Source organism: Rhinolophus ferrumequinum, chromosome 11 (assembly GCF_004115265.2).
Source record: "Rhinolophus ferrumequinum isolate MPI-CBG mRhiFer1 chromosome 11, mRhiFer1_v1.p, whole genome shotgun sequence".
NCBI lineage: Eukaryota > Metazoa > Chordata > Mammalia > Chiroptera > Rhinolophidae > Rhinolophus > Rhinolophus ferrumequinum.
Genome location: NC_046294.1, coordinates 71,202,524 through 71,346,702, shown reverse-complemented (window position 1 = coordinate 71,346,702; position 144,179 = coordinate 71,202,524). Strand labels below are relative to the sequence as shown.

Here is a 144,179-nt window from a genome sequence, read left to right as displayed (position 1 = left end):
AAAAAGACAAATACTGTATGATCTCACTTTTACGTGTAATCTAAAAAAGTGAAATAGATAGAAACAGGGAATAGCATAGTGGTTACCAGGGACTGAGGGCTGGGGAAAATGGGAAGACGTTAGTCAAACAATATAAACTTTTAAGGTGAATAAGTTTCTGGAATCAAACGGAGAGCCTGGTGACTATAATTACAATACTGTATTGTGTATTTGAAAGATGCTACGAGAATAGAGTTTGAAAGTTCTCACCATAAAAACAACAATGACAAAATGATAATATGTGAGGTAAAGAATATGTTAGCAGACTTTATTGCGGTAAACACTTTGCAATATATACACATATAAAATCGTGTCATTGTATACCCTAAACTTACATAGTGTTATATGTCAGTTATAGCTCAATAAGGCTGGGGAAAAATAGTAACTTTACTCCTGAATTTGATTCTATCGACTTCTGCCTCTTTCATATTCTCTCCTTCTTGTCTCTGTGAACCCAGTTTCTCTAAGTTTTCTTCTTTCTTCTTAAATAAGGAAGGGAAATTTTTATTATTTTGATGAGAAGGAGACAAGAAGAGAAAGGCAAGGACAGTTGTGGGAAATAATTGACAGTCTTTCTTGGAAAGAAGGAGTTGGAAGGTAGATCCTGACATCCCCAACTATCAACGAGGGCAAACTTCCTACTTTGTTCCAACTGAATGAATGCTAGTAACTGTGAGATTCCTGGGGAAAGTGTTGCATTTCTCTTGAAAAGGAAAGGAAATCTAATAAGAGACCATATGGTTCCCAGTAGAGTGGATGCTGTCAGCTCCTACCCTCAGGTTTAGCTACAAACCAGATACCATATGCAAACTGCCCTCATGATGCAAAGGAACTGAGCTGGGCACGATGTCGTCCCTGTTAGTGGTTGTTAAAAGTCTTATATAGCTTTATACCATGGATTCGAATATTGGAAGAAATTAAGTTCTTTTGTGTGTTTTAGAGACAGTAACAATTGTCCAATTACATGGAGGTCAGTCTGTCCAGGCTTTTGGGTTCCAGAATTTCTCTCTCTCTGCTAGGTCTTCGGACTCTGTAAGGCATTTTACACTGTATCCAAGCCAATTGGCTGGGACTTACGTTCCTTTCTCATTCCTGCTCAGCTTTGTTTTGAGTAGTCTATGGTTCATCTCAGAAAGAGATTATCCAGGGCATGTCTGTGCTGTCTGGTTGCCATGTCATTTTCTGCTCTGTCCTCCTGGAGTCAAACCTTTGTTTTGTTTCTTGAACTTGAAAGTTTGCTAATTGATGTGAGTGTTGGTGGCCAGTCTTTCCTAGGATCAAACATTTCTACACTTGGTGTTGCCTTCTCACTCCTGCTAATTCTCTCCTCCCTCGTATGTCTTCCTGAGATGAGAGAACATGGATGGGAACAAGCAACAGACATGGTTAAAGCATGCTCTTAGAAGCTTGATTTCCTGTGGCTGGATACTTCTTATGTAATTACTCAGTTAATTAATCAGCATTATTGAGCCTCTCTCTATTCACACTTTTCCCAACCATGCTAAATATTAGGTTCATGCAAAAGTAATTGCAGTTTAAAAGGTTAAAAATTATTGCAAACCTCTATTACAAAAAAAACCTTTGCACCAGCCTAATATGCACCATGGAGGAGACATAAGAAGAATACTCATAGACCCAGACTCTAAATAGTTTATGATCTAATGAGTATACGTAGAAACAAGTGAAAATGAGTGAAAAGTAACTAGACTTTATTCCAATAGTGCTTTCCTTCTCTATAGCATACGAATATAGAACTCATCCCTTTAGATTGTTGTGAGGATTAAATAACAACGTGACTATAAAAAGCATGGTGTCTGACAGACAGACACATAGAGAAAAACTCTCATTATTCAAGCACTCCATTAGTAAGGGTCCAACCAGGTAAACAGAAACCACTGAGGTTTTGGAATAGAAAATGTAATGCTCACAATTAGCTATCCAGGTGCATAGAAAAGATGCAAAGACCACAGAGGGGAGCGGAGAGGCTGCCCAGACATTTGCAGCAGCAGGAAGCCGCTATCATGTGTAGACTGGAGGGAGAAGGGGAGAGTCTGAGTTAAAATTAGGGTCTCCCAGAGAAAGATGGAACTACAGGAGCACATGGAGCAGGAGCCGGAGTCACAGAGAAGTTGCCCTTGATGCTTGAGAAGGAGACCTTAGCACAGAGAAAGGGAAAGAAATAACTTGATTTCTCCTTTCCTTCTGCCTCCCAATCTTCAGTGAATGTCACCCATTAACTGAATCCAGCTGGGAGCCAGCTTACTCGAAACTGGGAGTGCAGCTAGAAAGGTTTATCCCTATTCCCCAGCTACAATACAAGCACACAAGAACAGGGGTTAGAAAAAAATGTAAGAGCAAGCAGGACTGGTGTTGGCAGGAGCACTTGCTTTGGGTATGTGTGTTGGGTGGGTGGGTAGTGGGGTTAGGGACGTGTAACGCATGTGCTAGAGAGAGGAATGACATGGGTAGGGGGACAGCAGGTCATGTGTGAGACCTAGGGAGAGTAAGTCTAGGCCAGTAGCCAGTGATCATATTTAAGGAAACCAGATTGAAGGGATGTTGATTGCTGAGTAAGAGCAGTGCCAGGATAAGTATAGTGTCTATGCCAGGACCTGGCAAGCACTGATTGCATTTCAGGGCCAAATAGATTAAGTGCTTAAAATTTAAATGATGGCTATTCTTAATCATCTACCTGCTGGTCTTATGTGAAACTAAAGAAGAAGAAACTAAAACCCACACAGTTATTTATTTTTTAAAGATAATTTTTTTTTTTAGCAATTTTAAGTTCAAAAACCCCATACTTTACCTAGGAATGATATATGAATGCAAAGGAGACTCTCAAGAGTTTTCATGATTTAGTCATTATTAAAATATACCTGACTTTACTCCGTAAATGTAGGACAGAATTATCACTTCAATTAAAAGATTATTTACAGAACTTTATTTTTACACAGCTGCTTTGAAAATTTATAGTATCGCAAAATTTAACTCTATTTCTAATGAATTTTCTTAGATGTCTCTGTTTAATATAAATCTGGTATCTCAGATAGCAGATGATGAAGCAGAAAAAGATATGTTTCGTGCCACACAGTAAATTGGTGGTGCTGAGATACATACTGAAGAGTTTCTATTACTCTACAGTGTTGTTTCCTTAACATTTGTATTGCTCGCTCGCTAGGTGCTGAGCTCCTCCGAGCAGGATGTGTTCATTCATATCCCAGTATACTAAGGACCTAGCACAATGTCTGGCGCATAGTAAGGACCAAGTGCCTGTTTGTCAGTTTTCTATCATTAAATTAACTGCAGCTATTCTTACCAATGAGGCCACAAGAGGATACTCTTTCTGTCTCCTCTGTTTCTCTGATGAATGATGCTAATGGGACTTGAAGCAGTGCTTCCAACAAGCGGCAGACTCCCGTGCCCTGTCATGCGCTCTGTATGAGATGTATTCAGATTTCTGCTGCACGGTGTGAAATTAGTCTCTAGTCATGTGACAATAGCTTCTCTGAACCTCAGCTTTCACATTTGTAAAGTAAGCTACCCATAATTACATTCAGAGAGCTGTGAAGGTAAAAGAAAATCACATAGCTGGAAGTGAATAATCATTATTAAGCACTTCCTATGAGCCTGGCACTATGTTACTCAGCCATTAATCTGCTAGAACACTAGTTATTCTCATGGGGCGACACTTTGGATTGCTTTCTTCATGATGATCTGGAAGTCTAACTGAATTTAAAGCTACAAAGTTAACTTCAAGGAAGTTGGCTAGATGTGCTACAGCTGCTTAGCTAACTATACCATCATTACATGCCTTTAACAAAATAGAATTAAAGATTCTGAGTCACCTTCATTATTTCATTTCTCTTGAACCATTTTGTGTTACTCACTTTGTATGCTATTGTATGGAGCAGAAACTGGATGTCCTCTTACCAATATGTAGAGAATGAGTTCTTGATTTTTCCTAACATCTATGTTGCCCTTAGAGCTCTGATTGTTAATGGAATATGTCACATCATTTGAGAGAAACAAAAATTAATCTAAAATCCTCCTTTAAGTATTACTTGCATGTATATGAAAAGGCAAGCAAAGGAGGATGGGAGCAGGTAAATCCAGGAAAAAAGGATCATAGGACTAGTCGGGGAACGTCCAATAAGTCCTCAGAAGGAGGCTCAAAGGAAACAGATTCTGCTTCAGTGCAATAGTAAAGGTCACCCTTGCTTATTTTGGCTGCTTAGGGGAGAGAAGAGAGGCAGACTTAAATATATTTGAACGCTTAAAACAGAATGAAGTTGAGACTGTCTGGCTTATCTGACTATTGGACGTTTTCAGTTTTACTAGATACTAAACAGAATCCATCTACGTGAGGTATTTAAAACCTACACTGAGAAAATAGATAGAGGACACAGAACCACAAAGACTCCATGGAAAACAAACCAAATTTAAGAGAGCTAGTATGCGGGGTTTACGACCTGGAGTATGTAAATATCACCTGTAAATGTCATAAAACAAGGTATATCTTGAGTCTCGTTCCTTAGAAAGTTAGTTTTATTATCTTCCTGAAAAATCTGTGAATATGTGAACTTCTGATATAAAAATCTAAGAAAGTAGTTTGATACATTGAAGCATAGCACTAAATGTCTATTTTAAATGTTTTAGAGTGAAGAAGCTTTATTTAATGTAATTGATCAAGAAGTGATTTGACCAATATCTAATTTGTGATATTTACATAATAGTATATTTCTTTAAACGTGTGGTAATGTGTCCCCACATTATCCAAGTGACTGGCAGTGAAGACTAGATGGTAAGAGAGATGATGGTGGCTCATTCCCTCACCAGCAGGAAAGCTGCCAAGTGTAAGAAACAAGTCTCAGGAGAAGGAGCTGGAGTGAAGGCCAGTTATTTAGATCAGATCATGAGCTGACCTGAAACAGCTCCCACCTATGCCCTTCACTCTCCCGGGACTCTACGTCCTTTGGATGAACAATGGAATCCTAGCTCAAATCCAGAAAGAACGAAAGTGAAGGATTACAACTAGAAGGGAACACAGAACTGTAAGTAGCTTAGAACACTGCACTGGAAGCAAGTGAGTTTTAAGACCCTAAAGAAGTTGTGGATAATGCAGAAAGGCAAGATGGGATTAGAAAAGATTTTGTGATGTGCTTAGAGCTGCCCTGGATGGTTCCCCCTCGTGAATTAAAAGTACGATTACAGCTTCTTTTCCATCACCTTTGGTCTAGAGGAGTGATCTCACCAGACCCCATTCCTGCCATGCACCAGTGAAAGCCATCTTGAAATCTTTTCCATCTTGAATCCTAGCATGTATTATCATGCTAAGATTTAGTTATGAAGAGAATCAATAAGAAAAACCTAAGCTAGAGGACTACAAAATAAAAATTCAGTAGAAAGTTTCTGAGAGAGTTCTCTATTAGCAAAATGGGGTCTATCAAGGTAGGTTAGACCACTGAATTATCCTAAGTATCCATGTATAATTGAAAATAAGGTTTAGAATTATTTTTATTTGCAGTTGGTTTACCTCAATTTTATTTTGCTCAAAAGGGTTTATTGTAAGGGTAGGAACAAGCTCTGGAAAGCATTCTTAGCTTAGATTATACCATTTAGTATTATAGAGGTCTTAGAAAGAAAATAATCCAAATTTTTCACTTTGCAGTGGAGAGAAAGTCCCCCCCCCCCCCAAAATGAAAGAGACTTAATCAAAGTTACATAACTTATTCATTTATTCCTAACTATTTTTATAGTCTACAATGTTCTAGACACGTACACCAAATAGTGACAAAGCCATGACAAGAACCCAGGTATTCTCTACCCTAGCACAGTGGCCTTACTACTAAACCACAGGTACTTTGTTGACCATTAAGCTCACAAATCCTGCTGGTTACATCATCTCCTTTAGAGGAAAATGGTGCCAACTAGTTGTTTTAGACATAAAGAATCAAGTAATTGGAATCTGTCTCTCTGGCTTTGGATCAAGTGAAAGGAAATCTTCACGAGGTTGCCACAATTCAATATGAAATGCCTTGACATTTTCAAATTTGCTCTTTGGCAAGAATAGATACTTGCTCTTTGGCAAGAATAGGAGAAAATAGGTGGGTTACTCAAGCTTTGTTGCTCAGTCTGGAGAGCACGAGGCCTAGATTGACCATATGATGATGAGGCAATTTCTTGAGCAACCTGCATTCCTATTATATTTGCCATAAATCCAAGGGTGAAATTAACCAATTCATTGCATCAGGAACTAAGGGATATGAAGAAGCTGCATAGATTTGGGGAAGGCCATAAACTGAAGGGAAGGTATACAACATAAGTTGAAGGAGTAAAAAGAAGTCAGAAGAGGTAACATGAAAAGATTTGAGCTACAGTAAGGAATTGGGATTCATTTTGGCAAAGAATAACAAGATCAATTTATACCTTTAAAGCTCTCTCAATGAAACCTAAAATTTAAAATTTAACATTGAATTTCTATAATATATTAAGCAATTGTTATTGATTGCATGTAGAAAAGATGGAATTCCATTAAATATAAAATTAAGATAAAAAGAAAAAATGTATTTCAAGTGAGCAAACACTAGAGAGACAAAGAGAGAAATTTTGGTAGGCCTTGTGACCTCATCTACCCAACAAGGTCTTTTGGGATCCAGCTTCAGATTTTTATAATAAAGTATACAAAGTTTCATCAGTATATCAATGAAAATTTAGAAAAATATTTTCAGGGTATAAACAATAAAGTTATGGCTCATGTTAAAATATTATCAAATAAGTTTAATTTATGACAAGTAATATATCTTCTTTCTGCAGCAATTGGTGGGGCTTCACTTAGCAAGAGGGATCAAAGAAAGTGGAGAATGAAGGAGTTCACAGTACCCTTTGTATTAAAAATTTGGATGATTATCCTAAGGCTTCTCTTAAATTCCCTCCAAGGAACAACTAACTCTATGCCCACAAATTTAGGCAACCTAGATGAAATGGATCAATTCCTTGAAAGATAAAATTTGCCAATATTCACATAAGAAGAAATAGACAATCTGAATAGGACTATATTGATTAAAGAAATTCAATATATAATCGATAACCTTCCAAAACAGAATTAATAAGTTTCAGATGGGTTCACTGATGAATTCTATCAAACACTTAAGGAGGAAATTATACCAGTTATCTATAATCTCTGTAATTGTAGACAAAACCAGACAAAGACATTACAAGAAAACTGCAGACCGATATTTCTCATGAACATACTTGCAAAAATCCTCAACAAAATGTTAGCAAATCAAATCCAACAACATATAAAAGGAATTATACACCAGGACACAGGGGTCTTTATCTTGGCTCAACACTCAAAAATCATTAATGCAATCTATCCCTGGCTAAAGGAGGAAAATCACATGATTTAATCAACAGATGCGGAAAAAGTATTAGATAAAATCTTGTATCTATTTATGATAAGTAGGGATGGTAGATTCAGATTGTATATTTCTTCCTGTGTGGGTTTTGGTAAATTGCGTCTTTCAAGGAATTGGTCCATTTCATCTAGGTTGCCCAAATTTGTGGAAAGAGAGCTATTCGTAGTATTTCTTGATTATCCTTTTAATGTCCATGGGGTCTGTAGTGATGTTTCAGCTTACATTTCTGATATTAAAAATGTGTGTCGTCCTTTTTTCTTAATTAGCCTGGCTAATTTTATTGTTCTTTTTCAAAGAACCAGCTTTTAGTTTCATTGATATTCTCTATTGATTTCTATTTTCAATTTCATCGATTCTGCTTTAATTCTTATTTTTTCTTTTCTTCTGCTTACTTTTGATTTAATCTACTCTTCTTTATCTTTTTTTTTTTTTATTTCCCGAAGTGGAAGCTTAGATTGTTGATTTTAGATCTTTCTTCTTTTCTAATATAAGCATTTAATGCTATAAATTTCCTTCTATTGCATCCCACAACTTACATGATAAGTTGTATTTTTCATTTTTGTTTAGTTCAAAACATTTTCAAATTTCTCTTGAGATTTCTCCTTTGACCTGTTTTATATAGAAGGGTATTATTAATGATTCATTGTATGCAAAAGAGTCCCCATAAGGCTATTGGTGGATTTCTCAGCAGAAACCTTGCAGGCCAGGAGAGAGTGGGATGACATATTCAAAATGTTTAAAGAAAAAAAACTCATCCGAAAGTACCATTCCAACAAATCTTCAGAAATGAAGGAGAGATAAAGCCTTTCCCAAGCAAAATATGAAGTTCATCACCACTAAGTTTGACTTACAAAAATTGCTAAAGAGAATTTTTCAAGCTGAAATGAAAGGACACTACTTAACAATAAAAAAAAATGACGTGGACGTCATCAAACTGGCGGTGTGAGGTGAGCCTCTGTAAATCTCCCCTGGAATTTACAACTAATTGAACAACAATAACTCCACAAAGGACTCCCTGCACAGCAGACAGGCAAGATGAAGAGGCACACTACTGAATTCACCGAAAGGTGGGCAAATCTTGCGAGCGGGGGAGGAGGGAAGGGAGAAGTGCGGAGACTGAGCCGCATGGGCGGGCGCAGGACATGGACGTGGCTCAGTGCTCCGAGCTCGCTGCATCCCGGAACTGCCGCAGCTGCAGGAGAGGGACAAACTCGGACTGCTAGGGCTCTGCTTATGGCCCACAGGGCTGAGGGGGCAGCATATAACACGGCTGAACCCAAAGCTCACGGCAGAGAACTCGGAGAAAAGACTGAGGGAAGAAGGCTGAAAACGGTGGTTTAAGCCCTCACTGCCGAGCAGAGAATGGAAGCCTTAGGCACTGAGACTAGCCGCCCCCTCCTTACCCTCCCAGAGCTCGTGTGGCCCCCACCTGCCCGGTGCTAGAAGCGGAACAGTAGCAGTGTCAGATCAAAAGAACAGAATATTTGCCGTTCTGAGAACTGTGGACCGCAGACACAGATTCGCAGCCCAACTAGTTCCAGCAAAGGGGAGGGAGCTGTGGAAGCAGGACCAGCTGTGGTGGCGGTCGCCGCCATTGCTCTGGGCCACCTTTCACAACTCATCCCACCCCTGGCCCCACCTGCAGGAGGAAACAGAACTGCAGAAACATACGGGCTCTGAATCTGGTGCAGGAAGAGCTTTGGAACTTCAAAAGCTCTCTGCATACCCACACAGACACTGCGCCCTGTGATCCAGGCGAACTTTAACAGAGGAGAAGCCCGTCTCCCAGGGAATCCCCCTATTTTGTGAGAAGCTGGAATAGTGCAGAGAAAACATAGCACTACCGTGTGAGAGAGAAAAAAAGGCTGCAGTCGGAGAGAAAACATTCTACCAACAAGTACTGGAAAAAAAAAAGAAAGACCTCTTCCTATCAACCTGTTGCAGAAGCCACTCCTGTAGATGTCTAGGAAGAGAAATAATAAATCAGTAATATCCATGAATAACCAAGGCAACAAGACAGCTCAGAAAGAAAGTGATAAGTCTCCAGAAAGGAACTTAAAGATATGGAAATATGTGACTTAAACGACAGAGAATTCAAGATTGCAATTCTGAAAAAACTCAACGAGATTCAAGAAAACACAGAAAGGCAGTTTAATGAACTCAGAAACGCAGTCAAAGAAAAACGTGAGCATTTTACGAAAGAGATTGAAATTTTGAAAAAGAACCAAATAGAATTTCTGGAGATTAAGAACTCAATAGAAGAAATGAAGAATGAAATAGCCATCTTAGGTAGTAGAGTTGACCAGATGGAGGAAAGAATCTGTGACATCGAAGATAGAAACCTGGAAATTACACAGATGGAAGAACAAAGAGACTTGAGACTTAAAAGAAATGAAAGAACCCTACAAGAACTTTCTGACTCCATCAGAAAGAGCAATATAAGAATAATGGACATACCAGAAGGAGAAGAAAGAGAGAAGGGAACAGAGAATATATTCAAACAAATTGTTGATGAGAACTTCCCAAACTTGTGGAAAGAACTGGATCCTCGAATCCAAGAAGCAAATAGAACACCTAATTACCTCAATCCCAACAGGCCTTCTCCAAGGCACATTGTTTTGAAGCTGTCTAAAATCAACGACAAAGAAAGAATCCTCAAGGCAGCCAGGGAAAAGAAGACGGTAACCTACAAAGGAAAGCACATTAGATTATCATCAGATTTTTCAGCAGAAACTCTACAAGCCAGGAGGCAGTGGAACCAAATATTCAAACTATTGAAAGAGAGAAATTATGAGCCAAGAATAATATATCCAGCAAAGATATCCTTTAGATAAGAAGGAGGAATAAAGACCTTTCCAGACATTCAGAAGCTGAGGGAATTTTCTAATACACGACCTGCACTACAAGAAATACTAAAGGAGACTATTCGACCGCCATCAATAGGGACAATTTGTGGCAACCAAAACATAAAAAGGGGGAGAGTAAAGGCCTGAGCCAGAATATGGGAATGGAGGAAGCAAGCGTGCTGAAGAAAATGGAATACTCTAAATATCAAACTTTCTTTTACATAAACTTAAGGGTAACCACTCCAAAAAAATCCAGAACTGAAATATATACTGTAATAAAGGAAGAAACAGAGGGAAAGATCATAGAATACCACCACACAGAAATAATAGACAACAACAAAAATGCAAAGAAACAATGGAGACATAGCCTTACCAGAAAACTAAAGATAGAATGACAGGAAATCCTCACATATCAATAATCACCCTAATTGTAAATGGACTGAATTCACCAATAAAAAGGAACAGAGTAGCAGATTGGATCAAAAAACTAAACCCAACTACATGCTGTCTCCAAGAGACATGTCTTAGCTACAAGGACAAGCATAGACTCAAAGTGAAAGGTGGAAACTGACACTCCAAGCAAATGGTACCCAGAGAAAATCAGGTGTAGCCATAATGATATCACATGAAACAGACATCAGGGTGAAAAAGATAACAAGAGACAAAGATGGACATTTCATAATGGTAAAGGGGACTATACAACAAGAAGACATAACAGTCATCAATATTTATGCCACCAATCAGGGAGCACAAAAATATACCAAGCAACTACTAACAGAACTAAAGTGAGAAATTGACCAAAACACAATTATAGTAGGGGACTTAAATACATCATTCACAGCTACCCAAAGCAATATACAGATTTAGTGCAATTCCTATCAAAATCCCAATGGCATTTTTTAAAGAAATAGAACAAAAAAATCATCAGATTTGTTTGGAACCACAAAAGACCCCGAATAGCCAAAGCAATCTTAAGGAAAAAGAACAATACTGGAGGTATCACACTCCCTGACTTTAGCTTGTACTATAGGGCTACAATAATCAAAACAGCATGGTATTGGCAGAAAGACAGACACATAGACCAATGGAATAGAATTGAGAACCCAGAAATAAAACCACATAAATATGGACAGATAATTTTTGATAAAGAATCTAAAAACATACAATGGAGTAAAGACAGCCTCTTCAATAAATGGTGCTGGGAGAATTGGATAGCCACGTGCAAAAGAATGAAGCTGGACTGCTATTTGTCACCATGTACCAAAATTAATTCAAAATGGATCAAAGACTTAAGCATAAGACCTGACACAATAAACTGCACAGAACAAAACATAGGTATTAAACTTATGGACCTTGGGTTCAAAGAACATTTTATGAATTTGACTCCAAAGGCAAGGGAAGTAAAAGCTAAAATAAACGAATGGGACTATATGAAACTTAAAAGCTTCTGCACAGCAAAAGAAACCATCGACAAACTAAAGAGGCAACCAACTGAATGGGAGAAGATTTTTGCAAACAGTGCCTCCGATAAGGGGCTAATATCCAAAATATATAGGGAACTCATGAAACTCAACATCAAAAAAACAAACAACCCAATTGAAAAATGGGCAGAGGACCTGAAGAGACATTTCTCCAAAGAGGACATACAAATCGCAAATAGACATATGAAAAAATACTCAACATAATTAATCATCAGAGAAATGCAAATAAAAATCACAATGAGATATCACCTCACCCCAGTCAGAATGGCTATCATCAACAAGACAAATAGTAACAAGTGTTGGGGAGGCTGTGGAGAAAAAAGAACCCTCATACACTGTTGGTGGGAATGCAGACTGGTGCAGCCGTTATGGAAGGCAGTGTGGAGGTTCCTCAAAAAATTATGAATAGAATTACCATATGACCCCGCAATCCCTCTCCTGGGTATCTACCCAAAAAATCTGAAAACATTTATACATAAAGACACGTGGACTGCAATGTTCATTGAAGCTTTGTTTACGGTGGCCAAGATATGGAAACAATCAAAATGTCCTTCGATAGATGAATGGATAAAGAAGTTGTGGTATATATACACAATGGAATACTATTCGGCGGTAAGAAAAGATGATATAGGAACATTTGTGACAACATGGATGGATCTATAATGCTAAGCAAAATAAGTCAGACAGAAAAAGCAGAGAACCATATGATTTCACTGATATGTGGTATATAAACCCAAAACAACAAAAGAACAAGACAAACAAATGAGAAAAAAAACTTCATAGACAAAGACAATAGTTTAGTGGTTACCAGAGGGTAAGAGATGAGGGTAAAGGGGGATCGAATATATGGTGATGGAAGGAGAACTGACTCCGGGTGGTGAACACACAATGGGATTTATAGATGATGTAATACAGAATTGTACACCTGAAATCTATGTAATTTTACTAACAATTGTCACCCCAATAAATTAAAAAAAAATATGTATAACTCAAAAAAAAATCTGACGTGATGTACACATGATGTATTACAAAATTGTACATTTGAAACCTGTGTAATTTTACTAACCATTGTGACCCCAATAAATTTTAATTATAAAGAAAATGAAAACTGAAAACATGAGCCTATAAAACTCACTGGTAAAGGTAAATATACAGTCAAATTCAGATTCTCTAAAATTGTAATGGTGGTACATAAGTCATTCAATTCTAGCTTAAAAGTTAAAAAACAAACATTAAAATAACTATAACTTTAATAATTTGTTATTGGATACATGATATAAAAAGATGTAAATTATAACATCAATAATCTAAAATGAGAGAGGGAGAAGTAAAAGTATAATGTTTTTGTATGCTACTAAAGTTGTTATTAGCTTAAAATAGGATGCTATAACTATAAGATATTCTAAGTAAGCCTCATGGTAACCACAAAGAGAAAATCATTTTTGTGTAGTTAGTATAGAAAAATTAAGAGAAAGGAATCACTGTATATCACCACAAAATGTCATCAAATTACAAAGGAAGACAGCAAAGGAGGAAAAATGGAAAAAAGAATCTACGAATCTCCCAGAAGTTAATTAACAAAATGGCAGTAGTAAGTCCTTATCTATCAATAATTACTTTAAACACAAATATATTAAATTCCCTAGTCAAAAGATGTAAAGTGGCTGAATGGATAATGTAACAAGATCCAGTAAATGGCTGTTTATAAGAGACTCACTTTAGGTTTAAGGACACACATAGGTTTAAAATGAAGGGATGAAAAAAGACATCCCAAACAAATGGTAACCAAATAAGAGCAGGGGTGGCTGAACCGATACAAAATAGACTTTAACTAAAAATTGTCACAAGAGACAAAGAAGGCCATTATATAGAGATAAAAGGATCAGTTAATCAAATTAATTATAAATATAATAATTGTAACTATATACACTCAACATTGGAGCACCTAATTATTTAAAACAAAAATTAACAAGATTGAAGGGAGAAAAAAATAGCAGTACAATAATAGTAAGGGATTTCAGTACCCCATTTTCAACATTGGATAGATTACCCAGACAGAGAACCAGTAAGGAAACAACAGACCTCAATAACAATATAGACAAAATAAACCTAATATATACAGAATATTTATTCCAACAGCACCAGAATATACATTCTTTTTTAGTGCACACAGAACATTTCCAGGGTAGATTATACATTAGACCAAAAATCAAATCTTAACAAAATTAAGAGGATTGAAATTGTATCAAGTATCTTTTCTGACCACAATGCTATGAAATAGAAATCAATAATTGGAGAAAAACTGGAAAATGTACAAATATGTGGAAATTCAACAACATGCTCTTGAACAAGCAATGAGTCAAAGAAGAAATCAAAAGGGAAATCAAAAAGTACCTTAAGAAAAATGAAAATGGACACACAACATACCAAGATTTATGGGATGCAGCAAAAGCACTTAGAAGAGGAAAATTTATAGCTATAAATGCCTATATTAAGAAAAGAAACTCAATTAAACAACCTAACTTTATACCTCAAAGAACTAGAAAAAGAACAACCTAAGCCCAAAGTTAGAAGAAGGAAGGAAACTATAAAGACTGGGCCAAAATAAATGAAATAACGAACAGATAAATAATAGAAAAGATTAAAAAAAACTAGAGTAGGTTCTTTTAAAAGATAAACAAAATGAACAAACCTTTAGCTGGACTACCCCCCAAAAGAGAGCGAGAGAGAGATAAAGATGACTTATATAGCTAAAATTACAAATAAAAGAAGAGATATTACAATCGACACCACAGAAATACAAACCATCATAAGAGACTACTATGAACAATTTTACACCAACAAATTGGACAAACTAGAAGAAATTGATAAATTTCTAGAAACAACCTACCAAGTCTGAATCATGAAGAAATAGAAAATATAAAACAGACTAATAATGAGTAAGATTGAATTAGTAACAGTAATACACAACAACAACAACAACAACAAAAACCTCCCAAGCAAGAAAAGCCAAGGACTGAATGTCTTCACTGGAGAATTCTATGAAATATTTAAAGAAGAATATAAATGCCAATCTTTCTCAAACTCTTCCAAAAAATCGAAGAGGAGTGAACATTCCTAAGCTCACTTTATGAGGCCAGCATTGCCCTGATCCTATTACCAGATACACTGATACTTAAGCCAGATGAGGACACTACAAGTAAGAAAACCACAGGCCAATATCCTGGGTGGGTCTAATAGATGAAAAAATACAGATAATATAGATGTAAAAATTCTCAACAAAATCTAGCATATACAATGGAATATTATCCAGCTTTCAATAGGAAAGAAATTCAGACACACACTACAAAATGGATGAACCTTAAGGATACTATGCTGACTGAAATCAGCCAGACACAAAAGGACATTGTATGAGTCTACTTATGTGAGGTAACTAGAGTTGTCAAGCTCATAGGAACAGAAAGTAGAATGGTGGTTGCCAGGGGCTGGGGGTTGGGGGGTGGGGAGTATTGTTTAATGGGCACGGAGTTTCAGTTTTGCAAGATGAAAAGAGATCTAGAGATGGATGGTGGTGATGGTTGCTCAACACAGGATGGCTAGAGTGGACTGGATTTGGTTATTTCCCTTCTCCTATGTGAAAGGCTAGCAGGGGATGTAGTTGAGTATTTCCTTTCCTACATGGAAGACTAGAGATAGCTGGAGTGGTGTATTTCCCTCAGATCAGTTAAGCTCCAATTAAACACCAGCAGGTTAAGCTCTGGTTTCTCCTGAGGGCAGACCTTAAGGACAGAACACTCTGGCACATTTCAAAATGGTTCCTTTCCCTTCCTCCTGTAGGATGCACTAGGGAATTTTTTCTCTGATAATCATTTAGAACCTGGTAGAGTTTCAGGAGGTAAAATTTGCAGAAGTGTCGGGGCCTTCTGATGACTGGGTCCCTGGAGTTTTTCTCTCTCAGACTTGCCCATACTAAGCCTCCAGCAGTTGGTTAACTACAATTCAGATTTTCCTATGAAGATTTCTACAGACTCCAGTGAATTGTGATTCTCTGGCAGTTTTCCCTGTGGCCTCAGTTCTCTTATAGATCAAAGAAAAATTGTTGATTTTTCCTTTTGCTTGTTGTTAGGAAGAAGTGGTAACTTCCAAGCTCCTTACATCTAGACCAGAAAGTCACAATACATTAAAAAACATATATTGGATAAGTAATGCTGGACTGAAAACCATCTGAACTTGGATTTGAGAAGGTAATCAGAGTTATATAGACAAACATAATTAAAAATAATTTTCCCAAATGGAACAAAACTGGACTTTTTGTCTAATTTGCAGATGTTTCATTTACTCATAGAGCTGATATCTTTATCTATTTCCACTGCCTATAGCAAGAGTAAGTAGTCACCCTGGAGAGGGTGAGCCCACTGGAGGAAATGTTGTGGTATAAAAATAAACTTTCCACCTTTTTATTTTCTCTGTGACTGACAGAAACTGAGTTATCTTTGGAACATACAGCTCTTTAAACTGTATTTCAAGAATATCTTGGTATCATTCAGCTGGGAAAAAAACAAATTTTCTGTCTTCATGGTTCCCTCCAATTCCCAGGGGCCTTTTAGGACAGAATCATAGATTAAAAATAGCTTAGACTAATTTAGGCTCAGTTAGGCAAGCTATTTACCCTGTTGTACATAGTTGTTTTGTTTTTCTTTTTCCTTTGCAAATATCAAGTCATTCCATTAATGCTGTGAAAGCATCTACGTGGTATGAACAAGACTGCTGTACATACTGAGTCACTTCCTTGAAAGTAATTCTCAGAATTCAGCTTTTGTTGAACATCTATTTTTTGTCACTCACATCGCAGTTTATTACATACTGTTAACTCATTATAACCATAAATCCTTTACCATCAGCCCAAAATAACATATTCAGTTATGTAAGCATTATGGTTGTAACTAAAAAAAAATAGATCATTTTATATATTTTCTTTAATTTCTGGGTTTCATGGGTGTGGGGACAGAGCCAGGAAGGCAGTTTCCAGGCTCTCGGCCTCACGTGGAAAGGTGTTGGCTCAGGTAGTAAATGGCCATCAGCTGTGATTGGATGGCCATCAGCTGTGGCTAGTTGGCTGTCAGCTGTAACCAGTGAGCCATTGGCCACTAATATAACTGCCATGGCTATACTAGCAGAAAATGGGGGCTAGCAAGAAGATGGTGGCTGAGCTAGCAAGAGCAGATTGCAGCTAGCAAGCGAAGTTGGTTGGAAGAGAGAAGTGGCGTGGTGGAGTGTGGATTGCAGATCGTGTGGCTCCTCCTTCCTGTGTCTCCAACCCAGCCACCAGCGAGGCTATAGTGGTATGACTCCCCTACCTATGGCTCCATGGGGATTCCTTTTTGGCCTCACCATGTCCTGCGTTCTCATGTGGGGAGCGGGATCAGAGACCCCACATGACATCCGGCATGACAATAGGTCACGCTGTATTATTTGACTCCAGATATTTTTGTGTTTTTCTTTTCACATATAAACATTTTATTTGAGTGAAAATACTTTGTTTTCTTCCTTGAGCACGGTGATCATCATTCATTAATGCTTCACTGATGCTTAGGTTTCTTACTCATTCTATCTTTCCGGTTTTTCCTTCAAATTTCCTTCAAGGTCTTCAAAATATATCTAAATTTCTTATTCTTATATGGCTTTTTATGAAGGTTCAGTTTGTGATTCTCTCAGTGGGTGTGATAGCTGGAAAGACTAATGGTAAATATGTACTTTCACATAGTTAAGTACTTCCGGGTTAAGTACTCTCAACCATGTTTTAAGTAACTACTCCACCTTTTAACTCACTTTATCAACCCCACCCCCAAGAACTGTCAGGTTCTGGTGTATTACATTTTGCTAAATTAATAAAGGTTAAAGTGGTTGAATCAGTATGACCCAAGGTGTATTTCAGATGTGGCAAATAATCTTGTGAAATCATTTGAACCACAGAGACCTATAAATCTCAGTCTCACATAAAGGGTCAAAGCAAAGGTGTGGCCATGAGGCTCACTGTTAAAATCCTGATGAATTTAGGTGCATGGAATAAATGCTTTCAAGTGAAAAAGGGTGTGGAGCTCTCACTGCAGCCTGATGTGGGCAAGGTGTCTGCACTTGCAAGAGATAGTGTGAGAGTAAGAAAGAGTCATGGGGTGAGGATATAATAAAATATGGCAAATCTAAGAAATGTGACTAGAAAAAATTGTGTATAATCACTGGAACATGAAGCTGCCTGGAATCAAATGGAAAGAAATTTTCTAAATTTCAAGAAGAGTATCCTGCCAAAGGAACTCTGAACCCACAGTAGAGCTGGAGCTTTCAGCTGCTTCCTATTTGAATACCCTCAGGGATAAAATGGTTTGGGTGGGTGGCATCGATTCAATTCTCTGAGCTATATATACTGACATATATAGGTTTTTGCTTTTATTAATCAAGTCTATAAATCTTTTCTTTTATTGTTTCAGCTTTTGGTGAATGCTTAGAATGGTGTTATCCACCAAAAGATTACATATTTTTCAAAAAGAGTTCAGCTGTATCTTTTTTCATACTATCTTTTCATAGGTTTTATGGTTTTTAAAATTATATTCAACTTCTTAATGTATCCCATTTATTTTGGCAAAGATGGAAACAGTAATCTCTAAACCAAATTCCTTTTATTCAATATTCCTTCATTTCCCCTGTGGGGATAGAGTCCTAAAGAGCAGTTTCCAGGCTCTCGGCCTCATGTGAAAAGGTGCTGGCTTGGTTATCAGATGGCCGTCAGCTGTAATCAGATGGTCATCTGCTGTGGCTGGGTGGCCATTAGCTGTTACAGGTCAGCCATTAGCCACTAATATAACTGCAGTGGCTACATTAGGGGGTTGGTTGGTTGGTAGGCAGAGACGCGTACGGCAGATTGAGGCTCCTGATTCCTGTGTCTCCCACCCAGCCATCGGAGAGAATACAGAGGTATGACTCCCCTATCTATGGCTCCATTGGTGTTCCTTTTTGGCCTCACCATATCCTGCGTTCTGGTGTGGGGAATTGACAGGGAGCTGAGAACTTGCATGACACATGACGCAACAAGCAGGGTATGGTGCCAGCCAAAGCTTTCTGAAAGGCAGTGGAGCAGTTTGTGTGTATGAACACTCAGTCTCAAGAAGACCAGGAGGAGTGGCGCCGGGAGCAGGAGACGTGGATGGTTCTCCGACCAGCATAGTAAAAGCCGTGCAGGTGCCAGAGAGCTAGAGCCCCGTGGAGGGGTGGGAAGACAATTCTCCAACCAGCATAGGCCAAAAAAAGTGAAGGTCATTGTGGCCATGTGGGCTGGGTAGTGCTTGCTGAGGCAGCCCAGGTGCAGGACTTTTCGTCCTAGGAGGAAATGCTTGCTGAGTCCTCGGTGGAGGATGTGGGTGAGGTCAAGGTCATCCCTCACCCCCCATGTTGGGGAGGACTTGGAGCTCTCTCCCTGCGGAGAGGACACACATTGTGAGGCCAACACACAGCCCTGGCAAATGACTGTGGATTATGGGGAATTGCCTTCCATCCCTGATTTGATGGACCGCTTGACTGTTTGCTTGGGAACGTACCAAAATGTAGTGGAACAGGCAGATATTTGCTTTCTGTGTCTCGCCTGGCCACCAGCGAGACTGTGGTGCAGGAGGACCTTTTGTTGGAGTACAGGCGGATGTTTGCTTCCTGTGTCTTGCCCGGTCACAGTCGAGAATATGTAAGCACCTTGGCTGTGAGCCACTATTGTTCCAGCATGGTACCCTGAGAACCCTGGCTGTGCCCAGGAAGTTTGCCTGTGCCCACAAAGGCTGGTGGTACCCTGAGAATCCTGGCTGTGCCCAGGAGGTCTGGCTGTGCCCACAAAGTAGGTGGACATCGAGAGACACCCCCTGGGACATTACTTGAAGTGGACTGAAACTTTTTCTCATGAGCTGGGCTCCTGACAGAGGGCCCCTCGAGAAAGATGTTTGTTGTGTAGATTGTCAGGCAAGACCCTGGAAGGGTCGAGTGTGGAGACAGAGTCCCAAAGAGTCTCCAGGCTCTCAGCCTCACGTGGAAAGGTGCTATCTCGGTAATTAGATGGCCATCAGCTGTAATCAGATGGCTATCACTGTGGCTGGGTGGCCATCACCTGTTACCAGTTAGCTATTAGCCACTACTATAACTGCCGTGGCCACACTAGGGGGTTGGTTGGTTGGTTGGTAGAGAAGCGGATGGCAGGTTGCAGCTCCTGCTTCCTGTATCTCCAACCCACTTGCCAGCGAGAATATAGTGGTATGACTTCCGTATCTATGGCTCCATGGGTGTTCCTTTTTGGCGTCACCATATCTTGTGTTCTGGTGTGGGGAGCAGGAGCTGAGACCCTGCATTATATCCCCCACTGAATTAAGACATGTACTTTATTATACTATAAAATCCTTTATATCCTGAAGCCTTTGACTAAACTTTCTGTTATAGTCTTTTAATGTTTCTATTTTATGAATACTAATCTATTTATTGTGGTTTTACTAAATCATTTAATGTTTAACATGGGAAGTTTTTTCATTGCTTTTTTAAAATGATTTTTTTTTTTTTGCCTTTGTCACATTTACTCTTAGAAAAAATAAATCGTAGAGAAAACCTGTCCCTAGAGGGGAAGACAATATCAAAAATACTACATTCTATCCAAATTAGTCTATAAATTTAATATCATTCTCATCAAACTATCAATAAAATGTATTGTATAATCTGGTATAATCTGATGTAGGTCTTTGACTCGTTTTTAAATTTCAGGTATTAGTAAAGCTTTATAATTATCTTTCATTGATCTGATAGTTCTTGGTTAAAATATGTAATCTTTTGGTGGATAACACCATTCTAAGCATTCACCAAAAGCTGAAACAATAAAAGATTTATAGACTTGATTAATAAAAGCAAAAATCTATATATGTCAATATATATAGCTCAGAGAATTGAATCGATGCCACCCACCCAAACCATTTTGTCCCTGAGGGTATTCAAATAGGAAGCAGCTGAAAGCTCCAGCTCTACTGTGGGTTCAGAGTTCCTTTGGCAGGATACTCTTCTTGAAATTTAGAAAATTTCTTTCCATTTGATTCCAGGCAGCTTCATGTTCCAGTGATTATACACAATTTTTTCTAGTCACATTTCTTAGATTTGCCATATTTTATTATATCCTCACCCCATGACTCTTTCTTACTCTCACACTATCTCTTGCAAGTGCAGACACCTTGCCCACATCAGGCTGCAGTGAGAGCTCCACACCCTTTTTCACTTGAAAGCATTTATTCCATGCACCTAAATTCATCAGGATTTTAACAGTGAGCCTCATGGCCACACCTTTGCTTTGACCCTTTATGTGAGACTGAGATTTATAGGTCTCTGTGGTTCAAATGATTTCACAAGATTATTTGCCACATCTGAAATACACCTTGGGTCATACTGATTCAACCACTTTAACCTTTATTAATTTAGCAAAATGTAATACACCAGAACCTGACAGTTCTTGGGGGTGGGGTTGATAAAGTGAGTTAAAAGGTGGAGTAGTTACTTAAAACACGGTTGAGAGTACTTAACCCGGAAGTACTTAACTATGTGAAAGTACATATTTACCATTAGTCTTTCCAGCTATCACACCCACTGAGAGAATCACAAACTGAACCTTCATAAAAAGCCATATAAGAATAAAAAATTTAGATATATTTTGAAGACCTTGAAGGAAATTTGAAGGAAAAACCGGAAAGATAGAATGAGTAAGAAACCTAAGCATCAGTGAAGCATTAATGAATGATGATCACCGTGCTCAAGGAAGAAAACAAAGTATTTTCACTCAAATAAAATGTTTATATGTGAAAAGAAAAACACAAAAATATCTGGAGTCAAATAATACAGCGTGACCTATTGTCATGCCGGATGTCATGTGGGATCTCTGGTCCCGCTCCCCACATGAGAACGCAGGACATGGTGAGGCCAAAAAGGAACCCCCATGGAGCCATAGGTAGGGGAGTCATACCACTATAGCCTCGCTGGTGGCTGGGTTGGAGACACAGGAAGCAGGATCCGCAATCTACCATCCGCTTCTCTGCCTGCCAACCAACCAACCAACCAACCAACCAACCCACCCTAGTGTGGCCATGGCAATTATATTAATGGTTAATGGTACTATTTAAATCAAGCATTTATTAACTAATTCATTCAAGAATCAAAGCTGTTGAGGTTTTTTTTTTTTATAGCAGACGCTATAAAAAACACATTTCAAGCAGAGTAGTTTATTGCTATGTATATTTACTGGGAAATAATAAGATTTTTAAATTATGGCTCCACGTGTTGAGAGATCAAATAGGAGATTCTTAAATCAGAAAAAACATACTTCAGAATGATCCACAGTAGTTTTTCAGGGATGTTCTTTTAGTGCCCAAGAATGTTTTCTTTCTTTCTTTGTTTTCTCTCTTTCCTTCCTTCCTTCCTTCCTTCTTTCTTCCCTCCCTCCCTCCTTCCCTCTTTCCTTCTTTCCTTCCTTCCTTCCTTCCTTCCTTCCTTCCTTCCTTCCTTCCTTTCTTCCTTCCTTCCTTTCTTCCTTCCTTACTTCCTTCCCTCCTTCCCTTTCTCTTCATCCATCCATCCATTCCTTCCTTCCATATACATCTGTGCCAAGTACAGAACCAGGCTCTCAGGATACAATGGTTCCTATCTTCTCTGAGCTTTAGTTCTTAGCATACTGGCTAAGTCAAAAGCTGTAAATTTGTGACCTCTTTCCCTATCTTGATTGCTGTTGCTCACACTTGCAACATCCATTCCATTGTTCACCAAAGCGAAGGTACCATTACAGACAGGATTTCAGCCTGGCTTTCTTCAATTCATTTGCTATGGGCTTCTGATCTTTTCATGTCTGGCTCCTTGCTACCAACATCCCCACTTGACTAGCCCCTCTTTGGGAAGGCCTGTTGTAAACACCCAGTCAGTCAGTCCCCAGTTACTATCATATCAACTTGTCTTATTTCCATTGCAGTTTGTCTTTATTTTCTCCGTTGCTTGTTTAATCTCTGTTTCCCTCTCTTCCATGAAAACTCTGAAGGCAGACAGGAACCTTGTCTGGCTAGTTTGCCTCTGAATCCTAAAATGGTGTTTGGCACACACTTGGCATTGATTGAATATTTGCTGAGTGAATGAGTGGATTCCTAATTAATTACTGCTTGAACTACTACAGATACTGATTCATCCTTGCTGAGAAGTTTTTAATTCTCACGTGTATGAAGATTAAATCAGAATTTAAAACTAAGTCTTAAAATTAAAAACAGTTTGTGTCACCTCAATAAACTTTAAAAAAAATTAAAAACAGTTTGGAAATGTGGGGAACATCTGGCAGAGAAATAATTCCAGGATTTGCAGTGATGGAAGGAAAGTTTTTCTCTAAAGTAAGCAGGTTGTTCGCCTCTATTGGTATCAGCGGAAAATGCTTGCCTATTTTTGTTAGTTTGCTCAGGAATTGGGAACATCTGGCACTGGGAACACAGAACGTTGTTCATTTTAAAGTGAAGAGTTGTAATAACTTTGGGGGTTGGGAATGAAACAGAAAATGCCTTCAGAAAATAAAGGCAGCCTGGAGAAAGGAGAGGCTTGTGTCTTTTAAAAAAACAGGTTTCCTTGGTTCTTCAGGAGTCTTAAGGGGAGCTTCCTAGAAAGTTCTTAATTTGTATGGTTTCTAAATAAGCAGACTCTTGGGGGGGGGTGTTGGGGTGGGGAGTGCGTACGTGGCTCCGCCTCGTTTAGGTTCATCCTGGCCCTGAAAGTTGTGGCTATAGGACAGGCTTTGGCCGCTGCTTTCTAGAACGTCGTTCTGATCCCTTTAAAGGTGGGGATCATGACGGAGGATGCGGGGGAAGAAGGCGGGAGCCAACGGCTGGAGAGTCTCGGTTGACATAGTAACTCTTCAGCTCTGTCTCCCCGGCTCTCAGGCTATACTACCACCCGCCACCCCGCCAGTGCTTGTTCGGCTTGGGAGCCCTGGCCGCCTCCCTGCGGGGTCCCCTAGGCCTGACTCGCTCAGGTCAAGATCCCCTTTGTGACCCCCTAAGTGGTGACTTCTCCCCGGGTCAGCAGGGAAGCCTCTCTTGGAGCTCAGACCGCCGGGTGTCCGCACCCCCTGCCTCGCCCTCATCCCCTGGGCACCGGGCTGCTCCGGGCCAGTCCGGCGGGTGACGCGAGTCTCCGCACCGCGTCCCCCTCCACATCGTGACCCCTTGGAACTGCTGAGGCGCCCCCCCGGAACAGGACGTAGGCCAGTCCGGCGTTCCCGCCATGAACCAGAGCCCAGCGTTCGGGCCCCGGAGGGGCGGCTCTTCCCGGGTCCCGGCTGGGGCCGGCGCGCCGCGCAACGAGAGCCAGGACTACCTGCTCGTCGACTCGGAGATGGGGGACGACGGCTGCCCGCAGCCTCCGCTGGCTCCATACGGCTACTACCCCTGCCTGTAAGTGCGGGCGCCGTGGGCGGGCGGGCCGGCGCGGTCTGCGCTGCGGGAGGCTGTGCGCTCGCAGGAACCTACGGACTGGATCGGCGCGCGTCTGAACACGCGTGTGTCCCTCCCAGGGCCCTGCGAGCTTGGGCTGGGACCCCAGGGAGCGGGGGCGGGGTGCGTAGAGGGGGGTGCGTGCGGGTCTAGGTTTGCTCCTGGTGAGCAGGTATGGATAGGTCTTTGCCCACGAGAGTGAGACTGACACCACTACGGGTGGTCAGGTACCTGGTCAATTTTCTTCAGTTCTGTTGTCACCTCTTGCCCTCAAAGAAACAGAGTCGCTGCGCCAAAGGCATGATCTGGGCAGGGGACTGATTCAAATTGGTGCTCCTGTGACTCTTAGCCCGTGTGGCAGAGATGACTAGAACGCTAAGGGTCTTTGGCGCTGCCTTCGTGCGTCCGGGGAGCTCGCGAACCGGTGCGCGCAGCAGTCTGCACGCTCTGCGGGCTTTAGCCCTTCAGGTGGCGCGCACAGGCCTTCGGTGTCCCAGACGGCGGGAAAGTTCGAAGGTGTGCGTGGGAGAGGGTGGGTTTGTCCTGGGGATGTCTTCCTCCCCGCCTCCGGGTCACCGGATTCAGTCCGGGAAATAGAACTTTTAGGCTTCCCCACCCACGGCGCGAAGCTTTTACCAACCGCATCCAGGGGAGATGAGCCTGTTAGAGGTGAGAGCCTGGAGACAAGTAAACTGTAGAAACGAGGGGATCAGGTCATTTGTAATGGACTACGAGATTTTATTTAAGAATCTGTTTTTTTTTTTTGGTTGTTGTTTGTTTGTTTTTTGAGTGGGGGGAGGTCGCAGAGATGGGCAGAACGAGGAATGCAGGCGAAGTCTCCCCTCCTCCACACCCCTGGGCCCACTCGTGCAGCTGGCAGATAGCATTTCTGCTTTTGTGCTCTTTTACTTGATTGGGTAGTCTGGTTTCCCGAAATATCACATCCATCCACGTGCGGTTTCCCTCCAGAGGAAAGCAGTTTTCAGTAGCAGTTGCTTAAGCAGCTCTAGAGATACATGTGTGTGTTGGGGAGGATGTTCCCGCCCCCGGGGGCTCCTGCCAGACCCTCATGATACATGGGCACCCCTTCCAATCTTTGGTCAGAGCTGCCCAAAATCAAGGCCTGCTGCGATTCCCTTTCACAGTAAAAGGTGAACTCCAGGAAATGGTACATCTAATTTTCCCCCAAGATAGAAAAGAAATTGGAACTGGTTCCATTCGCCTATGTGCTGTACAATTTGAAAGCATTTACTATTATGTTTTCTTTTATTTTTTAAAAAAGTCAAGATGTACTTCACATACCATAAAATTCACCCCTTTCAGTTATACAGTTCAGTGGTGGTTAGTACATCCAGAAAATACAACCATTACCACTATCTAATTCCAGCACATTGTCATCACCCCCAAAAGAAATCTTGTACTTGACTTTAAGTTAGAAAATATTTCTGTTTTATGGTACAGATCTTCTCAAACTTTAATAGGCATATGAATTACCTTGTTAAAATGCAGATTCTGATTTGGTAGGCTCTTGGTGCAGCCCAAGATTCTGCATTTCTAACAGTCTCTGAGAAATGTGGAGGCTGCTGGGCCGTGTGTAGACCCCACTCTGAGTACCAAGGAGATATATGCCAAGAAGAAAAACAGAAAGAAAAATAAATTAATCCTGGATATTGTGAATACAGCTATTTTCAAATTGCTTTGAAGGTATATGTTTAAAACATAGATGGACCTTATTTATCGGCTTAGACTTGAGATCTACTAAGATGCTAAGTTAAGCAACTTCAAAAAGCTGTGTTGCTTTTAAAAAATCAGACTGTCCCATAGACAAAAATCTTCTGTTTTCTTTTTATTATCTGATCAGTATATAATCACTTATTATTGTGTCTGAGAAAAATTATTTGATTTAAAAAAACTTGTAGTATTACTAGTGAGAGAGACTAAATAATTCCGTGTTGTCCTGAAAACTTTCCCCAATACTTTCTTCAAATGTGGTTTACTGCCTTACTGATTTATCCAGTTCTTACATTACCTACTATTTATTTATTTATTTATTTATTTATTTATATTTTTTAAATTACATGTATTGGGGTTACAATGGTTAGTAAAATTACATACGTTTCAAGTGTGCATAATACATCATCTATATATCACATTGCGTTCTCACCAGCCAGAGTCAGTTTTCTACTATTTAGAGAATAAGTATTTTTCCCCCTTAGTTCAGAATTCCAGACCACTCCTCTTAATGGATAGACCTGGGCAGCAGAGAGATGAAGAGAAATATTTGAGTGTGCTTCAATTCATAAGGAACGCCCCCGTGTCATGTCAGAGGTTCTATAATAAATTTAAGAGTGAGCCTTGTTTCAAAATTAGAGTTTGGTCTTCGTGTCTGAATCTATTATTTCCAAAAGGTTCTATAGTTACTTTTCATCACTGTTTATTCTGGCAAGGTTTTTATTTTTTCCAGTTGAAAAAATCAAGTAACGGAAAAAATTTACCACTAACCACAGTACTTCACACCTATGATATATGAGAAGGAGCTAAGAAAATTACTTTTCTCTGGCAGAGTGTCCAAATAAACCCTTCCATAGGCTTTTGACTTGTAATTTAAACAGTTTCACACATTTTCCCCTAGTTGGGGGTGTATTATTTGTGAAAGTGGCAATCACTAGTACACTTTAGATATGTGTATTGTCATTTTCTCAAATCATTGAGATTTTTCCCTTATAAGATCATAGGTTCTTTGCAAGTTGTCTGGGGTAAATTCTTTCTAAAAAAATTGGTCTGGGGTGACTCTTTCTAAAAAAAATTCTGTTTCATGCTTCACTTACATAGAAAGATTTTTACATATATTTATGATTTTGCTACTGAAAATTGTGGCACATTATCTTGTTTGGGAACAATTACATATTCTCAGACCTTAACAGTGTAGGTAGTAACATTTTGAAGTGGTGTTTAGAAGGAAAATACTCAAATTCTCCCCTTTTCCAACTTTTAATGGGAAATCAATTACTACATACTATTTGGATCAATTTGTAATGCTGATTAGCAAGAAATGATCAATGTTCTGCTAGGATCCCAGAAGGCGTATCAGAGAGTTCCTTCATTTAGAACATAAAAATACGTCTTTAGTCCATCACTTCTGAACATGGGGAAGAAATCTGGACATAAAATAATGTCAAGAGTTTCTAAATTCTCAAGATCTGAAACACAGTCCAACTAAACATTCTATTTGGGAAAAACTGACTTAATAATTATGAAAAATGAAACAGTAAACTGTAGACTGAAGCTCTGTCAATACAGTAGACCGAGATAATCTAAAAATTTTATGGTTGCAAACCCCTATTTGCTGGATGAAACATTTAAAATAATTTTTAAACATCACCAAATTTTGCAAAAAGTAAAAGGGATTACCATGTGCTGCAAGCAAAGAAATTAAAAGCCGGAGTATAACCTGTGAACTGATGCTGTGCCTGTCTTGGGGATTAGGGATTTCAGTGACCAGGAGATTGGGATCTAATGTCCATATGAAGTGGAGGGAAGCTAAGGCCTTGGTTCCTGACGAAGCAGAGCTAGAACTGAGACATTCCTCCTCCTTCCTCCCCCACCGCGTAAAACTAGGATCCTTATTTTAATGACAAGTTAGGCTAGAAAAATGTTACCAGTATAGTGAGAACAAGAAACTTTATTAGCAAGAGGAAAAGAAATCTTCCTCTAAGAATTTCATTCTTTGGGCCTGAATGTCATGTGAGTTTTTGTATACTACTTAGCTGACCTAGAAATCTTCACGCTGAAAAATACTCCAGGGGCTCCTAGAAGAGTAAAACACAAAACCATTTTGAGAGAATAGTACCAGCCGTGTCGAGTGCCAAAGATTTTCAAGAAAACAGCAAAAGATACAACAGCACAGCTAAAGATACGCTCACTATAATACAAGGAAACAATTAATCAAGAATGAGAGTCAGCAGATGATACAATCCATGAGGGAGAGTCAACATATGACATAACAGCAGTTTTGAATCCTTAGGAACTTGAGATAATATAACAACATGAAAGAGAATGTAAAATTCATATGTATAAAATGGTGACAATATGTAAGAAGAAATCAAACCCTAAGAAAAGAATAAAACTTACTTTGAAAAAAACAAATAGAAAATCTACAAGTGAAAGTATGAGTTTGAAATGAAAAACTCAGTGGAAGGGTTAAAATGCAGATTAGACGTAGCATAATTGATGGCAATACCCAGTATGCACAGACATAATGAAATGGAAAAATAAATATTACTGAGTCATGCATAGAGATGGTAGGAATTACAGAAGGAAAAAATATAGAGAATGGGGGAGAGGCAACATTTGAATAGATAATGGGTGATAATTTTCCAGTAATGTGAAGTTCTCATGTTTATGAAATACAACATTAGTGCAAAAGAGAAAAATAAACCCATTTAAACATATAGTGAAATTGCAGAGAACTAAAGATGAAGGAATATTAAAGTGAACCAAAATACAAGGGACTTGAATAAGTTTTAAAATACATGCAATGGAAATACACTCCTGATGTATCTTCATACCTAGGTTAATGAAGTGGCTTGTAAGAACTATGGTTATTGTTTTACATAAAGACACTGTTTATTCTCTAGGAATTAATGTAATGTTTTATGTAAAGTTAGTGTTTCATTGCTGATGGGCTCTCTTTAAACAAGCATATGGACAAGAAGGGGTTCCTGTTTAAAGGGCAACTTGTCAGGGGCTGGCCGGGTGGCTCAGGTGGTTGGAGCTCCCTGCTCCTAACTCCGAAGGCTGCCGGTTCGATTCCCACGTGGGCCAGGGGGCTCTCAACCACAAGGTTGCCTGCTCAATTCCTGGAGTCCTGCAAGGGATGGTGGGCAGCGCCCCCTACAACTAAGGTTGAACACAGCACCTTGAGCTGAGCTGCCACTGAGCTCCCAGATGGCTCAGTTGGTTGGAGTGCAGGCTGTCAACCACAAGGTTGCCAATTTAATTCCTTGACTCCCTCAAGGGATGGTGGGCTGCGCCCCCTGCAACTAGCAACGGCACTTTGAAGGTGACCATAGTGATATTGAGGTCTGTAGCACTTTTTCTAGTGTGAGTTTGCAAATTTAATTGTCAGAGGTATATCTCTTTCCATCTACTAGTAGTCTGTAAGCCTCTAGAGGTGGGGTGATCCTCCATCCCTGTACATTTAGCATAGTGTCTAGCAAAGAGAAGGTATGAATTAATTTATTCCTCAGCAAAGACATGGTCCTGTGCTCAATATTTATTTTAATAAGGAATAAAGTGATTCTGGCTTTTTTCATAAAATAGCATCTGAGTCCTCTAAGTTAGGCAGAAGAGCCAATGTCCACATAGGTGATACACAAATCTTATGTTCCAGCTGCCTGCCCCCGAGAATCACATTCTTCTGGAGAATCGTTCACTGATCAGTACTGACACTACCATGCTTCTCTCCTTTTAGCTCTTTAGTCCCAAGTTCTTCCCTTCATGTTCCTTCTGAGATGCGGTCCTTTATCAGGACCTGGCAAATGCTCAGGGATAACCAGAGAATTCACCTACAGAGACGAACTCCTGGCTGGCTATAACTGTTCTTCCAGCTCATATGTGGAGTCTCCTAAGGACTGACCCTGCCTAGCACCAAGCTTCATCCAACTGGCAGAGAACATTCTCCCCTCCCTTCCTTAGGCCATCCTCAAACAATCTACCCTTCATAAGTCCTAGCCCAGACAGACAACCCACCTCTCTTCCAGTGTAAGATATGACTTTCAAACTCCATTTCTTTTTGTAGGATCTTCTTTTCTGAATCATTGACATTAGCTTTGTCCATTTTTTAAAGCAAAGATCTTACCACCTACCCATAGAGGTTTGGCTTCACTCTCTGACCCCCCAAAATGTCAGTCACATTAAAATATAACCACCTAGCAACATTATAAGGATAAAACCAAGGGACTCATTTTGTTTTTACAAGAACATACTTATCAAATGATAAATAAAATCAATCAAAGGGAGCATGTGTGATATCTTGATTTCTTCTGCATATGCAATGGTTTAGAATTTAGAGATAATCCTAGTATCTGTTATGTCCTTTGAAATAACTTCTATAACCATAAAGCAAGGACCCTAGCTTTATAGGTTTGCGTTTTGAAGCTGTTCCCAGGGGAAAAGCAAGTGTAAAAAATCACCTTTAGATCTGCTTTTCTTTCATTTAAGAATCAACATCTTCCCCAGCCCCTTGGATTAATGGTGGATCTCTTTTAATTTACAACTTTGGAGGTCTGTGTTCTGCATGACAGAAACCACCTGTTTTGTTTCCAAACTTCCCCTGGCTTGAAGTAATCAACATCCGCCGATAACAAATTAATATCATGAAACTTAGGGGACCAACATTATAGGTTGTGGAGTTATTAGTACCAGATGTGCTGAAATGCCAACACTTGTTCTGTAACAGAATGTTTGTTTACCTCTAGGAAGACATTGCATAATTTTTTCTCTCTAGACAGTTATGTTCCTTGAGTTATAAGAAGGAACTTCAAGGCAATTCATCTTCTTCCCTTAGAGTGTCAGTCATACAAGTGAAACATTTTCTTAAGTCCATTCTTGTTTTTCTCCCTCTTTTATAAAAAAATGCTAAATATAATTGTATCCAGTTGGATAAAATTACCATCTGTGATTGCTCTTTGTTTATGAATTTCTGCTTGCTCTCAGTACAAGGAAAAGTGCTCATCTATATGCCAAAATTCAATTAAGCTTTGGCATCTAAAACTTGGTATGTTGTTCAAGACTCTTAAACCATTGGAATTGATTGAATGATATTTCCTATAGAATGTCTGTTTGGAACAGCATATACGAGGTCTTACAATTAAGTTCGTAAACTTGTTGCAACGATGTTGCTAACCTTTTTTGATATCAGAGGGATTACTCGTTATGAATTTGTACCAACTGGACAAACAGTTAACCACGTTTATTATTTGGAAGTGCTGAAAAGACTGCGTGAAAAAGACGAAAACGACCTGAACTTTTTGCCAACAATTCATGGCTCTTGCATCACGACAATGCACCAGCTCACACGGCACTGTCTGTAAGGTAGTTTTCAGCCAGTAAAGAAATCACTGTATTGGAACACCCTCCCTACTCACCTGATCTGGTCCCCAATGACTTCTTTCTTTACCCGGAGATAAAGAAAATATTGAAAGGAAGATATTTTGATGACATTCAGGACATCAAGGATAATAAGAGCGCTGATGGCCATTGCAGAAAAAGAGTTCAAAAGTTGCTTTGAGGAGTGGATGGACTAGGCACTGGCGTCAGTGCATAGCTTCCCAAGGGGAGTACTTCGAAGTGATATTTAGCAATGAGGTATGTAGCACTTTTTCTAGGATGAGTTTAATTGTCTGATCTCAGATGAGTAGAAATGAATGTTACAGATACCCATGCAACATATATGTTTGTGTTATAACAGTTCTCTACCTAATTCAGGTAACTCAGCCAGGACAAAGAGGAGAAATGATGTTAACAAGTTACTTACAGTTCAATGCAAGTTGCAGTTCCTGTAGAGGACTAATCTAAAATCTTTACATATATTTTGGGTAGGGGCGTTTTTTGAATACCTACCCAGTAGCAGGTCCTTTTCCAGGTGTCATACAACTAGTTGCTCTTTAGAGAAGCCACTTAGCTATGTTAAATTTCCATTTTACAAATGACAATACTTGAATTCAGAGATGTTAAGCAATGTTCAGAAAGTTACACAGTTGATAAGTTGTTTTGAAGTGGACAATAACCAATACATTGTAGCTAGCGCAGGCTGGAACACATGGACAGAAAGGCTGGCAGGTAGGTTGCAGAGTCTCCTTTCAGCATCCCGTAGAATCATGCTTGTGCCTGGCACAGCTGGATACATGGTGGGTTTAACTCTTGGAGAGCACATTCACCATTCCTTTTCCTCTTATCCCATAGGTCCTTGAGAAGCCACAGGTTGGCTGTCATCTACTGTACCAAGATTCCTATTCTGTGCTCATTATATCTAAGTTATACTCTGAGTAACAGGAGAAAAGAAGAAGAAAGGTTACAGATAGCAGTAATAAGTATGTTTAGCCTCCACCTTCTTTTTCTATTGAAATCTTAACCATGTTTTAAGGTCAAGCCCTTTATATTTCACTTCTTCTTTCATTAATTCATTAATCTATTTATTCATTTATCTTTTATATGGTTGTGTTGAGCAATAATAAAAAGAATAGCTAGATTTATTAGGGGATATTATGTGGTAATCCCTACTCTAAATGATTTATAGATAGTAACTCATTTAATACTTAAAACTAACCTATGAGGTATGCACTTTTATAATCCCTACTGATAAGAATTTTACTAATAAGAAAGAGAAAAACATGACAGCAAAGAGAAGTTAAGTGACTTACCAAAGATTACATAACTAGTAGCTGACAGAAATGGGAAGAAACAAAAGAAGAAGCAGATTATCTTTTATCACTTATCTAGATAAACAGTTTTTCAAAAACTGCCAATCTTTGTCACCAAAGGAGGGTTATGAATGTACCCAAACTAGGTAATCTGTAGATTATTTTACCAAATGGTCCACAAACTTAGCAGAACTCTAAAGATTACAAATGATGCTTTCTTTTACTCTTGATTTCTCTCTATCATGTGGATAAAATTGCTTGTATGCTACAATGTGGTGGTTTCAGGAAAATGAACCTGACTCAAATTGTAGTGTGAAGCTGGAGATTTCGTTGTAGGATTTTGCATAAGTTTTAAAAGCATTTCACATGGTGTTTATGTGGAAGTGTATATTACCAGACATTAATTACAGTGTGGATAGTCATATTAAGATTGATTGCCTATTCATGGAAGATTTCATGTTTCAGTTACAGCAGCTCTGGTTTGCAGCACAAAGAGCATTTTGTCCTGACATGTAGTGTGTCAGCACAAAACCCTTGCACAAAACTGGGAAGATTTTCCTTCTTCGAGGGAATTACTAAGAGAGTTATGATGAGAATTGGAAATCACGTGGTTTCTAAAGCTCTTTTTAAATTTTTTTATGCAGTTAAACTGTTATAGATAAAACTCATTTTTATTATTACTAAGTTAACCCTCCATGAAACAGAATTTTGCATTGAATAGGTTGCAGAACGACAGTGCTGGCTATGAAAAGCTGTGATAAACTTCACTACTTCCCAGGAAAATGTTTTCTGCAGGACCTCTTTACTTGCAGGGGAGTTCAGGGCCAGCCACTGTATTCCACCTTGAAGGATTCATTAATTGCTTTCAACAAATGTTTGTTTAAGCAGCTTTTATGTGCCAGGTACCTTACTGAGAACCACAAACATCATATTTTATCAAATCTAAGTTTCTATCAATTGTATCCTGTTCTGATATGAGATATACCATCAAAAAACAAGCAAAATAAGGTGCTATCAATTAAACTATACCTTATATGTTTATTTTATACCTATTGAAGCAGCTCTTTGCAATAGATTTGGGTCATACATAATTGTTATGCACACATGTAAAAAAAAATCTAAAACAAAGTTTAGTCAATGTATTCCCAGAACTCCTTTCCATTCAGAGATGGTCATCTTTTTGGTTACTTTTCACTTAGCATCTTCAATGCCCATGTTTTTCTACACACGATTGTCCTCTGTGCCAAAAAGAATATTGGTGATGCAGCATTTCTTTAAAGAATGCAAAGAACCCATGGTAGACAAAAAGCTTTTGGTGCTAGGCAAGTAAACTGACTTTGCGTTGTATAAAGCTAGACTATTTTGATTAACAGTTCCTGGATGTTGCTAAACAAATCTGATTCACCACTGCTCCTCATGTTTGTCCCACCCTCCCCCAACACATACATGCACATACGCACATGTACAAGGTATGACAATTAAGTTCGTGTACTCATCCTAGAAAAAGTGCTACACACATCATTGCTGAATATCACTACGGTCACCTTGGAAGTACTCCCCTTGGGCAACTATGCACCTATGACAGCCCCTAGTCCACCCTTCAAAGCAATTTTGGAACTCTTTTTCTGGAATGGCCATCAGAGCTGTTGTCTTATTACCCTTGATGTCCTGAATGTCATCAAAATGCCTTCCTTTCAATATTTCCTTTATCTTTGGGTAAAGAAAGAAGTCATTGGGGACCAGATCAGCTGAGTAGGGAGGGTGTTCCAATACAGTTATTTGTTTACAGGCTAAAAACTCCCTCATAGACAGTGCTGTGTGAGCTGGTGCATTATCATGATGCAAGAGCCATGAATCGTTGGCAAAAAGTTTGGGTCGTCTTTTTCATACAGCCTTTTCAGCACATCCAAACAGTAAACTTGTTTAACTCTTTGTCCAGTTGGTACAAATTCATAATGAATAATCCCTCTGATATCAAAAAAGGTTAGCAACATCGTTGCAACAAGTTCGCTAACTTAATTGTCAGACCTTGTATTTGTTTCTTTGGCTTGAAAGGAATGCTTAGCTATTGTTTCCAGGATCTATTTACAAGCCACTGCCATCCATTCTGAAATTTTGGATGCAATTGCTTTTAATGCTTGTACATGCACTGGCTGTGAAAACTGTCATGGTAATGATTGATGTCTGACTGGCAAGAAGGTTTAGATCATAAGACGTGTTCTCTTGCAGATAAGTTAAAATGGAAGAAATATGTGTCTTAAAATCAGTGAAATATGGTGTTTGGTGTGTTAGAGTTAAGGTAAATGAGACATGAAAGATTACAAGGAACAAGATATTCTTTATGATCTGTCCAAAGTTTGAGAGGTTTAAACTTTAGTCTCTAGCTCACTTGAAAACACACATAAGACTATGACAGTCTTTTGCTTTATTTATATTAGCTCATTTGGTCTTCAAAGCAAACCTGTGTGATAGGCAATGTTACTTTTGCTTGTAAATGAGGAAACTGAAGATCAGAAAGGTAAAGTCACTTGCCTAAGAATTTATGGCTCTCCAGCATCTGAGCCAGTACTGAGCCAGAACACATATATGATTGTTTGTTTGCTTGTTTGTTTCTGACCCTCAGTGTCTGTACTTCTCCTCCAGTGGAATGGCAGCTCCATGAGAGCAGAGATCTTGTCTATAAACATTGATTAGCATTGGGTGGGGACTCAAAAAATGTTATTGTGGATGAATGAATCAATGTCTCCCTTATACAAAGTGATTTCAGTGGGTTGGCCTTATCTCTAAAATTCTTTTCTCTCTGGGCCCGATATGGTATTGCTACCCTTTGTCTTTACCATGTTTTTGTTGTAGCCTTTTCAGAACCCTACAATATTGGAATTTTATATTCTTGCAGCTTAGGTCCCTTAATGAGTTCTAAGAGCTTTGCAGGATATGCTTGATCCCTAAAATGGTGCTTGTTAAATATTTTTATATAATCCTACAGACAAGAAAATATGAATAGAAACTCTTTCTTTACATTGTGTTGACAGAACACCCATGAGGATTTATCCTTTTTGTTTGTTTATTTTTACTAAAATACATAGAAGAAAGGTACTGGAATTTTTATTTAATTAAGTTGAAAGAATTTGTGAAAACTGAACTTCCTGAGACCAAAACTCATTATATCCAAGAAAGTCTTACATACTTAAATGAAATAATTCAATTTGAAATTGAGGAAGTGAGAAAAGAATGGTTAAATGAAAATGATCTAAAAAGTTACATACAATTGATAATCTAATTTTTTGAATATTTTTTAAAATTCGTTTCAGGTGTACAAAACAACATAATGATTAGACATTTACATCCCTCACAAAGTGATAACCACCCTCCCCGCCCCCAAATCTATTACCCCTCTGACATCGTACATCGCTGATAATATAACTTTGATTTGGACAAGCAGGGCCTGGGTAAAACTTAGTCAAAGTCCAATAGTTGATTTTTATTGCAATCTGTCTCCCAGAAATTAATTATTTTCAAATTGGATTACAAGTACTCTTATACCAAGAAAAACTTAGAAATGATCCTCATCCCCTTCTTCCATGCAAAAATCTGATATCCCCTGACTAGAAAACTATAGTGAGAGATATTACTAAAGGAAGAATGTTGCGTGTTAAGTGATGTAAACACAGAGAAAATATTAGCTAAACATGTACACCAGATGATGTGGATTAAGAAAGATTTTAATTAATGGTTTGTAAATCTGGTTATATATTAGAATCACCTGGATGATTTTTTTAAAAATATAAATTACCTAAGAATTAGAAGAGTTTAAATAAATGAGAATTTGGGGGGATATGGCCTAGGAATAACATTTAAAAATTTTTCCAGATGACTTTAATAAGGAGCCAATTTTGGAAAACTATTGTTTCAGATACTTTAGATTCACCATGAAAACCAGAGTTAAGAACTAAATCTAATTTCAGTCAAAAAAGCCATTACTGTATATTCATTCATTCAAGAGTAAAAATATGAGATTAAAAGACTGTTTTTTTTTTAACCTAGGATCCAGTAATCAGATATTATTAGATAAGCTGGGAAACAGGATATTTTAATTCAGCAAATTCTCATCAAATACCACCACAGATCTTTAACTTAACCTCTAAAATTTTTCAGCATAAGTTTAGACATTTGCAAAGGTTGCCAATATATTGTGAAAATTAACATTTGTAAATAAATTTGATCCATCACCTTTAAAATTATATTTCATTAAACCTAAATGGTAGCAATGTAATATTCATCACCATTAATTTAAAAATGCACAAGCTCTTTAATGAACATATTTTACTTCCTTTTGCTTGAAATCATATTTTCACACGACCTAAATATCATGTTATCCAATTTTTTTCTTGACAGCTTTTTATTAATGACCCTATAAGTTTCTTGAAACAAAAGAAAACCTGTATAAAATTTTAAAATGATAAAATTCTTCTGAGTTATTATTACAATTAACACTATTACAACAACACAACAACAATAACAACAGTAACAATAATACGAGTAGCTCACACAGAGCATTTCCTACGTGCCAGGTACAATTCTAAGCAGTTTACATATACTAACTCATTTAATGCTCACAACCATCCTAAAAGGAACTTAATATTATTATTATCTGAATTTTATAGATGAGGAATTTGAGACACAGGGAGATTCTGAAGATTTCACAGTAAGTAGTAGTGGGTTTGAGATTGGATCATAGGCATTTTAGACTTTTTTGGATCAAAGTCTCACACATTTTGATCAGTAATAGTTTGTTTTTTGTTTAATAATGATTAGTAATGCGTTTCTTAAAAGGATGGGTGGGGAGATTAAAGGAGGCTTAGTTTGAACTTTGGGACAATTATTTAATATTCAAGAGGCCTTTACACATTAGGGCAATGCTCGGAATAAGTAAGGGTTGTACTTTTCCTTCGTAAAGTGAGGGAAGGTAGATTATGAAATGGAAAGTGGAAAAGGAGAACTAGTGTGACTAAGTGACTACAAGAGTGTTCTAAGGGAAATCTGAGAGAAGTTTTAGGAAAAAAAACTGCAAATGGATACGGAGGACTCAAAAATAGAATTCAGTAAAACTACTTCTGTCCTTGTATCTCTTGCAAAGATGTTGTGTGCTCCATGGATACGCATTCTCCAGTTTAAAGACAATTGCCCTCAAACAGGATTTCTCAAAGTGTGTGCTCAGCATCCCCTGAGAACTTGTTAGGATTCCAAACCATTAGGCCCTACTGTGGACCTACTGAATCAGAAACTCTGTGTGTTTTTGGTTTTTGTTTTTTTTTTTAATGTGCAGCTTCTGTTTGGACTCCTGTTCTAATTCCCATAGGCTCTACACAGCTCTCAGGGCACGATGCTACTTGGTGCTACAGTTACTATATTTTATCCAGTCGAAGGCATCACCACTGTAAGATAAAGTCCAGCTTTAAAGACTTAAAAACGTGAAGAAATGGGTGTCTGAGATTGAATAAAATATGGTCTTGCCTTGTGTACAAGACTGGGCCTCCCTGCTGTCAAGAATCCTGGCTTCCTCGCTGGTATTCCTCTCACCTTCCAGTGCTTAGTTGAGTGTGAGGTGTTTAGTAAATACTTGCTGCATGCACATCAATATTGGGCTGCTTTGTTTATTGTGTTTCCCTGAGGACGTAGTAGATGCTTAATAAACATCTGTAGATTCATTGACTGAGTATGAAAGGGGCTGTAGGCTGGTATGAGGAATTGTAGTCAGGTAGGAATTCCAGAACTTGCCTTGTCTTTGGCTGTGGAAATAGCCATTGGACAGTGAAAGAAGGGACAACATATCTTTTACTGTGAGGAAGATGGGATTAGAGTCAGGAGATAAGGAAATAGTCTTTGATTGGCTAGTATTTGTCTCTTCATTATCTGAAACCACATTGTTTGTTTGCTTGACTTTTTCCCCTTGTATCCTTATTAGTGTCTAATCTCAATGAAGGAAGGGACGGGCTTCATTTCCCACTATCGTCTTAGTGCCTGGCACCTGTCTCATAGCAATCAAGTCATATGTTTTGAATTAACAATGTAATAAATGTGTCAGCTGAGGTTTACTAAAGCCTGAGAGGAAATTTTGTGTGTGGAAAATTATTTACAATAATTGATGTTTAAATTTTATCCGCTTCCACTGGGTTGCAAAATTTAAATCCTAGTGTTTCTCAAGCTTGTATTTTTTACGTAATTAAACAACTTATTTTTATTGAAATATAATTGACGTATAACATTATATTAGTTTCAGGTGTACAACAAATGATTTCATATGTATATATTGCAAAATGATCAGCACATTAAGTTTATTTAACATCCCTCACCACGCATAGTTACAATTTTTTCCTTGTAATGAGAACTTTTAAGATGTACTCTCTTAACAACTATCAAATATATAGGAAAGGATTATTAACTATAGTCATCGTGTATACATTACATCCTCATGACTTGTTTATTTTATAGCTACTTATACCTTTTGAGCACCTTCACCCATTATGCACCTCTACCCTCCCTAATCTCACGCCGCTGGCAACCACCAATCTGTTCTCTGTATCTATGAGTTCAGTATTTTATTTATTTATTTATTTATTTAATTAATTAATTTATTTATTTATTATTTCACTTGTAAGTGCAGTAACCTGTGTTTTAACAAGTTCTCCAGGTGATCCTAATACTTGCTAAAGTTTGAGAGCCACTGCCCAAGAGAAATTGTTACCCATGTGCCCCAGGACATATACACAGGGATGTAACAACAAATGTAAACATCATTTGTGACAAACATCAATGTAACAAACAATGTAAACACCATTATTTCTAAGGTTTATTGTTTCTAATAATAATATAATAATGCAACATTCCTAAGAAGAAGTAGGTCTGCCTGAATCACTGGATTTCCCTCACCTTAGGCTCTTATGGGAGACGGGAGACCAGGGTTGCGAGACTCTTGCAGTGTGTGCATGGACATTACCATTTCTATAGCTCCACGCAGTCGACACATGACCCTTTCTCCCAGGCCGTCTTTTCTCACTCTGGATGTACAAGTAGAAAATGGAACAAAGAAGGAAAATCCTTCATATAAAACTAGCTGGAGCGCTCCTAGGCCAAAGGCTGAGGAGGCCACTGTGCTCATTTTTCTCTACGCTCTCTCCACACTCACCCCTCCTCCTGTGCTCCACTTACCCAGTTTTGACAGAACCCTTAGTCTCTCTTCCTCCTGCCCTTCACTTTCCCCCCTCCTTTCAGCCTCCTTTCCAGACACCTCATCCTCACCATCCTCAGTCCATTCATATTTGACTTTTTAAATCCATGAATTCAGCAAATGTATGGTGAATGCATAACCTTTGTACTAGGAACAGGGAATAAAAAAGGTGAACAAGACAGACATAGTCTAGATTCTAACCAGGGAGACAGGCAATAAATAACTTTAAAATGCTGTAATGTTTTCCTACCTAAAAATCTATTCACCCTTCATGTCTCCTTCAACTTCATTTTCCTGATACATCACCCGCACCGCGGCCCTTGCAGGCACATGGGACAAACAGACACGTGCACATACACAGTGTCCTGGGTACTTCATACAACATCTGGTCCAGAGGAAACCCTCACTCAGCATTTACTGACTGCCTGACAAAACACATTCTTGTCCTTAATCCATTCCCTTGGGTCTCTGTTGTTGTTGTTACCAGTTTCTAATACAGCATGATGCAATGGAACTTCCTGCAGTGGTGGAAGCATTCTATATCTGCTCTGTGCAAGGTGACAGACAGCCCGCTGGTACTGGGCACTTGAAATGTGGCTAATGTAACCAGATAACTACATTTTTAGCGTTATTTAATTTTAGTTAATTTGAATTAAAATTTAAATTGCTACTTGTGGCCACAGGCTACCATATTGGATGGTGCTGTTACAACGCCTTTACACAGCTTCGTTTTTCAGATTCCTGGCAGAGGAAACATTCATCGGGAATACACTATGTGCCAAACACTATCATAAGCATTTTACACATACGAACTCGTTTAAACTTCACTGTAACCCTATGGGGACATTCTTGCAGTTCGACATGACACTTTTAAAATAAAATTCTCTCCTGATGATGACTTGAGCCCTGCCATTTGATGGGAGAAGCAGCAGAACCTGTAGGATCTTATTTGGAATTGACATCCTCTATTGTCATTTTGTGCCTTTTTTTTTTCACCTCTGTGTTTCACAGGAAAGGAAAGATGATACTCAGTTTTAAACATTAAAAGTGTACAAGTTGCTTTGTTATAATAAAACTAAATGGGTACATGAAAGAGTGTTTTTTGCTTATGTAGATTTTTTTATGAAGTTATTATCTATGTGACCTTTCACAACTACTCAAATGGAGTATTCTATATCTTTTATCATAAATACCCAGAAAGAACAGCCAATTTTTATTTTTATTATTTTTTCTGTCTGAGGCACCCCTGACATTCAGCGCATCCCAGCCCATCCTGTCCCTGCCTGTCCATCAGGACCCAAACCGACTCCCCCAACACACCACATGTCACATTGCACACCTTATGCACTCCAATTGTGCCCTGTTTGCCTTCCTAGGAAACCCCACCCTCCACCCACCTGGACCGTTATCTCCATTTTGCAGATTAGTAAACGTAAGCCCAGACATCTAAAATAACTTTTCCAAAGTCACATAGGTAATTGGCAATTTGACTACTGCGTCTGTATTCTAAATTCTAACTCTATATCCTCTTAGATAAGGCATTTGTAATACCCACTTCCAATATCATATTCCAAAGAGTAAGAAACAAAGACAAAGGAACTTTGGCTATTACATTTGAACTCACAACAGTAGGTAACTACTTACATATGAGTATGAATCGCAGTATTAGGCAAAGTGGAATTTTTGGTAGGAATATTTGGGACAAAATTCAAGCCACTTATTCTAAAATTTCAGGTTGTGCAGAAAGAAGTGTCTTTATTTAATGAAAGGTGTAAAAAGGGAAGAGATAGAGAAGGAATTTGAAAACATGTGATTTGCAAAGGGACTTACCCTGCAAGATTCTGGGATTTAGGATGAAGTCATAAGCTTCTTGATTTAGGGACTGCCCCAAATTGATAGATACTAAATATACAACTGCTCATTCAAATCCTTGCAAGTCCCACTGAGATTGGGTGATTTCTCCTATCCTTCTTCCTCTTTGCACTTCTTTCTTTATTGTTAAATACAATCTTTATTTTAAAACCCTGTATGTTTTTTTCTCTTCCTTTCTATGACCTGGTCTATCCATTTTCAGGAGGATTAGAGGAGGAATAGAGATCAGAATTAGGAACCACCCATAGTCAAAGCAGGTTTGGATTTTCAGTATATCGAAATATTTATTCTACCACAGATTCACTTCATTTATCCTGGCAACTGAGACCATCTTTCTGTGATGCTATGATGTATCTTAGGCATTTGTGAGGTGTACCCCAGGCAATTCATTAATAATAAGAATTAAAGGACCAAACTCTCAAAAGAATTTGCTTTTTAAAAATTTATATTTTAGGAGATTTAAAATAATCTGTAGAATCCCCTGATACTGACATGCTTTTTCATCTGTTTTCCTGAGTGGAAGAGAGACTGGAGAGTGTGTAACGCAGCCTATACCCTCTTTTTCCAGCCTATGGGACTTCTCTGCCTTTTGATATCCACCAGATCAGATTCAGAGTAGAAGGATAAAAAGGAGGACAGCCATTGTTCTTGAACATTCTCAAGAGGCTGCATGAAAGTTAAAAAAAAAAACAAATTTTGGGGGGGTTGCTTCTGAGTAAATGAAAGAGTTGGCATGAAGCTCATGAATACAATTTATGAGTGCTCATCCCAACCTAAATAAAAGACTTACTATATGTATATATTTCTAATAAGCTTAATTCTTTACTTTTAACTTACAGTGTATCAAAAAATCAAAAACAAAAAACAAATGAGAAGGGGAGACAGTACTTGAGACACTTTACTTTTCTGTCAATTGCTGTCAATTTGCCTAACAGCAAAAAAAAAAAAAAAAAAAGATATAAAAAAAAGTTGCTCAAATTGAATATTATAGAGGAAAAGTCCCATAACCCTTAAACCCACTTATAGCACTGATATTTTATTGGCAACATGGTATAAGAATTTACATCTATAGTGGTATCCTTGAGTCATCAAAAGAAACTTAAATTGATCATTCTGGACAAATTCAAGAAAGGAGAGACGTATGCAATGAATTTTGGAAAGATTTTAAATACAATATAGTTAACAAAAATGTTCATGCTATAAGACATGATAGTAAACTGGAATGTTCCTGTATGTGGATTAGCTTGTTGACAACAGTCAAATATAATCTGAGGACCTACTGTGGGACAACTCGTCTCCTGGCTTCTACCATCAGACTTCCTTCTTTTTCCAACATCAATTCTCCTCACCTTCTTCCTGATCTTTATGTTCTCACAATATATGTACCAATGCTCTTGACTGCTATGCCTTTCTTTAGATAATTCACTCTGCCTCGATTACCCTTGCCTCCTTTTTTATCAGGCACACCCCTTCAGATACTCCTTCCCTGAACCCTCTCCACTACTCCAGGCTGGTGTTTTGCCTCAGCATTCTCTCCATTCTGAGAGAATTTCCTCATTGCTCTTAACAACACTGTAGTTCAATGATTCATTTCTATGCCTGCTGTACGGGTCTTTCAGATATGTCAGGGTAGAGGACATGACTTAGTAATTATGCTTGTTAGTCGCAGAACAGTGTGTCATACACAATATCTAAAAATGTCTGATGCGTGGAAGGGTGGTTGAATGAATCAGTCTTGCCAACTCAAATGCCTAGGCAAGTAAGCAAGTCTGATGTAAAGGCAGGGAGAGCTGAGGATGTAGTGACCTTGAGAGGGTGACCTATGTAAAAGTGTCAGTCTCCACTTAGCCCTGGTCAATTGTCATTGGGAGGCACTAGAGGGCTGTGTTCTTAAATCCTCTGATTTTTAAAGAGAAGCGAGAAGAAAGATTTTTATATGTGAAAGATTTTGACTTTTAACACCAAATGGTCTAAAAGGACTACAGGCCAGCTCTAACTCCCAGACTGACAATTTTTAAAGATTTAGAATGCATAAGAGGTCAGTTTCCATGAAACCCTAATTGAGGGTTGAATAAATTTTACTTGCTAATATGCCACTATAAAGAAATATATCACTATTGATCCCCCTGTCCCCTCCAACCATGTAATCATCTTGGTTTCACACAGGTATTAATTGTATTTCTCAACTTGGGCTGGCAGATGTTACTTTTTCACAAGATGGCCAGCTATTGCTTTACAAAGAAAATGTAAGATATTGAGTTGATAGTAGATATTTTCATGTTTATGGAGAAATAAATCTTGAAAAATCACTGCAATAAAATTCCTTTCAAGTTATCAAAAAATTCTGTTATCTCCCTGTTAAAAACCAGTTCACCTTTACTTAGAGGTATGTCTGTGTTACGTCATGATTATTAGGCTTAAAGTATTTACTCTGTTAAAATCTATACAGATAACTTCATGGAAAACCACTTCCTAGGGAATAGCTGGGATAGTACGCCTCAAAGTTTTATAAATCAGATATTATTTACATAAAATTTTTCAGCATTTTTTGTCCTAAGCACAGGAAGAAAAAAATGTCTGGTTCTTATAGAAATCTGGTACAACCCAGTGTAAACACAAATATTCTTTGACATCTGTTTTACATTAAACGTTTTCATCCTAGTCCATAAAGTTCCCATGTTTAGCTGAAAAGAAAATAGTTTTCCACCACCCCTTCTTCCAAAAAGATGTAATATGTTTATTCATAACTCTGTATGTCATTAGGTCTCGCCACAGGCTCAGGGGTACTCATAACAGGATGGGGAAAAGCCAGTGAGTGATTCACATCAGTGACTATGAGCAGAAGATATCAACTCAACCACTCCTCAAACTTAGATCATGAACACATATACTGAGCACATCAGACCTTCCTAGGCAGGAAAAGGGAGATGGAAGGGCCAAGAGGGGAGCCATTAAAACAATGGGTTAAAAGGAAGGTCCATTTCAGCATGGTGAAAGAGGAGGATGCCATGTGGCAATGTTGAAAGGAGAGGTATTTGGAACGGCAGAAATAAGATGGAGCTCGCCGTATGTTCCGTGACCAGTTGACACCAGCTTCAAGCATCTTGCCTTTGAAGAATAGGCGAAGAGAGCTGATTTCACCTAAAAGAGAGTCAGTGGTATCACCTAGTGAATGCGCTCTCCACATCATTAACTAGTTACAGAGAATAAGTTCCAAAGCCTCATACAACGCAGCAGTATGTACATTGCCTAGCATAGGGGTTGGCACAGAGCGATGCCTCAGTGACTATCAGGCCACCCTGTCCTAGCACTAAAAATCATGAACAGTAGGAAACAAGAGGAAGCAAACTCTAATATAGCCTGGAGCAACTTGAACCTGTGGAATAGAATCTTTGTGGCCTGTTTTAAGACTCTGAAGTGCAGAGAACATGATAAGCTTAGGGAGGCTGGCGATGGGAGGGAGCAAGGGGGCTCGTGCCCACACTGGGGTGAGGAAATAGGGCTGGGATTTATGGAGGGAGCATCCAGTTCTGATAGCTGGAGCAGCTGCTCTCTGTCTGCGCTTGGAGAGTAGAATACGTTTCTTTAATCTTTCGTTAATAAAGAATTTTGTTGGTGGTTTGTATTTCATTTTTGTTTTTAATGTTTTTCTCATCATCTGGGTGAAGCAGAAAAAGGGATGCAGTGAGATGGATAACTTGCCTTTTCTTGTTGCCTGGCGCTGGGCAGCCATGAGCTGAAACTGGCCAGGTGCTGAGGAGTACTGTAGAGGTCAGTATCTCTCCTTGGAGCCAGGAAGTCCACCATACTCCTAATCCTTATATGTTTTACACATAGAGTCATACAGGCATGGGAAATATGAAGGATTCCAGCATACTCAGGCTGTTGCTTATTCTCTTAATAAGGTAAATTTTGTATTGGTGCTCAACTTTCCAATAAATTTAGGTGCCTAGTTAATACACCAAGCATAATATAAATGCAAACAAAATTTTAAAAACATGAATATATGCGAATCAAAACTTTTCTGCACAACGTCTCTGAAACTGGCCCCTTAATAATAATAATAAAAAGCAGAAATAAAAAGGAACAATTTCCGCTTTCCGTTCTTCCTGTTGAAATGACACAGTCGACAGTTTCATAAATCCTTTTTCATTGCATGTATGGGTTTGTCTGTCTGGAATGCAGATTCTCCCTTCCTCTTCACTATAGAACCTCTTTGTATCCTATCAGTGCATCCGTGTACTTCAAAATCCCCTCCCTGTGAATTCAGCTCCAACTCAGGCTGAATTCACTGTGTCTGTTTCTGTATGCTCATGTACATTGTATGTACCTCTAGTACAGCATTTAAACCAAATGTGCAGCGTGCGCATATGAACGTTTCTCTGCCGAGCTCTGAACACTTAAAACAGCACCTAGTATAGAACAGACATTTACAAAATGCCTCTTTTTGCAAGTGTCTTATTTTCCTTGGTATACATCCTATTGCTGTTTACTTTTCTAGAATGATCTATGGGAGCCAAAGGAGATATGAATAAAGGAGGTTTTTCATACATATGTGGCAGAATATTTTATAATTCTTAGTGGACCTGATGTAGTGTAAGCTGAGTTGAGTAGCAGTTGAGCTGGTTAAGAAGGGAAGAAAGCAGGAAACTATTAGGAACACAATGTGGAGGATTCTAAAGTATTGATCAGCAGTCTAGATTATATTGTCCAAAGGCATGAGTCTAATATTACTTGGTTTAGGTTAACATTGATACCCAAAAGATCTGACCCAAAGGGTGGCAAGGCAGCAGGAGTTAATTGGTAGTGAGATATTGGGATTCATCCTATGGTGTCACCTGAATTATTTTTTATTTATCCAGTTTGAAATATGATACCCATTATAATAAAGATTCAGGGAGAAGATTACAAAGCCTAATCAGGGAGAAACAAAAGCAAAAAAATAAAAATAAAAATTGGCTGACATCAAAGTTGGCAGATACGGGATATGAGATAGGTTATAAGGAAGAGTACAGCTCAGGGGGGATTTGGTTTTTGCATCAGGACTGTTTCAATTCTAAACTTCATAGGCTGAAGTAATTGCTTTGGTCAAGACGAGCTCAGGTTCTTGGTCTTGAGCACCAGCTGCTGAGTCAGGCACGGAAAGCAGGGCCTAACTGCCTCTTTTTGATTATGCTTCATCCTATGGCCCCTATCTTACTTCCCATTAATACCCTACTTCCTGAATGTCTACAAATTCACACTTTAAGGAAGCTTCTCTTTTTCATTAACTGGATACAACTTAGTTTCTTTTCCATTTTTGGAGTAAAGAGCGATTTCCCAGTCCTGATATTTTCATTTCATTTCTGCCACTCGAAACAGAAAAACCACACTGGATATTGTCTGACAGTATTTGTAACTATCATTCTTGTTCATGCCATCGTATTTACACGTGTTTTTCTAGGCACTGTCCAGAACTGAGAATTAGACCTGATCCTCATTCACTGGGGAAAGATAAGTATTCAATACTAATAGAAAAATAATTATGCAGGAATTATAGAGCAAATGTGCAGAGTTTGAGACATAATCTTAATTAGACAGAATTTTTAAAAATTAGGTAATCTGATAAATAAGACTAAATTTCTTTTAGAATTTGTGTTGGAGTATTGATCACTGCTCTTCTTTTGCTTCAGACAACAAATAAACAAACGAAGTGGAAAGAAGAGGTGTCTCAAAAAAAAAGCATTTCTCGCTCACCTCTTTAATTTCTGGTTTGTGGATTTATTAGAGTTTTATTATTTGGTTCACATACTTCCTGGACCATTTTGGTTCTTGATATATAAGCCACAGAGACAGAAGGTGATACAAATATTGAGAGCCAAGTGATTTTGGATAATTAGAAAATTCTACCTCATGTGGCTTTGCTATTATTTTTCCAAGTATAGGTCATTGTGTATTTCAATGTGGGTTATGTTTATTTCTCTTCATTGTATATTTCTCGTGTCTCTTACAGCTCACGGTGACCTGCTGTCCAATAGAAAATGTACCCTGAATGGCCCTGACTTCACTTAGTTACAAAAATGATAACCTCATTGATTTGTACATCTGAAACTCATAAAAAAAGAAGGAAAATGCAGTTTTTAGACCCTCAAAAAAAACGATAACCTCTAGATCCTGCAAATAATTTCTAATTTGTAAGTAAATTATATGATCTTATTGATGTCCAGAAATGTGAAGGGTCTGAGATTTTACTTCATTTGCAAACTTGCAACATAGCCTGTCACAGTTTCGTGGATACTGGTGGAAGACACAAATCTCCAGGGGCAGAGGTAAAGGATAGTTTATTATCCCCACAATAACAGTAGCCAGTGTATTCTCAGTTTTGGATTGGTTCCCCAGTTCACAGTTTCCACAAGGAGACATGATAAGGAAAAGATGTCACTTCACTCACAGTGAGTTGTGTTACAGGAGAGGAACTCTGAGCTTAGGGAACCTAAATGCCCTGGAGGGAAACACTATCTCTGTCTTCCAAGGATGTTGGCTCTACCACATCCTTGAAATTGTAGTTTGGAACAAAGCACAATCATTGCCTGGCACATAAGAAACTCTAGACCCATCTGTGAATAATTGGATTTTAGAAGTCTTTCTAAGTAATTGGTAGAGACAATATATAGGGAGATAAGTGATTTAAAAATTATCTAAACTACAGAAAAAATTTGCAGACTTATAACTGTATGAGGAAATAAAGAAAAGCAATTTAACTTAGGTTAGAAAATGGTAGGTTTTTCTAAATGTTATCTCTTGGGAGAGTAAATTGAATCATATTACTTATTTTTTAAAAAGAGAAGCTGTGCCAGAAAAAGAAAAATAGTTTACATGATCAGATGTAATATATTTTTGGCTTTCTTTTTGACCAACTGTTCATAAAAATATTTTTAAAAAAATAAGATTGTCACCCTAAATTAGCCATAAATACAATTTACTCTATAATGCTTTAAAGTATGCCATGCTTAATGAGTGCCATTTCATGATATTCATTTAGTTCTTTTAATTCATTTAGTAGTTTCACTGAATGCATTTACTGATTAAATGTTAAATACTCATTTCCAGGAAGTTTAAAATTGAACTATTTTTTTATAGAAGTATGCTCACATGAAAATATGTCCCTATATGGGTAAACTATTTTCTGATTACTAAAGTACAGAAGCAGTTTCTCCAATGAAGCCAGACTGTAGATGCTGACTACTTTGTCCTAAATACTTGTGTATTGGTAGTCATATAACTGCTCTTAATGGAAATGATTGTTTTAAGTTTGGTTAATGCATCACCAAAATTAAGTATTTTATTTTTAAGTCATATGGCTCAATTTCTTCTAAATATTACAGTCCAATAAAAAATAGAAATCATCTCTTGTCCTGTGACAATATTAAAGAAACCTAATAAACATATAATTAAGCATGTATATTATTTTATAAATTAAAATGAAGTACATCAATGTGGAATATGAAAAAGTGCTACATTTGATACAAACACATTTTTACAAAGTGTAATCAGGTATACTACTTGCTCTGCATGTATCATGTATTTTTTTTTACTTAATCTGTTTGTGGTTTATGATGTATCACCTTACAAAGTCTCTAAGAAACATTTATACTATATAAACAATAATATAGTTATTCAACTGCCCTTTGTCCCTATTTATTAATGTTTATGGCAAATAAAAAAAAATTTCAATGGAAATTAATTTTTCTTTTTCCTTTTGTTACTTAAAAAAACAATATGTTTTACTGTATGAAAATTATTGTCATTAGTTGCACACATATTTTCATGAACAGAAATCTAATTAAAATTAAGAAGAAAAGTATCAATACATTCAAACTCTAGCAAATCAAGTTATATTTCTCTGCTACCCATCTATATCTATGAGTTTGATTGTTTGTTGCTTTTTGTTTTATATCCCAATATGAATGATATTACATGGTTCTTGTCCTTTTCCATCTGTCTTTTTTCACTTAGCATGATACTCTTAACATCAAATTGCCATAAATGGCAATATTTCTTTTTTATGGTTGAGTAATATTCCACTGTACATATGTACCACATCTTCTTTATCTAGTCATCTGTCAAAGGACACAGGTTGTTTCATGTCTTAACTATTATGAATAATGCTGCAGTGAACATAGGGGTACATATATCTTTACATATAAGTGTTTTTAAATTTTGGGGGTAGATACCCAGAAGAGCGATTGCTGAGTCATATGGTAGTTGTATTTTTAATTTTTGAGGAACCTCCATAATGTTTTCCATAGTGGCTGCACCAACTTACATTCCCACCAGCAGTGTTCGAGGGCTCCCGTTTCTCTACATCCTCTCCAGTACTTGTTATTTCTTGTCTTATTGATAGCAGCCGTTTTAACAAGTGTGAGGTGGTATCTCCTTGTGGTTTTGATTTGCATTTCCCTTATAACTAGTGAAGTTGAGCATCTTTTTATATATCCGTGTATGTCTTCCATGGAAAAGTGTCTATTTGGGTACTCTGCCCATTTTTTAATTGGATTGTTTGTTTTTATTATTGTTGAGTTGTAGAGTTCTTTATATATTTTGGATATTAGCCCCTTATCAGAGCTTTCATTTACAAATATCTTTTCCCTTTCAGTTGGTTGCCTTTTTGTTTTGTTGATTGTTTTTGTTTTTTTTTTGTGTGTGTGTGTTTTTGTTTGTTTGTCTTTTTGCTGTGCAGAAGCTTTTTAGTTTGATGTAGTCCCATTCATTTATTTTTTCTTTTATTTCCCTTGCTTTTGGGGTCAAATTCACAAAAAACGTTGTGAGACCAAGGTCCGTAAGTTTAATGTCTATGTTTTCTTTTATGTATTTTATTGTTTCGAGTCTTGTATTCAAATGTTCAATCCACTTTGAATTGATTTTAGTGTATGGTGTCAGATAGCAGTCTAGTTTCTTCCTCCCTCCCTCCCCCTTCCTCCCTTCCTCCCTCCCTCTCTCTTGCTTTCTCTCTTTCTCCCTTTCTCCCTTTCTTCCTTTCTCTTCCCTTTTACCCCACACTCCAGCCTCTAGTAAACCACCATTCTACTCTCTGTAACCATGCATTCAGCTCTTTTTTTTTTAAATACTCCACATATAAATGAGGTCATGCATTTTTGTCTCTCTGTGTCTGACTTATTTCACTTAACATAATGCCCTCAAGTTTCATCCATGTTGAATTTTTAAAGATATATATAGATATGTATCTTTACCATTTAATCATCTATGGACATTTAGGTTGCTTCCATATTTTGGCTCTTGTAAATAATGCTGCAGTGAACATGGGAGTACAATTATATATTCCAGTACTGATTTTATTTCCTTTGGCTTTATACCCAGAGTGAGGTTCCTGGATCAAATAGTAGTTCTAGTCTTAGTTTTTAAAGAAACCTTCATACTGGTTTTTATAATGGCTATACCAATTTTCATTCCCATCATCAATGTACAAAGGTTCCTTTTTTTTCATTCATTGCCTAAAGAATTCTGTTAACTTTTGACTTTTTGGTAATAGCCATCCTCATCGGTGTGAGGTAATATCTTATTATGGTTTTGATTTGCATTTTTCTGGTGATTAATGATGTTGAACATCTTTTCATATAGTTGTTGGCTGTTTTATGTTTTCTTTCGAAAAATATTTATTCGGGTCCTTTGTCCATTTTTCAATTAGGTTGTTATTATTTTTGCTCTTGATTTGTAAGAGTTCCTTATATGTTTTAGATATTAACCCCTTATCAGATAGATGGTTTGCAAATATTTTCTCCCATTATGTAGGTTACATTTTCACTTTTTTGTTTGTTTCCTTTACAGAAAGGCTTTAGTTTAATGTAGTCCCACTAGTTTATTTTTGTTTTTGTAGCCTGTACTTTTTGTGTCAGAGCCAAAAAATAGTTGCCAAGACCACATCAGGAGCTTTTGTGTGTGATTTCTTCTAGGAATTTTATGCTTTTGGATCTTATATTCAAGTCTTTAATCCATTTTGAGTTTATTTTTTATTTTTTAAGCATTTGCCATATATTATATTATTTGACAAAAGACCTATATCTAAGATATATGACTAACTTTCATAAATCATTTAGAAAAAGACAGATAATCCACCCACCCAAAATGGGCACAGATTTGAGTAGGCACTTCACAGAAAAGATAACCACATCAAAATAAGTGTATATATATTAAAAGTTGCTCCACATGATTACTCATTAGGAAAATGCAAATGAAAACTTCCATGAGATACCATTACCCATGGCCACAATGTGAACATAAACCACTGACAAGACCAAAGTTTGGGAGGATGTGAAGCAACTGGAACTCTCATACATGGCTATGTTACTGTTAAAATTACTCGTGTATACTCTTTGGTGGTTTGCATATTTTTTGAAAGGAACTTACACAGACAAACTATCTCCTTAATAGGGAATAGTTAAGAGGACTTGGATCCTCTAGACACAGCTTTAACAAGCCCTCGTTGTTCGTGGGAAATAGTTCTGAGGCTGTTCCCTTTCTAGACTCCCATAGTTACGTGCTCCTTATCACAGTGCTATAATAACTTGTGGACACACCTGTTCTCCCCAGTAAACCATGAGTCCTGCAGTCTTCTGGGGTGGCCCCAAGTTGTGGAAGTTGATGAAGGAAGGAAGGATCAGGTGACAAGGTGCCCTGGGCATGGCTGTTCCCACAATGCTGTGACTCTTAGCGTTAGTGACATTCTTGTTTTGGGGATGATTAGTCTGTTAACAAGTCTGTCAGGCTCACCTTGTTCATAAGGCCCTTCTCTGCAGAACCAACAGGATTGTCTAAAGATAGGCTTCTTAATCTGGGGCCTGTGGGTTCCAAGATGATCCAGAGTTGGATGAGTTTTAGAGACGGGATAGGTGCGGTGACTGTCTGAGCCCCCATGAAATGTATGGGACATTTTGGGTGTCGTTTTTCTAGATAAGGTAATAAATAGTTCCCATCATATTCTATTTGGAGTTTATTTTTGTATATGGTGTAAGATAAGGATCCAATTTTATTCTTTTGACGATAAATATCTAACTTTCCAACACCATTTATTGAAGAGACTATCCTTTCCCCTTGTGTGTTCTTAGCACCTTGTTGAAAATTAGATGACTGTATATCATGGGTTAATTTCTGGGGCTTTTATTCTGTCCTATTGATCTATGTGTCTGTTTTGATTCCAATACTACACAGCTTTGTAATATAGTTTGAAATCAGGAATTGTGATGCCTCCAGCTTTTCTCTTCTTGCTCAACATTAGGGCCCTTTTTTGGTTCCGTATGAATGTTAGGATTGCTTTTTCTATTTCTGTGAATAATACCATTGAAATTTTGATAGGGATTACAATGAATTTGTAGATCACTTTGAGTAGTATGGGCATTTTAATGATATTAATTCTTCTAATCCATCAACATGAGATAGCTTTCCATTTATTTGTGTCATCTTTAATATCTTTCATTAATGCTTTGTAGTTTTCAGTGCATAAATCTCTAACCTCCTTGGATAAATTTTTTCTAAGTGTTTTATGCTCTTTGGTGGAGTCTTTAGGCTTTTCTACATATGGGATCTCACTTAGCTCAACTAACTAAGAAAAAAAGAGAGAAGACTGAAATAAATAAAGTCATAAATAAAAGGAAATTTACAATTGGTACTACATAAATGCAAAGGATCATAAAACACTACTATGAGCAATTATATTCCAGCAAGTTGGAAAACCTAGAAGAAATGAATAAATTCCTGGAAACATACAACCTTCCAAACCGAAATAATGAAGAAATACAAAATCTGAACATACCTACCACAAGTAAGAAGATTGATTCCGTAATCAAAATTCTCCCAACAAAGAAAAGTCCAGGAAGATGCTTTCACTGGTGAATTCTACCAAACATTTAAAGAAGAATTTATACCAATACTTCCGAAACTCTTGCCCCAGAAATTGAAGTTTAAGGAACATTTCCAAACTCTTCTTTTGAGGCTGAATTACTCTGATACCAAAGCTTAGAAAAGGATACTACAAAATTATAGGCCAATATCCCCGCAAAAACCCTCAATAAAATATGAGCAAACTGAATTCAACAACATATTAACAAGATCATACACCATGACTGAGTGGGATTTGTCCCTGGAATGCAAAGATGTTTCAACATATACAAATCAGTAAATGTGGTACAACACAAAAAATGATGGCTAAAAATCATATGATCATCTCAATTAGAAGCAGAAAAAGCTTTTGATGAAATTTAACATGCACTCATGACTAAGAACTCTGAACAAATCAGGTATAGAAAGAATATACCTCAACATAATAACAGCCATATATGACAAATCCACAGTAACATCATACTAAATGGTGTAAAGGTGAAAGCTCTTTTATAAGATCAGAAACATAACAAAGGGGCGCTCCCACTCTTGCCACTTCTATTCAACATAGTTCTGGAAGTCCTAACAACAATAAGATAAGGTCCAAAAAATGATATGGTATAAAAGGCATCCAAATTGGAAAGGAGGAAGTAAAATATCCTCACATAATTTCAATAAATAATTATTTTATTTTATGATGTATTTTTTTTAAATCTAACTGTCGAATAAAACAGTGGTATTTCTAGGCTTTGAGTTTTGTTCATCTAATATAGACATTTAATTTTGTATCTTACTTGCTCTTTAGTCACTTCAGCTGATTAAAGCAGACAGACATATGTAGTATTCAGTTCCTCCTAGGAGTATACCTATTTCCTGATATGAACATCACACTATCTTTTTAAAAGACAACTAGGCTGTTCTTTAAGAAAAACATGATATTTGAGCCTGAAAAAAATCAGAAAATATAGAAAGGTAAAATTGAAATCTCCCCGCATAAGCCCTAAACTTAGTTCTACTCCCCACAATCACCTACTGATATTTCCTTGCATGTACTTTCAGAAAACGTCTATACATATGCAGCCTTATATGTGTATGTGTGTAAGTGTGTATATATTTTTTTTACAAAGCAAAATCAGGTTATTTCTTCATAGTTTTCCATACCATGTTTTTTTTCCCACCCAATTGTATGTGTACTTTGTAGAACCTTGCATTTTAGCAACTATAGATTCCATTCTTTCTAGTAGACGCATTGTGTTCTGTTGTATGAAAATAATTTCTAAAATGTTTTGAATAGTGATCAGTCTTCTTTTTGTAAATAAGTATAATTATTTATGGATGCAGCGTCTCCTGCAATAGAAAGAGTCTGGGCTTTGATGTCACGTGGAATTGAAGTCTAACCTTGATTAAATGGCTTGTCTTATCCTTGGGCGAGCTAAGTAAACTATTTAAATCTCACTTTTCTCATCTTTAATGCAAGTGTAATACCTATATTCTTAGGCTGTTGGGAAGATTAAACAAGGTGGTAAATTTTAAATACCTGGCATATAGTACAAGAAGGAAAGGAAAGAGAACTATATTACAGCAAACCTTCTTTGTTGAAGTTCATTTGGATTATGGTTGGTTTTGTAGAAATCCTATTTTCGACTCATTACTAAAATAATAGCTTCAATATCGATGGCGAGACTTCCATGCTCTGAACAGCTTTTAAGGCGTCTGAAAGTCACAATTGGCATCTCCTCGAGTTTATATGTGAGAAGTATGTGCGAATATATTTGCATGTAGCATATTTATTGACATAACGGTTACATTTTGGTGTCAAAATCGGCTAGTAGTCTCATTTTAGTGTCGCTTCGTTTGCTGTGTAATTGTGAATATTGGAAATTCACGAGTAGGAGAAGAGAGGCAGCAGGCTAGGATCATATAGTGCCCACGGAGACCAAAGGAAATATGACTTTGTATATCTGTTCCATTCTTCATGTCCCTTGTTGGTGTGTATGTGGACTTTAGGCAGCTTCACAGGACACAAGTCTGAAACACTCACAGAAAGATTACCACCTGGATGTGTGTTAGGATAGTTTGTCTTCTGTACAAAGTTTCAGTACAAACTCACTGCTTTCTGAATTACAGACGGGAAGAGACATTCATAAGACTGAGGTATAACAATTCGATGGTTCCCTGGGGGGATGCTTGGCACAACTGCAGGGATCATAAATTCTGGGTTTGAAACAAGGAGATTTTGGAGCTTTCTAAATCAGGTACTAGAACCCTGAGAAATGTTCTTGGCAGCAGAGTTTTTGTTCTATGCCATTCATCCTATGCACACTTTGGAGAACTTGAACTACTTTCTCATTTCCCATATCCAAAAGGAAAATTTTACTGTATTGATGTTTGTTTGAGAACCTAGGAATCTTAGGGACCACCTAGCTCCTAGGTGTAAAGATACTTTGAGGGATATTGAGAACACTGGATCTAAAAGACCTTTGTGAGTTTCTTTCTTTGATGTCTCTCCACTTGGGACCACAGCCTGAGATCATGTCCTCTTTTTTTTTTCTTTTTTATTCATTCAATCATTTATTTTTTTGTTAACACTTTCATGCTCACAACTGTAACCCAGTGTTTAGATCCAAGTTTCTGCCCCATGAAGCCTACATTTTCAGGGGGGAAACCTGACAAATACATAAGTTAAACATAAAAAGTAATTTTAGAGAGTGGTAAGCTTTGCTTTTGGAAAATAAATTTGGGCAGTGGGACATAAATTTGGGAGAGCTGTTTTAGCTAGGCTGTGCAAGGAAGTAGTGTCTGAGGAGCAGAGAGCTAAAATGATGAGACTGAGACAATTATATGTCAATCTGGAGGGTAGTTCATTCCAGGTAGATCAGAGAGACCTTAAAACAGGAATGGATGCACCTGGCATATTCTAGGAACAGCAGTGATGAGCCAGTGTCTCTGGAACAGAGTAAAGATGGGGAGAAGTGTGAGCCATGTATAATCAGACTGCTAGTTACCTATGTGATTTTTTTCCCCCTGATCTGCCTTGGGAAAGAGTTTGACACTATTTGATAACAATGGGGAGTTATTAAAATTTGTTTGTTTGTTTGTCTTTTATATTTTGAAAAAGTATTTGAACCTCTCCATAGGGGGCAAGGATGGATGCAAAGAGACCAGTCAGGGATTTATTACAGGAGGTCAGGGAAATGGTGATGGAGGCTTAGACCAGGACTTTAGAAGCAGACATATTGATAAGTATTGGATTCCAAATGTATTTTGGAATTATAATCAATGAAAATCATATTGATACGTAGATATTGGATATAGGGAAAAGACATAAATTAAGGACTACCCCAAGGTTTCTGGCCTAAGGTAGATGAAGCGGCCATTTGCTGAGTTAAAAATGACTGAAGAACAGGAAAATATGAAATATAAGGGTACCATTAAATTTTAGATGCCTATTAAGCATGAGGACGTGGGATCAGTAAGTCTGGAACTCAGAGATTAGGCTAGATCTGGGGATATTGATTTGACATTTAAAGCCAGATACTAGACGAGCTCTTCTAAGAAGTGAGTAGAAATAGAGAAGAGAAAGGAACCAGGACAAGAGCCCTGGGCATTCTAACAGTTAAGGTCAGGCAGAGGGGGATGGATTAAAAAGGGGAAGCTAGTAAGATGGGAGAAGAATAGGGGAATTTGACTGTCAAGAGCCTAGAGGAAACAAATCTTTCAAGAAGGAGGAAATACTTACATGTGTCATTGATACTGGGACAACAAACAAGATGTGAGTAGATGAATCGATTGTTGAATTTTCAAGCTAGAAGTCAATAACAACCTTGACATAAAGTGTTCAGTGGAGTAACAAGTAAAAAATCCTGATAGAATAAGTTGAGGAGAGTATAGGTTTAAGAAAATGGAGACAATAGGTCTATGCAACACTTGAAAACTTTTGCTATCTGTGGTGAGATTTTTTGAGCCTAACTTGCAGTATCCTCTTCTTGCCTCTTTTTTTCATACATTAACCTGTTCAAAATGCAATAAATTTTCCTTTTGTGTGGCCCTTTTATTGGGACCAGTAGTTAATAGTTTAATTGGAAGAGTGAATTGAAGCAGAGAATTATGAAAAAGGCTTTATCCATTGCTTAATACTTTAAGTTAAAACATACATTAGGATTGATTCACTGATATTTTGGTGTAGTGTAGGTTATTCATTTGGTGTAGGTTATTCATTGAACATATTCAAGACTCAACATCACTAACTGGTGTTTTGTGTCTTTCTCCTATCAACTACAGCAAAATGCATAATTTTTTTATGTACAACATTTTTTTTTAAACATAGAATGCAAAGTTAAAACTCCAGTGCAATCTGAGTATAGGATTTTTGTTTCTCATCTATAGTTGCTTTGCTCAGTTATACAGCAATTTTTTTCTTAATACACTCTCTCTTATTAAGTCTTCCCAAAGAACACAAATTACTCTTTATAAAATTGACAGATCTCATTTTACATTCCTATTCTATTAATAAACATACATAAATAATTTTTGTTGGAGCTGTTGAAGCAGAAGTGCCATGTGCACTAGCCATAAGCATTCAGTGTGGTAAGAACATCATTGATTTTTCTTTTTCCCCAAATGTACCACATTGGTTAATCTAGAGGTTAGATAAAAGGAGTTCAGTTAAGAGAGTATGTTGTATGGTTGTTAGATTGTGTCTTTAAGTTGAAGAATGCAGATATATTAATTAATGTAAGGGTTTGTATTTCTACTAAAAATCTCTGACTGGTTTCATGCACATAGATTTCATGTGTTTGTAAAAGAAAAGCAACATTAATTAAAAACAATCGATGTCTAAGAGTAATGATAACTATAATTTTGTTCTCATTCTTTATTAGAGACATGTCACATATACAGAAAAATAAATAAAACAAACATGTACAATTTAACTAATACTCGTAAAATGAACCCTATGTAACCAATGCCAAGCTCAAGAAATACAACATTGCCAAAACCCAGACGACTCCCATGGGCCTTTCCAACCTGACTTTTATAATGCTCATTTCTTTGCTTTTCTTTATTGTTCACCACCTATGTATTTATCCTTAAACAATACAGTGTTTGAACTTTATGTAAATGGATCATGCCATTTGTCTTCTTTTATTTCTTGCTTAATTTACTGACATAATTTTGAGATTCATTAAGTTGGTGGGTAGCTCTAGATCTTTTGTTTTCATTAATGTACAGTTCTCATTGTATAAATATACCATAATTTATTTTACCATTCTGATATTAATCGATATTTGTGTTATTTCTAAGTTTGGAGTATTATAATCAGTGCTGCTCTAAACATTCTTATATGTATATCTTAATGCATGTTTATTTGCATTGCTGTAAGGCTGCACTGTCAACTATGGCAAGCACTAGACAGTGACTATTTAAATTTAATGAGTTAAGATTAAATAAAATTAAAAATATAGTTCTTCAATTGTGTTAGCACATTTCCAGTGTTCATAACCGTATGTGACTTATAGTGATAGTATTGGGTAGCACCAACTATAGAACATTTCCATCACTCCAGAAAGTTCTGTTGAACAGCCCAGCTTTGGGGCACATACCTGAGTGGAATTGTTAGGACCTGGGATAGACATATCTTCAACCTCACCAGATAATGGCAAATTGTTTTTCAAAGTGGTTTTACTAGATTATATTCCACTTCACAAAGTCATTGAGAGTCCTGCTCCTAACTCTTTTACATCCTCAACAATACTTGGTTTAGATATTCTATTAGTTTGCTAGGGCAAATATAACAAAGTACCACAAACTGGGTGGCTGAAACAATAACAATTTATTGTCTCACAATTCTGGAGGCTGGAAGTTGGAGATCGAGATCAAGTTGTCAGGCTTGGTTCCTTCCCAGGGCTGTGAGGGAACAATCTATTTCTAGGCTTCTTGATGGCTGTCCTCTACCAATGTCTTTACATTGTCTTCCCTCTGTATGTGTCTTTGAGTCCAAATTTTCCCTTCTTATGAGGACATCAGTTATATCGGATTAGAGCCCACCCTAATGACCTCATTTTGACTTGATCACTTTTGTAAAGATCCTATCTCCAAATAAAGGCACATTCTGAGATACTGGGATTGAGAACCTCAGCATTTGAATTTGGAGGGGAGGGCGCACAATTCAGTCCATAATATGTTTTGGAAATCTTAACACTTGCAAATCTGGTAGAATTATAATGGTATCGCATTGTAATTGTAATTTTATTTTTCTTAATTACTGAAGAGGTTGAGCACATTTTTGCATATTTATCGCCCATTTGGTAGTCATTTTTTTTTAAGTACCTGGTCAAGGTTTTTACCCTTTTTTTCTATTAGGCTGCCTACTTTTTCCATATTGTTTTATAGGATTGCTTTTACTATTCTAGACCCTAGTGCTTTTTTGATTATAGGTGTTGCAATTATCTTTTCCTACTCTGTGGTTTGCTCTTTACTTGTTTTGATTAATAAAAATAAATTCTTAAATTTAGCACATCTAATTTAATAAACATTTCCTTTATGATTGGTGTTTTTTGTGTCTTTTTAAGAAATCCTTACTTATCCTGAGGTTATAAAGATTTTGTTTTTCTGTATTGTCTCCCAAAAGCCTTATAGCTTTGCTTTTCTCATTTAGGTCATTTTTCTACCTGGGATTGTTTTTTGTTTATGTTAGGTAGGGGTAACATTTTTTTTTCAGTAGAGAAAAACAGTTTTCTCAGCATCATTTATGGAAAATTCTATTCTTTCTCCAAAAATCTGTGATGTCATCCCTGTTATATAAAAAATGTCTATAGGCCTGTTTATACTACTTTTATTTTTAGATTTTGGCCTTTTCATCTATCACTATGCCAATATTATACTTTCTTCATTAGTAAAACCTTATAATAAGTCTTATCTGATAGGGCAAGTCTTTCTAACTTGCTTTTTTTCTTCAAGAGTTTCTCAGCTGCAATGGGCTCTTTGCATTTCCTAGTTTTTTATAAATTGGTTTGTCAGACTAAGTTCCCTTCTATTCCTGGTTTGCTAAGAGACTTCTTCTTCTTTTAATCATAAATAGTGTTTGAATTCTATCAAACATTTTTCCTGCAGCTGCACTGTACTTTTTTGAAAATCCACTACTTCCCAAATGGTGTGCTAGATGCTTTATATACATCCTATCTTCAAATTAGTTTTGCAAAGTAAGTATTATAATTCCCATCTTGTAAATGAAAGGGGAAAAAAAAGCTCAGAAAGGCTGTGTAGCTTGCCCACATTTTCTGGTACTCAGTGGAAGAGCTAGGATTCAAACTCAGGCTTCTCTGGGCCACTTCATGCACTCACTCATTAATTCATGCATGTGTTCATTCGATAAGTTGTTATTGAGGTGTTGTAGAATCCAAAACCGGAAAGACCCCAAACTGCACTCAGAGAGTTGGGAGAGTCAGCTTTATTACGCCGGCGGGCTCAGCGGGATCCTTCCCAAAAGACTGAGCCCCTAGCAAGGTTTTGAGCAGGTTTTTATGGGTTGGGGACTTTCTTGAGTCCGGGAAGGGCTAGGTGTCTTCTGGTGATTGGCTCAAGGTGTGGCTTGGAGGGGGTTATGCAGAAGTGGGCTGGGGCTTAGGCTGGGGACCTCTCTCTCCACTCGGGCCACCATGTTAGGTCAGTTCCATGTGGCAGGGAACCATTTTAAGGTCAGTTTCCCCATCAGAGGAACCTCTATGTTGCCTTGAAAACTGTGCAATTGCTACTTTTACCTCCTTTTCACCTGAGTCTGAATAGAAGGGGTTCTACAATGTGATCCTAAATCCATCACTTTTCTGTTTCCTGTGAACTCAGATAATTTTTCTTCACTTTCCTCTCTTCTTTATTGCCCTATTCGTAGAATGAAACAAGCTGATAGTCACAGGCCAAAACAAATACATGGAGGGCCCATCTGTGTGACAACTAGATGACACTGGGGGTGCTACAAGGACAAATGGGTCAGGTAAAACTGATGCCTACCTCTAGCAGCTGATGTGAAAAATAAAGTTCATCTCAGCAGAATAAGGCAAAGAGAGAGATGTAGTAGTTAAGGGACGAAAAAATGATAAAGACCTCCATCATCTGCTTAAACATTTTTTGTTTTAAATAATGGTGAAAAACTTCTGCCCTGTCAGCCAATAAGAAATGTTTTGGTGCTGAATGAGAACTGAATGAATAAAGCTAGATGAATGCTTTATCCAGCTGTTGGGTTTTCAGCAGGAGATTCTGTGATATGGGGAATAGAGTATTAGATTTGCACACTGTTAGACACTATGTCTCAAGAAAGCTTTTTTGTGGATTATAGACAGAGGCCATTGTGCCTTGTAAACACATCAGTTTTGTTTTTTCAAATATGATGGCAATATTATGGGTACATAATATGTACCCATATACATGATATGGATATGTATAAAGACTAGTACAGACCTGTTTCTCGTTGAGAAGCGCAACTCTTAGAGGAGTCACACACTTAAAAGGCTTAAAGGCAATCTTCATGAATCAAACCCATCAAATTCCTAAGATGCTGAAGGGCAGAGTTTCTACATATAGCAGATTGCTGGTGCTCCCATTCTATTCCTTGAGAAGTTAAAAATTGTCAAGTAATCTGAAGGCAGATATTTATTTTCTATGTATTTTTTTTATGGCATTAGATATTGATGTGTGGGATCTAGACAAGCTAATAATTTGATTTTCTTCAAACATTGTTCTTCTTAAATGTAAACATGTCATTCATTGAAAATAACTGTGCATGGTTCATTGGATATCAGTTAATTTACAGTCAGATTTGAACAAAGTAAATTCCCATGGCATTGTAAAGAATCTCAGAGATTCAGTTGACATAAAATCTAATTTTTGAAAAACTTTAATTGAGTTATAAATTACATACAATAAAATTCATCCTTCTTAAGCACATAGTTCAGCGAGTTTTGGCAAATGTATGCAGTCAGGAAATCACCACCAAAATCAAAATATAGAACATTTTATTATCCCCAAATTTTCCAATTATCTCTTGGCAGTCACTTCCCTCCCTTGATCCCACCCCTCTGTAATCACTGACTTATTTTTTTGTTCCTATAATTTTGCCTTTTCTAGAAGTTCATACAAATGGAATCACACGTATGTTTTGTTTCTGGCTTCTTTAGCTAAGCAGAATGTTTTGAGGTATATCCATGTTATTGCGTGTCTCAAAAGCTTATTCATTTTTATTGATGAGTATTCATTTTTATTGATTTTTATTAGATGGATGTACCATAAATTTTTATTCATTCACCAATTAATGGACATTTGAGATTTTCCTATTTTTTTCAATTGTGAGTAAAGTTATTATGAACATTTGTATACAGATATTTGTGTAAACATATGTTTTCATTTGTCTTGGAGTAGGATTGCTGGATCATGGTGTACATGTAGGTTTAACTTTATAAGAAACTGCCAAAGTGCTTTTTAAAGTGGCTGTACAATTTTGTATTCCCAACAACAATGTATGAGCTGCAGGTGCTCCACACCCTTGACAAACTTGGTATTGTCAGTCTTTTTAATTATCCATTTCATAAATAATTAGGTTGAGCTTCTTTTTCATACGCTTATTGGCCATTTGTATATTTGCTTTGTTGAAGTGTCTTTTAAATCTTTTGTTCCCACCCCTTTTTGAATTTTTGTCTTTTTGAGTTGTAAGAGTTCTATATATGTGTTCTGGATACAAAATCTTTATCACATATATGTTTTGTAATACTTTTCTCCCCAACGGCAGTTTGTCATTCCATTTTCTGAGTCTATCAAAGAGCAGAAGTTTTTAATTTTAATGAAGTATAGTTTATCAATTTTTTAATGGTTTCAAGCTATTTATGAAATCTTTGTCTAATCTAAAGTCACAAAGATTTTGTCGTATGTTTTCTTCTAACGTTTTACCTCTTATTTTGGGATCTAATGTCCATAGCATGTTAATCTATTTAGAGTCTTCTTTCATTTCCATTTTTTTATCATTTAGAATTATAGATATGTCACATTCACGAAGCATAATGGTAGCTTATGTAAATCTAGCTATAAAGACTTCTTTAAAATTTGTTTAGACACTTCATTTTGCTGGCCTCAATGGCAAATATTTTTATATTTTAGTAGACACTAATCTCTCTTCAGTTTCCTTGTGTGTGTGTGTGTGTGTGTATGTGTGTGTGTGTGTGTGTGTGTGTGTTTCTGAATAGTGTGACTTTTTAGGACTCACGATAAAGGGTTTAAATTTTGGATAATGAAACACTCACTCAAAGTAAAATTCATGACAAAGGCATCTGAATATCAACTAGGTTTGACTGCCGACTTTAATGTTGATTATTAGCCAGTTGAAATTGGTTTTTACACAAGATAAACTTGCAAAACCATCCAACAGAGCTAGTTCTGACCAGTAAAATGGGTTTTTAGATGTTCGTGTAAGGGCACTATCTTCCTCAGTGGGACTGAATAAGTGACCAATTCACATATTTTCAGTCATGAAGAGTTAGTTCACACCATGTTTATGACACCATGTTCCAGTGTTAATTCATTATCAATTTAGATAGGTGTCCCCGGAGTTGGGACAGGTACCCAACTCTGCACTTCTATGTGACTCTGTGTCCTAGCTGATTGTGTCCTTGAATTACAATAGTCAAAACAGTAGAGAGCAAGACACTAGACATTAGAGACAATCAGTAAACTAAGTACAATAATAATTCCAATTTCAACTCTTTTAAGAGTTTATCCAGGGATTTGCCTTCTCTTTTAATAGAGCATCCACTAGCCAGTCTACCAGTAACACTTTACACCTGACAATTCCCGATCCCAATCTGAACAGTTCAAGAATTGCCTGATATTTCCAGATATTCCAGACTTCCAGACACAGTATATTTTTCAAGTTAATAGAAACTATATGGATGGTTCCTGGTTGGAAGAGTTCTGCTTAATGTCCTGCCTCTAAGCCACTTAAAAGTACATTGTCATTAATAATGATAAACATGTATGTATGTTAGCACTCTCTGAGCTTTATTTCTTGAAGTATAGAGACTACTAATAGGGTAATGCTGGTTTTCTCCAGCACTGAGTGGCAATTGGAAAAGGCATCCTTTAGCCCAACATCCTCCAAGGTGTTTTGCAGCTCTTGTCAAAATTGGTGATCAATTATAGACATGAGTGGAGCTTCTAATCAGAAATTGTGTATGAAGAATTCCCTGATCATATGTCATCCATTCAGCCTGCCGTGGCCTAAGCTTTCCATCTCATAGAGACTGTGAGAAATACAGTCATTTTTACATATGGCAACCCAGTTAAAAAAGAATGAATTTCAATATACTCCAATCACATATGATAAATGTAGACATTTAACACTACATAAACCTGGGAAAAATGTATATTAAAAATTTTTAAATATATGTACTGTGAAAAACACCACCCTTTTCCTTTCTCTCATGTCTTTAAGAACAGTAAAAATTAAAAATGATAATTGTTTTGAGTACCTAAATCTACTTAGTTCTCCAATTATTCCTTAGACCCTGCTTTGTTTTCTGTTTCTTCATCTGCTCTTGATCTGCTTATACCCTTGCAGCTTTTTAGCAGAAGCCTTAGGCAGTTTTTTGTGTGTCTACTCTGTGGTGTTACCTCATTTCCACAGCTGATAATTGCTTCAGCATTTCCTAGAAACAGAAAGTTTTACACATATGCATTGCTCAGTGCTAAGAGGAACTAAAGTTTTGAATAACATTTTTATCTTTTTATATAACTTGCTCAATTCCTTGCTGTATTTTGACATAATTGAAGCTCAAAAAATAATTCATGTTTCAAATCTATAATTAATCACAGATAAAAATGATCCATTGAAACTTCCATGATTGACTCTGAATGGCTGTTGCTTCACCACCTGACAATTTCTCAGCATTGATGCACCTTGTCTGTGTTTTATAGATGGGCCTCACTTTATAAACAACCTAAATTCATATAATGGATAGCCTAGGACATAATTAATAAATTTTTAAGTAACCCTCTTTACAGAGAAGCTTATTAAATTTCTTTACAAGAGGATCTGCCATTAGGTGATTGCACTATAACCCAATTTTTAAGAATAATACTTACAAGCAATTTTTCAAAAATATATTTATATTAGGCCCAGGATTCTGGGAAGATGCTGATAGCAGAAGAAGCATAGTTTTTTAAATGTCTTCAAATTCCTACATATAAACAACCAAGGCATCTATTTAACAAAACCAGAAAACAATGGACAACATTTACAGAAAAATTGGTGACAGAGTATTTCCACAAACCCCCAAAATGCAGGCTGATGGGATAAACCAGCAACAGCCAGAAGGCCTGCTTGGTATCAGTGTCTGAACTGCATAAAGCAGAGGGATACTCAGTGTGGCATCTGAGAAACTGAGAACAAGTTAGTTCACAGCAGTCAATAGGAATTTACCAGAAGGCCCAGGCCAATTTGTTAACAGCAGCTGAAAATGAGAGGGGTTTTGCTCACTCCAACAGCAAGAGTGCAAGAAGCTTGTGGTAAGTCCTAAACATGAGAGCAGTCTAACCCTTGTGACATCTCTAAACTGAGCTTTTAGAGCTGCTGTCTTGGACAAGACCTCATAATGAAGAGTGGGATCAAAATTGAGAATGGTAAGGATGACAAAGAGAAAGGGAAATGGAAGTTCAAATAATGTGGGTGAGCCATGAAAAGACATGGAAGAAACTTAAATGCGTATTACTAAATGAAAGAAGATAATCTGAAGTGATTCCAGTTATATGACATTCTGGAAAAGGCAAAATTATGGAGACAATAAAATGATGGATAGTTGCCAGGAGCGACGGTGTAGTGAGGGATGAATAGACGGAGCACAGAAGAATTTTAGGGCAGTGAAACTTCTCTGTATGATATTGTAATGATGAATATATGTCATTGTGCATTTGTCTAAACTCACAGAATGTACAACACCAAGAGTGAATGCTAATGTATGATCTTTGGGTGATAATGACGTGTCAGGTTTGTTCATCTATTGTAAGAAATGTATGGCTCTGGTAGAGAATGTTGATAATAGAGGAGCCTATGCATGACTGAGGGGCAGGGGATATGTGGAAACTGTTTGGACCTTCCACTCAATTTTTCTGTGAACCAAAACTGAACTGTGAACTAAACTGTGAACCTAAAAATAAAGTCTATTAGAAAAGTAGGTGTGCTTGTTTTCAATTACTACTGTAAAACATTGCCACAAATTCACTGACTTGCAACAGAATAAATATCTCATAGTGTTGTAGATCAGAATTCTGGATGATTTTAGCTGTTTCTTTGTTCTGAGTCTGAAATTTTACATAAAAACAGGCAAAAGCAAAGTATAGATATAGCCATTTATTTAAAAACAAGCTAATATCGTTCTTTCACATGTTGTGTCATATTTTTTAAGTATGACACAACATGTCAAACAACAGTATTCATCAGAATGGGAAAAATTCTGAAAAGAGGTAATAGAATGTAGGTATTAGAAACAAAAGGAAAAATTCAGCACAAGAGAAAATAAATTCAACAGAGAATGCTTTAAAAAAAATAGGAAGTGGAAAAAGACAACATAGTAAATATAAAAAAAAATGAAAAAAAATTTAAAAAAGGATTAGAGAGAAAGTTAAAAATCATTGAGAATAGGCAATGAAGATTCAACCATGAATGTAATTGACATCCCTGGAAAAAATTAAAAACAAAGCAAGGGAACAGGAAAATACAACAACAACAACAACAACAAAAAAAAAAAACCCACTAACAGTAACCTAAGAAAACTTTTCTAAAAATATGAATATTTGAAATTATATATTGAGAGCACACTGAGTACTTAAGAATATTAACCCAGAATGACCAACATCAAGATATAGTCTTGTAAAATTACTGTACTTTAAATAAAAAGTAATTTAGCATCTGGGCAAAACCAGCAAATGATTAATAAGGGAAAGAAAATTAGTTTACAATCAGACCTTTTTGATAACAATACTTTATGCTAGCAGTAAATGGAATAACATATTTAAGATACTCAGGGAAAGAAATGTTAGCCAAGGATTTTTTCAGCAAACTAAACTTTTCACATATAAAGAGTAGAGATAAACTGTGAACAACATACAATAAGTCAGGGAAATAGTTCTCAAGATTCCTCCCTGAAGAAGTTTCTAGAAATATGTTCTTAGCAACTAAAATAACAGAGAAGCATCAACATAAGGCCATGTGGTAGCATTAAATGTATAGTTACTTAAATAATTCAGACTGAATGATGTTGAAAGAAAGAGAGCATGGTATGCAATGGCTACAAATCCAACTATACCACAAAATAGAAGTAGAAAAGCACACATGCAAAAAAATTAACTTATTCCCAGTAATTACCGTGTAAGTGATAGCAGTATTAGTATTATTATTCTGAGACTGCTATGTGTGTAATGTGGGTAAAGTAAATGAATATATATGGGATATTCTGTCATCCCTTGTATCCTTGAGTTATAGGATTGTTGGTGTAGGCAAAAGAGATATGGATACATTATGAAAGGTTAAGTGAAAAACTCTGTTGTCCTGAATTTGGATTTGAATTGGAAGTATCAGTATGATTTCATCTTAAAACATAAAATTATCTTAAAAGATTTCCTAAAAGAAGTGGCACTCAGTGACTGCATTGTTATCCCAGAGTCCTACTTCTCCAAGGATAGATTGCACCACTACAACCCTGGACGCTCAGTCCAGAGACTTGATAAGCACACTTATCCCTTATATTCCTTAACTCCTTCCTCATCCTCACTGTTAACAGACAATAAGTCTGCAAATCCTGTCAATTCTACCTTTCAAGTATTTCTAAAATCCATCCACTCGTCTCTATCCTGGCATCATCGTCTCTCACTTGGAGTACTGCAATAATCTCCTATCCGGTCTCCTTGCATCTGGCCATGCCACTCTCCAATCCATTCTTCACGTGGCAAAGTCATCTCTGTGAGACGCATATGATCACCACTCCAGTGTCTTCCAAGAGTCCTAAGAGTGGCAACAATGGCCTGAAGGATATAGGCCCTTACTAATTCTTGAGCTCTTATCCAGCTCTCCAATTCTCCAGCCCTACTGGACTTCTTTAGGCTACTCAAACATGCCAGAATCTTAAGGGCCATCACATTAATTGTTTTCTCTTCCTACAAAGTGTTCTCCTCCTACTACATCTTATTCTTCCTTCAAGTTTCAGCTTAAATATCACCTTTTACAGGAAGGTTTTCCTGATCCCTACCCTAGAGTAGAGAATAAGCCCCTGAGTGCATAGCACTCTGAACTACTTAGTAACACTCTGAGCACTTGTAATTACACTTTCAATGCCATTTTCCCCAATCAACATGGAAATCCCATGAAGAGAGAAACCTGTCTACCTATTTCCCATATTATCCCTTATTTCTAGCACATAGCAAATACTGATTAAATATTGAATGGATAAGGAATCGACTATCTAGACAGGATTGGAGCAAAACAATGTCTGCTATCTTTTTTGCTCTAATCTTTGCATTTATTAAAGCAAATGTGATTTCATCTATTTTAATTTATAGGAATATTATTTGAAAGATATTCTCACATTCCACAGCCATTAATCTGGCTGTCACCTTTTTTAGTTAAAACTTTCTCAGGCATGTCATTTAATTTTTCTCAGGCATGTCATTTAAAAATATTTCATACTTTCCATTCTAACTGTTAAATACAATACAAGCTGATTAAATAGTACCCCCAATTAGCAAAACTTTTATGCTCGGCTTTTAACAGACTAGTCAAATCATAATGGAGAAAAAGTCTATTATCAGGGATTATACTAAAATGTAAGCAAAGCTACTAAATCATATCCCAGAGTCAGCCTATTTTCTATATTTTCTATATATGGGATGAGCATAAATGTTCAGAATAATGACACCATAGTCCTCTGAAGTCAAGTCATGAAAAAAAGATTTAATTATCTTGGCATAAAAGTGGTTAAATATCTTTTATGAAGACCTTCAATAACAAAGGTCAAAGCAAAGAACAAAATAAAATTAATTAATTACTTGGCTAGTATATCTAAGTTAACCATAAACTAAGTTAACCAGAACATGCTACTTTTGAGCATTCTGGTAACTTTTGAACTCCTCTTTTTGTTATACATTTCTTAATTGTTTTGGCCCCCCTCAATGATTTATATGCATTTCTTTGCTCACATAAATCTTATAGCAATGTGTGAACTGTAAATGGTTTCTGCTGTACAAGTCAGGATTTCCTAATAAACCACTGTTTTAATTTCTGAAAAATCACACGAGGTTAAAACTTCACTTTGCTGTGAAATGGGTGTGTTAAAGAAATGTGAATCCTCTCTTGCTCATTGTATATTGCTTATTGTTTAATCTTTCCTTCAATAAGATTAGGAATGTATGGAAATATTGATCTTTTGCCTATAGTATTATTTGGCCACCTATTTTTTCTCTTTATTAAAATCATTGGGGTGACATTGGTTAGTAAATTCATATAGGTTTCAAGTGTCTAATTCTATAATATATCATCTATATATGTATTGCATTGTGTGTTCACCACCCAGAATCCGTTCTCCTTCCTATTTTTTTAAAACTTCAAGTGTAACTCTAGATGAATTTGCTTGTTTGGTGTAATGTGGTTTAAATAACTGTACACCAAATCCTTACTGTTATATCTTGTAACGATCACTTGAGCATGGGTAGTAGCACAGATTATATAAGAAGTGAAAGGGGCTAGTGCTGAATGCAGAATCGAACACTCGGGAAGGACGTTAACTGAGGGAACTTCCTGACGGCAGAGACTTACTATGAAAGAGTAGTGTCCTAGACTAGATGGAATGGAAGCTTTCAGATAGGCGTGTGGAGTCCAGCATCAAGGAACCTAGCAGGCATGGAGGTGGGGGAGGAGATTTTTTATAGAGGGAAGAGCTACTTCACATTCAAGTTAGCCTCAATAATTCATGAAACAAAGTACGTCCTCAAAAACAGTGGGAGGCAGCCTGTGGACATGAGATACATTTCATTTGATTTCCAGTTTTCCAAGTACCTTACCCAAATTTCACCTGGAAAGTACGATTAAAACCAAGTTCAACCAGAAGAAGATCAAGGCTTTGTGGGGCCTGATGCTTATATAATGTTAAGGATCCTGTTAAATAATAATAATAATAATAATAATAATAATAATAATAATAATAATAAAACAGATTACAAAGTTATGAGTACAAACTTGCTAGAGTCCCTTGGAAGGGACCTTGGAAGCCTTTGGAAGGGACCTGTGCAAGTGAGAGGCCCTGAAGGTTGAATTTCTTAGCTTGGGGATAAACGTGCCTTGGGTTCAACTGCGGAGTGTGGTTGCTTGAGCTGACCTTTGAGCTTGCTTTTGCCTTAGCACTGTGAGTGATTGGTCTGATGTTGGTTCTTGTCCATACAACTATGCCTCTATCTTAGGATACAGCTCACCTCACCTCCAATCTGCAGAGCTGTCTCCTTCTCAAGTCCCCCTGACCAGCCCTTCTCTGCTATGGCTAAAGCAGGCAGAGGGTAGATGGAAAGAACACTTAGGGCACTTCTGCCTAAGTGATAAGAGTTTGAATTGCAATGGAGCAGAGAGAATGAGAGAAGAGGTAAGGAACTTGATTGGTTACAAGGGATAGAAAAGGAAAAGCAATACATAATGCCAATACCATATGACTGGAGATAGGAAACAGATGTAGAAAAGTTTCTGATTTGGGCCTGCATATTTAGGTTAGTTGAAGACATGGCAGACAGTGAAATTGTGTTAAATATGAAAAGCCTCAAAATTAGGTTCACTTCATTCATCATATTCATGGGATTCAGGGGGAGTTTTTGGCAAATAATCTTCTTTGGTAAAACCAAACAGATTTTCTTAGAATCAAAATTGTTTGTCTAAATATTTCTTGCATAGAGGCTATACATGTGGCTTGTACACTCTGTCACATCCTTTCATATCTAGAAAAAGTAACATTGAGTGCCTACCTGGATAAAAGGCAACGCGTTAAAGAGGTGAAAGGTGCTGAATTGGGGGCCAGACTTCCTGGGGTCAAATCCCTGCTCTGCCGGTTGGGAGCTGTGTGGCCAAAAGCAAGTTACTTACCCTCTTGTTTCTCAGCTTTTCCATTTGTACAGTGGGGATACTGATAGTGTGTACATCATAAGGTTATTATGAGGATGGGGTTATTATTTATAAAACAATGTTTATAATTGTACCTGACATGTACAGAATAAGTGGTATCTAAGTATTTCATAAATAAATAAATATTTTCTAAGATCCCTCCTAATTCTGAGATTATACAGTTCTATAGAATAGTCTCTCTTCCCAACCATCAGCATTGTTTCACTTTGCCTTCAGATAATTCTGTATTAAGACAATTTTAAAAACACTGTGTATGTCAGAAGACCTAGTTAAAAGATACAAACTGCTCAGTGCACACTCTTGCTTTCACCCAGGCCATTTAATTCTTTTAATGAAGCAGCAGCCTCTGCCGGTTCCTTGAGGACAGTGCTCCAATGGCATGGCTTTCGGAGTCAGGATGCCGCCCTGGTGTTTAGCCTAGATTTCCATTTCCTCTGTGTCGCTCCATTTTCCCCGGTTAATAGACGGATGTGCATTACCCTACTCCCATCTTCAGCAGTATGTGAACTCCTTTAATCGTTCCTGAATTTTCTAGGCTTTTGGCGAAGTTTGAAGCTTTTTCTAATCTTTTGATCTATAAACCCCTGTGTCACAAAATAAATTTTTGTGGATCCACAAGTCTGGTATTTAAAATACATGTGGAGTCCTTAGAAAAATGTATTTATTATTCCTTACTTTCAACTGAAATTAAGTTTCTTAGTAGTTAATAGGAGGAAAGTGGTCCTGTTCATGGTTCATGCCTCCTCCTTGCTTTCACTTATTAGTTGTAAATATTCAGGATGTATGCCTTGGAAAGAATCATTAATATTTTTATGATTCTAGATATCAATTGGCCTGTGGAATCATTTTATAAATTATTCTTTCATATGTACTTGTCGGTCAACTTAGCCTTCCAGAAACACCTAAGAATCTTTTCTGTCAAAATTCTGTTTGGCTCAAAAAATTTTCATTGACACATTAACTTATTATAACCTCACACTCCTAAGTATGTTTATATTTCTCTAACAGGCTAAGAAAACATCTAAAGTGGCAAAGGCAATGCTCCTGCATCCCCGTAGATTTATATGATGAGAGAAAACAGACTACATATGAGAGTTAATAACAACAACAATAATAAAATAATGACAATAGCATTAACTGAGTGTTTAAAGTGTGCCAAGTGCCAAGCTAAGGAGCTGTTTTATGAGTTGCTCGTATATACAGGGCAACAACACTCCAAGGTAATACCCAAATGCTAAAGATAATTTTCAGCCATAGTATTTCATAGTAAGTTCATATTAGGAGATGAGATCTCAGGGCATATACTACTTAATGGTCTGCATTGTGTTTGCCGGTCATAGGTGGTAGACATCTTTTGATGTCAGTATCTCAAGATCTAACAGTTGGAGAATACTTCATTAGTCTGACTTTTATTTTCCATCACACACACTTAAAATAAGAAAGAATACATAAAGGTAACATAAATTTATTTATTCAAATAGATAGATATAAATCTGGCTATAGATATAGATATACAGACAGACATACACCACTGCATTTCAGAAAGGATTTGGGGTGGCAATAATTTTAACAAAGAACTAAAAACAACTTAAAATGAAGTAAATAATTTCATGAAGTTGGTTAATTAATAAATTTCAAATTGTGTACCATTGTTCTTATAAAAGCTGCAGAACGTCCATGCAAATAATTAAATAATACCTCACAGGTACACATTCATACATAAACATACCCTACTTTACAAATGCGTATAGTCTCTAGTTAACCTAGTATGTAGTACTGGGACTCTGTCATGAAAAAAATGTAAATTGTTTTCCCTCAATGTTATGTAAGAATACTTGCTTTCTCAGTCTAATCGTATGGGCATACAATGATAAAAAGCAAAAAGATTTTGCTTCATAAATTTTTTAATTGTCCTAGAGGCATCTATTTTAATGGAATATAACGATTTTAAGTGTTGTTTTTCAAACTTGAGAGTAATTGGTAAAAACATATTTAACCAATACTTAGAGACAATAATTCAACAGAGCTTGCAAAACCCAGAAATCACATTTGGCATTTTCAGGGAAAGTGCAAATTTCAGAGGGAAATAAATACCTTATAGGAAATAAAAAAATAAAAATAAATTATTTTTATTCTTGAAAAATTGTAATTAAAATTGCCCTTACATATTTCCTTCACCAGTGTCAGTACTAGGCTTCATCACTGCAGTCTTGCACCTATACGATGTGTTTGACATTGTAGCCTTAGTCATCCCTTCATCATTTATGTATATAGTTGTGTATAGTGAATAGTATAATTCATTAGAAACAAACTGATCAGTTATGCTTTAAAATTGTTCCTATATTTTGGAAGCTAAACCTATTTAATTAAAGCATTTTTTGATATTCAGAATATTCTACAAAAGATTCATATATACAAACAAAGAAACAATTTAGGAATGATACACCTGGAAGAGTCCACTCAGTGAAAAATAAGCATAGATGATGATCTTGATTTTAAAAGGTGAAAGGTGAAAGGGAAACTAAAATATACGGAAATTTATTTTTTCTGAAAATTAAAAAATATATACCTTATATATAAGCTTCTAAGGGCAGAAAATATACTATAGTTAACTTACTGTTTAGTGTTTAATACTGTTCACATGGAAATGGCATGTGAACTTTTATGAGGGTAATGGTGATCCTGTTTCTATTGGTGGAAACAATTCCAGTAGTTAGAGGTGTCTTCATTATTCTCATGAATGGCCATTGTTAAAAGGAGAGGTTCAGAGTGGGAGAGGGAGATTCCTATTTACACTCGTTCATTAATACATACAAACTAAACATTCTTCATGTGCCGGAAATTATATGAGGAACTGGAAATAAGACATGATTCTTGTCCTCTTGGGACTTATATTCTACTGTGTAATTGAAATGTTCTGTGATAAGCATCTTTGATGAGGGTAGTGAGCATGAAGGGCTGTGGACCACAGAAGAGAAGCAGATGCCCCCATCCTAGAGGATCTGATAAGACTTTCTTGATGTGTCCTTTAGTCCCCATTCTGGCTACCTTACTTTAGGCCTTTATTGTCTCATACTCAGCTTTTAGCCAGTCTCCTCACTGGTCCTTCTTCTTCCTGTCCTTTGTTCCTCTCCACTCCAAATCCGATGCAGATGCTTTCAGTCTTTTCATTTCCCTCTCAGGATAAATTCCAAGCACAGCATTATCATTCACAAGGTCTTTCATGATTCGGCAACCATTTTTTTTTCATATCCTAATGTCTAGCTACTCTGTTATGCTTGATCCTCAAGGCACACTAAGCTCATTTGAGTTCCAAGGATATGTTATATTCTCGCTCACCTTCTGCCCTTTGTTCATGAATTTCTTCTTTCTAGAACATTCTCTTTTTCCTTACTGCACCTTTACCTGTCTGATTCTCAGCTCAGACATGTTCATCCAAACCAGAAATGTGAGTGTCATCCTAGTCTCTTCCCTTTATCTTCTTTCCATTTAATTGATCACAAAATCTCGAAAATTCTAAGACTAAGCATCTTTGCTGTGGGCCATTTAAAAATATTTTCCTACTTATTAAAACAAACCGGAAAGGTTGGTATTCTTATTCCCCTTTCATAGGAAGTGAAACTGAAGCTAAGAGAGCTTAAGTTACTGGGTTAGGATCACACACTTAACATGTCACAAATCTGAGATTCAAATTTCATTTGACTCCAAAGCCAAAATGCTCTACTACATTGCCTTTCCAAAGCAAGAGATATACTAATGACCATTAAGTGTTTGTTCCAAAAATGTTATTACTTTGAGATATTTAACTTCATTTCATTTAATTGTTTTTTCCATGGTTATACAAAAATGAGTGATTAATGTAATTGGACACTAGGCTTTTACACATTTTCAACTCTTTACGATTTCTACTTATCAGTGGCTATTTTAAGTGAGACAATGAAACTTGATAGTTACATATGTATTTCTAAGAGTTAAAAAGTGAGAAATAATTAGAAAGTGAATGAAGTAGGCGTTTTTGAATCAAAGAAAATATATTACTTTAAAAATATTGTAGGTGGATCTCACTTACATGTGGAATCTAACAAAGTTGAGTAACTAGAAGCAGAGAGTAGAACAGAGATTACCGGGGTGGGGAGGGGGGAGAATGGGGACATGTTGGTCAAAGGGTACAAAGTTGCAATAATGTAGGATAAGTAAGTCTAGAGATCTAATGATCTAATTATCATGATAATGACAGCTAATGATACTGTACTGGATATTAGAAATTTGCTAGCAGTAGATTTCAGGTGCTCTCACCTCATGAAGAAAAAGATTACTATATGAAGAGATGGATATGTTAATTAGGTTGACTGGAGCAATCATTTCACTATGTAATATATGTCAAATCATCATGTTGTATACCTTAAATATATTCAATTTTTATTAAAAATAAAATGAAATTCTTATCAGGAAAAAATGTCATTAAAGTTCTGGATCTCCTATACAAATAATAAATAAACAAGGAGATAAATAAATTAAAAGTATTGCAGACACACTGTAGGAAATTCTGCCACTCAGCTATCAATAGCCCTTGCTATCAAATTTTGCTGTGTTTTATAAAGATTGTATATATAGCACTGTATATACACATATGACCTGCAACTCACCATTTTGGGAAATAAGGGATATTGAAATGAAAGACCTAGCCTTAAAAAAAAAAAAAAAAAAAAAAAGCTTTTGGAGTATGGTAGAATTACATTTGATGGTAGAATTATGTTTTGACATAAATACATTCAATTATAAGGAATAATAAAGGCCTGGCATGTTGAAGCCCTTGTCTCTCCGTATGTTAATAAGTTTACCTGAGTGGCAATGATGGGCCTACAATTCCAAATTTATAAAAGTAAAGATAAAAAATAATATGGAGAGGCTACTTTTAATTTGGAAGAATACTAATGAATTTTTTACATGCAGGCTGTTGGCTATCATTGAGTAATTGTGTATTGACTTTGGCAAAGACAAATCCTGTCCATTTTAAGGAGATATCTTTCAAATTAACAGCCATTATAATTTTAAAACCACAAATGAATTCAGGGATGAGAAGTAAGAGAAAAAGAAAGAATATTTCATCAAATGTTGATGTAAGAAGGGCAGAAAATTTCACATTGAATCAGCATATCCATTCTTTTTTGTTATTATTAGTTTCAGGTGTACAAAACAATGTAATAGTTAGACATTTATACTCCTCACAAAGTGATAACCCCCTACCCCAATCTACTACCCCTCTGACATCGTATATACCTGTTATATATAGTTCCACTGACTCTATTCCTCATGCTGTACTCCACATCCTGTGACCATATATATATATATATATATATATATATATATATATATATATAGTCACACATATATATATATATACACACATATATATAATCATAGTTGACATTCATTATTATTCATTATTATTCAGCTTCAGCTTCAGGTGTACAATGCAGTGGTCAGGCACCTACTTCATCCATGAAGTGGTCTCCCTAATAAGACAAGTGTCCATTGGATACCCTACAAAATCTTTACAACATTATTGATTATATTCCCCAAACTGTCTTTCGTATCCCTGTAGCAATCTTGTGGTTACTGATTGTGCTTTCTAATCCCCTCACCTTCTCCCTCATCTCCACCCCTCCCATCTAGCAACCGTCAGTTTTTTTCTCTATATCTCTGAGACTGTTTCTGATTAGTTTGTTCATTCATTATATACTTTAGATTCCACATATAAGTGAGGTAATATGGTATTTGTCTTTCTCTGTCTGACTTATTTCACTTAGTAAAATGTTCTCTAGGTCCATCCATATCGTTGCAAATGGTAAGATTTCATTCTTCTTTATGGCCAAGTATAAATGTACCATTGTATAAATGTACCACAGTTTCTTAATCCAGTTGCCTACCAATTGGCATTTCAGTTGTTTCCATGCCCTGGCTATTGTGTATAGCACTGCAATAAACATAGAAGAGCATAAATTTTTTTGAATTAGTGTTTTGGGTTTCTCTGGATAGATACCTAAGAGTGGAATTGCTGGGTCATAAAGTAGTTCCATTTCCATTTTTTTGAGATATCTCCTTAGTGGCTGCACCAATCTGCAATCCCACCAGCAGTGCATGAGGGTTCCCTTTTCTCCAGATCCTTGCCAGCGCTTGTTTGTCGATTTATTGATGATAGCCATTCTGACTGGGGTGAGGTGGTATCTCATTCTGGTTTTTATTTGCATTTCTCTAATGACTAGTGATGTTGAGCATTTTTTCATATGTCTGTTTGCCATCTGTATGTGCTCTTTAGAAAAATGTCTCTTCATGTCCTCTGCCAATTTTTTAATTGGGTTGTTTGGTTTTTTGGTGTTGAGTTGAATGAGGTTTTTTTTTTTTTTTTTGGATTAATTTTAGATATTAACCCCTTATCTGATGTATGATTGACGAACATCTTCTCCCGTTCAGTAGGATGCCTTTTTGTTTTATTGATGGTTTCCTTTGCTGTGAAATACTTTTTAGTTTGTTGTAATCCCATATATTTATTTTTTCTCTTACTTCCCTTGCCTGAGGGGATATATCAGTATTACTAAGGGTAATGTCTGCAAATTTACTTCCTATATTTTCTTCTAGGAGTTTTATGGTTTCAGGTCTTACATTTAAATCTTTAATCCATTTAAATTTATTCTTGTATATGGTGTAAGGAGGTGGTCCAGCTTCATTTTTTTGCATATGTCTGCCCAGGTTTCCCAGCACCATTTATTGAATAGACTGTTTTTATGCCAATGTAAATTCTTGTTTCCATTGTCATAGATTAAATGACCATATAAGCATGGATTTATTTCTGGACTCTCTGTTCTGTTCCATTGATCTATGTGTCTGTTTTTATGCTAATACCATGATATTTTGATTATTATAGCCTTGTATTATGATTTGATGTCAGATATCGGATTGCTGTGGCTATTCGGGATCTTTTATGGTTCCATATAAATTTTAGGATTATATGTTCTATTTCTGTGAAAAATGTCCTTGGTAGTTTGATAGGAATTGCGTTGAATCTGTATATTGCCTTAGGCATTATGGACATTTTAACTATATTAATTCTTCCTATCCATGAGCATGGTATGTGTTTCCATTTATTTGTACCTTTTTTAATTTCTCTCTCCAGTGTGTTATAAATTTCTGAGTACAGGTCTTTAATTTCTTTGGTTAAATTTATTCCTAAGTATTTATAGTTTTTGAAGCAATTGTAAATGGAACTGTTTTCTTAATTTCTCCTTCTGATAGTTTATTATTGGTGTATACAAAAGCAATTATTTTTTTATCCTGCTACTTTACTAAATTCATGTATCAGTTCTAATAGTTTTTTGGTGGAGTCTTTGGGGTTCTCTCTATATAGTATCATGTCATCTGCATATAATGACAATTTTACTTCCTCCTTACCAATTTGGATGCCTTTTATTGCTTTTTCTTGTCTGATTGCTGTAACTAGAATTTCCAGAACTCTGTCAAATAAAAGTGAAGAAAATGGGCAACCTTGTCTTGTTCCTGATCTTAAGGGGAATGGTTTTAGCTTTTCCCCATTGAGTATGATGTTAGCTGTGGCTTTATCTTATATGACCATTATTATGTTGAGATATGATCCCTCTATTCCAGCGTTCTTAACAGTTTTTATCATAAATGGCTGCTGGATTTTGTCAAATGCTTTTTCTGAGTCTATTGATATGACCATATGACTTTTATTTTTCATTTTTTTAATGTGGTGTATCACATTAATTGACCTGTGGATATTGAACCAACCTTGCATACCAGGAATGAATCCCACTTGATTGTAGTGTATGATCTTCTTAATATTTGCTGAATTCTGTTTGCTAATATTTTGTTGAAGATTTTTGCATTTATATTCATTAAGGATATTGGCCTGTAGTTTTCTTTTTTTGTAATGTCTTTGTCTGATTTGGGAATCAGTGTGATAGTGGCCTCACAAAAACAGTTTGGGAGGCTTCCCTCCTGGATTTGTTGGAATAGTTTAAGGAGAATAGGTGATAATTCTTTTTTGAATGCTTCATAAAAGTCACCTGTAAAGCCGTCTGGTCCAGGGCTTTTGTTTGTTGGGAGACTGTTGATTACTGATTCAATTTCACTGGTAGTAATCAGTCTATTCAGATTTTCCATTTCTTCTTGAGTTATCCTTGGAAGGTTGTATGCTTCTAGAAAATTATCCATTTCTTCGGAATTTTCTAATTTGTTGGTGTATAATTCCTCATAGTATTTTCTTAAATTATTTTTGTATTTCTGTGGTGTCTGTTGTCACTTCTCCACTTTCATTTCTGATTTTATTTATTTGGGTCCTCTCTCTTTTTTGATGAATCTGGCTAAAGGCTTGTCAATTTTGTTTATCTTCTCAAAAAAACCAGCTCTTGGTTTCATTGATTTTTTTGTATTGTTTTGGTCTCTATTTCATTTATTTCTGCTCTGAATTTTATTGTCTCCTTCCTTGTGCTCCCTTTTGACTTATTTTGCTGTACTTTTTCCAGTTCCCTTAGGTGTAAGGATAAACTGTTGATTTGAGATTTGTCTTGTTTTGTTAGGCCTGCATTGCTATGAATACCATATCTATTTTTAATGTTTTATGCAACATTAGAAAAATTTTGAACTACTTTATTTTCCACTTGCAAGTGCCTCGAATAATGATTTCAAGTAGAGCAGAAATCATTTGAGTAATGATTGGATACATTTTTTTTTTTAATCTCAAATGTAGTACCACTGAAATGATTTATTCTTTCTCAATTCATTGTATTTAGTTTCAGACAACAACAAATATGTATTAGATGAAATCCTGTCTAACCTATGAGAAAATACAGAATTTTTGCTTTTTTACTCTCCACTGAAGATCAAAGTTTGTTTCACCACAGAGTTAGTCTCTTCAAAGTTTAGTGGAATCTCTGTTTTATTTAAAATGTTTTATGAGAAAAACAAAAGTACAGAAAATTCCAGGTAGTTGAGGACATTGGCAACTGCCTAGCTTCATCTTCTAATATATCTTAGAAACTACACAGAACACGAAAGAGTAAGTAAAACTTCATAGAAATCATGTCCCACAACTTGAAGACAGGGAATGACCAAACTTTAAAATAACTGAAAGAAAAAAAAGAAAACACCTACTACATCCTTAAAAGAACAAAATTCAACCAAGTAAATTGGAAGATCTAATTGTCTCTATTAAATTATTCATGAATCATGCAGCATCTCATCTCCCAACTGGAAGGGCACTCCCAGGGGCTGTACAAAATGGAAGGATTTTATAAGGAAGAGGCATGGGCAAAGGGACCTATTAACAAAAGAGAAAAAAGGATTATTTTTAGAGTAGGACATATTTGGGAGGGAAGGGAACTGTAGGGGTTTTTGTTATGCAGATTGCCTCTTCTTTCAATGCATGATGGAGAAGACCCATGTGACAGATTACCTCATGATGTTGACCAGAAAATTCCAGACTGGTTGATTAAGATTATGGGAGAGGATGAAACAGCAAGTAGGTCAGATATTAAATCTAGGTTTGGTATCATGGGCTTTAGCACAAGTGGCACCATTTTGGGCTTGTGGTTTTTCTCTTTGATAATCCTAATATGGACTCTCTCATCCTCCTGTCACACCTCCTCCACCCTGGCCTGCTTTGGAGCAAATGAGTACCAAGAAAATCTACAGGGAAGAGAAGAGAAGAAAGCTAGTGAATAGCCTCAGGTTGATCCAAAACTATTGTCACAAAAACTACGCCTACCCTAAGTCTGAAAAAAAGAGGTGTTCTTGTAGATGAGGGCATGAACTTTCAAGGAAATAACTTAAAAGTAGGCACAGTTTGAAAGACAGTTCTTCAAAATGTGTACCTTCTAGGGGAAAGGCAAAAATGAAGTGAAAAGCATCTTTTGGTTGTTAAGTAGTAAAAGAGAAAAGAGGCAAAAGGGAAAAAGCTTTTGTCCTGGAATTCAGTAGATAATCAAAATATTGAAGGAGCAACCCCATTGCCCACCACCAAAACAACCAACAATACACTAAGGTATCTGAATTTTGCAGTTCTGACAGAAGAGGATGCCACTCATTCGTGATCAGCCTCTACCTAACCCACAGGGGCCTTTGCAAACTCTCAGGGAAGCTGGTGTGAAACAGTGAACCAAACTCTGCTTTGCCTATCATGCGATTGGAGCTTTCCTCCAATAAGGTAACAGTGTCAATATTTCCCTTTCCTTATTATGCCGGGTTTGTACTAAATACTTACTTTTTCCAAACTAATCTATATTCTTTAGGACATACAAAGATAGAAAAGCTGTAAAAATAAAGTCAAGAGAATGTTTAACACAAAAACAAGGTGGTATGGTGGTCACTTGTTGAAGTGGAGGGGGAGATAATAATTCAAAATTGGCACCCAGAGGTCTTCAAAGTTATCAGTGGTCTAATGTGGTCTTAGATGCAGGGGAGGCAAGTTATATTGATTTTATTATTAAACTTAAAATGTGGCTTTCTTCAGCATGTATGTTTTCTGATAATAAAAATAAGATTTAAAAAATGAAATATGACATCTATAAACCTAAATTTATAATCTTACTTTACCATTTGTGGTAAGTATGAACTTAAGAAAACATTTTCTGTATATTATGACTAGTCCTAGGCATTGTAGAGTGTTTTTTTTTGTTGTTGTTGTTTGTTGTTGTTGTTTTAAGGGTATTCAATCTTAGCTCTTTTCAGCTGTGTTAAAAAAATAACACTTTTCCTGACGTACTCATATACCATCCCTATTTTGGATCAATCCTGAAACATTTCTTCATGTGTGAAGTCGAAGCAACAACCTTACCAACTACAGTAAAGTTAAATGAAATAACATTGATAAGAGACTGGCACATAGTAAAAATATAGTAAACTTCAGTTCCCATTCTCCCAATTCTAGTCAAATTAAGTTAATATATGTTCATAAAAGTTTATCCAGTAATTTTATTTATAAAGCCAGAAAAATAAGTGTATGTATATAGTGAACTTACAATTTACTTGACACAAATTAGTTTGCACAAAATCAAACAACCAAATTGCCATATTTCATTTTTACTGAGAGAGGATAAATATGGCAAGTAAAATTACTTTAAAATACTGTAGAATAATAACAATTAAGACTACTTATTGAACTCTTATTACTATCAAGTAGTAAATGCTTTATGTTATCTTTACCTCAATTGTTAAGAAGATTAATTGAGTTAAGATTTGTAGAGCACTTAGTATTATGCCAGGGCTATAAGTAATATTTTTCAAGTAAATTTGCACATAATATTGTAACCCTCTCACCAATCCTGTGAAATAGGAACATTATAATCTTTATTTTGGAGGAAGCCAGAGAATCAACAAATGGCCGGGTCAGAATTGGAACACATGTCTGGTTACTCCAGCATCTGTGTTTTTATCGAATGTGAATCTAGGGTGTTTGTTGGAAATTTATGAATTTGGACACTACAGGAGGAAAAAAAAATTATAACTAGAAAATGTCTGACATTATGATGCTAAGAATGGTATAAAGGACAAAATTATGAAATATACATACGTTTTGAAAGTCATTGGGCAACATTTACTATCTACGATGCTTTCTGACCTTTTGACCTTTGTTTCAAAGGCAGCAGCCCATTTAAAAGAGGGCAGTGTGAATTACTGGGAGATCTTAGTTATATTATATTACTATGTAAACCTTGGTTGACTTAGTTTTGTGACCATATTCATATTCAAATATAAAATTCTCTTATTCCCACAGATCTATAATCTAAAAACTGGTGTGTTACTGAGACCACATCCTTCTGGTAGGAGAAATACTAAATGAATAGACGGTCATTTTTATGGGAAGTGAAGCAAATGTGGTTACAGCTTCAGAGTGGTCTGTCTACCTTCCCTCAGCTACCTGAAGGATGCAGAACATTAGGAAGAGTCACGTTGACTTCATAAATACAGGATACGCTTTTCAAAATTTAACTTTCTGAAGGCAGAGGTAGTTTGTGTAATATGGTTGGTACACATTTGGTTATTGATAAAAGACATTCTAACTGTATAGTAAAAAATAGGTTCTTGATATGGAATAAAAGAGTTTTGGAGACTCCTAAAAAATGTGACAAAACAAGATGATCTCCATTCATTGCTTTTATCCATACCCTTTTCTTTCCAGTATTCATCCATTATGACATTGATTCATACAACATTTTGTGCGTCTCCTAATTAGCACTGGAACATGAAGATGAGTTCAGGTTTTAAGAGCCCATGTATACAAGAAGGGTAAGGGAAATACATAAACAGGGATGAGGAGAAAAGATTGGAACACGTTTTAAGAACACTGCTAGTGAGGCTGAAACACAGAATATGCTGAAGATTAAAACCAAAAACCAAAAACACTAAGGCAATGAAAATGCTTTTTTAGCCATGTTTCCGTACAGAGCAAGAAAAGAAAAAGAGGAAAGGTCAATCTGTTGTTTTGGGCACATTGTACAAATGTAAGAGATGACATTGAGGAAAGAGAAGCTCTTTAATGGCTACTTAGCTTTCATCTTGTGTATTAAGCGTACCATTTTCAACCTGGTCAGCATTAAGCAATTATGACTAAGAAGAGCATGAAATCCATCATAGATGAGGGATCGGATTACCTTAAGCTGAATTTCACAAATCAGGAATTTCACAGTAACCCTGCAAAGTAACTTACTATCCCTTCCCCCACCTCACCACCCATTGTATAGCTAGGGAGTCTGAGGCTCAGGGAGATGACATAGCTGGTAAACAGCAAATCAGGATTTCCGATAAAGCCTGGCTTTCTTCCAAGTTACTACGTTCTTTCCAATATTGCACATGGCTCCCCAGAGTTGCTTCAAGTTCAGATCCCTAAGGACTCAGGTCTCAGCAATCCTAAATTTATCCTTAATTTTTTCTAAACTTGGGACCTTGAATTATGTAAGCTGCAAACGCCTCAGAGCAAAACTCCTTGAGCTGGGAACTCGATACTTGAGTTCTGAAGCTTGAATCTCCTAAATTGGAATCCTTAGCTCTTTGGGAGTTACCTGAATTTTCATATTTCAGCTCTAGGGTGTAGTCCTAAGTGCTGAATGGAGAACAGCAATGGAACCCAGACCCTAACCTTCTACCTGCACTTAAACTGAGCCAGGAATCAGAAGTGCCTTGAGGGAGGGAACTCTTATGCATCCCAGCTACAATGGACATCTTTCTGTTTTCTCTGGACTATTGACTTACATAATAAATGTGGGTCTCTCTGCCTACAGGGCTTCTTCTTTTCTCTCCTCTCTTCTAGCTTTTCCCTCATTCTTAGAATAAGAGACATCTCTGCAGAAGGCTTTCCATGACCCATAGACTGTGTCATTTATATAGTACATCACATCTTCCCTTTGATAAAAGATTGCCCTGTAATCTTTCATGTACTTCTCTTTTTTTCTGCCATGCTTAAGTGTTTTTTCCTGCTGTATTCCCCATGCGCCTAGCACAGTTCCTGGAACTGTGATATTTGAACTAATGAATGAATGAACTGTTAAGATCCTGATGGCGGATGTGAGGTTTGATAGTGTTATCTAAAAATCATACCACATCAGCAAAGAAAGGCATCCACAATTTTTATTTCTAAATAACTTAAACTATGTACAGCATTGTCCGAACTTCCATTTCTTTACATTGCCCTCTTTTAGACATGCCCGACTCACATAGACTTACACCTGCATTGTGGACAGTTGGCCCATGTGGTAATGGTTGAGAGCACGTTCCAGAGTCCATTTCTTTAGCACCGTCATCTCCTGCCGTCAGCAGCTTTGGCTTGTGATGTACACACAATTTCAACAATTCTAAGTGTTTCTGTGACGTCACATTACCCTCTTCACCCTCAGGATCAGAGTGGTTCATCCTAAGTCTCATATGAGCATCAGCTTAAAATGCAGATGGATGAATCTTGAAGGTTCATTCTTTAATTTTTTGAGATAATGGACTGAAATCGAATGTGGGTGTTTTTCCTGACAGAGAGCTTATAGAAGGGAAAAATAAGCTCAGAAAGGTGAGAACTGATGATACATCGGTGACTCATAATAAAAAATTATACACTTACCATTTGATTAATCAGAGCAGTCAAATTCACTTATAAGTGTGTGCTGGGTATTGTTGTCTTAGCTCTCCTGGCCACTCTCCACCATTTGCACACTGTCCTCTGCCTGGACGGATGGCATCAATGCAGACCTGTGTGGACTGATCGATGGTATCCTTTGTCCCCAGGCTTTCAGTTGGTGCAGCCCATGGGAGGCCACTAGGAGAGAGCAGAGGGCAGGAGACTGAGGTTGAGGCATCAAATTCCCAGGCTGTCTCTTTGAGGGTTGGCTGTTCATCTCTACCAGAAACTCTGTCAAATGGCCCTGCCTTACACTTACCTCCCTGGTTTAAATTCTGGTAACTGCTCCCTCCTTATGCCCCTTCAGGCCTAAGACTCTACTCTCTTAGAACTGGGTACCCCAGGGTGCCATGTTGGATTTCCCTCACTCCTGCTCACGTATTCCTAGAGTTTCTTCATTAAACTCCTCAGATTGCCCAATTTAAATATGCCGTCTTTTTCTTTCCTAGAATCTGTCTTACACAGAAGTTATTTGCGGAGTGGGGAAATGTGCTTGTGTAATGTGGTGGCTATTCGTAATGGAAACAAAGAGGTTTAAACCTCTTTGTTTAATGAGATAATTGGGATATATTTTGCTTGTATTACACATAAAGTTTTTAATATTTCCAAGAGTACACTATCTAAATAGATCAAAATAAATGCACGCTCCCAGAGATCTCCTGAAGAACATTTCAAACAGGGAAGACATCACACACGAAATAAATTAAACCACAAAGAGTAGGCTGAAAAGAAACAATGATATTTCAGACTTAATTGCTTTATTAAAAAAGTTAAGTTTCTATAACTTCCATTATTTACTCATGTTTTTATTCTTTCACATAATTAGGTTTCTAATCGATACAAAAATTGGTGATAAAAAATAAGCAAAAAATATCTAACACACACAAGACATTTTTCACTCACACTTTTGCTGGTTCCCAACTAAAAGTGACAAGCAGTTCAGGCTACTATCATTTTTCTTGAGAAGTAATAAGGCAGTGGTATGATGTTGTGTGACTGATCAAAAGGAAAGTTAGTATTTTGATGAAATGAGAGGAGTCCATGGGGAAAGTCAGAGCTGATTGAATCAAAATAAACTATCTGGAAGTTAAGGGGATTTGGTAACGCATTATGAAAATGGGTAGTTATGCTCTCTCTACATGCAATGTCAAGGGTGGGCACAGAGAACAGGAGAGATGAGAGAATATTAGTTCTGCCTTTAAGGACAAGAAAATCTCCACTTCTGGATCAAGGACAAGTCGCAAGGATGCCCTTAAAAAAGATGCCTTTCAACTTGCTTCGTTCCCTACTGAGCTTGTTGCTTATCTGAAAAGAATATAAAATATCTTATATACACCGGGACACACTGTGGTTCAACCTTTATGTTGTGTTTCTGTTTTGTTTGTAGGATTGTACCTCATAGTGATTTGCTATCAGCTTAATGGGGAACAAACAGGCTTTGAACTTTATTCCTTTGACGAGAGGGATTCATGCATTCGACAGTTTTGTACAAAGTGCTTACAATGTGCCTGTCTGCTGAGCACTTGGGATTCAGTGGTGACTAAGGCAAAAAAGTCCTTGTCCTCGTGGGATGAAGGGAGACCACTTTAATTGTTTACTGCTCCCTCAACCCTGGAGGAAGGGCAGGGGTATGTAATCATGGATGAAGTAGACAGAGTAATAACACTCTCATTTTAATAAAATCAGAATCAAACTAGTTTTATTATTCATCCTAAACTAGTCTACAAAATTGCTAGTTGTGTTGATTGTTAATCTCTAAATACCCAAGTCTAATTTTTCCCATGGATAATTTCATGTGATAAAATACGTATTCTGGAATTTCCTTTGTTTTCGCCTTCCTAGGGTGAATCTAAAAGTCTACTCTTCTGACTCTTCCATGCTGCCTGGAATAGTTACATGTTATTTATATTTCTAATGCTTTTGCTTTAGTACAATTGTGTTGGAATTCAAATAGTTTCAAGGATTTTGAATCAAAAAGCAAAAGTTAAGCGAGATACTTAATATAGAGCTTAGTTTATATAGGAGCAGTTTCATTTGATAAAAGTGCATCGGGTTTGAACAGGAAGTAGGGGAAATTACTGCACAGGCTCTGGACTCAAGTACACAGTCCATTTGACTCAGAAACTAATTTGTGTTGCTGGCATTTTCAACAGAGATGAATTATTTCATCTCTCACTATCTGAGGCAACAGGCACTATTCCACCAGCAAAAAGAATCAGGAAAATGAGGTATGTAAAAACTGTTGATTTTCATGACCTAATAATAAATATTTGAATACCATGGTGGCTATTTTTACGCTCTGTCCTAGAACTGGTATTTATATATTGTGATTTAACAAATTTTAAAAATACAGACATAAAATGTACATAACTAAATATTTAACCATGCTAAACATGGCTAAATGGATGAAGAAAAATTCTTAATAAATATTTTTCCATAGAAGAACCGCCTTTGCAAAATGTGTTCCCTTTAGGTGGAATGAAAATATCTCTTTTGTTGACATAGTTCTTTGGGCTGTTCCTCTTTCTAGTAGATGATTTTTCTAGGTTACACATATAATTAATGTAGAATTCTACAATATAGTGTTATAAAATCCATTCTCAGGGAGGTAATCTAACCTAGCAATATGTAGTATATTTCTTAAAAGGCTACAGATGATTGTTAGTTAAAAAGTTGTTTTACATATTTTGCTTTTGCCTCTGAAAGTCAGGGATTAAGCAATAGCACTTGTGAAAAAATAGTATGTGTGGAGCCTTTTGTTGCTTTAGACTGCAGTTAGGGAAGATAGGGAAACAACAAAGCATGCATTTTGTTCTGTCAACATACAAACAGCTTTCCCTTTCTCTCACTATCCCTGCAAGGAGTACTGCCTTCATTGTGTAAGCAATAGTTATCTTTCTAGAGCAATCGTAAATAACCTCTATAAACATTCTGTGTTTGGCTTTTGTGTTGACGGAGTGCTAAAGAGATGATAATCGAGGCCTTTAAAAAAATAATGATATCACTGCATGTATGATTAATATTTATGATCCCAATGACAGAGATAGGAGATGCTTTAAAACTGAAGAAAACATTTTCTGTGGAAATATTTTTGCTGTTCTTTCAAAAGGATGGAAGTTATAGGTTTGAAAGCCATGATAGTTTAGAAGGGACTAAGACATATTATTAAGAGTAGTGGCTTGCTAAAATAGAACTTGCTGTTAGTCAAATAAACAGCGATTTAAATCATAAATCATTATTTTAAAATTTTAGAATTAAAGATGTCACAACTCAGGCTTATTCTACCTTAATGTAAATAATTTAGAGGTGTTATGTGAAAAAATAAAATTTGGAAACCAGATTAAAAATTGAGGTATGAGTAAAGCTACTGATTTCTGTAAAGAGACAAAAACCATTTACAACAATTACCATTGCCGTCCTTGCCTTTTCATGGGTCTTCTAATTGAATAACAGCTGAAAAAATGATAAACTCAGTGTCCTTCTTGTTCATGTGAGTGCACATTCCTGTAGCTATAAAAAACAATGAAATCCAAATTTCACTTTTCACATTCATAATTTTAATTGACTCTGGAAATAATCCTGTGACATAGGCTGGAATAATTATTTCTCCCATTCTTAGGAAGACAAAGAGCCCAAAACAGACTTGGTTCTTGGTCTTTTAGTACTTGGTACTATTTTGTGTTATTGTGTCCTTTTATTTTTTTTTTTTCAGTTACAGGAGAAATTTTCTTGCAAGTTCTCACTCTTAGTACTTTTATCTCACTTTTATAAATCCCATGATCATAGCTCTTTTCTCCCTTAATTTTACATTTTTTTCTTTTTCAAAGCATTATCCACGTTCAGCAGGTACCTCCCTTCCCCCTAATCATTGAACTTCCTCTTATCTACACAGAAACGATAAAATGCAATATGTACAAAAGACAAGAGAGGAGGTAAAGGCTAAAGAGGTCACTAAACCAGAAAAGTGCCAGAGAGGAAAGAAGTGAGCTCAGAATTTCAGGTGGAAGATGATGTATGATTGCTTATATAACAAATCTTTGGTGACCTCTTGTCTCTTCTACCTCATCCATCCTGTTAACTCAGAAATAATTCTGCTCTTCTAGAAACTCACCCCTAAGAATCATGTTTTGTCCAAATCAGTATTAGTGTCTGGCTAATTCTGAGGGAAAATTGCACTCTCTTTGAAAAAACGTTAGAATTAATAATTATTTTCTTAAATGGAAAAGAATATCCACCAAGGATCACTAGCTATTTGAGGAAAAACTCAAATATAAGATATAGAGAACAAAGCAAACAAACATCAAAAAGTAACTTAGGAGTAAATTTTCTGAAGTGCTCTGATTTATGTAGTCTTTATCACCAGCATCTCCAGAATTAGATAAGAGAAGATAGTGTGTCTTTGAAGGCTGAAAAGGTGTTATAAAAAGAAACAGTTGAAGAACAAAAAGATGTTATTAAAAATTAAAAACACAACAGCAGAAAAAAAATTTCAAAAGATACATTGGAGCATAAAATTAAAGCAGTACTCCACAGTATAATGCGAAACAATAAACATTTGGAAAATGGGAAAGAAAAGATAAGAAAGTTAAAGTATAATTCCAGAATGTCCAATATCCAAAAGGGAGTTCCAGAAACAGCATTGAAAGCAGCAAACAAAATTATCAGAAAATGCTAAGTCAAAAATGTTTTTTTTCAGAAAAGAAGGACACATTTTTCCAGATTAAAAGGTTTACTGAGAGCTCAGAACTATGGAGGAAAAGAGATTCCCTCCAATAAAAAAATCATGTAATTTTAGGTTACCAGAGACCAAGAGAATATCCAGAACCATATTTCTTAATAGCAACTACAAAAGCTAGAATCTAACAGAACAAGACTTTCAAAATTAGTATCAACCTAGAATTCTCTACCCAGCCAAATTACCAGTTAAGGTTGGTGATAGTAGAGAGTCATTTCTGGACATACAATATTTCAAGAAACTTACCTCCCCTGTGTGCTTTCTCAGTCAACTACTGGAGGATGTGCTGTACTAAACAAGGGAGTAAACTAAGAAAAAGAAGGATCTGCAATACAGAAAACAGGAAACCCAACACAAAAGAGAATCTTTTGGATGATACTATACGGAAGATTCAAGAACAACATACATTTTTCACATTTACACAGCAACCAGTCCAGATTAGCAAATCAGAAGGCTACAGAAGAGATTCTTCCAGAAGTTAAAATTGAAAACACACATACGCACACATAGTGTGTTGAATGTATTAAAATAAGATTTACATTGAAGAAGAGAATTTTGCTGAATTAGTCATAAGTACCTAGAACATTAAGCATATGAATACTTAATTCAGAGTATTGAATTATGAGAATTCAATTGAAGAAAGAGAATTTTTAATTACTGGGTTTCAGGACATAGGGCAGCTGCACCAGAAAAGACACCACAGTATATTGCTTGTCATAGCTATGCCTAGCTCTTGCATTGTTATAATGTAAATAGTATCTAACAAAGGTTATGATTTAACTATCTTGGAATAATAAGGGACCGTGAAGCTTGTTTGTGTGTGTCTATGTGGGTGTATATGTGAGAAGGGTTTTAAGGTATGGTAGGATATTTTGAGAATGAGTTAAATCCTGAACTTTTGTAATGGGAAGCCCATAGATAATGCTAAACCTCGAAAATCAAGAAATAGCAACATTACCAAGTCATATGAATATAAGGATTTAAATTATCAAATAATCAGATAAAATAGTTGACTCTGGGGATCCAGAAGTAGGGAAAATGAAGAACAAGGAATTGCTGTTTTTTGTATCAAGCTTACAGTGTCCTTAAACTATGTACATATGTAACTTGAATAAAATTAAAAATGGAATTGAAAACAAAACAATAGTTTTTGAAAACAAAACAGTTGTAGAAATCACTCCTTTATTACTTAATAAAAGTTACATATACATTACCTAAAGACACATGTTGGAAATTATTAATTTTATAATGTATGTCTGGCTATTGGCCTTCTACATCATTTACAAGGTTGTCTCTTTAATAAAACATCAGTCCGGTTGGTTTTGAAGAGGTCTTGGATAGCTAAAAGATTCACTGTTGAATGAAAATCTGTGACAAATATTTGTGAATATGGCAACACACCCTTCAAGCTACTTTGAAAACCATAATCTATTTCTGAGTTGCTAATTATTAGGGCATCACACAGACAACATTGCCTGGAGATTTGGTATCAAGATGGATCAGTGTTAGGAGGGAAAGAGATTTAGGTTATCTAGGCCTGGCCACATTGGAGGTGAAGATGGTGTATGGGGTCTTTGGATTTATTGAAATTCTCTTAATTCTGGGAAGTTTGTGATTGTCTTTAAAGAAGGAGGGCTCTTAGAACATTTATAAAGACAGGAAGCATCTATTACATCAATAAGCAATCACAACTTTTTCCCTCTTTTCAAACTCCCCCATAACCTGGCCCTTCCCTGTTCTGTAGGAACTTGTTCTCTTTGGGTTTCCAGTTAGTGGTAATGTTAACGCTTGAGACTTTCAAGCTCAAAAAGACCTTAAGACATAAAGTTATGACTCAATAAGGAAAAAAAATCCCCATTGTAGCATTTTGATCAGAGGAGCAGTCACTTATTATCACAGACTGAAGGCCCACATTGAAGGCAGGCCACCTCTTTTAAAACTGTCTCCATCACAGAAGAATTCCTTCCCACCTAGCACCTTGATCACAGTTTTCTCAAGTTTCTAATAATTTTTAGAACAACACCTAGCAGAGTCCAAGCAGTAATGGTCCCAGTTAATGAACCCTATGCTGTAGCATCTAGTTGATCCCTCTGCTGGAGAAAGCTTTCTACCTGCACCTGACCCATGTGCCACCCTCCTCTACACTCTCTCACCTGACTCCTGCTCATCCTTCCGTTTTTAGCATGTCACTTTCTCCTAAAAGCTAGGTTAGATGATACTGGCAAGTCATTTGGTTTATTATGACAATTAAACAGCTGACAACAAGGTAATATGCTCATTGCCCAGTTTCTCTTTAGACTACAAGAATTATAAGGGCACAAAAGTTTCTGGTTTTTTTCACCATTGGTTTTTCTGGGCCTTACACAATGTCTGGGCCTGGCGTAGGAGACACTCAATAAATATGTGTTGACTTGAATGGATTTGCTATTTTTCTACTTTTTAAAAAATATCTTCATACTCTATATCATAATGGTGACTGACTATTGGTCTTTCTTATGTCTATAGAATCTGTAATTGTAAAACACAAGTTAGTCTCTATATGATTGCCACAGAGAGATGATGGGATTTGCAAGAGTCTCCACCCCAAATTGGAATGTTAGCATATGCAAAGTGCCTGCTTTCTTAAAGGAGAAGTTCTTGGAATTCATTAACAAATAAATGCATCTTCATTTTACATTATAGTTGGTCTAGAGACCATGAGACAACATCTAATATGCTTGAGGATTGCATTAGATGGCAAGTCATTTGGCACACTAAAATGCTCTTAATATGATTTGTTCACAATCTTTCTATTTTATTACAGCCGAAGCACCGACAACAGAATGGCTCACCGGCGGCAGACAATTCTCCGGGAGAAGGGGAGAAGGTTAGCTAACCGAGGACCAGCATACATGTTTAATGATCATTCAACAAGCCTGTCTTTTGAGGAGGAACGCTTTTTAGATGCAGCTGAATATGGCAACATCCCAGTGGTGAGGAAGATGTTAGAAGAATGTCTCTCACTCAATGTGAACTGTGTGGATTACATGGGCCAGAATGCCCTGCAGTTGGCAGTGGCCAACGAGCATCTGGAAATTACAGAACTTCTACTCAAGAAAGAAAATCTCTCTCGTGTTGGGGATGCCTTGCTTCTAGCTATTAGTAAGGGTTATGTTCGGATCGTGGAAGCCATTCTTAGTCATCCAGCTTTTGCTGAAGGAAAGAGGTTAGCAACCAGCCCCAGCCAGTCTGAACTCCAGCAAGATGATTTTTATGCCTATGACGAAGATGGGACACGGTTCTCCCATGATGTGACTCCAATCATTCTGGCTGCCCAGTGCCAGGAATATGAAATTGTACACACCCTCTTGCGGAAGGGTGCTCGGATTGAACGGCCTCATGATTATTTCTGCAAGTGCAGCAAATGCAACCAGAAACAGAAGCATGACTCCTTTAGCCACTCCAGATCTAGGATTAATGCTTATAAAGGCCTGGCAAGTCCAGCTTACCTGTCATTGTCAAGTGAAGATCCAGTCATGACAGCTTTAGAACTTAGCAATGAGCTGGCAGTGCTGGCCAACATTGAGAAAGAGTTCAAGGTAGGTCTTTAACAATAAGGACTTCACCTTCTACAAGTGGAAGTCAAGGTCTGTTTACAAGCTTCCACTGTGTGCTCAGCATTGTGCTGGTTATGGTGGACAGTAGGTAATGTTATGGTTTTTCAACAAACTCGGTTATTATTATATGTAGCACAAGTGGTGATCGCTACCATTTAGAGATATTCTACTATGTACTAGACATTTTATATTTATTATGTCTAATCTTTTTCACAACCTTGAGAAGATATTAGTTCCTTTTCAGATGGAGAAATGGAGGTATAAAAAGGTTAAGTAAGGCCCAAGATCAACAACTGGTAAATGACAGAGCTGGGATCAGAATCCAGGTACGCTGCACTCTAAAAACCCATGTTCTTTCTCCTCTAAAACACTGTTTCTGTATTCAGGGCATGGTGATAGATGCTGTTGAAGTCAGAAAGATGAACAAGCTGAAGGAAGTCACAGTTAGACTTCAGAAACACATACATACATACTTGCTCATAGTGTAAATACTGACATTGAAAAATAGAACTCTGAAATTGCTCCTTCAAAGGTATCCGGGAGCTTCTCACTGCTACAATGATTTGATGCCCATCATCACCTAATTTAAATATAAGTGAATGACTTCTTCCTTAACATTCACAATAGCTACATCTTTCCTTCTTCTCCTTGAGCTTATATTTCCAGTCTACTTTCCTCCACAAATGTGATTCCTAATATAATAGTTTTTTATTGTAAAGTCTCTCATAATTACTATATGTATGTGAAATTTTATATATGTATATACTTATATATGTATATATGAAATATACACATGAAATTTTAGAATTTTTTATTTCCAGTGGTTATAAGGCTCTGGATATTAAAAATATTCTGGAGTCACTATTACATCTATTATTTGTGCATTGAACAAAACTACATAAATTGAACACCGTTGTTCAAAATAAAAAAAAATACAAATTTTGAAAAATTAATTTTGAATATATGACACAATACTGGAAATGAATTTTTAGTTGGATTAACCATGTTCACAATTTTTGCTATGTATTTAACAAAAGGAAAAGGTATATCCTGCTAAAAGTATCTTGGTATGTTTCTTCAGTATACACACACACACACACACACACACACACACACACACACACAGGGCACCAAAAAAGTGTATATACATTTTAAGAAAGGAAAAAACTATATTAATATATACCAATAACAAAAGATGAATACAAGTCATGTTTGACTTCTGCAATTACAAGAGGTGCTCAAAGTGGTTACCATCAGCATCCAGACACTTCTGACTATGGTGAACTACTGCTTGAGCAACGTTGACCAAAGTGTTAATCTCTTAAAATGTATATACGTTTTTGGGGGCTTTAATTATATGTGCATATAATTAAAGATTATATGGAATAAAAATGAAAGAAGGATGACAGTAGGTAGAATAAATACATCTTGATATGATTTGATAAATACCTTACTGAATTACTCACACTGAGTCTGAAAGAAATCCATGTATTTTAGCCAATGTCCCATGAAAATTTTGATTTCTGGAAACCATTTCAAGTCACATTAAAAAGACTCAGCCTCACTAATCTCTTCTGCCTTGCCCATTTGCGCTGCTTTTCTTTCTAGCTAATGATGCATCATAAAGATAAGTATTAAGAATAGTTTAAAAGAACCACTTACATTTAAAAACATAAAAACATTATTTTTGCATTCAGTATTCCCAGATACTGATGCCTTCTTTGGCATCTTCTCACTGGACTCTCATTCAAGAGTGATGTACTCTTTGACAATTTTTGAAGAATGAAATGGTGAGTACGTTAATGAGGACAAAAATTATCATAGTTCCTATCACCATACATCACCATACACCAGCACCATACATCTAAATTCAGAACATCCTAACATGAACCAGCATATTATGCTTTTATCACTAAGCTTTATCTTCGACAGAAATGTGTATTAAGGAAGGGGAATTCAGAAACCCCTCAGGGTCTATGGTACCTGGATTAATCGTTAAAGTAGGACTCCTTATTGTTTGCTACATCAGTGGGGGAAGGGGAGAATTCTTTTGTAAAGGGTTAAAATTCTATTTTCAAGGAAATCAGTTTTAGGAAAGGCGAGGAGGATCTGGAAACTGATTCCTTTAAAACTATTAATGTTCTATAGCCCCTTGGAAAGTCTTCACATATCTCTGTTTGAAGGCAATTAATCTGTTTTATGAGTCAGAAAATGAAAACTTCCATGAAGACTTTTTAAGCTCAAACAGTTTCTCTAAGCTCCTCCCAAAGTCTCCCCTTCCATAATAAGGCCGGAGGAGTTGCTACTGAGTTCCTCAGGCAATTTGTCTTGTGCCTTGAATCTTCTACACTGAACAAATGGCATTTACTACTCATATAACCAGGTCTGTATGCAGAGGTAACAATCAGACAACATCAGAGAAATGTAACAATTGGATGGAGCCATAGGAACAAGAAGAAAAACAATAGGCCTGAGGAATTGCAGGTCTTTAAAAAGAGTGGGGAGAAACCAGATTCAAAAGTTTTTCAACCATTCAAATTCAATTTTTACATTGAATTTTTATCAATAATTTTTTGCTTTGGTAGCATGAAACCTCAGTCATCTTAAACTTGAACTTGGGCTAAGCTTAATTTGTGCAGCAAACTCCAAATCAATTAAAAACAAAACAAAACAAAAAACGGAATACCCAGAAATTTCACTGTTTTTGATTCTGAAAAGAGCATAACTCCTGGCTTCTCTCCTTGACTCAAGACTAAGCTCAGGTAAGGTAGAATAATCTTATAGACAAGAAGATCAGTACCAAGGGTAGTTTTAAGAGCAAATGTCTTCTCTCAAATTTCTAATTGCCTTTTAGGATCTCAATATGTACCTGTGACTTATGTCTCTAAACCCCTTTTGAACCTATTTATGTTTTAGGTTGTTTGTGTTAACAAACAATGTTTTCCTTAATTACCTTCAAGTCACCTCTTTTAGACATCAGGGCTTGCCCTCTTCCCTATCATTCTGGATAAGTAGCTTTTCTGGAGCTTTGCCAGACCTTTCCTGTCCTCCTGGGGCTGTGCCTGAACTCGCACATGGCCCTCCAGATGCCTCTGCTGTTGACTTTAAGAAAGAGGGAGACACAGGAACTCCTGCCGTGTCTGCTTTTAAACCGTTGCTATGTTCTGGTGTTCAAATGTTCAAACACGTCAGGCATTGTTTGAAAGACAAATAACCTCTAGCAAAGTGACTGAGCTGAAAAGTAGTTTTTGTTAGCAGAAAAGCAGTGTGACTGTATCAGACCTTAGCAGGACGACAAAGGGTGTCACTTTGTAGCCAAGTAGTAAGTAGCTACGAGGCAGAATCACTGCATCAGAAGCACAGGGATGGGATCTAGACCAAAGAGCAAGGAGGAAACGGACCTTTGTTGAGCTTTATGAATTGTTCTAAGTGATTTTCACTCTAACTTTCAGATATAGCAGTGTTTATGTTCCCCACAATTAGAAGAAATTAGCAGAAGGCCAGAAAAGAAAGTAACTTTTCTAAGATCACATAGGTATTAAATAGCAGGACAAGAATTAAAATCCAGGTATGTGTTGTACCCAGCTATGTTCCTTTCTTTATATCATTCCACAAAATTTTTGATTACCTACTATGTGCCACACACTGTGCTCGGATGTGAGAACTCAAAGATAAGTAAGATACAGTCCTTGTTCTGACGGATATTTGAATCTATTCAAGAGAGGCAGATACGTAAAAAAAAATAAATGCACTGAAGTGCATGAGTGTGTGTGTATGTTCTTACCTTTGAATTTCCTGTCCTAGTTCAAAATAGATGGATGGAGAAAATCTCATTCTGGCAGAAGTTTAGATCAAAGGCTAGTCAACAGTTAGGGAGGGAAGTTAACTGCAGCAATTTGCATTATAAGAGGCCTCAACCCCTGAAAATACCTGTTTACTTCCTTGCTGCTCTTCAAGCTTCCTAGCTTCAGTGGGACTTGAGAATTTCTATGTGAAGAGAACGATAAAAGCTAGTTATCAAACACTAAGTATATTAAGTTATATACATAGGCACTGATGATGACAACAATGAATATAAAAGTCAGTAGCCTCTGACATATTTGGAAAAACGTCTTTAATTCACATTTGAAATTGTATCTTATGTCTTCAGCTTCTCTCTAGAGTAGCGTCTGATTAACTTTTACGTCCCTTACAGCCCCACAGAGTAGGTGCTGTGTAAATGCTTGCTAATTATCACAACATCAGCTGTGACAGCGCTCAGTGGTCAATGTGACATTAGTGACAATTATTCTGAAGAATAGGAAACACCTAGCATTACATGTAGGCTCAAGAAGCATGGCTAGCTAATAGACAATAATATGCTATATTTACCTTAGTTTTCAAGTACATAATGTCATTTTACAAAACAGCGGTCTTAGTAAGAGTATGGTATCACAGAACTGGTGTGTAGAGAGTATTTGTTGAAAGAACCCAAGAATGAATAATTGTTTTGTTTTTCAATGTATGTTCAGATGTCCAGGAATCCTAACATGCCTTTGTATTTGTTAGCATAACTTTGTGATGAGGGACTGAGAACACCTGAATATTGTTTATGAAACAATGAAAACAATAATAATCATAATAATTGCTAGGAAGTTGGCATTTTTTATTTCTTATAAACTTCACAGCAACCCTGAAAGTGGTTACGCCTATCATCCTCATTTTACACATGAGGATTTTGAGGCTTTAAGGGATTAAGTCATTTGCACCAAATCTTACAGCTAGTAAAGTGGGTGTGCCTAGTTTCAAACCCAGGTCTGCCTGTCTCCAAATGCCAGACGGTGGATTAGTGAGAAGTAAGGCTTGCATTTTCCCTGTTAATTTTTATGAAACAAACTTCAGTCTTTATATAGGAAGAAGAGCCAGACATTAAAATTACAGACGTTAACATCTCTTCCACTATATAAAATCCAACTAAGATGCCTCTTTGAAAAGATAATTTTTAACAGAGACATTTTTATGTGTTATAATCTCTAAACTCTGTTCTATTAGCTCACTATCAGTCATCTCTTTTCAACTCAAAGGTTAATAGGCAAGCACCCACTTCTGATTTATAGTGTATGGTGTGGGTGTGCGACCCAAAGACATGACCCAGAATTAAATCAACCCGCCAGCTTCACTTTTCCATTCAAGGAACCAAACTCACAGTACTGCATCTGGCTAATGAACTACTGCCAATGTTTCATTATAAGTGAGTTTTGATATCAACTTTAGAGGATTTAAAATATGAAAACATTTGTAAATGGATTCCCAAGATGAAAGAAAAAAAACATGTATTTCTAAAAGTGGAGTCTTATTCTATATATATATATATATATATATATATATATATATATATATTTTTTTTTTTTTTTTTTTTTTTTTTTTTTTTTGCTTGAGAATATGTCTTAAGAATTGGCAGTAAATTGGAAACAGGTATTAAACAGCACAATGCTCCTGTACTTTACCTTTTCAGTCCACGTGGTTTCTACTAAAAAGTGTTACCCCCGCAGTTGATGGATCATGCTCTCTTTTTAAAAATCTAATTTCACCATGAGCCTTTTTAAAATCCTAAAGAGCATTGCCTACTACTTTTTTTACTTTAAAATGACGAAGAATACATCCAGAATTGAGTGATACATACATGTGAGGCTAGGTACATTAGATTTTGTCTTAGCTCATGGGTTCTTACCAATGTCAAGAAATGGCCTGTTTCTGGATCTTGCCTCTGATAACATAAAATAAAATAATTATGTTTTATTGAATCCTTGCTAAATATAATTCTCAGCACCATGCTATGAACTTTGCATGTGTGATCTCTTTAACTCTTATTTAATTTCACTAAGTGTCAGTTTTCTCATGTGTAAAATGAGAATAGTAATAGCCCCTACCTCATACAGTGCTTTTAACTTATTTAAGAGCACGTGGTTAAAAATGGAAGACCTGGGTTTTGATTCCAGGTATATTTAACTCTAAATGTCCAAACTCCTAACCACTATACTGTGATATAGTGGACATGCACAACATCTGGACTTCCACACCCCAAAGTTTGTCCCCAGGACCCTAACTGACTATTTCATGAAAGGGGTGAAGTTGTTTCCTTATAACTCTGCTTATACCATTTTACCAGATACCTGTTTAGAACTAGTTTGAGCCTTTCTCAGCTAAGACATAATTTGTTTTCCCAATTTTCTTTTATAGAATCTGTTTGGACCTACAGGTAGCAAAGTGTAGCCTGTCTCAAAGTTACTGAACTGTATTGAAAGGTCACTTGGCATGATTTACAGAGAGGAGCTGTAGTAGGTGCTTTACCCAAACCCAGTATAAAGCTATTTTCCATATAGACTTCCTCAACAAAATATTACTTTATTGATTGACACCCAGAGCCAATCATATTTCTCCAACATCTTCCTTTCTGGGTCTTTCCAAGGATCTTTGCATCCTTCATCCTAAAACACATCAGTGGTTTCAGGATGGAGGAGACACTAACTCTGAATCTGCAAAGCTGGCTTTAAGAGAACACTGCCCCTGAAGCTGTGTGACCTCAGGGCACCTGCATTTTATTCATGTGCAAAATGGGAATAGTATTTGCCCTGCTTGCCTCTCAGTTCTTCAAAATAAAAATAGAAAGCGTTTTACAAAGAAGCGACAAAGTGATATATTCTTAAAGGCAAAGGGTATGGAGCCCAACAGAATTAGGTTTAAAGCCTAATTTTGACAGTGGCTGCGTGGTCTTGGACACATTATTTAACCTAACAGAGGAGGACACTGTAAAGATTAAATGAGATAATGTAATTCACTTGCTATGTACCAAGCTCCAGCTGGCAGGCTTTCTTGATTAACACTGGGTTACAAATGGTCTTATTTCAATGTAAGAGAATAAAGAAGAAGGGAATATTAGAAAGATCTGAATAGAGATGTGAATACATGCTGTGTATGAGTTTGACATGAGCTTTGGTGTTTAAATATGATCTGCACTCTGTAACTCTTCGTAGGGTAGTACTAGATCATTGGCGATAAATTACAATGAAATCATTTTCATTCAACTTTCTTTGCCCCAAAGAGCAGAATCTCAGTTTGCAGACTTTGTATTAGATTTGCCTTTTGACACTATGCTCGGCACATAAAGTTCCTTAATAACAATTTATTAAATAGATGATCGATGTGTTTTGTTTTTCTCTGTAACCTCTCCAAATGTCCTATGTTTTTCAAGTTAGCCAACACAGTTTACAAAGTCTTCCAAAGATCTATCAAATGTATATTATGTGCCTAGCTGATGAAGTTATAGCCATAAGAGACATGATGTACACAAAATAGCGGGAAAAATTGCTTTATATTTCTCCTGAATCAACAGGTGAGTTTGGCACAGTTTCCTAATTTTTGATGATTTTGACGATGCTTTAGATAAATTTCTTTTTTTAGGATATGAAGAAAATCTTTATGGCGCTAAGATATTTTAGAGATCACTCAGCAGAACAGCAATTGAAGCACATTAAAAGAACAGTAAATCTAAAACAAGACATTTTCTCTTTGTTTTCTCTACAAGCCAAGTCACTAATGATTCTGCTGAGTAACATAGTAAAAGGTGCTACTTCTACAGTATGATTGTTGTTGTTGTTGTGCTTTATCTTTCCTAGAATGACTACAAAAAACTATCAATGCAGTGCAAAGATTTTGTTGTTGGACTCCTTGATCTGTGCAGAAATACGGAAGAAGTAGAGGCCATTCTGAATGGGGATGTTGAAGTACACCACAGTGGTGGAGATCACAGTCGTCCAAATCTCAGCCGTTTAAAACTTGCCATTAAATATGAAGTAAAAAAAGTAAGGTCAGGCATGAAGCCTGTTTACATTATTTCAGTTTTTATTCATGCTAAATAAGGATGAAGGGTTGGCATAGTTAAATTGAGCTGGGATTTCCTAATTAACCTATGCATTAGGCAGATTCTGTAATGAATCCTAAGAGCCTAGTTGGGAGGCATCTAACCTACACTGAATGCTGCTCTTTAAAATCTAGACCTGTTTATGCAGTGATTGTCACTTTCCTTAACTAATGACATGACCGTGACTCTCATGTGTCCAAATTACAAGACAGGTGTTATATGACAGAAACATCATTATTTAAGACCCAACTCCATTTTCCTGTTTGTTATTGTATTCCAATTCTTTCTTTACTGCATTGAATCTCCTCCAACTGTATCTTTATTTGTGGAATATTTTTAGTCTCTGTCTTCATGCAGTAATCCAATTCTTGACTACTTTCTTAGGTTAGGTAAGACATGTTTTTTTAAAAGTTTTTAAAGCTAAGTTTTATAATAAAAATAATACATGTTTATGATAAATTCTCAAACAGTACAGACATATCCCCTTTCTATCTCCTCAATTCTTATAGAAGGCAGTTGATCACTATTATATTTCTCTACAAATTTACATCTTAGATATCTTAATATATTAATAAATAAACATCTACTTCATCTTTTCAAAGGCTGCATTGTTATATCATTCTGTTCATTTAATTGCTTTACTATTTAAGGGTGTTCATTATTTTCTTTAGGTTGGTTATTGTTATTACAAGATGCTACACTAAACGCACTTGTTTATATAGCTTGCTTACTTGCATGAGATTTAGCTGCAGACAAAATTCCCAGGTGTGGAATTAATATGGCACATTTTTATATTTTGATTTCAAAACATTTGCTACGTTTCCCTTCAAAAAAGGCGCACCAGTTTACACAGGCCAACGGTGTATGAGAGGGCTTATTTCTTCTGCTTACAATGGCTATTATTAAACTTTACCATTCTGTGATGATGAACATCGTATTGTGTTTTATCTTTGAGGCTAACCATCCTTAGGAATCATTTGTAATTCCTTTATATAACCTGCCCTTTAGCCAACCTTTTAATATTCTTTACCAATTTTTTTATTTTGCGTTGTTGCTTTTTGTATATTAGATAACACTACCTTCTGTCCTATATAGAGATCATTTAAAAAAATGACTATATGAAACAAACTCATAGACTCAAATAACAGTATGGTGGTTACCAGAGGGAAGAAGGCGGGGTGGGGGAGAATGAAGAGAGTAAAGGGAATCAAACATATGGTGATGGAAGGAGATTAGATTTGGGTAGTGAGCACGCAATGCAGTACACAGATGATGTATTATAGAATTGTATACCTGAAAATTATATAATGTTATTAACAAAAGCTACCCCAACATATTTAATTTAAAACTTAAGTATGTGAGAATAAAACTATGAAAATTAAAAAGTGAAATTTATTTGTAAAGTTTTCTTAATTGAAAGTGTTTATGGAACAGGAATAGAAAGCAATATCAATAGAATAAATAGGCCGTCCATAAACAGACCCATATATATAAATGAGAATTTTTATGAGTACAGGAAAGATGGCATATTTATAATTTTTTATTTTTCAATTACAGTTGACATACAATATTATATTAGTTTCCAGTACACAACACAGTGACTAGGCATTTTTATAACTTACGAAGTGATCACTCCAATTAATCTAGTAACCATACATAGTTATTACAATATTATTGACTATATTCTTTTTTTAAAGATTTTTTATTAAATTACAGCTGACATACAATAGTATATTAGTTTCAGTTGTACCTCATAGTTATTCAACAGTACCCACCTAGCACTATAAAGAGTTATTACCACATTATTGATTTTATTCCCTGTGCTAAAGAAGTGATCACCACGATAAGTCTAGCAACCATCTGACACTGTCCCATGCTATCACAATATTATTGATCTTCCCCCACCTTTTTAAATTATTCAATTAGAGTTGACAATCTTATGTTATATAAGTTTCAAGTGTATAGCATAGTGGTTAGCTATTTATATAATTTAGAAAGTAATCCCCCTAACTAGTACCACCTGGCATAGTTACGTACATAGTTATTACCATATTATTGAGTATATTTCTTATACTTTACATCCCTATGACTATTTTGTAACTACCAATTTGTGTATTTCTTAATACCTCACCTTTTTCACCCTGCCCTCTACCCCATTCCCATCTATCACCCTGATAGATCTAATATCTATCTGGCACCATACATAGTTATTATGATATTATTGACGATATTCCTTACACTATACCCTACATCCCCATGACTACTGTGTAACAACCAATTTGTACTTCTTAATCCCTTCCCCTTTTCATCCATCTCTAACTCAACTTTCATCTTAAAGAAGTCCCTCTAAGATTCCTTGTAATACTGGTTTGGTGCTGATGAACTCCTTTAGCTTTCTCTTGTCTGGGAAGCTCTTTACCTGTCCTTCAATTCTAAATGATAGCTTTGCTGGATAGAGTAATCTTGGTTGTAGGTCCTTGCTTTTCATCACTTTGAATATTTCCTGCCAATCCCTTTTGGCTTGCAAAGTTTCTGTTTGGAAATCAGCTGACAGCCTTATGGGGGCTCCCTTGTAGGTAACTAACTGCTTTTCTCTTGCTGCTTTTAAGAGTCTCTCTTTGTCTTTAATCTTTGGTATTTTAATTATGTTGTGTCTTGGTGTGGGCCTCTTTGGGTTCATCTTATTCGGGATTCTCTGCACTTTCTGGGCTTGTGTATCTATTTCCTTCACCAGGTTAAGGAAGTTTTCTGTCATTATTTCCTCACATAGATTTTCAATTCCTTGTTCCCTCTCTTCTCCTCTGGCACCCTTATGATACAAATGTTGGTACACTTGATGTTGTCCCGGAGGCCCCTTAAACTCTCCCCAATTTTTTGGATTCTTTTTTCTTTCTGCTGTTCTGATTGGGTGTTCTCTGCTACCTTGTCTTCCAAATCTCTGATTTGATCCTCTATTTCACCTAATCTACTGTTGGTTCCCTTTCATGTATCATTTATTTTAGTTATTGTATTCTTCATTTCTTACTGCTTAGTTTTTATGTTTTCTATGTACATTTTTATGCTTCTTATGTCTGTTGAAGTTCTCGTTGAAATCCTGAGCATCCTTATAACCAGTGTCTTGAACTCGGTATTTGGCAGATTTGTTGTCTTCATTTTGCTTAGTTCTTTCTCTGGAGCTTCGCTCTGTTCTTTCATTTGGGACATGTATCTTTGTCACCACATTTTGGATGCCTCCCTGTGTTTGTATGTATTAGATAGAGCTACAATGTCTTTTGGTCTTAGTAGAATGGCCTTATGTAGTAGGTGTGCTGTGGGGCCCAGTGGCACAGTCTCCCTATTCACCTGAGCTGGGTGCTGCCTGTGTGTCACTTGTGTGGGTTGTTTGTTCCCCCTGTTATAGTTGAGCCTTGGTTGCTGTTTGTACATCAATGACAAGGATTGACCCTTGGGCTGATTTGTTGTGAGGATTGGCCATGACTGCAGTGGAGGAGCTCTTGTGCAGGGGCTGACCCTATGGAGCAGGATTTGCTTTAGCAGGACTCTGGTGCCTGCTCAGTCTGCCCTTTGGGTGTGTTATTGTGGAGGTGATTGGGTGGTGCTCTGGTGTGGTCAAAGCTGGCTACTGGGTATTTTGGTTCTGGGGCCTTTTTGGAGGGGCTCTGTTGCACGCCAACATCAGCACTGCCTGTGCCCAGCACTGCCTGTGCCACTTGGCATGAGCTGCAAAGGGATCTGCAGATTGTTGCCACCTTTGCTGGGCTTGGAAGTGCCTGGAGAGGCTAAACTGTGAGCTGAGGTTGGCTGCTGCTGCTGCTGAGCTTTGGGGCTGCTTAACAAGTGGTACAGAGCATGCTGAGGCAAGATGCTGCTTATTTGGGATTTGTGAACCTTGGAGAGATTTCAGTCAAAAGTCTGCAGTGTGAGCCAAGACAGGCCATTTGTATGGAAAAGACGTTGGAAGGGTTGGGTGGACCTGCAAGTTGGATGGGGCAGAAATCATTGGGGTGGGATGAATAGTGTTAGACAAGTTGATGGAGACTCAGATACGGTGCCTACCGATGTTCGCATGCTGGGTTGGGGGAGGGCTCAACAGAGGAACAATGGCTTCTGCAAAAATTTCTGTCTGGGAGAAAGCTGCCCCTCTAGCCCTCACCCAGAGGTCAGACAATTCAGTTCCTCCCCATATGCCCCTAGAGACTTTTGAGCTGCTGTCCCAGCTCTGGAGCTCACAGAGTAAGTCCATGCGTGGGCCTTTTAAGAGGAGTACCTGGAACTCCAGCTGCTCTCCATCTCACTCAACCACAGTTTCCACTGGTTTTCACATGGGGACTTCTCTCCCCACTGGAACCCTGGGCTGGGGAACCTGATGTAGGTTTGGAAACACTCACTCTTCCAGTGGACCTCCACATCCGAGATATCCCTCCTGATTTTTAACCACCACACATGTGGGTATGTGACCAGTCTGTTCCATGTCTCTAAAAATGTATTTAGACTTCTGGACTAGAAGGGTCTTTACATTGCTCCTTCTAGGTAGAAAAAACATGTAATTATAAAAGTCCTTGTGTAAAACATTGATGAATCTTTTTATAATATTAAATTTCAAAAATTTTTCTGTGCTTTGAAAGAAAGCCCATTTGTCATAAAGGAGAAGTCTGATGAATCAGAATCTTCTAATTTATATGATACATGTTAGAATGACTTGCCGTTTCACTTGATGCCTGTCAACCAGATGTTTTATGTTTGTTCCTTAATTATAAAAACATTTTTCATGGGAAAGCACCGAACAAAATATTAGAACACGGTAAAATTGTTATGTTGAACTTTAACATAAAGTTATGTTGAACTTTAACAACACACTGAATGGTTTGTCACTTTCTTGCCAGTTTGTAGCTCATCCAAACTGTCAACAGCAGCTTCTATCCATATGGTATGAGAACCTTTCCGGTTTGCGGCAACAGACAATGGCAATCAAGTTTCTCATAGTCCTCGCTGTTGCCATCGGATTGCCCTTCCTGGCTCTCATTTACTGGTTTGCTCCGTGCAGCAAGGTATGTCTGTGAAATCTGGATCTCTTATCTCCTAGAAGTATGTTTAGTTGAATATATCAGAGTCAGTTACACAGGGGAAATTCTGTTTCCCAAATGAAAATTTTAGGAGGGTCAGAGTTGGGTTTAAATAATCTTATTGTCTTTAATGTTACAAAAATAACAAATATTAGCTAGGAAATAGAGAGAAAAATGGAAAAAAAGAGAAAATTGACCTATAATAGCACCACTATTAATATGTAAAAGGAATCTCAGTTACTATGTTAGTATATTTCCTTTTTTGTCTTCCCCATAGTCATGTCTATGATTATACTTTTATATTTTTAAATGAACTTATAGGATGCATTGAGCACATCTTTCAAATAATATCCTAAAAGATGAACATATTTCCTCTCTTTATTTATCCTCTGGCAAAATTTGATATGACAATTTTTGTTTTGTATTTATTTTAGCTAATATGACCAGATAAATATTAGTTGAAATAAAAAACAATCATATAAATACTAATGGAATTCTTGTACCAGTAAAGAATATCTATTTTATAGACAAAGTACATTTTACCTGGCAGCAAAGAAAGCCTGGGGTTTTTTGTTTGTTTGTTTTTGTTTTTTCAGCAAAATCTGCCCAGGCTTTAGTGAAAATATGTCCAAATGGACGTAGATTTCCATTAGTGTAACAAAACAAGTTTGAAAAATGTTCAGATGTTTGAATTCTGTTAACAAACACAGAAATTTGTTTGTCTTGAATTGCCAACAATCTTATTCTTCATGTTTTTGAAGCCACATTTCTGGAACTGACTCTGCAAGTCAGACTGAAATATTTCTAAAGCTATAGGGCTAAAATGTCTTCTGGACCATCTATTTATGTACTGTGTGGAAATGTCAGTTGAATCACATGCAGTTCTTAAACATGGACATGATTCATTTTCAAACATTTGTAACACGTGGGTGCAAACACAAATATTACCATTACCAACATACTATTTTATTACCTAGTCACATATTTGACGCTTTAGTGTTATAGGGACTTTTCTATAACACTAGATATGTAGTAACTGGCTTTTGGTAGAAAGATGGTGCAAAACCTTTTACAGTGGGAACTTCATAATTACTTCTAGTGATGATGATAGTAACTGCTGGAAACTGGGTATTTTTTCACGAGTGTAAAATCTATCACAGACTTCTTTCCCTTAAAATATATAAGGCCAAATTGATCTCTTATAAATAAAATATAAATGATGAAAATAGTAAAATTTACTAGAATTACAAATATATAGCATAGTTTTTCTTCTAGAAAGTTATAATTATTTCTTCCCTCTTTGATAGAAATCACAGATTTCACTTTGAAAACAAATTTTTTTTATTTTCCTCAGTAGAACATGGGCTACATCTATGTATGGAGTCTCTGTTCTGCTTCTACTCGCATTTCCTGAGTCTTCAGAGATTTAAGATGAATTAAACAGGGAGGAGTTTCTAAATTATCCTTGTTATCACTCTGTGACCAGTTAAATTATAATATCTTTTGTAAACTGAATAATTGTCCTTTCCCACAACCAGTGAGTTCACAAGCATAATGCCCTCCAGACTATTTGGTGTTTTGACAAAGATTATTTTTGGCTGTCCTTATAGTTACACGTTTCCTAAATTTTGATTGAATCCTAATTAACCTGATTTCCTTCACTATATCTTCTTCCCTTGCTATGTTACTTTGTTGTATCTGTTTTCCATCCTCGTTTATGACAATGAGGTAAATAATCAAATTAAAAGGACACTGTCAAGATATTTTTTTCTCATATCTAAAATTTATTTTACTGACTTATTTAGCTTTTGAAACATGATGATAAAATTCATTTTACAATTTTTTCATTTAGCAATGAACATAAACATTATTTACGGGTTACAGAATTGGTTTTTTTATGGTGGAGGATTGCTTAAACTATATCGATGTTTTTATTTAAAGTAGTATTTTAAATATTTAAAATTTCCAATACATCCATGCAAGTTAAGCCAGATCAAATTGCAGGCCTATGCACCTTGTCAGAGTCCCATTTCTGTTTAAAGTTGGTTTTCTTTGCTCACGTTTCTCTTCTCCTTTCAGAAACGTTTTTGTCCTTACTTGTTCTCCTTTTCCACTGTAACCCAAACATCAATTGTCTTATGCTCATTAAAATAAAAATAGGTCATGGTGTGATTTCAAATTATTTTGGTTTAAGTTAGTGTCAACCTTTTCTATTTCTAGTGGTGCTTGATAGTTAGGTATTTGGTCATCAATAAATACTTGAAAAGAGTATGACATATAATATTTAAAAGCAAATATTTCTTTCAATGCTTCTGCTCAATAATTTGCCAGGTATATCAATTGTTCACCTTGTTCAACTGATGAGTTCCCTCTTTTACAGTTATTTTTAAGAAATTTGTTTACATCTCAGAAGATATAGACGACAAATGTTACTAAAATGGGTAACTCACTTAAATTCCTAAAGTCCATTAAATGGTGGCAAAATCTGCCTTAGTTTAAAGAGAAACATGACTCTCAATGATTTGTAATAGGAAGTAGAGGATATGACTATCCAAACACACCATTTTAGTTTCCTGCCAACTTTTTGTTTTTTATTTGTGTGTTTGCTTGTTTGTTTTTCTTTGAACTAGAATGTTTAATAAGCAGCAAAACACCTGGCTTGGTTCTCCTCTCTCCTTTTGAATAAAATAAAGAAGTAGTAATATTACATAAGGGCCAATAATTAAATGAAGAAGGCAGACAAGGCAGGTCATGAATGAGGCACAGGTCAGACATTCTGCCCTGAATAAGTGAACATTGACTTTAGATGTGCCCAGGACAACAAAACTGAAGTTCCAGAGTTCTCAGATTTGTGGCCCACTCTAATGTGGCTTGTTTATTTTCAACTCTGTTCTATGTCCCCAACCTTTTCTCTTCTCCTTCTCCTTTGCCCTCTCCTTTTCCTATTTTAATTTGTGCTGTCTCATGTTTTGAGTACTTTTGTATTTTGAAAGCTGCCCCAATTCTTTTCTGGAATAAGGCAGTGAATAAATACATTTTCCATGGATTTCACTGCTAACAGTCATTGTCCCAATCCCAGTTTTCCACAGCAGTCAAATAAATTGAGAATTTTTAAAAATTGTAGAATGAAAATTGTGCCCACAATGAAAAAAGAAATTAAAGATGCATTAATTAAGTTGTTAACAATCTATATTAAAAAAATAGCTAAGGACAACAAGCAAAGGAAAAATCAATCCTACTTTGTTTTCCATTTGTTTTAACTTCGCCCTCATTTGATTATTTGAGAGTTCTACTTAAATACGATCTAAGAAAACAAAAACAAAAAATGCTTTTTGGGTTTATTAATGAACATTCTTATGGAAGTATGGTTTTTAGAGATCATTTTTATAAGAGGTTTTTACAGAGTAACTTTGGATTGGCTCTACAATATATCTAACTAGATGTACCCATTTGCTTAAAACTATATGGAAAGATACACACACACACACACACACACACATACACACACACACACACACACACACACACATATCCTGATGTTCTGTCTGGCCTGAGATTCTAAATATCAAGAGACAAGGAACTGAACTATATGATTCATTGTAGCCCTAACTTGTATGATTTTGAAAACAATAAAGACAAAGCTTATAGGAACAAAAAACATTGATTTCATTCCTTCCATAATAGCATTTAGCTTTTTTGTATTTTTTTTTGTTTTTCAGTTACAGTTGAAAATTTAATTTAATTCATATTAGTTTCAGGTCTATAGCATAGTGGTTGGACATTTATATCATTTACGGTGATCCCGTCTATAAGTCTAGTACATACCTGTCAGCTTACATATTATTGCAATATTATTGCCTTAAAAAGAACCTTCTTTGTTTTCTCTAAGAATTTACATATACCTGTATATGTACTTAAATGATAAAATATGAAAGTATTTTGCAACCAAAATTAATTCTGAAACAAGAATGTCTGGGTTCCAATTCCAACTCTACCATTTATAAGTTGTGTGACCTTTAAGCAAGTTTCAGGCCCTCCCTTCCTCAGTTTCTTTTTTATCTGTAAAATTTGCATTTTAACAGCAACTACCCCTTTGGGTTGTAATGATTACATGAGTTAGCAAAGGAAAGCACTTAAAAACAGTTCTTGGCACATAACAAATACTGGCTGTGTTGTAGGTATTATTATTAGTTTACGTATTTATCTGTAGTAATAAACTTATTTGAAAAGCTGCTAACAGAAAGACATGGTCCCTCTCCTAAGGAAAAAAACACTGCACACACATGCTGCGTTTTGCATGGGGATGCATAGAGCACTTGAGACACAACCTGGCACACACCACCCCTGTGCACCAGCTAGAGTTTGTGCATCTCACAGGGAAATGAATCCTGTACTATACAGGAATGAGAGCTTTTATTGTCCCCATATTTCATATGAAGAATCTGATTTTCACATAATTTAGGAAATGCTCTTATTGCCACTCAGCTAATGAGGGAATGAAACTGGAACTTGAACCTAAAATGTTGGACTTTAAATCCAGTGTCATTCCAGGACATTGATCCAATCCATTATGGGAACTATCTTGCTGTCCTCTCCTCAGCTGGGAGTTCTCTTCTTGGTGCTCGTGACTTTTACTCCATTTACAGCATCACCAACATAGTGACATCACTTGATGCCTGACTGTGCTTATGTCAATGAAGTATACATGAGGACAACAAGCAAGGCAAATACCCAACCAAGGATCTGTGCATTGTCAAGTAGACTCAGTTTAATTTTTTCAGTGCTACTTCCTCAATACTTCATGCCCTTTAAATAAATACGTTTCATGAATGGTGATGACACAATTCTCTGCCTTTTGTCATTATATTAATATTATTTTGCCAGTTATAAAATATTTTAAGAACTTAAATCTCATTTAATAGAAGAGTTCATTTATTTAAATATCAATGCAGACTATCAACATATCTAGATGAGAAATGTGACCAAAATTTTATACCAGCATAAAAATTATTATTCTGTCATTAGTTACATATATATACGTACACACACACACACACACACACACACACACACACACACACAGAATTACCTTAGGAGAACACTGAGTACACAGATGTTGATTCTTATGTATATGTGTGTGTCTTGCAAAGTGTACCAAATAAAGTTAAGATTTTCTTTTTGTGTGTGTTGTGGCAGATGGGGAAGGTAATGCGTGGACCATTTATGAAGTTCGTAGCGCACGCAGCCTCCTTCACCATTTTTCTGGGACTGCTAGTCATGAATGCAGCTGACAGATTTGAAGGCACTAAACTCCTTCCTAATGAAACCAGCACAGATAATGCAAAACAGCTGTTCAGGATGAAAACATCCTGCTTCTCATGGATGGAGATGCTCATTATATCGTGGGTAATAGGTAAAGACTGATTTTCTGTCATCATTTATTTTCGCAGCGTTAGCAGTTGGACTGAATGACAATGATTCTTTCACACATCAGTTATACAAATGTCTATAGCATGATACAATGCCCCACATACCGTGATTTGTTTTGTGTTTTTAAAGAGGAGTTATCTTGGGTTCATTATCAGTGCCACAGTCTTCTCACACCACAGAGTTTTTGAATTTCCAAGAAAAACCCAGGAAGAAAATGAACAGGACAGTGTTAATCAAACCTCATCAGTAACGAAAAACTGCCATTCGTATTGCGGGAGAGCTGTGACTTAAAGCTTAAAAACAACCACATGATTTTATGTTGAGATTTAATAGGAACTGAAGCTAATAGCCACTCGCATTTTTGAACATCATGTACCAGAAACTGTTCAAAGCATTTTACATGCGTCAAATCACACAATCTTTCTGGGCCTCAGGTTTCTAATCTGCAACATAATAATTACATCAACTTTACAGCATTTACGTGAGGATTAAGTAATTTGCTTTAGATCTTCCAGATGGCAAGTGAAGCAGAGGGAATGCAGTGTTGACGACTACACTATTTGTCATTCAACCACATGTATGACTTGTCATTAAATATAGTGCACATGAGAGAGATATTTCAATTGGATATTTATGGTTGAATAAATTTAATAGCTATTAAGTTCCTTTGTAAGGTAATGAGGATACTGAAGTGAAGGAGACACAGTCCTTACACTCAAGGACGTTTAAGTCTGGGGGCAGGTCAATAAATACATCAGTAATTAAAACCTAAATGATAAATACTATAATTGAGGAGCTGTTAGGGAATTATGAACGTAAACAGATTCATCTAAATTTGAATGAGGTGGAATGAGGAAGAGGCAGAGAAGGCCTCCCTGGACAGTACCTTCAATCTGAGACTTTGAAGATAAAGAAATGTTAACTGACTCCAGTATTTGTGGAGGAGAAGGATACTACAAGGCAGGAGAGGTGAAGATCTGGAACTAGAACAACACCTGGCACACTTGAAATATTATATTAGGCCCGGCTGGAGGACAGGTGCATTTATGGATGAGGATGACAGGAGATAAGGGTGGTAAGATGGCCAGAGGATGATTTTCAACATTGGTGATGTGATCAAATCACGTTTTAGAAAGGTCACAGGGATTGTGAGGTAGAGGGTGGCTGAGAGGAGAGGCAAGTCTGGACTCTGAGAGACAACTGAAGTGATCCCTGTGAGGAGGATGAGGGCCGGAATTCAGGGGGTGGAGGGAAGGACCTGAGGGCTTCTTAAAAGATACATTTCAGAGAACTTGATGAATAATTGTACTTGGAAAGGGCGAGCTGTGGATTCTGCCTTGGGTTACTACTAGTTGGTGACTGCACTTCTCTAAGAGGGAGAATATAGAAGGAAGATCATGCTTGGGTCTGGGAGAATGAAAAGCTAATAATAAAGTTTGGGTTGTGATTGACCTTGAACGCCCATGGGATTTCCATGTAAAGATGTCCACTACATAACAGAAAAGACATCCCCTGGGAGAAGCCTGGGCTGTGGATAAAGTTTCAGCAATCTTCATTTCCTAGATGGTACTTAAGGCTCTGACTACACATGAAATCATCTAGGGTGAAAAGATATAGGGTATAAAGAGAAGAGGGCTCAATTTTAGATTCCTGGTTCAGTTTCTGACGCTGGTAGTTTTCTTTTTGAAGTTATTCGTGAAAGAAAGTTGTTGTGCCTCCTGGAAATACGAATAAGAAGTGACCTACTTAGCTCAGATGCTGGTCATCTTGAGGGAAAGGACTCCCATTATTGATCACAGAAAGCAAATGTATTTAATTTTGGGTTGGCAAAAAGTCTTTGCTAACAATTGTCACCCCAATAAACTTCAATTAAAAAAAATAAAAAGTCCAAAGGCTGAGTGACAGACTTGCCATTCCAGGGGATCTTGACAAAGCTAAATGTGGAGCCCAAATCAATGAGAGGAGGTGAAGCAGGGATGCAGCGAGGGGAGATGCTTGATAATACTTCATGTGAAAAGGTCCTAAAGAGCACTTTTAACTTAACATCCAGTGTGAGCTGAAGAGAAAGCAAATGTGGTGCTTAGGGTGACTCTTCCACGAAAGGAGAGGACTGCAGCCAAGGGCCGTAATTGCCCACTGTCCCATGCTCTGGCCAGACCACACCTGCAGGATTGTGTGTGGCTCTGGGTACCACTTGCAGGCACACTAGGGAGCCTCCCAAGGAAAGCAACCAGAAGAGTGAGTGTCCACAGGACAGCACTTCAGGGGACTGGGAAGCTTGCTTTGGAGGGTGGGGGCGGAGTGGAACCCAGGGATTGTGGAGCCTGAAGTTTATTTGTTTGAAGGGCCCTATTTAGAGAAAAGGAAGACAAAACTGCTTTAGAAGGAGCCTAGGCAAATAGGTATCTTGAAACTTAAATTTCATTAGCTTCATGGTAAACCTGCCTCTGATGGAGAAGAATAGATTTAATGAGTGCACAGGAGGTTTTGCTTTGTTTTATTTTAAGGAATTTAAAGCAGAGGGAGCAGACTCATTCTCTAGCACCCTAGAGGGCTGAATGAGCACCAACAGATCCACAAGGAGGGATTACTTCCTGAAAATTCAGCAACGGGATGAGCAGCCTTCAGACGTAGTAAGCACCTCATATCCAGACATATTCAAGCAGAAGCTTGACCCCCGTGAAGTCTCTTGCTTGCCAGAGAAGCTGGACTAGATAGGGGATTTCAAATTATGCTTGTCAACTACTGGGGGCTTTCAGGTGAAATGAAACAGGAAGTCTTTTTTCAGGCAGAATAGTTTTCTGTATTTGTTTTGTTTTTGAAACTTTGGTACGATATCATTTTTACCAAGAATTCTATGAGAGTGACAGAGAGAGCGAGAGCGAGAGCGAGAGCGAGAGCGAGAGAGAGAGAGAGAGAGAGAGAGAGAGAGAGAGAGAAGAGTGACAAGAGAGAGCAGAGAGAAGAAGAGGGAAGGGGAGAAGGAGAGGAGAAGAGAGGGAGAGATGGGAGGAAGAAGAAGAAGCTTTGAAAACCACTAGATTGTGTGAGTTTAAATGTCCTACTAATCCCTATGCTTCAGTTACTCTAAACTATCCTTGTCCTGTTGAAAGGCTAGCAGGACCATAAAAGGGAAGCTGCCTTCAGATTTTTTCATGCCTGCTCCTAGTTTTGGGGGTTGACGGAGGAGGTATATGTGTGTTTGAGTATACACATGTAATAGTTCCTGTTTTAAATTTGATCCACTAAAATATATATGAATTTAATCCTCGTCTCCTCTTAACATGGAATAATGAAAACTAAGTAATAATTAAAGTTGTTTTCTAAGAAAACCATGTCCTCTGTGCTTCACTGAATGCTGGTTTTGAGAAAAGCACAGAGTAAACTGTGGATGAGCAGAGACTTGGGCATTGTCTTCATTCCTACAGGCCAGCTCCACAGCCATTCACACGGCAGGTTCTGGGATAGAGGTTCATGACAAATGTGAGGATTTGGGGCAGGTGGTTCCTGGGAGGAAGGGGAGAAGATTAATTTCAACTAGGGGATTATGAAAGACTTCTTGATGGAGGTAGGTTTTGATTGTAGGAATCCAAAGATTGCATTCCTCCACATGTATCTAAGGGGAGGCAGGATATCAGAGAGTAGGGTATCTTAAAGGTAATAAGGGAAAGTCACTTCTTTTTAATAAAGTAAGATTCCTCAAATCAAGAAAGAAGATATGTGCCAATTATAGAAATTTAAAAATAGTAAGTGCTCAATAAATGTTAGTCATTTTTTCCAAGTGCCAGACGCTATGCCGTGCAATTTTCATGTATTATTTAAATCTCATAACAATCCTATGAGGTAGGTACAAACTACCCATTTTATATCCATTTTATATAAATCATACCCATTTTATAAATTGAGTTTTAGAAAGTAAAACTCAAAGATCACACAGCTAAGAAGTGGAGGGACAAGCTCTCAAATCCATGGCAGTCTGATTCCAAAACCTACGTTCCTAGGTACTACACTAAATTTAGTGCAATATTATTAATAATTTCACCAGCAAGAGACAACGACTATTAATAGGATCCTTTAATTCTAGTCTTTTACTATGCTTGCTTTAAACATACATTCATAGAATATACAACATATTTGACTTTTTTACTTAACATATTTAAATGCTTATGACACAAACATTTTTCACTATGTATTAGTTCAGGTCCTCCAAGAAGCATATGCAAAAGCAGGATTAAATGTATGACAACTTTATTAAGGGAGATTGAAATTTTTTAAGGGAAATTTTATGTGAGAGAAACTGGGGAGGGAGCTGAGGAAGGTTGCAAGGGCTCTCAGCCTGGGATGCCAGTCTGACCCTGAGCGAAGGAGAGAGGGAAGGAAAGTTGGGAAGAAGGATCCTAGATCTCCATGCAGTCTAAGGAAAGTTTGGCAAGGCTGCCAGGATATCCTTGAGCCCAAATCAGCCATCAGCGGAGTCCCACATCTTCCAAGAAAGAGTGCCCTCAGTCATTCGCTGGGAGCAGCCCATTGGAAGCATGGCCTTGGGACAAAAGGGGAAACAGTTTTCGGAATGCAGTAGCTGAGTCCCATGGTCAATTAAAGTCCTGTAGTTGGAGGTCTGTGAGATACATGGCCACTATTCCATGGCAATTAAAATATCGTACCAAATGGCTGCATGCTACTCCATTTGTAGAAGTCCCATAATTACTTCAATTTTGAGTTTATGAGTGTGGGTAGGTTTGCGTATTTTGGTTATAAAGAATCCTGCAATGAACATCTTTTTAATGTATATTTTTATGTGTAGAATTAATGGATCACCGATGTTTTATTGTTTTACGAATCTTGATGGATTTTGTCAAATTGTTTTCAGATAAAGCACTGCTATTGCTGGACTGTGGGATTTGTGGGGGACCTTCATGGGAATTATGGCTGGAAGGTTGGTTTAGGGCCAAATTTTGAAGGGTTTTGAATATCGGGGTGAAACCTTTCAAATTTAATTTGTCTTATTAAAGCGCTAAGGCTGGAATGAAATAGAATTGCTGTTTTAACCCCTTTCCAATGCAGGCATGATATGGGCTGAATGTAAAGAAATTTGGACTCAAGGCCCCAAGGAATACTTGTTTGAGTTGTGGAATATGCTTGATTTTGGTATGTTAGCGATCTTTGCAGCATCATTCATTGCAAGATTCATGGCATTTTGGCATGCTTCCAAAGCCCAGAGCATCATCGATGCAAATGATACTTTGAAGGATTTGACAAAAGTCACTTTGGGGGACAATGTGAAATACTACAATTTGGGTGAGTTTATAGTACACAGTCAATGTATGTTAATAGAAATGCAGAATTTTCTTATAAAAGTACATGTCAGTAGTAGTTTGATTGCTACTCAATTCTCATTGAATTGATGGTTAGTTTCCAGCTTCTTCAGAGTATCTGTATCTGAAGAAGCAAGTTTTCTACTTCTTCCTTTGATTTTTCCTCTGATAGAAACCTCTCTTAATTGCAAGAATCATTTCACAACCTCTTGGGTCACTTGGCTAATTACCAAACACCACTGAGGAGGTCTGTCTTATGTCTTAGATTTATATTTTTCCTTTTGCCTACGAAAAATAGTACACATTTGAGTACCATTTCCATTTAAGATATATAACTTATTTGAAAGCAAGGGAATTGTTGAAGTCTCTGAGAGGGCCCCCAATAAATAACACCTCCCAGGCTTTGAACTAGTTGAGAAAAAAAACAAAAAGTTAATATGGAGGCCAGATCATCACCTCTAATATGATAAATTCAGGGTGGATGACATAGTTCTGAGTCTATTTGTCAATGGGCTCAATAATATCGAACCCCAGAGTTAGGCGGATGTATCCTCCAATGTCTAGACAGCAATGGACAGGGCAGTCCTCCCCTAAGAGGGGGATGGCAACACATGCTTGATCATGTGAGATTCCTCTGTGGAGGACCAGAGAGGAATTCTCAAGAAAAAGAGGGTAAAGCTCAACCAAGTATGCAATTATCCATCCCAATTTAGCAATCTAAGAAGTCCTTCCATCTCCCTAGGAAGAAAGTGACTAAGGGATGGAAATAGGTTCAGTTACTTGCTTAGGGAGAACCTCTTCTTGTAGAAACCTTTTGTGGGAAAAATAGATTCCTTTTGAATACTTACTTTAAACACTTGGATAAGAAATCAGTTAACATTCAATGGACATAGATTTATTGGTTATATCACATAAGGATTTCTTTTATTAACTTTTAGTAATTATTTTGTTTAATTAAATTTTATATACAGACTTTTAAAAAGTCAAAGCTGTCTATCTATATGTAGTACTTATATCCAAAACATTATAAAAAGGAAATTACTTTTATTAGTTTCTTGTATCCTCTCCTAATTCCATTTCTCAGCAAATAAGCAAACATAAATTTATAATCATATTTTTCTTCTTTCTTACACATTGTTTTTGTGTTTTCTTCATGATGCTTTCTTAATTGGGTTTTCGATGACCTGATACAATAATGTCAGAAAAATTTGTAAGTGCATAATTGCTACATTTTTGTGATAAAAATAGACTTAAGTGACCAATAAAATTTACTTTAGTAAGTTTAAATAACTACAAATATTCCACAGCTCCAAATTACACTACAGTGTAATTATAGTTTAAAATTAAACAATAAATGCTACCATTTATTTAGTGCCAAACACTTTTTAAACATGGAACATATGTTGACTTATTGAACTTTCACACCCAATGAGAGAGGTCGGAGTAGTATTATCTCATTTTTAAGGATAACAAAATAAGACTAAAAGAAGTTAAGTAATTTGTACCAGTTTTTTCCAGTTGAGATATCCCTATCTCTATCTCTATATCTCTATCATCTCTATAACTACATCTATATACTGGAATTTTTACATATACTGAGGCCATAGTTTGAGCTGTTAATCATTATTCTATACCTTTATGGCAAATTGCCAGCAAACCAGGAGGGTCATTTTTCTCAATAAATTCATAAGCTCAAATATACCTGACACTTAAATAAACCCTTTAAGATTAGAGACTTCCGGTGGAAAGTAGATTGGTAATGTAATTATATTCTTAACCAGAAAAGAAGTTACCTAAATAAACAGCTTAAAGAAACTCACCATAACTATTGTCTTTGCTTTTTCCCAGCCAGGATAAAGTGGGACCCCTCTGATCCTCAAATTATATCTGAAGGTCTTTATGCAATTGCTGTAGTTTTAAGTTTCTCCAGGATAGCTTATATCTTACCAGCAAATGAAAGCTTTGGACCGCTGCAGATATCACTTGGAAGAACAGTAAAAGACATCTTCAAGTTTATGGTCATATTCATCATGGTGTTTGTGGCCTTCATGATTGGAATGTTCAATCTCTACTCCTACTATATCGGTGCAAAACAAAATGAAGCCTTCACAACGTATGTGATCTAAGATGTGTCGTTGATGCTGATTTCAGATTAAATAATCTGAGTTTAAATGATTACAAATTTAATCAATGTTAGCTTAGAAGTGTTTAAATGTGTCCATGGGATAAATAATGCTTTGGTAAAGATTTATCTCCAGTTCTTGTTTAGCAAAATGAGAAGATTTTTGAATGAGTTGGAAGAGCTCAAAAATATAAGCACCTTCCTAATATTAAGTAATAATAGCTAACATGTTTAGAGCCAGCTAGTGTAATAAATCCCTCACATGCACCATTTTATTATTTCCCTTTCACCAAAATACAAGGAAACCGAAATCCAGAAAAATTAAATAACTTGCTGAATGTTGTATAGCTGCTAGTAGAAAATCTGGGAGTAACCCCTTGTCCACTGACTTAACCACTGTGCCCTCACACTTATGAGATGCCTGGGGCACTGACGATGACAACTGCTTTAATTCAGTTTATTGGATCATATCACTGAGAAGATATTTATCGTGACTAGAGTTTTCACTTATCTTCACAATGGACACACGTTTGTTTGTTTTTTAATTATGTTTGGAATAATTTACTCACATATTAGGTCTTCATGCTTACAATGAGAAGACTTGACTGAAGCATAACCTATTGTTATCCATATTTTTATGAAGTACAGTGTATCAGAGAAATGAAACCACCCAGGTTAAGCAGAAGAGCTGAACTTTGGTCAGTAATTATGTTTTAAGCATTGAAATACCTACCAAGACATGTCAGTGATTTTGGTAACAGGGTCTATGTTTATATTGTCGTCTTTTCCTTACGATGCATACAATTATTAGCTATTTATTGGATGTAAGTAGAAGTATAGATGAGCAGGAAACCTAAAAGGACTCTAACAAATTGTATTATTTTTATTAAAAAATACATTTAACACTTGCAATGCTAAAGCTATGGATTATTTAAGTGTTAACATCTATAGTTATGAAGTTATGTTACTAACATTTACTGAGTGCTTATTTGCCAGATATTGAGTTATGTGCTACATAATCATATCACCTCATCCTTGCAACAACACTAGAAATAAAAGTTATTGAACCTATTTTACAGAAAAAAACAACACCTGAGGTCCAAGGAAGTAAAGAATTTGCAGACATTAAACTAACTCACTTTTATTATGGTACCACTGTCATGTATTTATACATTTTATTATTTCCTTTCTCTCTTTATTTTTTCCCAGAGTCGAGGAGAGTTTTAAGACACTGTTCTGGGCTATATTTGGGCTTTCTGAAGTGAAATCTGTGGTCATCAACTATAATCACAAATTCATTGAAAACATTGGTTATGTTCTTTATGGAGTCTACAACGTGACAATGGTCATTGTTTTGCTGAACATGTTGATTGCAATGATCAACAGTTCATTCCAGGAAATTGAGGTATAATCTCTATACACGTGTATATTTTGTGTCTACAAATTTCAACTATTCTACCAGCAGTGCTGGAGAAAATACGGACTGCTTTCCCTCCTTTGTTCTCTCCCTGTTTGATGTACTTGTTTGACCTGTAACCTAGAAATTTTTAATTCTTTGATTCCAAATGCAGCATGGATGGGTATGGTGGAAGAGTAAGCCAAGAGGAAGAGAAATATTATCTGATTCGTTATTATTTTTTAAAAAAATTAGAAATACTATATCAGCATGAATCTATATTTCATTCAAAAATATATTGCTTATGAATACGACTGTTCTCTTTTTTGAGTAATGTTCAAAATTGACCGTTTCTCAAATTTAGTGATTATAAATTTTTGTTCCAGAAATCTCAGTCAGTGTCCTAAATTAATCAAATGAGTGATTTGTTGCAGAATGAAAGAGTGAAAGATTCTTATAGTTTTTTTTAGAGTGTAGGAAAATACATTTATATCTTTCAGTGTATTTATAAACACTTGCAGTTTTGAGATCTGAGTCCTGTAAGCCTAATAAAATTTTAGACAGATTTAGGAAAGTGTGTGAGTAGAGCCCTAACATTTTGATAAAAATCTTGGAGCAGCCTTTGGGGGCTGAGAGTATTCCCAGGCATCATTACTTGTATCTAAACCCACAATGTTGGAAGCATCCCAGTAATTTTGTTTATGAATTTCCTTGCTAAACTGTCACGTGTATTTGTATAGGATGATGCTGATGTGGAATGGAAATTTGCAAGGGCCAAACTTTGGTTTTCCTACTTTGAGGAGGGAAGAACTCTTCCTGTTCCCTTCAACCTGCTGCCAAGTCCAAAGTCCCTGTTTTATCTCTTACTGAGGCTTAAAAAATGGATTTCTGAGCTGTTCCAACGTCATAAAAAAGGTTTCCAGGAGGATGCAGAGATGAACAAGGTAATTTGACTTGCTAATTTATAATTATACTTTTAAATGTTGTGGCCATTATAAGTACTACACTGCATCCCTTTAAAAAAAAGCAGTCCATTATGAAAGGTCCATCCATTCCGAAAGTAGTCACCTGGCTCAGTATGCGCCTTTGGCTTATGTCTGTTTAACAGGAGCACATTGGATATTTCCTACTTAAAGGCATATAAAAAATAATGAAATATACCTAAAATAATATGTGTTACATTTTCTGCAGTGGATACTGAAAGGGAGAGCTATTCTGGGTCCCATTTTTCCTGTTGCTGCTATATGTCTGTCACTTTACCTTCAATTTATACAGCGAGGTAAAGCTTCGGTAGCTGGTTATGATTTGGGGGAATTTGACAGACTCTTAAGTAACTTCTACATTGAAAAGTTCAGAAATCAATTTCTCACATGCAATGTGGAAGATGAGGCTTGGCAGTAAATTGTTCAGGGAAGATCTAAGGGGTTCTAAAGTGGAAACGATAATCCCATGAGGCAATGCAATCTCAAGAAACCATTGCTTAGATGAGGGGATAGGATGATCACAGTATGTTCAGAAATCTTTAGAGCACCTGTGGAATGTTGCGTATAACTGTGTGTGGAATAGGGGGTAGAGAGGGGTGCTTACTCTATGTAAAGAACTCTGCTGACTGCAGTAGTCTATGTCAGGAGGACTAGATGCATCGGGAGGAGGAGTTCCAGGATGGCGAGAGGTGGGGATAGGGTATCATGTGATGGGGAATTGAAGGAGCAGGCTATTTCATCTAAAGAAAGAGGACTGAAGGGGGACAGATTAATACTTTCAAATTCCCACTTTTGAGTAGGAAGGACAATTGAGTTTTGTCCCTTCAAAAATAGGAAGAGAGGCAACAGGTGAAAGTGACAAATAGTTCAATTTTAATTCTATGTATAAACAAACTTGTAATAATGAAATCTGCCAAAAGAGTGGTAGGCTATCTTAGGAAGTAATGAGCTCCCTGTCATTGCGAGTAATCAATAGCTACTGGATGGCCATCTTTAGAATATATAGAAGATCTTCTTACACTGGGTAGGCAATTAATTAAGTCAAATGATTATAAAAATGCCTTGCGCTTATAAGATTACACCATTGAATAAAAGGGAAGCATTCTAATTCCTGTTCCATTTGCTCTTACTACTTGGGGTCTCAGGTGAGTAATACACTCTCTGAGCTCTAGTTTCCTCAACTAGATATAAAAATTATATTTACATCACGAAGATCAAATGAAATGAATATGAGAAAGTGCTTTGAGAATTCTAAATCCCACTTTTAATGTAGTTAGTAATATAATTATTTTGTGTTGGAATTTTGGAAAAATATGCCATCTATGGCATTCTTTCAGATATATAACTTATTGAATTCAGTGGGTTGAGTGGCAAAAATTTCCCGTACTTGACTTAATATGATTAAGTGTGTAGTTTAGAGGTATGATTAGAACTGCAATTTGAGAGAATGCAATGTCCAGAAGAAATGTCTAAGCACTAATCAAAGGGAAGACCCCAATAAGACTAAGCTTCTCTCATTGAAACTTGCTGGAGAGTTAGACCAGATGACTTTTAAAATATGGAATAAAGGAAGAATGAAATTGGTTTCATATTTCCAAATGTACAATTAGTAACAATACTCATTTTATTATCTATCTTTTTATTGTCCATAATGTAATATTATTCAATAGTGAGTTTATGAATGACAGAAAAATTATACTATGTTCGAAGTGATAACCTAAGCACAACTTGGGAAATGTCCAAGAGACAAAAGTGATTAGTGTATTTACAGGACACTTTTCATTAAGCAATTTTTACCTGACTTTACAAGTTTTCTTCTGAATTCCTAAGGACCACTTTAGCATGTCCAGTTGCAAATTCCAAGAATCCTAGAGTCAGAAAAGGTTTTAAATATACAGTTCAACCTTCCCCCCAACCCCCAATGAAGAATACCTCTCTTGGTTTTTGTAGGTGGTTGCCTATCCCATGTCTAAATACTTTCAATGATAGAACTGCTCCCAAATTGTGGTTATTTCAAAGCATTTGATGGTTGAGCAACCCTACTTGCCAAAAGGTTTTATCTTATATTGGACTAAAATCTCCCTCTTCTTCTGTAACTTCTTCTAAAATCTGTAACTTGTGTGAGTTCCATTTTTGTCATAGAATAGTTGGGCTATCATAGTTTGCAGTTCCATTTAGAGATATCAGTTGTTTATCTTAAGTTTGATCCCATGCTTGATTAAATCAATTTTCCCCAATTGCTTTAATCTCTGTTATTTTGCTTACTTTCCGTGTTGCTATTTTAAGCCATTCCCCTATAGAAATATTTTTTCTTTTATTTAATTAGTAATTTTAAAAATAATTTTTATTAAATTTATTGGGATGACATTTGTTAGTAAAATTATATAGGTTTCAAGTGTACATTTCTATAATACATCATCTGTATATTGCATTGTGTTCACCACCCAGAGTCAGTTCTCCTTCCATCACCATATATTTGATCTCCTTTACCCTCTTCTACTACCCCTCTCCCTACCTCTCTGGTAACCACTAAACTGTTGTGTGTTGTCTATGAGTTTTTGTTTGTTTGTCTTAGTCATTTGTTGCTTTCAGTTTTATATTCCACATATGAGTGAAATCATATGCTTCTCGATCTTTTCTGTCTGACTAATTTGCTTAGCATGACAATCTCAAGATCCATCCATATTGTCGCAAATGGCAGTATTTCATCTTTTCTTATGACCGAGTAATATTCCATTGTATATATGTACCACATCTTTATCCAATCATTAATCAAAGGACACTTTCCATGTCTTGGCCATTGTGAATAATGCTGCCATGAACATAGGGGTGCATATATTTTTACCGATAAATGTTTTCAGATTTTTTGAGTAGCTACCCAGAACGACATTGCTGAGTCATGTGGTAATTCTATTCTTAATTATTTGAGGAACCATACTGTTTTCCAGAGTGGCTGTACCAATTTACATTCCCACAAGCAGTGTATGAGGGTTCCTTTTTCTCCACAACCTTTCCAACACTTGTTATTGCTTGTCTTGTTGATCATAGCTATTCTAATAGGTGTGAGGTGGTGTCTTATTTTGGTTTTGATTTGCATTTCCCTAATAGCTAGTGAAGTTGAGCATTTCTTCTTACATCTGTTGGCCATTTGTATATCTTCTAGGGAGAAGTGTCTGTTCAAGTCCTCTGCCCATTTTTTAATTGGGTTGTTTGCTTTTTGCTGTTGAGCTTATGAGTTCTTTACATATTTTGGATATTAGTCCCTTATGGGAGGCATTGTTTGAAAATATTTTCTCCCATTCAGTTGGTTGCCTCTTTGTTTTGCTGATGGTTTCTTTTGCTTTGCAGAAGATTTTTAGTTTAATATAGTCCCATTCATTTATTTTTGCTTTTACTTCCCTGGCTTTTGAGGTCAAATTCGTAAAATCCTCTTTGAACCCAAGGTCCATAAGTTTAGTACCTATGCTTTCTTCTATGCAGTTTATTGTTTCAGATCTTATATTTAGGTCTTTGATCCATTTTGAGTTAATTTTGGTATATGACAGCTACCAGTCTAGTTTAATTCTTTTGCACGTGGCTTTCCAATTTTCCCAGCACCATTTATTGAAGAGGCTTTCTTTTGACTCCTCTGTCAAAAATTATCTGCTCATTTATATGTGGGTTTTTTTTCTGGGCTCTCAATTCTGTTTCATTAGTCTGTGTGTCTGTTTTTCTGCTAATACCATGCTATTTTGATTATTATAGCTTTGTAGTATAAACTGAAGTCAGGGAGTGTGATACCTCTGCATTGTTCTTTTTTCTCAGGATTGCTTTGGATATTTGGGGTCTTTTGTGATTCTATACAAATCTGATGATTTTTCGTTCTATCTCTTTAAACAATGTTATTGGGATTTTGATGGGGATTGCATTAACTCTGTACATTACTTTGGGTAATATAGCCTTTTTAACTATGTTGATTCTTCCAATCCATAAATACCGAATATCTTCCCATTTCTTTGTGTCTTCTTCAATTTTTTTAAATAAAGTCTTATAGTTTTCAGTGTATAGGTCCTTCACGTCTTTTATTAAGTTTATTCCTAGGTATTTTATTCTTTTTGTTGCCATTGCAAAAGGAATTGTTTTTTTAATTTCTTTTTCTGAAATTTTATTGTTAGTATATAGGAATGCAATGGATCTTTGTTACATTGATTTTGTGTCCTGCATTTATTTATTGTATTTATTTATTGTTTCTAATAGTTGTTTGGTGGTGTCTTTCGAGTTTTCTATATAAAAAATCATGTCATCTGCAAAAAGTGACAATTTGACTCCTTCGTTCCCAATTTGGATGCTTTTTGTTTCTTTCTATTGCCTGATTGCTCTGCCTAGGACTTCCAATATTATGTTGAATAACAGTGGTGACAGGGCCATCCCTGTCTTATTCCTGATTGCAGTGGGAAAGCTTTCAGTTTTCACCATTAAGTATTCTATTAGCTGAGGGTTTGTCGTATATGGCCTTTATTATGTTGAAGTACTTTTCTCCTGTACCCATTTTATTAAGTGTTTTAATCATCTATTTTTTTAAAAGAGAAATGAAGAAAAGAAATTTGGAATGTTGGAAAGTCATGAAGACCTTTCAAAATTATCACTTGATAAAAAACAGGTAAGATCATCTTTGAAAATATGAAGTCAAGCATATGATCAGGCTAATCTTTTCAGAGAAAAGAACACATGTCTAGACGCAATTTCAAAAAACAGTTAATAGACACATTAAAGAATTTAACTATTTTAACAGAGCTCAAAGAATCTGTTATTAAGAGATGGAAATATGCTTATGTTCAATTAGGCAGCAAAAAGAATTACACATGTATTTAAGACATACTAAACATATTTTTGGAAACTGATGGGTGATAGGATATAGGAAAAGTGATGTAAAGAAGGAAAAGTTAAAATAATGGAAGAACTTGCCAGGCACCTGATGGAGATATGATAAACTAAAGTATTGGCAGTTCAGGTGGACATTATACACATCTAGCAGAACCTTATTTGTCAGTAATCAAGAAGCTGTTAAAAAAGGCACCATGAGAATTCAATGGCTGTTGTAAGTCGGCACTGCTCATAATGAGCAGTGTGCGCTGAAAATGCATCTGTTCCTTAATTTGGAGTGGCAGAATCCCCAATAATGAGGACATTTGCTTGCTTCTTGTAGCATGCGCATAGTAGGGGCACAATAAATGCTAATTGCTAAGGGAAATTATAAATGAATTAATTGGGAGAATGGCAATGTATCACATAGGACTTATGTTCAGTTGTACATAATAAAAAAACCCCACATCACGGTGTTTTTCAAGACAGTTGTATCCTCCCTCTGCCCTCATTTAAATCTCTAGAGTTAGGCAATACGGGACTGTTGCCAGGTGGGGTCTATGTGATCTTCTTGGATTTTTGTGATAGTCAGATGCAAGATGACAGCTTCACCTCTAGTCATCACATCCACCTTTTAGACATAGGGGAAGGAATAAGGGCAAAGGAAATGTGAGACGTGCCCGCTGAATCTGCCACCACTCTCAGAAGGGCCTTCCACAATTTCTGTTGTTACATCACATTAGCCAGAACTATGTGAAGGGGCCGGCCATCTCCTGGGACAAAATGCTGAGGAAGGAGGGTATTTTGTTTAGTTTTTAAGCGAAGTATGCTACCTCCCTCAACAAAATAGGAATACTGTTAAGTACTGATATCAAAAGAGCACTGAATTAAGTACTCAAAAGGTTGGGATCTCATCTCATCTCTGCCCCTTTAGCAATTCATTGAACTTCTCTGAACCTCAATGACCTCGTCTATAAAATAGGAATGATCAAATTGTACAAGCCATCACACAGGATTGTTGGGAGGATTAAATTGTAAATTACAAACACCATACAAATGTAAAGTACTTGTTTTAGATAAGTTGCTCTTTTGCCATTTGGTCATAAATTACTCAATAAAACACAAATAAGTCAGGGTAAGTTGGATTGTATAGTTTTCCAGTGAGAAACTACTTATGCTGAAATTATAATGAATGCATGATACCAAAAATCACTGGGCAAATATGAGAAAAATTCAAGGAGAGTCAAATGCCTTTTTTTCTTTATGATAGAGGCTATAGTATCTCTCAAATCAAATAATTTTTTTTGTAGTTTCTCCAAAAATGTATAAAATTAAAGTCTGCTTTAATCATCTGAAAAATACATTTTATATCTTTTAAACAAGGTTTGGATCCCCTTACACTTTTCAATAGCACGTAGTTTAATCCTAGATTAAAACAAACTCTATAAGAGCAATACAAAGCCTTTGGTATCTGACCCTAGTTGTGGATCAACAAAATATTGATTCCAATATCAGTTTAACCATCTAGAGACCCTTTTGCGTAATCATTTATTGTGGCAACCATGGAGAGGTGTCACTCATACCTCCTTCAGGAGAGAGTCTGCTTCAAGGAGTGTGGTCAGCTGACAGCCTCTAGCTGCATCACCTTTGGGATCCCATGGAGCTCCCCAACATGGACATGCTCTTTAGGGCCTGGGCATTTCTTGCCAGCACAGGACCCCTCTTGGGGCAATTGTTGCACTGGAGCTTCTTGTTGGGCTGGCTGACTTTCTCAGACAATCTTTTTACCTTTCCCTCTTTCACAGGGGAGCTGAGCCTCACAGCCTGGAAGCTTTTTTCTGCCTTCTTCTGTTCCCACTCCCCATTATCTCTCATAGGCATAGTTCTAAATGCATCTCATACTTCTAACTTTGTCTTGGAATTTGATTCCTGGAGAACCAAATCAATACAAGTGTCTACTTTATTTTCCCTTGCCATGTACGCTTCTGATGAACAAAAGTCGAGGCAAATTTCACATAGCTTACTTTTTTCATGATACGTTATCTCAGGAACTATGCTCCTGAGAAAATGTTTTTTAAAGCAATCATTTACATTCCCAATCATTTTTTGCCTTTTGTTACTGAGATGGGCTCCTATTGGAACCTGTTTAGTTCCGATATGTGCTAAGAAAAACTCTTATTGTTCATTCTTATCCAAGTCATGTGGCTTTTGCTCATTCCTTTTCATAAAGTCTATATCTAAAATTACACAGCTAAGTTTCTATTACACTCAGGTTTTCTCTCTGACTCCTTGAAGTTTAAGGTGGTTGGGTTATACAAAGGCTTCCTTCACATCTGCTTCAGGTATACCATAGAAATCACTAGGATGAGCTGTATAAAAATAGTTTTTGAAACAAAGTAAGCAAAACTTATTTATTATTTTTGATCATATACTTATAAAATTCACTGACTTTGGTGGTTGTAGCATTAGCTTTTCAGATATGCAGTCGGAGAGAATAGCATAAATTAAAAGTCGATCTCTACCATAATATATTACATGTGTAAATCTGAAAATGCCAACTAACTTTTTGAATAATGGCTGTTTCCAGCTCCAGAACAGATCACTTTCAAGTTGTCAGTTTTAGAGCAGATTTTTACACCATATACAGTAAGCCAATATGGAGCATAGACATGCTATTTTAGCATTTTTGGTCCATTCTTCACTGGACCGAGATGTAGAAATTTTAAAAAATCAGTTACATATCCAGGACTATATCCTTAACTTTTAATTAAATCAGAGGCTATCTTTTTAATCATCCTATGAAACAATCACATGAAGTAGTGATTCCAATTTGTCACTCTCACCACGACCACTTTTCTGGGTGTTTTTGTACAAATTCCCAGTCCTCTTCTCTAGGTCTATTGAGTTATGGTCTCTGGCCTGGAATGAAGCCTGGAAATATGTATGTTAGTAAAACCTCAGGAGAGTCTAATGCTCAGCTGAGTATGGGAATCACTGAATATTTCATTCTCTGAATAACTTAGTCATGAGCTTAGACATGTCAGTAAAAAGCGATATTTGGCAAAGTAGTTCCAGTATAAATAAACTAGATTAAAACTAGCCATGAAATAGGCCTAAGGTCACATAGTAGACAGTTTTAACTTCTGCACAATAATAACAGCTACTGACACTGGGAGAACATCTATTGTATGTCAAACTATGTATTCTACATACCTTATCTCTTTAATCCTTACAGTAGCTCTAGAAGAATGGTAATATATTATTTTCCCTATTTTATACATTGGGATCCAATAGAGGTAAAATGTCTTGCCCAAAGTCCCATTTCAGACAAGTGACAGAGCCAGAATTCAAATTCGCATCTACTTGATTTCAAAGCAAGAGGTTTACAAGCACTGTACCACATGGTTTCATTTCATGTCTGCATTTCCTGCTGACTCAATCTATGCCTTACACCTTTTCAGTTTGTGGTTTTGCCCCTGACCTCGGGCCATTTAATGGCTGTGGGGAATGGGAGACACCCAGAATTGTTGCTATTTCCAACAAATTAATCCATTCCAAAGACTATGGCCTACTCCTTCCTCCTAATGAATAACAAACAAGTTATTTAGTGTTCCTCACTCTAATTCTACGGTGAAGTTACCAAGACATGAGAAGTGTTAATAAACTAATTACTAGGAAATGGACATGAAAATGAAAAAGAGACAAAACATAAAGAATGCACGAAATGTGTGGTAGAAGGTATTTTAAAAAAGGATAGGCAATGGGTCATTCAGAATTGGAGTGTATATTTGCATATTAATCAGGAACAAAGCTTATACCCCATTCTTCCTGCTCCCACTCAACCAGCTCACCCTTTCCGCTTCCATCTCATTATACATGTCAATACCATCTATAAATACCCCCAATGCCTAAGGTTTAAATAGTATTGATAGTACAAATTGAATTCCCTTGACTTTCCAGTGTATGTTAGTAGCTGTACATAGAAACAATTATATATTAGAATTTTCTGCCACCAAGTGGTAATAATGCTTCTTTGCACCATTGAGCAAGTTTTTCCTTACATACTATTGTATTATTCAATTTCAACATGTACTTATTGAAGACCTACTATGTACTAGAAACTGATGATAAAATTTCCTGAAAAAAATGTTATATATCTGCGTCCAAATTCATATTTCAGATGGAGAGCAGAACTAGTTACATAAAAATGATCCAAATGAATTTACAATTGTTTCGTCATATACCATTTAACTACATCTACCAGTAGTTCCCCACAGGGGTAATTTTGCGCCCCTACCACCAGCATTCCCAGGGTGTATTTGTAATTTATGGTTGTCGCAATCAGAGAGGGGAATTGTTATTGGCATCTAGTGGGTAGAGGCCATGGATGCTGCTAAACATTCTACAATGCACATAAAGCCCCTCACAATAAAGAATTATCTAGCCCAAAGTGTCAAAAATGTCTCAATTCAGAAACCCTAAATTCTGTTCACTGAGTGCATGAAGGGGAGAGCTGTGTGTCGGGCAGAAACTACCAACACACTGTAGCTGTGGTCTCTACAACATCTACACTCTGGAAAATCCACAGTCATACACATTCTCAAATGAACAGAATATCGTTTTCCAGTTTGGGGAGCTTTATTACCTCTTCTGTGCCATCCAGTGTGTTATGTTATAAGGCATCTGCCTCATGCTTTGAAACCAATTCACTCTGTTTCCAGATGTATCTTTATAATGTAGTGGAGCGGTAACCAACTGATTCATAAACCTAGACTGTACATGTCTTATGTAATAAGTTAAGTCCATTAGTGACCCCAAAGTACTTATTTCACTGATTTTACCGACTGACAATTTTTGAGCACTTGCCACATGGTGGGCAATGCTGGCACAGGGATAGTGGGATGAACTAAACAAAGTTGGTCCTTCCATAGAGCTTAGAGAATGTAGACAATAAACATGTGACTAAGCCAATGAATAAAATAATTACCAGTTGTGAAGTAGATTATGAAAGAAACAAAAGGCCAAGCTGGCTCCAGATCTATTTTTCATGGGTTGGGCAGGGAAAGCTTCTCTGAGAAGCTTATGTTTTAAGCAAAAATTCAAAGGATGAGACAGCAATTCAGTCAAGCAAAGAACCAGGCAAAGAGGGTTTCAGGAATTGGGAACAGCAAACCCAGAGGGCTTAAATTAGAAAAGAGTGAATGAAAGAAGGTCTGTGTGACACTAATATAATATTAAGTTTCAAAAAAAAAATAGGTTATTTCCACAGGCATGGTGGGTCCTGGAGCTGCCCTAATGGAAGACAATTGGCATATAGAGTATTAAGGATCATACATTTGCCTTTAAAAAACACTTGAAACCTATATAATTTTACTAACCAATGTCACCCCAATAAATTTAATTTAAAAAAAATACCTCAAAGAAGCATACTTTTTCACTTTCCTATTTCCACAAACTCCTTTTGGGTATACTAATAGCCTCTATTGAAAGAAGAAGATATCAAATTAATGATTTGCAACCATAGGTTGTGAGTTCATGAATGGATAGTAAATAATTGAAAGGCATGATGCACAAAGATTCCTTTTGTCTGGATCCTTTCCCTCTGATTATGAACCTGTCCTCATCCTCCATTCTTTATCATTACAATTGGGGGATGAAAGTGAGCTTGAACCTGGCCATCACATTTAATGATATACTTCAGGTATAAATCATAATTTGAAAGCCATGAATAATTATAGCATTATAAAAATAAATGAGTAAGTGAATGAACTAATCAGAAACAGTTTGGGAGACAATGAGGAAAAACAGAGGGTTGCTAGATGGGCGGGAGGGGTGGGGGGTGGGGGGGAGGGTGAAGGGATTGGAGGGCAATCGGTGACCATAGGATGGCCACGGGCTTGAAAATTAATCTGGGGAACGTAATTTGGTGGTTACCAGAAGGTAAAGGGGTTGGGGGGTGGGGGATGAGGGTGAGAAGGATCAAATGTATGGTAATGGAAGGGGAGCTGACTCTGGGTGGTGAACACACAATGTGATTTATGGATGATGTGATACAGAATTGCACACCTGAAATCTATGTAATTTTACTAACAATTGTCACCCCAATAAATTGAAAATAAATTTAAAAAAAATAAAAAAATAAATGAGTAATTATATTATTTTAAAATAATTAAATATTATAATATTAAAATACATTGAAGTTTGCATTAATTTCACAAATTCATGAATTAGCAGAACTTGAAGGACCATGGAAAGTTGACTAGATCACTCCCTTTATTGTCAGAAGAGATTATAGAAATTTTCAGCATCTTGCCTAGTGTTCCATAGCTAACACTGTGGCAGAGCCAGATTTTAGTCATCAGGTATCTGTCAAGTGCTCTTCTTAAGAACCTAAGCTGTCTCTCTTTGGTTAATTTGGGCAATTGTATAATTTTATCTTAATGTTTTTTAAAGTAAATATAATATAAAATAAACATGGACAGTTTGCTGATATTTTTAGAGAAGGTGAAAGAAAAAGGAAAATAGCTACATGAAAAAGGGTGTTATTTAAACAATATTATCAAAATTGTATATTGTTTTTTATAGATTTTATCAGCCTTGCCATATTTTCCTATTATTATAACTCAGATAGACCATAATTGTTTACAATCTTCATTAGTACCCATAACCTAGCATAGAACCTTAAATATAGAGGACATTCAATACCGTGTTTCCCCGAAAATAAAACCTAGCCAGACTATCAGCAATACTGTGTCTTTTGGAGCAAAAATTAATGTAAGAACCAGTCTTATTTTACTATAATATAAGACTGGGTCTTTAATATAATATAATATCATGTAAGGTAAGGTAAGATAAGATAAGATAATAATATAAGACCGGATCTTGTATTAATTTTTGCTCTAAAAGGCGCTTTAGAGCTGATGGTCTGGCTAGGTCTTATTTTCAGGGAAACACGGTACATACTTGTTCAATAGATGAATGTGTACATAGCTGTTTTAATTCAGCCTGTGGGCATTTAAAAATTAAAACATCGAAGTCAAGGATTTTCATTGAATCTCACTGAGCTATTCTTATAATAACTTAAATGTCATTGGGAAATAAGGATCAGAGCTGTCTCTGAAGACTTTCCTGAAGTTTCTTGTTCCCTGGAAACAGTTGTGTACTCAAAACATACAAATTTGGAGCTGCTCTGTTTCACTCACATTCTCTTTATTGTTTATTTGTAAAACCATTTTTTTTCCCTTTGGAAAATGCCTTCAACCGTTTTTTTTAATCATCCTCTTAGCATGTTAACATGGTATGTTAAAACCTGTATTGTAGATTTCTTTAATTCTTTGATATTTGCTTGTTCAAGCAAATATATTATTTGAAAATACTGCCCAAATGGGATACTACACAGATCCTAAAGTTCAAATGGATTAGATAGTGCTTTCTTAGCACCTGAATTCCGTTCCACAGGAGTCTCACCCTGATGTTTCTTCGGGATCGCATCACACACCCTAGTGCATGTGTGGATATTGGATATTGTAGTCCATCGTGCTGGCCTGTTGATCTGTCATCAGTGGACTTCTGAGGTCACCGCCATTATTTTCCCAACTCGTCTGCCTTTTCCTTTGTCATAGATGTATCTGTGGGAAGGTTAAAGCACGACTCTCATTATAACATTATTGATAGCCATGAAGTCTAAAAGACTCCTCAGACAACCTCTAATAGCCACTGAGTGACTGAACACACCTGAAGTGCCCATGATTTGTCTTGGAAGACAGAATAAGAAGCAAGTTAAGTTAAATTGGCACTCCATATGTTGATAGAATTACTTATACTCGTACACAATATATGAGACTATTTATTAGTTCATATATGTAATTAATAAATCTCATCACATTGTTTAAAAGAAAAATTAGATAAGAATCTTTTTTTTTTTCCCCCCAAATTACAGCTTGGGCATAGTAAACAATCAAGTATAAGGAGCTCAGAAGATTTTCAATTAAATAGTTTCAATAATCCTCCAAAACAGTATCAGGTAAGCAGGAATTTTTAAATAAATAAGGCTAGTTTTTGGTTAATATTTAGAATCTCAAACTATGTGATTCTTTAATTGAAAATAAACTGGTATGATATTTTTTTCTTGAGATCAAAATAATGCACTAGTTCAACAAATATTTATTGAGTAACTACCATGTACCAGCCAATTTCTAAGTACTGGAGATTCTTAGGTAAACAAAATAAATGAAGTCTTGGTATCATGGAGCTTAGAGTCTCCATGTTTATTGTAAAAAGTCTATCCTTCCTAAAATCATAAAGAAAAGAGTAAAACCCCACCACTGAAAAATAAAAACTACTTGCTTTTGGTGAATATTCTCCCAGATGGTTATATGTATATGTATACTCATAATTTTACATATATTTTAACATTATTGTATTAATGAGTTAATGCTTATATAACAAGTAAGATAATACTTAATATAACATATTCATATTAACTTTAATGATGTATAATATTCTTTTGTACAAATACTTGATTATTTATTAAAATAATCCCCTATTTAAGGGTTTATTTTTCTACTCTTATGCATAGTGCTACTATGAATATATTTGTCCATGAACCCAATTACATCCTTAGAATAAGCTCTTGAAAGTGGAATTTTATTATCTGCCATTTCATTTTGGGCTTAGGTAGTAAGATTTGGTTTTACTCCATATCTACTCAGAATTTCCTGTACACATGCTAAGCCTCCTGCTTTTCATCAAAAGTATGTAGTAAAAGCAACATTCTCATGGTAGAAGCCCAGGTACTGGAGAAATTTGATTACGTTGAAACTGGCCATTTATAAGTTTCTAGCAGCATCAAGTCAAAGCTGGTTACATTCCTTGGTTAAGGGAAGGGAAGAACATAAATGAATGCACACTTGCTAAATTTCCCGTTTCCACTCGCAGCGCTGAACACCTTCCACCTGTCCAACTGAAAGGGTTTGTCTTGCTCTAGTACTTTTCAAAGAAAATACGCACGATGAATCACGGATTAGATGTTTACTCTACACTTGCTCTTTTCTCAAGAATTAACTTTTGAGTCATTAGCCCAGGTGATGTGAAAATTGCTTTAACCACCTGGAGATAGTATGCATTCCTGGGCAGGTAAATCATCGTAATCTTTGGTAGCGATGGCTTCTAAAGTGCTCACTACTGGAAGAAAGAGTCAAACCTGTGCCAGTTAAGAGGTTGGTCATGGACATAAAACTGAGATGGATTTTTCTTTTCTCTCTCTAGAAAATAATGAAGAGGCTTATTAAAAGATATGTACTAAAAGCCCAGATTGATAAGGAGAGTGACGAAGTGAACGAAGGTGAGTTGTACACAGGGACCAGTTGGCCCCTGAACATGAGCCAGGATGTGGGGCCTGATGCAGAGCTGAGGGAGGGATGGAAAGATGGGTGTGGGAAAGGTGAGGTTCAAGGGGAAGACGGGACCTCACCAATCATCAATACTATTAAATTCTGGGGAAATAGGCTATTTCTCCACAGTTGGGGAACAGATGCCACTTGCTAGATAAGTGTGATTTATATGGGGGACTTGGAGGGAGGAGGAAGTGGTGGGGAAAGGTGAAGGGCTCTTCCTCTCAATCCCTGAAACATTTGCCACCAGCGTTTCCCTTTACTTTCAGAGGACTTTTGTTATCATTTTTCTTTATAATCTTTCCATTAACCAAAATACTCAGCTGAGAAAATAGAAACCTGCCCCATTAGGAAGTTATTTCCTTTGAAAGGATTCAAAATACAGATTGGTGTGGAATTAGGACTGATTTCACTCTACCCTAGAATGGCTAGTTTCTCTGCGTTATGTATTTCCAGTTGACTTCTTATCACTCTTGTTTTTTAAAGGGGAACTAAAGGAAATTAAACAGGACATCTCAAGTCTCCGCTATGAACTCCTAGAAGAAAAAACTCAAAATTCAGAAGATCTAGCAGAACTTATCAGAAAACTTGGGGAGAAATTGTCAATGGAAACAAATCAAAAGGAAAGCAATAGATAATGCAAAGAATCCCCCAAAATCCATATTTATTTGTTCACTTGAAGCCATATTATTTTCTGATTTATTTTTTTAAGTACCAGTGTGACCACCTTTTAAATAAGAAAATGTTCAAAGATAATTTGAGTCACCCTGTCATCCAGAACCCTAATATTAAATATTTTTCATGGATAAATTTCATTGTTCAGGCTAGAGATTGAAGGTTATGATGCAGATTGTGCCCAGTTGTTTGGTGCTTATTTTAGAAACTGCTTTCTTGGGTATAAGTATTGTGACAATGGGGTTGCCATGGAGCATCTGCCTGGGAATTATCTCAGCTGGCAGGGGGCAGACATATCGTTCTGATGGTGACTTCAGGCACCTTCCTGCCTGCTCTGTGGATCCCCTGATGGTGATTTCCAGACCTGAAATCTAGAGAAAAATAATCTACGGCCATTTGGAGAATGTTTAATCATCTACCCCACTTAGCCCTTATAGAATATGATTGATAATGTTGGTGCCAAATGGGGTTAAATCTTTCCCAAATTTTCTGATTCATCTCTTTGAAAATGTTACATTTCCCAGTTAAAAAATGCTTCCTCCGCTGAACCCTGGAAACATGGTTCAATTGTGTGTGTTTCTGTGTGCGCACATGCGTACACATGAAATTCTTGCCCTATTTTCTTTTGCAGCCAATATAGACCCTCAAAGCTCTTTATGTTATAATTTTTTATTGTGACTGAAAAATTATTGACCAAATGAAAACCCTTTATTGGAGAAGTATCAAAGCTACAAACAATTGTGGTCATTTAGCCCAATTATAGCAGTTTTGTCCCATTTCCGAGGGCCTTTACAGGTGAAGTCCCACATTTGGCATTGAATGTAAAGAAAAAAAGTGCTGAAGGGACTTGCAAATACCTACCTGCTATAGTCAGTATGTCCTACCCTCCTCTCAAAATACACAAAATAGAAAATTGCATTTGTGAGCATCCACTAAGAGGTTATTACTAATTACCAATGATGTGAGGCATTAGCTAAAACAACTAAAAGAGAGAAATGGAGATTCACCTATTCAACTACCCGAAGACTATCAATACTTAGATGATGCTGGCCATTAACTGAAAGTGTAGCTTTAAATTCAATAGAGAAGCTTCAAATGCAAAATTTTAACGTCATTTTAAAGATAAAATGGTCACAGAAAATCTGTTTAGCCCCAAATTTCGCTGAACTTAAATCAAAGAACTTTGACACAACCAGCAGAAAATATAGCTGAAATTTTATATTCAGTGATTTTTGTCTTTGTGAGTATTATTTATTGAGAAGTTATTTTTTTTAGTGATACAGAAAAGGTCTATTTTCAAATGTTTTGTGACAGTATTTGAATCAGAGGGTGTAAAAATTAACCTCCACCAAATGTGCTATCAGCAAATTAAAATAATCTAGTATCCACAAAGCTTCTGTATTGTGCCATGCAAGAGCTTGCCCTTCATGACAAGGAACATTCTATGACACCAAATGAGCTTGACTCTAGAAGAGTCTAGAAAAGATACTCAAAGTTCTCAGTGTCTTTTAAGTTGGGCTGACCTGACAAAAAAGTTTTGGGAAATGTACCAGTCTTGACTGTGGGTTCCTCAGTAAAAGGCATTGCCATAAAGTATCACTTGTTATTGCTTAAAATTAATACGTCCTAAAGTCAACAGATTTTCCTCAAAGGTCAACTGAGTTGGCACCTCTTCTCATTTCTTTTTAATTGAAAGATGAGAAGATAAACCAATCATATTTTAAGAAAGGTTTTTTTAAAATTCCAGCAAGAGCTTAATTAAAGGCATATCACCAAAACATGGTCATAAGCATGACCATCCTTCCTAAGTCTCAAGACCACTGGCTTTAAATCCTGTATTTGTGTTGCAGTCAGCTTAACATTTTGAAATAAAGTGATTAATAAGTTGAAATTTATTTATCCAAACTGTTCTCTCTCTCTCTGTCATGTTTCTCCTCTCAGATTTGGTGCTTTTGGGAAGTTTGGGTACCATAAAAGGGACAGAACAGTGGTGTCTAACCCTCTGACCGCATAGCTGCTCCTTGAGTCCAAGCCATTTCCACTCCTCATGTCAGACCCACCAGCAAACAAAATGAAGTCCCTCTTTTTGCATTGCCTAGTTTTACCCTCTGCTGTTCTTATTATTCTGAAATGGAGAAATAACACAAATTCAATATGATTTTACTCAGCATGTAAAATGAATTAGCAGAATCTACTGTCTGCTTAAAATGAGCCAGAAATTGAAAGGAATAGAAAATGAATGTCTGACCTCAAGGAGCTGGCAACCAAGTAAAGAAACGGGAGTTAATACAACCATAAAAAATGTTCACTGAGCACCTACCATGGGCCTGGCACTGTGATAAATGCTTTCCATGCATTATCTAATTTAACCTAACTCAGTGCTTAGAACAACTGTGTGAGGTAAATACTATTATTCTCCTCATTTTAGAAATGAGAAAATGGAGGCTTTTAGAGGCTAGGTAACTTGCACCTAGAGTTAAGTGTCAGAGTTTGTAACAAAACCCAGGCCTGCCTGACGGCAGAGGTCTTACCCTGGGGTCTTGACCAACTATTTTGGAGTGTGGTTGTCTCTTTGTGAAACTTCTATTTCAGTCTCTAGGTGAGAAAAATGGGCTGTACCTGAAAAACCTTAAATTCCAATACATACCTAGTTTAGAAACAGACAATTGCATTAATCAAGGAAGGCTATGGGTGAAAGATTTTGCTTCGGAAGAAATATAGACATAAAAAAGAATAAAAGATGGTGACGTATATGAAGGGGTGGGAATAGTGTGAGCAAGGCCAAGAGTTGGGCTTCAGTATGGAACACTAAGGAAGTTTTCAGAGAGAAATAGTATGTTCAGTGACCGTGACTCTGTGGAGAACAGATTGACTTTATCTGGGGAGTTGGTCCCACCAATTCTAGACTATTCCAGTATGAAAGAATTTTTAACGCCATGTAAATAGTAAAAACAACCCAAACATTCCATTAAAATGGAGCCACTACATGGTAGTATTTGCCAACCAAGTAGACTGCCAGAGGAGTCCCCTAATAGAATCACTACATATCAGGACAAATTTCCAGCATCAGGCCAAGGAAGAGATGCTTCTCCACATGCCACATTCTAACATGGCCAGCATCTGTTCAGATTCTAACAAGCAGATACAGTCTCCTTCTTTACTCTGAAGCCTTCCTTTGTCATCACGCGCCAGGCAGGGTTTATGAGAGTGTCAGTTGTGTCTGCAGCTCTGTTGATTGGTGCTGGATATGAGTGCTTAGGCTATAGTTCAGAGTTTCTATCCTTTGAGGTCGAGTGTGCAGATTGAATCATTGGAGAAGGAGAAAAGGACATGAATTCCTGACCCAGACATCTGTGTTGTACTCAGGAAACATCTAATTAGCTTTCCAAGGGAGCAAGTTAATCAAAGGTTATATAGGAGTCCAGCCCAGCATCCTACCATGGATGGAAACTAAATATCTGTTATCATACAAAACACTGACTCATAGTCTGAGTCTTTATTTACGTGTCTGACCAGCGGAGGTGAGAGATACACTGTGGACTCTCTGAAAGACCTAGGTAATTAAAGCAAATGTTTTTTTTGTTTGTTTTTCTTGAATCATTAGAATGATTTCTTGAGTTTTCTTCTTTACTCTGTATTTCTAGCTACAGCCATAAAAGTTTCCACAGACACTTTTAAAAAACATTTTCCCAGGATGAATTTGATGATAATAACACCTATTGACAAGTCACAAAAAGCTTTCATTTTGGAATCCATTTTTTGCAGGGATTTTTGTACAACTGAATAAATAGCTCGAGACACTGACCAACTATTTGATAGTTTTGTTTTCATATTAGTACTATCTGATGGATAATCAATTTATCCAGTGTAAGTGGATCATAGGGATATTGATTCACGTTCAAATTCATGAAAACGTCATATTGAATAGCCATCTCATTCAATGGTAAGAGGAATTAGACCTACTAAAATGATCATATAGTCACAATAGTCATAGTACTCCTTGAGTGTAATGTTATCTAGGACATTGAAGTAAAACCATCAAAAAGTTGGTATATCTAGAATCCAAAAATTTCTCACCTTTCTTCTTTATGTAATGCTCATCCTGTAAGCCATAGGCTTTTTTTGTTGTCTACTGATAAACTGTAGGAACAGTGTGACAGGTAGATAGACAGGCATGTCCTCTGGGAAATGCACAGGACATTATGAAGTTTTTCTTCCTAAATCATTAGAGAAAACCTTGATATTGACATTCAAGAAGTGAGTCTTGAACTTCACTACACTGCATTTTTGTCCTAATCATTGTCCATGAAAACAGACTTTCATGTCACCATAAGAACAATCTCAGAATAAAGTAAGTTTACGTATTATCGTATCTCAGACTAAAAGAATGACAGTGCTCTGCTTTTGCCTTAACCTTTTCAGTATTCTGTGATTCAGCCGTCTGACATTTACCCTTCCCTCGTCTTCAGAAAATAGACTACCCCTCAGAAAAATTGGAAAAGGTCAAATTTTAGTGTTACCTTATATGTCAAAAAATGTTAACATCATATTGGTGCTACTATTGGTGATATGTAGAATATATATCCACATATATACATATATAGTTTGTCATGATGTATAATATATAACCACATAATGCATATATAATATATGCATGTAATAAACATATAGTCAAAGACATTTTTCAAAGCATTGTTAGGCTCCCAGGAAAAAACATTATGCTACAAATATGGGTTTTTTTTTGTTTGTTTCTTGTCTCACTTGTCCTTTTTTTTTTTTTTAAATTTCAATGATTTTTAACTTTTTTCTGGCCTCTATATGTATCTACCTCTTCTGCTGAGTTTTTTTTTCTTTTCAGCCCAGTAGTATAGGATCTGGAGCCAGAACATGTGGACTTGAATCCCAGCTCTAAAAATTATCAGTTGTGCATTCTTCACTAAGTTTCTTAAAGTTTCTGGGCCTCAGTATCCCACTTCTATAGATTTAAAAAAAAAAAAAAAACTAACAGTTTTTGTGATGTTGAAATGAGTTAATACATCTTAGGCTCAGAAAATAGTACTTAGCATATATAAGCAATTCAGTTAATATACCAATTGTGCAGAAAGGATGTAGCTCTCAAATTCCCTTTTGTACCCCATCTTAAACGACCCCCTCTTAAAGCTCATAAAATCTAATGAAATTTAGGTTTCAACCCATGCTTCTCTGATTAATTGGTACCTAGGTATCTGGAGCATGGTGCTAAGTGTCTTAGGCCCCCATCAGGATAAGTAGGAAAGAATGACATAGAGACAATGAACAATGCTTACCATGGACGTGGCAAGTTGGCCTTCATGCCATACGTTTTCCATTTTGATGAAAATGAATTATATTTGAACAATATTTGGGAAAGTTTCAAGGCACATTTACATATTAATTTTGATTACAATAATTTTGCATCATTTTATAATAGTATAAGATGGTTTAGGGCAGGTATCATAGTAAATCTCACTCATAAAACTTTTACTTAAAATCTATTATAGTCATTGCAATGCGCTGGGTGCTATTGCCAGTAGCAGTACTAGAAACAGAATACAAGTAGTCAATTTATAAGCCACTGACCTAATTAATACAAACTAGTTCCATAAGGCCTTTTTAATTTATTCATCCCAGATAGCTATACCATGCGTGAGAAGAAATTTTTCAACATCCACAAAGTAGAAAATGAAGCCTGGAGCCTTCTGTGGGAGGCGTAGTTTATCTGCTATGGTTTGTAGTTTCATCTTAACTGGTAGAGGCTGTACCAAACCCATGTAATACATTTGGGGCATTATCTAGTCATTGGGTAGTTTCCGATTAATTTGTATCTCCCTGTTAGACGGTAAGCAACTTGACTCATTCACTTCATACTTTATTCAATAAGAAAGTTATCCTTTGACTCAAAAAGTAATAGTAAGTAATGAATTAATCATATGCTGCTTTTTCTTATTAATTCATTTATGGGTCTACCCGATAGAGTTGCCTCACAGACATGATCCAGTCGGCTTTCATGATTGACTAATAGGATATGGTCAACCCTTGCCTGGTGGCATAAGTTCATTTGGCCCCACTAATTCAGTCTCACTAATGAGGAAGACACAAGCGGACTGTCTCAGTTTGTTGCTTCTGCCTGATTCTGTGTATTCTGCGACCTAGCTCCTTTTCCTCACAAATCACCAGTTCAGTTAGGTTTGACTCTGGGATACGTATTAGCTTGAACCTCTTAAGCCAATAACTTCCGGCTGACAGTGTAAGATCTCAAAGCGGTTTTATAAAGAAAACTTTGGTGTGAGGAGCAATTAGGGCCCTTTATAGCCATTTGAATGGCTGTCCCTCAGGACAAATCAGAAGTCCTGAAATACTGTTTGTGGTTAGTAAAAGCATTTAGTACGTCACAGGATCAGCAAATATATTTTTTAAACTTTCTCCTGTAAGCAATCTGGGCTGAGCTTGTGACATCATGGGAAAGTAATGATTTCTTTCACCAATTCACGAATGCCCAGTGTAAGAGGGAGAATTTAGACATTAATTGCAATCTATCTGCTGCTGTCTGCTGTCTGCATCATTTCATTTCTCCTCCTCTTCCAAGCAGGGGCCGGGCCTGCAGCCTGCAAATACTTTACACTATTTCATCAAAATTGCAAAAATATTTCTAC

At 36.6% G+C, this 144,179-nt stretch overlaps 1 protein-coding gene across 2 annotated transcripts; it reads left to right on the top strand.

Annotated features, from left to right (window-relative positions):
- Nucleotides 1-23,574: 23,574 nt before the first annotated feature.
- Nucleotides 23,575-139,323, top strand: TRPC6 (transient receptor potential cation channel subfamily C member 6). Of its 2 annotated transcripts, XM_033118957.1 has the most exons (13): nt 23,575-24,260; nt 93,598-94,372; nt 102,046-102,231; nt 107,174-107,338; nt 112,550-112,766; nt 117,848-118,081; nt 119,947-120,211; nt 121,430-121,625; nt 122,357-122,560; nt 127,164-127,238; nt 135,381-135,464; nt 136,709-136,784; nt 137,320-137,734. In XM_033118957.1, exons 1-13 carry the CDS (start codon nt 24,091-24,093, stop codon nt 137,469-137,471), a joined length of 2,799 nt encoding a protein of 932 aa, XP_032974848.1. In that variant the 5' UTR covers nt 23,575-24,090; the 3' UTR covers nt 137,472-137,734. The 2 variants fall into 2 exon arrangements, with proteins under 2 accessions (XP_032974848.1, XP_032974849.1); XM_033118958.1 differs by lacking the exon at nt 135,381-135,464 and having other exon boundaries at nt 23,585-24,260; nt 137,320-139,323.
- Nucleotides 139,324-144,179: the final 4,856 nt, after the last annotated feature.

What these genes read in the sequence shown, in the direction of transcription:
- TRPC6 (XM_033118957.1), top strand. Translation starts at nt 24,091, where the DNA reads ATGAACCAGAGCCCAGCGTTCGGGCCCCGGAGGGGCGGCTCTTCCCGG. An exon ending in GGTTTGCTCCGTGCAGCAAG is followed by an intron (nt 107,339 to 112,549) that starts GTATGTCTGTGA and finishes GTGTTGTGGCAG; the next exon opens with ATGGGGAAGGTAATGCGTGG. An exon ending in GTTCATTCCAGGAAATTGAG is followed by an intron (nt 121,626 to 122,356) that starts GTATAATCTCTA and finishes GTATTTGTATAG; the next exon opens with GATGATGCTGATGTGGAATG.